Source organism: Culicoides brevitarsis, chromosome 1 (genome assembly GCF_036172545.1).
Source record: "Culicoides brevitarsis isolate CSIRO-B50_1 chromosome 1, AGI_CSIRO_Cbre_v1, whole genome shotgun sequence".
Taxonomy (NCBI): domain Eukaryota; kingdom Metazoa; phylum Arthropoda; class Insecta; order Diptera; family Ceratopogonidae; genus Culicoides; species Culicoides brevitarsis.
The window spans coordinates 16,431,054-16,574,333 of NC_087085.1; the positions used below are offsets into that span (position 1 = coordinate 16,431,054).

A 143,280-nucleotide genomic window follows, 5' to 3' on the forward strand; every position below is an offset into this window, starting at 1 on the left:
TAATTTTTTTTTTTTATTTATTTAATTTAAAATAATTTTAAAAATTATTATTATTTTTTTATTAATTTAATTATATTATCGTTTATGGTCAAAAAACTTTTAAATAATTTTTTTCCTTTTCTAAAAACTGCTTTTTAAAATCCTGATACGACAAAAAGTCAAATTTAGTCGCATAAAAAAATAAATAAAAAATTTCACCCAAACTGAAACTCTATTCAAACATTTTCTATTTTTGTCTGTGTTTTTTTATGTTCAAAATTAATCACATAAAATGTCATACTTTCCAACATTTTCATGACACAAACTGTAAATATATTTGTTTCTCGTATTCGTTGAAAAATTTATAATATTTTTGTGTGTAAAAAGCAATTTTCTTCTATTAATAACTGCACTAATGGAATTGAAAATCACATTTCATCCATATTTTCCCCGTAATGGACTTGCAACATTTTGGGCATATTTTGAGTAAAACACGAAAGAGGAGAGTTTCATAAAAAAAATGAAAATGACAAAAATATGCAGCATATTGTTCCAACATCGAATCTCCTATTAAGGCACAAAAATATGCCAAGCTTTGGTACACACGGCAAAAAAGGAGATCCGAAGAAACTTCTTCTTCGTTTTCTCGTTTCACGTCTCGATATTGATATTCTTACGTGTCTGAATATAAATTTGGAACCCCCACGATGTCATTAAAATTTTTAGAATTTTGGTAAATGAGAAATTTTTCGGGTTGTAAGCCCGCGTGCGGTTTGCAAAACTTTTTGCATGCAATTATGTACAAATATAGAGCGAGCGAGTGAGAGAGAAAGAATGACATTGTCGTGCCATGCCATGCCATGCCAGGACTTAGATGGAAATTGGAGTGGAGTAAAAAGTGCTTGCACGTTCCTTTAATTTTATCTCTTAGTTACTTTAATTTTTATTTTGCTGTGTGGAACATTTCCCATGTCGCAAAAAAAAATATTAGGCAGGATCACAAGAAATTTAAAAAAAATATAAAATAATTAAATTCAAGAAAAAAAAATGATTTTAATTAATTTTTTTTTTTTTTAATTGAAGGAAAAAAATATGGAGAGGAAAAAAACTGTCACAGCTAATAATCAATATGACAGCGAAAAAGTTATCGATCGATTGGAAATATGTACGGAGAATAAAAATAAAATGAAATGCAACTGTTTTTTGGATGCCATAAACACTTCACATCATTAAAAGTCTTGATCTCTCCAAGATATATCTCATCAGAAATATTTTAACGTTCATCACGTACATATTATTAAAAACAAGTTATCACTCTTTGCTGCTACTGTTGCTTGTTTGGCCTGATCGCCATCCTGCTACCTGCATGCGTTGATGAAGTGGTAGAAAAAACATCAAGAATTTTGCTACAAGTTCAATAAATCGCATGCTTTCACATGATGAGTTATTTCTTAAGAATATAACGTCGAACGTCGACGTTGTCATTGCATTTTTTCTTTTCAGTGGAAATTGACCACATACAACGGACACACAATCACACACACCGGAATGTGATTGGTACAATATTGATCTTTCTTTCCATCAACATCGACATCGACATCGCAGCAACGAGTACGAGAACGGACCGACGAAGAGCGAAAAACAAAAAAGGCAAAGATCCCAGGCTTTTTTATAAGACACGTTAGACTTACTGTCTCTTTTGTTGATGTGTCTGTTGGTTCGAGCACATATCGAAAATAAATAAAAATTTAAACATTGCTGTCTCCTCGCACATTCTCATATCATCATATCACATTTCTTCGACATTTTTTTTTTCTGCGTACATGCACAATTATATATAAATAAAAATATAATGTGATGAAATTTTACGTTTGTTATTATTTGAGAGAAGCGCTGATGATAAAATAAATTACAAAGACAGGAAAAAACAGCCAGACGACGTGCTCTGAATAAATTTTGTTACTTTTTCTTCGGTTACCCACATTCAACATTTAATTTAATATATATATATTTTTATACTATATGAAACTTTGTTGAGGACAATTCGTAACGAAGAGGTAAAAATTGGATGATGTACTTGATGCAATGTAATAATAATGAGTCTTTCCTTCTCACATAGAAAGAATACAATTTTGTACGTTTTTGAGGCAAAAGAAATACTTGAGAGATTTTTTGCGCTCGCAAATTATCGTAAATTTCTACGTTTTTTATTTTTTTTTTTAGTTCAAAAGAAAAATAAATTTAAAAACAAAAAAAAAGTTGAAATTAAAGTATTTATACTCATAAATATGTGAGCGTAAATTTTTTGTCGTATATATCATTGCTAAATTGATGAGTTTTTGTTTGTGCCTTTTGTTATTTATGTACGACGAAGAAGAAGACGATGGACGACGACGATAAGAAAGTTGAAACTCCAACAGAGAGCCACCCTGCCTTTAAATGAAATCAGCTGGAGCTAATTGAATTGTTAACAAAAATATTGATTGTACATAAATTTTGCAGTCTCTGGAGAGGTAGCTTGGCAAATTTATGTCGAAACATGGGGTGATAAATAGGAAATTTAATTCAAGCACTTTTTGTGCGACATTTCATGATTTCTTAATACATTGTTTTTGCAGTACCTAATTGACCAGCGCAGGATATGACGTGAAAGATTATATTTATGAACCAACTTAATCGACCACCAGCGATTTTTCATTTACAAAAAACAATTGACCAGCGCATTTTTTTTGCATTGGGATCATGCCTCGATTCCACAAATTTGGCATGACTAATGTTTTTGCAGTCCACACAAAACCAGCGCAGGATATGACGTGAAAGATTATATTTATGAACCAACTTAATCGACCACCAGCGATTTTTCTCTTATTGGGGAAATTTGCATGAACGAACAAAAAAAAAAATTGCAATCTATTAAGGGAAAAATGTAAAAAAGTAAATACCCGATAAAACCAGCGATTCATTTTCTTGAAACCGAAAACGTTGTGTTTTGTGTGTGAGATCGAACTCAACTTGGGAAGCGAAAAAGCGTTGAAACAACGATACACTAAAAAAAACGAGCAAGCATAAAAAAGTTTGCTATAAACAACAATTTCCACATAAACAACGCATTCCGTTGTGCATTATCGATACCATCGATCTCTGACAACTCTTTAAGAGATGTTTTTCGCATGTCCACACAATTTTTTCAATTGCGGAGACAAACACGATTATTACCCAAAGTTATCAATTCACATGTCACATTCAATAAAAAATTGTATAAATTGAATGCCTAAAAAGCAATTACTTGTAAACAACACTTTAACTGACAAAATAAAATCAATTCAAATTACCATTTACCTAAATCAAGCATTTGTGTAATTTGTATCTCAAATCGGCACACAAGGAAAAGGAAAGATCAGCAGCAGCAGTAGCACACATGAAAAAACTATATTTTATGCTTGTTGTTGTTGTTTATGTTTCTTCTGTATAGCAATGGACAAAATAAAATGTATACAAAATTATCCATAAAATAACAAGGTAAAGGTAATTGATGCATGTTCAACGATTTTTTTGCCTCTCTCGTATGGCAATCAAAAAAAAATGTGAAAAACAAAATATAATAAGTTAAATTGTCATTAAAAATGCAAATAAAAATCAACTCTAATTCAATTAGATTGAATGATTGACACTGCAAGAAAAAAAATCTGAACATGATCAAGATACATACACAAATGCATAAAAATATGTAAGTTTAAATTGATAATTTATACACGTTGGGTTTTGTGTGTGAGATGCGAGAGAGAGAACGAACGAAAAAAAAAATTATAAAAATACAGTTCTTTCACTCCAAATGCCTTTTCATACATATTTATATTTGTTTTAGTGCGATGATATGTATAAAATGTTTCATTAGAGACACTGGGGCGACTTTTGCGTCCGTAAATGAGCATAAGCGACATAATGTAATGTAACGAGAATTGTGTAATCATTACAAGCATTCATGATGTTACCATTTTTGAACAATTATTATGGCAAAAAAAAAATGAAAGAAGAGAAAAAATCGCATCGCATCGTCATCATGTCTTTTTTAAAACAAATATATACTATAATTTGCTGCTGTCTCAAGCATTTAGTATGTATGACGAACAACTAACAAGCAACATCATCAAGAAGGCAAATCAAAAGGAATTTTACGTATTGCAAGAGTGTGTACTTGTTATTTGCGAGGGACCAAAACGGACTGACTGTCTGATGTGACGATGGAGTGCTGGTGATGTATGGCGAAATAATAAGAACTTTGAGTAATTCCTTGCAGCGTGTTATAAATGGTATCTTTTCGAGTTTTAATATGGATGTGGTTTACGTTTTTTTTTTGCGAATGTATTCTTTTGATAAGTTTGCTACTTTATGGTTTTGTTTGCAAGTCTGTCCGTGATAACAACTTTTGCAATATTGTAAACATTTAATTTTAGCTTCTTTTTTTCCAAATTTAATTTTTCTTCGTTTATTGCGATCAATATTAATTATTATCCTGATAGTTATAGCATTTAATAGTTCATACCCATTTTTGTAAGTTTTACAGATGTCATTTCCATGTCATGGCTCAAAAGAATGGCAATCATATAGTCAGTGAAATATTTATATATTTTAAATATTCAGAATCGAGTATCTCGTCCATTTCTTTGTAAACAAAATCTGCTATTACTTCTTGTAACGCGGGTGACAAAGCTTTATTAACGTCTTCGAGTCTAACTTGTACCAGAAATTTCCGTTTTCGACAGTCAATTTTGTAGGATTTTTTACCTTTTTTCAGAAAATTCGATTTTAATAATGTATTTAATTTGCTATTTAACAGTTTCTGTTTCCATTCACGAAAATTCTTTCGTTCTGTAATGTGTTGTAGTTCCTGATGGAAAAGTTGGATTTTACATGAATTTTCCTTGATATTGTATTTTCTTTCGATATGATATGTGATGACGGCATGCTAACTACAGTAATCTATGGTTTCCTTTTGCTATGTGTTTCACTTTATTAATTTAGTAAACTACAAAAGGCTGAAACGAAATATAAGCAAATTTGTTTTAATCCTCAGGACTTCTCTTATTTAGTAGTGTGATATATTTTTTAATTGCTTTCATTGGACTTGGATAACATCTAATCCGCCCTTAAATAAAATTGTGAAATAATAAGTATTTATTTTCAAAAATTTAAATCACTTACCAAAAGTTTACAAATGCGCTCATGTCATTTTTACTCCATCAGGAACGAAATTGTTTTAAAGTTTTTTTTAAGTTATAATGAAATGTTGTCTCTGTGATTTACCATCTCTGGAAATGTTGTTGTCATCTTATGTCGATCAAAAAAGTTCATTATTGATTCAATCGTGGAAAATCTTATAATTTTTTTTCGTACAAAATAAGACTTGAACCTAAAAAATAAGAAAAAAAAACTTTGATGAAATCAATTTTCCGACAAATAATAATTAATTCACAACTACAGACTGAGTGACGTTCGCAACCATATAACCGTTTTTCAACACATTTCAACAACAAACGAAGCAAAGCGCAACAAGTGGTCTAATTAGAGATAATGTCACCTCTATAGCACACACCCGTATATCAAACTGTCTGTTACAGCAAATGTATGAAAAATCATAAATTATTTGTCCAATCACACAGACAATTACATGACTAGAGCATTAAAGCCAATCACCTTGGTGATAAATGCCGTATAAACATAAATTTTAGACGTGATTGAGTCTTTTATTCTCTGCCACTGCTCGTTAAATGTCTCAAACCTCAACTATTCGCAATGTCGATGGGTCGCAATCAAGTCCATCCGCATGAGTGGGAATCAATTTCGCTCGAAACAAAGGCAAATACCGCTCCAGTCGCCTCTACAAGCAATGACCTCGATGCCTCAACGTCTTCCGGGTTCAGGCGTTTCCGTGATATCATTCTCGAAACGGAAACAAACATCGATGACGTAAATCTCTTGGAAATTCCGGAATATCGCAGAGTAAAAGTTGTGGGACAAGGATCATTTGGCATCGCTGTGTTGTATGAGAAAAAGCATGATAGCTCACTTGTCGTCATAAAACAAATTAATTTGTCGGATTTGGCAGCAGTGGAACGTGAAATGGCTATGAATGAAGTAGAAGTGTTCTCGAAACTTCATCATCCGAACATCATTCAATATTTCGATAGCTTTATACGACACGAAACCCTTTTGATTGAAATGGAATATGCCGATGGCGGGACACTGGCATCATTAATTGCGGAAAGAGATCCAAATAACAAATTTCCCGAACGCTATGTTCTCACAATTCTCGAACAAATAACGAGTGCCGTTAATTACATGCACTCGCAGAACATCATTCATCGCGATTTGAAAACAGCCAATATCTTCCTTAATCAAAAGGGACAGGTAAAACTTGGCGATTTTGGCATTTCCAAGATAATTAACACGAAAATTGTTGCGCAAACGATTCTCGGTACTCCGTATTACTTTTCGCCGGAAATGTGCGAGGGACGTAATTACGATGAAAAAAGTGACATTTGGGCGATTGGATGTGTCCTCGGTGAAATGTGTTGCCTACAAAAGGCATTTTCGGCGCAAAATTTATCGGAACTCGTACACAAAATCATGACAGGTCAATATAATCCCATTCCGCGAGGTTATTCCGATGGATTGCGTTACTTAACTAAACTAATGTTCAAAATTCATCCGCTTGATCGACCGTCGGCGAAAGAAGTTTTGCAATATTGGATCCCGTTTATTCATCGCAGTTTGGGAAAGGGAAACGGATATTCGTATGAAACAACTCCCAATACTCCGTCGGTCGAACAAGAAATTCCCGGTGCAACAATTGAAATGGAAACGCGTGACATGATGGAGAAAATGAACGAATCTACGGCGACAATGGACAAAAAAGTGCCTGTCGAACGCTCTGTTTTGTATCAATTGAAGTCATTCGGATCAAGTACGTCAATGTTGCCGATTCAGCTGCCAACAAGAGGAAAAATCAAGTGTGTGAGTACGAGTGAGAACCATTTCATTGCTGTGATGACTGATGGTCGTGTTTTTACCTGGGGCGAGGGAAATCAAGGACAACTTGGTCACAATTGTGTCGATACGTGGAAACATTATCCGACGAGAGTTGATGCTTTGGAAAATCTTGTTGTAGTTGGGTGAGTAATTTTTTTTAATTTTTTACACAAGCGCTATTTGAAAAAAAATCTAGATAATGTTAGGCCTTAGAATGAATAGAACATGAAATTAATGATGATTTGCTTTTAATTTAAAAAATAAAAATTTTAATTATTTCAATCATTTTAAGATATGTTGAAAAGCTTTCGTAAAGTTTTTATCAAAATTTTAATGAAAAATATTTTTAGCTAAGGATTAAGCTTTAAAATTAGCTAAAAATTGTTTTTTGAAAAATTAATTTTTTACAAATTGACTTAAAACTTTGACTTGGAAAAAGTAAGTTAGTTTAATTTTTGATTATAAGCCAGAGATCAGATTCATTTTTATTAATATTTTCAAGTAAAGACTTAAGTTTGTCTTTTGCTTAACGTATTTTCGAATGAATGTTTGTACATAAAAAAATTTTCTATAATTTTCCAAAAATTTTTTAAAATTTAAATTCTGAATTTTAAATAAATTTAAATAAATAAATTAAATAATTTTATTAAATTAAATAAATTTAAATAATTTTGTGTAATTATTTCATTATATAAATTTAAATAATTTTTTTAATTTTAAAATTAAAAAAAAAAACTGCAGAGAAATGATAAAATATGAAAAAAGCTTTAAATTTTTACCAATTTTCATAATTTTAAGTCAGTTATAACATTTTTTGATTTTAAAAACAGAAAATTATCAATTTTATTATTTTTTGCTTGAATTATCGAGTTAAATTTAAAAATAAGGGCTTATAAAAATTAGTTTGAACGTGCCTTAATAAAAATATAAAATATAATTTCTTACCAAAAAACATCTTTCAGAGCATGTGCAGGTGAAGCTTTCTCCATTTTCTGGACAGAAGACGGTGTGTTTACAGTTGCGGCGACAACTCCAACGGATGCCTGGGACACGGTAATGATGAGTTACAGTTACTGGTTCCAAAGAAAATTGAACACCTGAAAAATGTAAAAGTCATCCAAGTTGTGTGTGGAACGAGTCACGTACTTTGTCGCACGTCCGAGAATGATATTTATAAATGGGGCTCGAGCAATGTCGGGGCATTGGGATTTGGCAATCAGACGACGATGCTACGAGTTCCAAATCGATTACTCAGCTCACAAATGATGCAAAATATATGTGATATCAAATGTGGACCTGATTGCTCGTTCATTCTCAATAAAATGGGAGAAGTTTATTGTTGTGGCAGTAATTCTCATAACAAACTTGGATTCGGGAAAAATACCGAAAAGGTCACCGCTTTTGTAAGAAAATCATTTTTCTTTAAAAAAAAAATAATTTTCTAATAAAAAAAAATATTTTTAGCGAAAAATGACCATCTTCGGTAATTCAAAAGTAACGGATCTAAGTGCTTCCACAACTCATGCGGCATACAGTAAGTATCAATTTACCTTAATAAAAAAATTTAATCAACTTGGTTTCTATAATAGTTATTGAAGGAGGTTATGTCGCGGTATTGGGCAGCAATAATTACGGTCAACGAGCTCTCCCATTAGACGCAAAATTACCTGAAGCTAATATCGTCAAATCAATAGACCGTCGTTTTATCACTCTCGTAAAATGTAGTCCGTCAGGTACGCTCGCATTAACGGAAGATCATCACATATTATTTTGGGGCACGCGTTATGGCATACCGGAAAATGATGATGATGACCCAAAAAATGACATTGAATCGTTAGGCAACAGCACGACGGCATTTACAAACTTTTTGGCGTCTGTTTATAAGTCAGAAACTATTGTTGAGCCACAGGAAATTTTAGCGTAAGATTTTTTTTTTGTGATAAAAAAATTGTTTTTTTTTCAAATTTTGTTTCATTTTAGCTGTTATTCATCGAAGGATCAACTTGCAAAAGGATATTATGTGTTATTAGAAAATGTGTTTCCGCTTCCTTATAGCACTTTGGTACTTGTTGAGACAACATGTCCTCTTGGATCGTAATTTTGATATCTAAAAGCAATTCTTAAAGCAATTTTAATCTAAAAGGAATATAAGTCTCTTTCCAAAAAATTCAAAATGTGAAGCAAACAAAAAATTGTTTAGCTGAAAACACATTTTTTGTGGTATTTGATCATTTTTTGGCCTGAATTTTTAAAATATAATCATATTTTTAGAAAAAAATCAAAATTTAGATATTTGAGGATCATTTCGAGCAATAAATAAGTCAAAAGTCATTCCAATGAGATTTAAATGAGAATATTTTTCAATAAATATTAATAGTAATCGTTAGATTTTTTCCTAAAACTCTAAATATTTGACTTTTATCCATTTTCTGGTCCTTAATGAATGCTTTTCCATTAAGATTACAAAAGTAAAATAAAAAATTTCTGGCATTTTTATCAAATTTCACATTATTTGTGCTAAAATATATAAATTCAACGTTTGTTTCATTTGAAAATATGCTACTTACAATTCTCTCCGCTAAATTTTTTGTCAATTTTCTATATTTTTTTGATATTTCTTAATTTTAGGATGCTAATCGATTTAGTGAAATAGAAGAATTGAATTTATTGAGGCAGAAATTCTTCTTAATAAAGAAAATTTAAATTTTAAAGGCTCAAAACTCTCTAAAAAATTTAACGTTTAAAAATTTCAAATGGATTTCTGTGCCATATACGTGCACGAGAGCCCAGTTCATAAAAAAACACACATTTTTTGTGTCCCAATGCAAAAAATTTTTCTCTCATACACTGACATTTCGTAAATTTGACGTTTGAAGTTGCCAAACAAACTCGTCACTTGAATTTTCATCACAGTTTTTCACGAATTTCTTCCAACTTTGATATAATTCCGTACCAAAAATGGCTGGAGAGAAGGCTAAGAAGAACGACAAGCAAGAGGAAACGGAGGTAAGTGTCTCTTTCAGTGCGGAATTCGTCATTTTTTGTAAATTTTGATTAGTTGCCCGGTCTCTGGACACGTCACAAATAACAATTTTCCTCAAATTTTCTTTTAGTTGCTCAAAATCAACAAATGGGACGGAGCAGCAGCCAAACATGCCGTAGATGACACCGTGAAAAATGCTTTGCTCAAGAAACCAAACTGCAAGGAGAACTTTAACATCATCGATGGACGATTGTTTATCTGTGCATTGGCAGTCGGTGTTGCCCTTGTTGCATTAGCTTACGATTACAAATATGCATTCCCACAATCGCGGTAAGAATTTTCTTCTGAAAATTTTTTTAAAAGTTTTTTTCAAAGAATTTTTTTATTTTTTCTTACAGAGAAGTTTTAATCATCTGCGTTTGTTCGTATTTTGTACTTATGGGTGTCCTCACGCTTTACACAACGTTCGTGGAGAAGGGAATTTTCGCTGTAGCAAACCAAGATGATGGCACAACTAAGAGAACGTGGACCGCGAGCTCAGATATGAAAAAGTACGATGACAAGTACATTTTGTCGTTGCAAGTGAAAGACTCCAAGGGCATTCGGGAAGCAACAATCACAAAATCCGTAGCTAATTTTATCGATACGAATGGCGTTGTGCTGGAAGATGTTATCGCGAACGAATTGAACAGACTGTACAACTCCATTAGCGTGGAGAAGAAGGATAAATGAATCATTGTTGCATAACTTCCTTCGTATCTGAATAAATTAAAGTGAATAAAATTTTATCGTTTTCGTTTAATTTAAAAATTGTACGTTTTTAGATCTTATATTTTTTTGCACAAATAAAAATATGTCAAATTTATGAACAATTTTAGAGTAATTTTGATTTTTTTTTTATTAAAAAATAAGAACATTAAAATGCCATCATCAGTAAAATGCCGCTATAATTTTAGGAAAAAATGCTCTGATTAACTCTTCCAAGAAAAAATTGTTATGAAATCAATTTTCTGGTTATTAAATTTGACTTTATAACAAAATTAAGGTTGAATCATTTTCAGTTGATTTTTTTTAACAGTTTTGTCTTTGTGATTTTTTTAGTGAATAAAATTCATAAGGAAAATTTTAAAAATAAATTTCATAAAAATACCTAACTATCTAAAAATTAAAAAAAAAATATTTTTTTTAAAACATTTTTAGAGGAGTAAATTTATGTAAAAATACAATTAAGGCCGCTAAAATAAATTAAAAAATTTTTGAAAGTTTATGTAAAAACAATGAAGAAGACCAAAAAATTGTTATTTTTGATGAAATTTTTAACTTTTTTTTAATTTTGCCTCATTGGATTTTTAAATTTTGAAATGAGGCATGGAACAAAAAGTTCAAAAAAAATTAAAGCGGCTTTAATAAGGAAAAAAAAAACAAAAATTTATAAATATTTTTATAAATTTTTTTACAAAAATTTATAAATATTTTTAAAAAAAAACAAAAATTTAAAAAATTTTTTTTTTTAATTGGCAAAAAATATTAAAAAAAAAACAATTTTTTTTTATACCTAATATTAAAATAAATATTTTTTATGATCTTAAATTATTTTTTTTAAATTTCAAAATTATTTTAATTTTTTTTTGTTTTTTTTTTATTTTTCATTTTATTTTTCATTTTATTTTTTTGTATGGGAAAAAGGACTAAAAAATAAAAATCAATTTTAATCGACATTAATTCAAAAAAATCGTACAAATTTTATAAAAAAAAATATTCAGTTATAAATCAAGAGTCCTTGACTAAAAATAACTTCTCGCCGACACCTAAACCTTTGCGTCATAAAATCTAAAATGCATGTCGTAAAAATTTTTCCACTTTCATTGTTAATCTTATCACTCTCCAGCTTCAACCACACATATTTACCTACTCATCTCATTACAAACATCCTCCTAAATTACTCAAACAATGCATTTTTCATTCTCATCTACGACAGACACTTGCTAATGTAACTTAAAATAGAATTAGACTGATGTGCAAAAATTTCACATTAAAACTTAAATGATGACAAGAGCAACTGCACACCACTCCCCGCATATCACTTTACAAAAAACACGTGCTGAAACGTGCAACTAACGGCCAAACCTAATGGCACACCGATAATTGATGCGAGCTACTTGCGAAAACTGACACTCGCAAGACACGAATGAGTGGCAGCAACATATTTATACCGGCTTAATATAAATTATGCATCACGACTTCATACAGAGAAAAATGAACGATCATCTGATGTTTTGTTGTGAATGATGTGGTAGGTGAAAAAAATTTTTTACATTGAAAACATCCATTTATTTTTTTTTGTTTTTGTGTCAGTTAACAAATATTGTTTTGAAAAAAAATTCAAAAAAAAAAAAAAAATTCTTATCACTTTGTTTGTGCGATAAAAATTTCCATAAATACTCACTTAAAAATATTCCATTCATTCACGTCGTCAGTGAACAAATCCGTCGTGAGTTGCTTTTATTTTCATTTTGTGCACGATTCTACATTGTACGACACGCAACAACATCATCTCACTCACCGAAACATTTTAGTTTATTATTGAACGTTGGGCGAACTAGACGTGAATACTGAAAAATCTTGGAAAAAATTTATTAAAAAAAAATAAAATAAATTTAAAAAGGAAAATTTTTCCGACTGTAGTTGGAAAAAAAAAATTTAAAAGTTAAATTGAATAATTTTATTTTTGAACAAAAAAAATATTAAAGTGTAGAAAAAAGTTTTAAATACTTTCCGCATAATTGCTGACAAAAACCGCAATTATTCTATTAAAAAAGTTGTGCATTTTTCGGTTTTTAATACAACTGAAAAAAATATCAGAAAATAAATAAAGTTTAAAAACTTCCTAACTTGTCACACACAAAAAAAGGTAAATAAATTTTACACATAAAAAAATATTGATCAAAAGTGCAAAATTTTATTAAAAAAAATAATAATTCAATTTGCCAAAAAAAAGTGTAATTTAAAGTTATTATATCAAAAAGTTGTGAATAGCGTGTCATCATCATCATTGATGTTTGTTCGTCAATTTGGCAAGTTTGTTTGATAAATTGAATGGATGGTTGGTTATAGGATGTCAAATTCAATTAAGAACTTTGTTCGTCGTCTCCGTGAAAGTAAAAACCGCACACACTCTGGTTGTCTTGCTACATAAATACAATTTAATTGAAGCAAAAATTAATTCGATGCAAACCGAATGAAAACTTTGTCTCAACTTGAATTGGCCTCTCAGAATCAATTAGACAAAAAAAAACTTTAATTAAGAAACATAAAGAGAAAAAAATGCATTTATTTATCTGTTCAATACAGTGAATATTATTTCTCAATTTAATTTATTTATTATTATTTTATTATGTAAAACAGATATAAAACAAGTTATTTGCTCGTGTAAAAATTTATCTACTAAAACTGCACACAAGGTAGAAGTTATTAAGATTATTTCTTGTTTAATTTACGAAACTTGAGCAAAGTAACGTGATAATGCCTCGTTTGTTGGTACAAAAGTGCAAATTGAATTAAATAAGTAAATTAATAGAAAAAATGGTCTGAATTTGTATTAAATAAATAGAAAAATAAACAAAAGTGCAAGTGATTCTCGAATTATCTCGGATGAGTCGATAAATAGAGCAATAATTAAATTTTCTGTGAAATCGTAAAATAGAGAAAAAAAATTAAACACAAAAAAATAAAACGAGAGAAAAGGTAATCAAGAGTTGATAAACATAAACAAGACTCGACATAAAAATAAATAAAATACAAAAATAATTCATCAGAAACGCATTCGAGACTAGACATCGCCGCTATGTCGATATCTTAATGCCAATGGTGAAAGGCAATGATAATTGTTTTTGTTGCCATTTCTTTAATTTTTATCTTTTTCTCTTTATATCATTCCACGTTAATTATTGTCCATCAACAGGTCGTTTAAACCGTCCAGATATTTTATTAGAGATCTTAATTGCACAATAAAATTCATAGAAATTACCTGAAAATTACTCGACCTGATCCTTCCACAGATTAATGACCGTTTTGTTAGCCAGGTCTATGAATATAAAATAAGGGACAAAAACATAAAAAAAGCAATTTTAACACTCTTAATAAAATTAAGAAAATAATTAGAAAAAAAGACAATTTTTTTTAGTACGTGACTCGTGTCGTGAAAAAATAAATTTCCTGACAAGCAAAAAAGAAAAAGAAAAAACATGATTTACGTCTTTATTCAAGAGTCGAGCTTATCCTAGGCAATAATCAACTCTCAACTCACAGTCACACATTAACTACAAAAAACCGGTAAAAATTCAACAACACCGCAACAATTACTTATACCCACTCCTACATGATACCAACATGAACCTTTTCTCGAAAAGAGCAAGAAAGATGCAGCAAACGTGATAAGTCTATTTTTAACTAAAAAAGAAATAACATGAAGCAGTGCAAATTTAATAACAGCACGTAGTTTGTAGTAGAATCATTTTATTTTATATGATTATACTTTTTTTTGTTGCCTTTTGTTAATAACTCGTTTACAAGAGTTCTCACTCCTTTTGTCTTTCTTGCTGTGACGACAGAGGTGACATGACACCTTTGCATTGTTCGTTTCTCTCGCAATTGATTCTCGGTAATGGAGATGCGGTAGAATAGTAGAGATGCATGATTATTATGTTTTACGCAGAAATTAATGTTTGAACAAAAGTTCAGCATCCTGGAGAATATTGCATTCAGTTGAATCGGTTTTCAGTAGAAATGCAACTTGAGGAAATACGGTGACGGTAAACGAGCTTTGTATCTTTTATTGTATTTCTATTTTAATTAAATTGTAGGAAGTTAAACTTTTTTGAAAGAAATGTGTCATTTTTCTAACGTTTAAAAACCTTTTTAATTTTTCTAATTTTTTTTTTAATTCAAAACTCCTGAAAATCTCCAAAATGATTAAATATGAACGTTTAACACTCACCAAAATATAAAATTCATAATTTTCTTTAATTTTTTTTTTAATAATTATTTTTGAAAAAAATTTATAAAATTAATTAAAATTATTTTTTAAATTACTTTAAATTTTTCAAAAAAATTAAAAAATATTTTAAAAACTTTAAAATTACTTAAAATTAAATTTGATCAACGCAAAGAAAAATATCACCTAATGTATCAATTTCCTTTCTTCATTTGGCAAAATTTTATCTTTTCTGTATGAACTTAAGGATTTTAAGTCAAGTAAAAATTATAAAAGAATTTAATTTTTCAGTAATAATGAGCAAATTTCATTTATTCTTTTTTTTTTGTGAAAAATCAAATAGCGTAATGGAATTTACTCATTACTAATAAAAAAATTGAATTCTTTTCAAAATTTTTATTTGACTTAAAATCCCTAAATTCGCATTAGGTTGTCCTTGAAACAATTTTTCTTGGGATGTTTTAAATAAAAATTTCGTGAATATTTTTCAGAACTGAAAAAATATCAATTTTAAGATTTTTAGGTGAATTTTCTTTACTTATCAAACGCCTAACTTAAAAGTAACTTAACTTAAAAGTTAGGCGTTTGTTACGAAATTTACCTAAAAATCACAAGAAAATCTTCTTTAAGTTCTCACCATCTTCCGTCACATTACTTAACAAAACATCCCATGAAAATATGTTTCAAGGACAATCTAATGTTATTTTTATCAGCAAAAAAGAAAGTAAAATACCTTCCTCGAAACCAAATCCATGATCATCTTCCACAAATAAAAATAATTCCGCCAATTATCAGAAATATACAGCCTTAATTCGCACGTTTGACCCTATTATGTCATGGTAATAAGGATGTTTCTCTGAAATACAAATAAATAACGTAAATAATAATCCTTGAGCACAAATCTACTTCACATCACCTCCATACTTTTCCGTACTGCAATGTACAAAACTCAACATGAACAACAATTGAAGATAATGTTTCATTTGTGTTTGTTACCTGAAACACTTTCAAGTGTTTGCTTACAATGTATCAGCTTTAATAACATAATAATCAAGCAGTACAAAAAGCCGGTATTTAACACACTTAGAGGTCAATTTAAATTGTATTTTGAGATTAAATATGCATTTCTATTGCTCTGTAATTTTGTTTGCTCGTAACTCTGATTATTTATAAATTCAATAAGCTCGGATTGTGTGCGAAGAAATAATTTTCGTTGATACGATTAGTCAGCTTAGAACAAAGGAAATAAAGTTGGAACGTAGTTAAATGCGTGATGAATTTACTTTTTTGTTTGTTTGATAAGAGTGAAAAAAAATAAAATTAAAAAGATCAGATTGACGCCTTAAGTGAATTTTATGATCCCGTAAAGTATTAGTTTTACTTGTAAGGAATCAATCTCATCTCTTAAGCCCTACGGAAGAAAAAGGGGTCAAATTAACTTCTTAAAGGGGCTAATTTCACCCCATTTTCTTCCATAGGGACGTTAAGGAATCAACTTAATGTCCCTTTGGAGATGGTTATCCACAGACCCAAAATTGAAATCCTTTAAGAGGTCATTTCAAGGTCAATTTGATCCCTTTTGGAAGAATCATTCTGTTTAAAGAATTAATTTGACCTTGACTTGACCTCTTGAATATATTAACTCTTTGGGTCTGCGGATGACCAACTTCAAAGAAGATTAAGTTGATTTGAACCCTTAAGAGATCAGATAGAACCTTTAGGAGTCACACTGACCCTCAAAAGATCATAAAATTCAATTAATATTAATCTGATCTCTTAAGGGCCCAATGTCATCCGTTTTTCATTCGTAGTGTAAAAAAAATTACAAAGGTGTTCAAAAAATTTTTGGCATGCACTTATTAGGCAGCAAAGTATTTATATTACCTACCGCTTTTTATAATAAACAACAATTATTCGTGTCTTTGCTTTGACGCAGCTCGCGCAATGTGGGAGTGAAGCTATTTAATTTTTTTTTTCGGCAAGTCATTGTTCGTGTTCAGGTTCACTCGCATTTGTAGGTTAGATCTTTTAGCAGATTAACGTTGAATAGTGTGAAGGTTTATTGACACCTAGGACTGTGATAGAAAGACCATCAGGTGGGTGTTTTTCGTGATTTCTCTAGTTTTTGCATGAAAGGTCGTTAAAATTAAGATTGATTTTTTTCTCATTTCCCGTTGTTTTTATACAGCAAAAGCGCGTGACAGCTGCCTCTTTATTGAATTTTCCTATCCTCGTGCTCGTGCCTATTAAAATCTCATCAATTTCTGTATTTTCCATGATTAAATTCTTCGCTCAAGCATAGAAAAGTACTCGAGAATACTCTTTTTTAATTCTTTCTCTCTGCTATCTAAATCAATATTTTCAATGAAGAAATCAAATGTGTGTGATATGAAGACAGAGAGTGGATAAACACATGTTGCTATCTTTGCACAATTCCCCACACAATTTTATTTATGTGAAAAACCTTGGCTAGAGACAGAAATTTTCCGCACGTGTTTCACGATCATGTGAAATGGAGACACAACAAGGACTGAGCGAAAGTGCCTCATGAATGATTGTTATTACTTGTGAGATAAGGAAATGGAAAATTGCTTGTTTTGCAAACAAATACATTAACAATCTCTCTCCTCGTTCTTATCATTCGCAGATATCCACATAAAAATGTCAAAAGTTGCATCGAGTAATGGTGGCTTGGTCAGCTACAAAAACAAGAAAGCAATGACAATAGATCGGTCTTCGGCAAGTACAGCTTCGAATGACAGCAGTTCCGATCCGCTTGAAAGTGATTTCAGCGAAGGCAGTGTCGAAGATGACGATTTAAAGGGAAAGTCAACTAGAACGTCAAAAGCGAATGGCAAACGGACTTACACTTTGGATGACTTTCAAATCATTAAAACAATTGGTAAGTTACTTTTTTTTATACATAAATTATATGTTGTCTAATGCATGCCTGAATATTGCGTGATCAATTATTGAAATATGAATTTATTGGATTCTCATGCGATATTTATGACCATGATGATAACGGACTTTTGTCAGGACATCACATCACACACAAAAAAGGGAGAAAAATGGCGTTAATAACCTTTCATGGTCGATTGTAATCGAATCAACTTTTTCCTCGGTATCCTTGTCATATATCGTGTCATTCTCATTTCCACGAAAGTGAACGTCTTTTCGAGTTATTTATAGATGTAGAATAAATTTGCAATTACAACGTTTGATACACTTCAACTTGTGATAATGTGTAATTTGAGATGTTGATGGATGAGTGGAAAAAAACACTTTTGTGATTTTTCTCATTTTTTATCTTGCTCATTTATTCGATAATTTGCATTAAAGGTGTTACATTTGCTTAAATTTGAATAATTTTTTAGAAAATATTGCATAAAAATTTATCGCATCTCATGTTTACCGAGAATAACGTGAAAATATTTATCAATAAGAAGTATTTACTTAAGACGTTCCGTTATTAATTAGCAGGGATGAAAAAAAAATATTTAAATTGGTGTGATTAAATATTTTCTTAGAACTTATTCAGCTGATTTCAATTATTGCATTCCAATTTAATAAAATATATTTTTTATGAAATTTTAATTTAAATTTTATTTTAAATTTATAAAATAAAAAATGAAAATAAATTAAATTGACTTAAATTAATTAATTAATTAAATTAAATTTAAACTTAAAAAAAAAAATAAAAATTTTATTAAAAAAAAATTTTAAAATATTTGAAATTAAATTTTATTTCAAGTATTTAAAAAATTTTCTTTGCACACATAAAAGACATTTTTAAATATTGAACAAATTAAAATAAAAACAAAGCAAAATTCTCTTATTTTGCAAAAACAAATTTTAGCAATTTTGAATACTTGTTCTTCAAATTTTTATGAAAATTATTTAAATAAAAAAAATTTAAAAAAATCTTTATAAAATTTATCACGTCTTTTTAAAAAAAATATTTTTTTTATAAATGGTTTTTTATTATTTTTTTATTGATTTTTTTTATATTTTACACTTTCCATAATATTTTTTTAAAATATATTTTTATGTACCAAAAATCGTAATTCTTATTATTAAAATTTGTTGTTAAACATTTTAAAATACGTATTTTCTCGTTCTCGTTAATTAGCAATAAAAAGAGAGTTCATTCGTGTCTTTTTTTGTGGTTCTTTGTTTAAAAAATTTTTTTGTTTTTATAGAAAAGGAAGTCGTAAACGCCAACGTTACTTTCTTTTGTGATTTTTTTTTTACGAAATTTTAATGTTTTACTATTTTTCGTGAAAAATGAAAAATCAGAACAATAAAATTAAAATAGCTTGTTCCATTTAACAAAAAACAAAAAAAAAATCGAGTCCATCAATACAAAGTTTGATGAGGTCAGACCTGTTTGACAGGCAATCTTAAACAGATGCGACCTCCGATTGAGCAAAAATATACAAATATAATTGCAAATACGAAGAAAAAATGAATCACTATCACTCTCATTTGTTTAAAATCAATCAATTGGAGACTAAACTAAATTTAAAAAGATTCAATAAACAAAGCGGCTTCTATTTGAAATGCGTTGGCTTGAGTGACAGCGCGTCAAAAAGTTATTTAATAAATATTGGGTGTAGATTTCGGCGAAAGAAAGTGTTGCTCATGGTACTTACCTGGTAAAAGATTAGAAGTTTTGACATGAGTTTTGATTGATTTTTAGCAATTTTAACAACTTTTTTTCAATTAATTTTTTTTTTTTGACTTCAAAAATTGTCAAAAAAAATTATAATTTTTTGGGAAAATTGTAAAATGTTGTAACAAAAAATTACAGTAGAAAATTTAAAGTAGAAAAATCATCAAAAATTGACTTAAAATTATCTGTTTTTAATCACTTACGTAACAATTTCATCCATCAGATGATGATCAATGATAATCATCATTCGGATCTTGCATAATCGGATCGTTAATTGATGCTTTTTTTATAAATCTTCCGAAAGTGTGATCTAAAAACGTTTCATCACCCAAGTGCTAGATCTCGTAAAAAAAAATTCTGACGTTCGTTGTTTTCTTCGCACAGACACACTTTCTGTTAGAAACAACTTTGAGTTTCCTTGCCTAATAAATTAACTATAAATACACGAAAAAAGTCACTCTCGTGTGTCTAAAATATATGATAAATTTAATAAGTAACATCATCGTCGAATTCGTTGTCGTCACAATAAAACGCTTTAATTCTACGTGAATTTACGAAAAAAATTGACTTGAAAAGAAATTTTCTTGGATACTTGCCATTATTATTCCATGCAGTGATTATAAAAAATTTGTGTCTCGCGTGTTTAAAAAAATTGCGAAATATCGTAAAAACTTTAAATTTCATGAAATTAATTATAACAAAGTATTTTTTAGTGCTTTTTAATTAATTTAATGAATTTTTATTTTTTTTAGAATTTTAAATTTATTTTTAATTTTTTTGCTCATATTTTGGAAATTAAATTAAAAAAAAAATAAATTTTCAAAAATTTATAATAAAAAAAAATTTTAGCACGTAAAAAATGCATTTGCGGCAATTAAGAAAAAATCATTTTGGCAAATTAGGTTTAAATAGTTATTAAAATTTATTATGAAAAATAATTTTAATGTTTTTGATCAAAAACACATAAAAAATGCATTTTCGGCAATTAAGAAAATTTTTTCCCAATTTTTTAATATTTTAATTACAAAACCATAAAAAAAAAGTTTGAAAATTTTAAAAAAATTTCTAAAAAATTTTAATTTTTCATGTCTTGCAAATAATTTTCGTTTGCGAAACACTAATTTTTTACAATGCAAGAGCGACAGCTCTCTCGGAAATTTATTGTTTGCATGTGCTCAAGTGTCATGTCGGTCGCCCGTTTGTGAGATAAATGAGATCCCCGATTGACATGAAAGAAAGTTTGAATATTGTGCTGCAAAAACCTACTCGTGAGGCTATTAATAGCTTTAAATTTATGACCAACTTCATGAATCAATTCACATGTAAATTTAAGGGCTTTTGCTTCGTATTGTTACATACGACAAAACTTTTGTGATTGACACTTGTGCAATAAAATTACATCTAAATATTGCTCATTAAATGTCACGTACCTCACTCGTTGTTGACTTTATTTAAAATATGATCACATATTTTAAACGTTCTTGACATTGTGTAAGAGCCTTGCTACGTTATCAAGGCGATACAGAGAGATATACGAATGCTGGGTGAGGAGATAATTTTTTTTTCGCTACAAATTAAACGATTATCGTTATTGACACATTAAAAGTTATCTATACGCGGATGACATGTGACATGGACAAAGTTCACAACATTTTACGAGCCACTTGACCTTCGAACATCTTCATGTCACGTTGATATCTCGTCCAAAATCGTGCAGTTGCTACCACAAATCAGCGGCAGATTTACCGGATCCAGATTTCAAACGTTTTACATGTTTACAAACAACGTAATTAATAAAATTTAGCATGTAATAACAAAGTTTTCGTTTGTTCGCAGGCGAATTGCATGGGTGTTGAATGCCATTTTGGCACAGAACCCGAAATGTCTTTCGTGCATGTCCAATTTGTTTTAGCAGGAAAATGTTACAACATTTGTACGAATCAATCAAGATCATCACAATCAACATTTCCCTGACCTCTAAAGCGAAATTTTGCAATGCTGGCCGCCCATTAACGCAATGTGACATTTTTTTTGCACAAGGAACTTGGCAGTTTTTTGGCGACGTGGAAGGAAAATTGCCAAAATTTCAGTTGCCCCGAACATGTGTCTCGAAAGTGCCGGCGTAATTTCCAAATTTTCACTTGTTTATTTGGAAAAATCTCAAATTAACAGATGTTCCGAGGGGTAATTTATTTGTTTTGCTTCCACTCTGATGGTTGCCGGCGCGCAATTATTTTGTGTTTGTTAATAATCATAATAATCGCAATAATAATAATAATCAAATCCAAGAGTAATTAAGTACTATTAAAATTTTATTTAGTTTTATAAAGTAAAATTTTCTGCCAAGTTTTCTGCCTGTAGCTACTTAAATGCACACAATTAATCGGCGGATGACACTTTGTGAAGATTTATCGAGTCACCGTCACAAAAATTATTTTTCTTACTTTTGAAAATATATATTTTAAATTAAAATTCACGGAAAATCTCGCGAGACAGAATGCCCTACTTTAAGATTTTTCGTTATAAATTAAGAACGCCTAATGCGAAAACGAAGCGGTGCGAAGAAAAAATACACAATTTGACACGCATCTCCTCATGTTTCAAACAAAAAATTTAAAATTTGCCAGAATTTCGTGCTGAGATTTGGGACAAACATCCGGAAAACGCAATTTTAAAAGCCGAAAAAACACCAGGCGTCAACTTTTCGTCGAGATTGATGAACAAAGAAAAATCTTCTGACGACGTCATGTGACAACTTTCTCATTTCATGCAACACGTTGCACCGTTAACGACCATTTAAGGGCATCCATTACCAGTTTACGCGGTGATATTAATAAAAAAAAAGTGTAACTAACCTTCTCTAATCACACAAACATCATTTAAAAATAATAAAAAAGGTAACAGTAATTAGTTTAAATGATAACTGCAGCAAAAAACACAAAAACAACCATCTTTTATGGCAGCATTTAACACTTTCGATAGAAAATTTCTGCCTTATTGAATGCGTGAATAACCTTGGAGTTTTTTTTTATTATCTGTCTTTCACTAATGAGAGAAAAACAAAACCCACAAGTCGTCGAGTGTCCATTTCAAAAGCTAGCGAGCGACCACATTCCTCCATTTATAATTAAGCGCATTCATCAATGCTGCAGTTGTCGTAACGCAATCCAAACTATTAAAATTGTAATTGCCAGTTTTATATTACATCGTAACAATCACAACAAAAGAGCAACCGAACGATTAAAAGTGATCAAGTAGCGGTCAGCAATCGTCGTCGTCGTTGACAAATAAAATATATCGCGTTTGTCTGTCAGAATTCTCAAACAATTGATTTTCAGCTAATATAATATTCTAATAATGCACTACAAAATTAAAAAAAAAATAAAAACTTATATAAGTCGATAAATTATTGTTGCATGACAAGCGGCCGGTTTAACGCAAACTCAGCTTTTGTACAGGAAAAATGAATCTTTTGTGTTTGTATTCAATGCAAAGTTTGTTCTGTTTTGACTTGAGACTCTCAAGTTGTGAGATCTTAGATAATATCTAATTGTTTTAGCTTTTTTGCTAATTTATTAGTTCAAAGATAATTGCACCAAAGTAAATAATATAATATATAAATAATTGTCTTGTGTAATACTTAATAACTTTTGTTTTCAATAATAATTTTAATCTCATAAAATGAACATTTTTCATTGTTACAAAATTTAAAAAGGGTTCGTGATATGTATTTAGTATTTATTTGCAGGTTGAACGATTTTTTCTAAATTAATTTACTTGAGCGTTTTTTTTTTTTTTTGAAAAATTATATAATTTTTTTTAATATTTTTCATTAATGTTTTAAGAAATTTTTCATTCATAAATTAAAAATTATTAATAAATATGTATTTATACATATATGAAAATGTATTAAACAAAATAAATTTTCTAATAAAATTATTAAAATATCTTATAAAAAATTAAATAATTTTTTCAAATAAAAAATTATTAATATTAATTATTTTAAAAAATGTTCCGATATTAAAATAATAATTATTAAAAATATTTTTCCATTAAAAATATATGTATAAAACATTTAAACTTTCGTTAATTTTAATTTTAAAAAATTATTTATATATTTTTTCTATAAAAAAAATTAAAATAAAATACTAAAAAATTATTTTTAACAAAAAAACAATTACGAATCTTTAATTTTAAAGATATTAAATATTTTCCAATATTAATTTCTTTAAAATTAAAATTTAGAAAATTATGTAAAATTATTTCATCACAATTTATTCTTCACTAAACATTCTTCAACTTTATCCCAATGACGCATAAAATTCTTTTCAAATTATGCAAAAATTTGTGATAACCAATTTTATAGTCACATTGCTCCAACATTCAAATAGTTTCCAGTAAGCTTATATTTCTCAGTTATTTCATAAACAGAACAGACAATTTTTTCGCAAAAGGCTTTTTTCCATTACAATTCGTTCGAAAATAGATTTTTTCCGAACAAAAGTGCAACACCTGATTATTGAAATGAATTCTGTGCGGCTTACTATGGAACGTGCGTTGATGCAAAATAGCGCTATTACTTGTTCAGTTTCAATCTTTTCAGCGTAGATATCATGTCTCTTTGTCTGTGGCATGTGCATGTGTCATGCGGGGCTTTTGTGTGTTTTTTCCTATTAGCAATTTATTTTGACGTCAAACATTTTCAACAATTATAAATATATTTCGATTCATTTCCGGACAAACTTGCATCTCTTTAACGTGATCTGGTCTAGTTTCCATAGCTTATGGAATAAATTGGAAAATTTACAACGTGGTATGATGAAAATGTTTATTTATTGATGAAAATTAAGTAATTAATATTCTGTTGACCTTTGTTGCTACTTTAGGTGTGTAAAAGTCATTAATATCTAGTCTATTGGCATTTACTGCAAATTGCATAACTTTTAATTCATGTTTTAATTGCAATAAGTGCTTTTTTATTTGCGATGATTCGCAAGGGACATTGGATACTAAATCCGGTTCGATGAACCTTCGTTTTATTTACAATTGGTAAGAATTGTAAATTCCTCTAATATCCAATAGTTTCTCCCTCGTCTAAGTCTGTGTGTATCAAAGAGTGCATAATGAACATTGATCGCAGTATAATCACGTTCGACATGAATTTCAAATAAAATTTTACCATTTATTTATCTAAAAGTGCAACGACGTTATTCGCTTCGTGACTTTTTGTGGCCTAATATTAGCAAATTGCACTGCAGTCTAAAAGTCTGTTTCTCATTATTTTTTTTAAAGATGTTATTTTGCATTTTTTTATTATATGAATTAATAAAATTTGCAATGCAATATGCAACAATTGTCAGAATCAATTATTTATTCCAGTTTTGAAGATTCCAATTTCCCAATTTCCTCCACATTTTTGATTGTGGTTGCCGTGGCACTTCGTTTGACAACGATTATGTTCATCAATCTTTTTGTTATGATCTGGTTGATTATTTCCGCAGAAACATTCATTACCATTTTCAACTCCAGCGTAAACATAATTGTTTGTGCGACAAGACTCCAGACACAGATTAACACTGACAAGATGTGGAGTTAACGGGAATTTAAACTCTAAAATGCGTCTGTCCATGGTCTCTTTGTAGCATCCAATGAATTCTCCTTCAGAGTGATCATCCTCTTCAGATGACGAGGAATGAGGACCTATAGTCGGTTCAGGAGTTGTCGTAGTTTCTTCAGGAGTTGTCGTAGTTTCCTCGAGAGTTGTTGTTTCAGTTGTACTTTCAGTAGTACTCTCGGTCGTACTTTCCGTCGTAGTTTCTTCAAGGGTTGTCGTTGTTGTTTCCGTCGTCGATTCAGTAGTTGACTCAGTAGTCGACTCAGTAGTTGACTCAGTAGTTGACTCAGTAGTTGACTCAGTGGTCGACTCAGTTGTTGTTTCTTCATAATAAGGCGTCGTAGTAGTTTCAGGAACAGTTGTTGTTGTAGTTGTCTCTTCCGGAACATATGGAGGAAGAGTTGTCGAAGGAGCAGGAGGATAGTAATTAGGGAACATGTACTCGGGGAAAAGGATGGAAATGTTGAATACCGGAGCAGAAGTTGGAGCAGCTAAAAGAAATAAAATAAAATAAAAAATTACATTTTTGTAACTTTCGAATCTTACGAGTTTGTGATGACATAAATTTATCCATGAAAGCACCAAACATCGCCTCTAAGTTGGCATAATTCAAATCCGAAGTAACAGGATCAGATGTTGTTGTCGGAGGCTGTGTGGTTTGCATATTATTCTGTAGTTGATTGAAAAGATCAAGAATGGAAGTCATGACGGGATCAAGACTGTTGGTGTTGCCATTATTGTTATTCCATTGATTATTGTTGTTGTTATTCCATGGATCGTATGGATTTTGGTTATTATTATTCCAGGGATCATTTTGATTGTTGTTCCAGTTATTTTGATTATTGTTCCAGTTATTTTGGTTACCATTGTTGTTATTCCATTGGTTTTGGTTATTATTATTATTCCACGGATCGTAATTCTGATTATTATTCCATTGGTTATTATTGTTGTTGTTATTGTTCCAAGGATCATAGGAATTTTGGTTATTATTGTTATTCCACTGATTCTGATTATTTTGATTGTTATTGTTCCATGGATCAAAAGAGTTTTGGTTATTATTCCACTGATTATTATTCTGGTTGTTATTATTCCATGGATCGTTCGACTTTTGGTTATTCCATTGATTTTGATTATTGTTATTATTCCATTGGTTATTATTATTGTTGTTGGTGTTCCATGGATCGTAATTGATATTGGTCTGGTTATAGTAAGGATTTTGATTATAAGGATCATACTGATTGTTATAATTTGGTTGTTGAATATTATAATTCGGTTGCTGGTTATTATAAATTGGTTGCTGATTATTATAATTCGGTTGCTGGTTGTTATAATTTGTGTAATTAGGTACTTGATATTTTATTGTCTGAAAATTATTATTAATTTTTTTAAATACATATTGAAAATTAAAAAAAAATTGTAGATCTTACCGTGGTTGGAACATTCCAATTATTGTTATTATTATTGTTCCATGGATCTGCTGGAGCAAAACCTTTAAAAAATAATTTATTGTAAAAGATTTAAAAATACTTCAAATTTAAAATAATTTTATAAAATTACCATTATTATTGTTGTAAGGATCTGTATATCCTGGATCGCTCCAACCATTATTATTATTATTTTGATTGTCTAAAAATATTTTATATATCTCTTTAATCTTTTAATGCAAAAAATGACTCACCATTTGAAGCCCAAACATCCCAATTTCCAAATCCTCCATCATCGCCTTGATTCCAACTATCTCCGTTGTCCCAACTTTGTCCATTATCTCCACTGTCCCAGCTATTCCAATCGTCCCACCCTCCATTATCCCATCCTCCGTTATCCCCCATTATCCCATCCTCCATTATCATTTCCCCAATCGTTGTTGTTGTCGTCCCAATTCGTGCCACTTTCTCCATCAAAATTGAATGGAACAGCTTTGATGCTCGTCAGAAAGCTAAATTATAAAATTTTCAACTTAAGAAATTCTCTTAGCAACTTTGATCTCTTACACAAAAACAACGAGGGGTAAGAAAATTCTCTTGATAATTGTGACTTCTGCACTCATGGTCACCTTAAACTTGAATAAACCAGAATCCAAGTGAGATATTTGCTTAAATAGATTTTGGGTTTTGGTGCAAAAACAAGAGATTTTTCAGACCCTTAATTTGAGTGTTAAACCAAAATAAACTTTTGATAACAATAATTAGTTGAGAAAATTATATATAATAAAACTGTAGTTGAACTTTTAACGATTTTGCTCATCAATAAAAACTGTAAATAGGAAAAACCGAGACATTTTGATTGAATGTTTGTTCAAGGTCATTTTTTAAATAAAAGTTATTAATAAAATTTAATTTAAATTTTAAAAATTTGTTTTATCAAAATTTGTTTAATATGTTACAATAAAAATAAAAAGTATCAGTTTTTTGAAAAAATTTTAATTTTAATTCAAACTGTTGGACCTGTAGTTTTCGTTCTATCCATCGAATTTTTTTTTTGTTTTCAGAAGTTTTTTTAATTTTAATTAATTAATTAATATTCTTAGAATTTAAAGTTTTTGTCCAAATTTGAAAAATAGAAATTTTCTTAGCATTTCACAAAATTTTACATCAAAAATTTTGCTAAAAAACCTTCTTTCAGCTGAACAATAAAAAATCTCCTAAAATATTTCTGAAGCAGAATTTGAGTTATTTCGTTACAAAATTTATATTTCCAAGTCCAATTTTATACCGCTATATAAAAATATTCATTACATCTTCATCTTTCATTAAATTTTCTATAGCAACCATACTTAACTCCTGACTCAGTTCTGCGAAACACGTTATTAATCCGTGCATTAACAGCTCTAGATGTGCAAGTAACTACCGATAGGTCAAATAAATCAACTCAAGTATTGATGGGGAAATTCCCTTGCAAATTAAATTATACGTTCCTCTCGCGTCATTAAATGAAACACTCGACATTTCGATCAAAGATTTATTATTTTCCTACTAAAACTTCTATTTTATCCACTTATTCCGCCTACTTGAGCCTTAGTCAGCTGGAAATCTAATCGGAGTATTTCCCGGAGTCGCTGTGGTAGAATTTCCCGGTGCCTTTGTAGTTGTTGTTGTTGTTGTAACAGTTCCATTTGTGATCTGCTGATGAGTTATCACAATGTTAGTAGAAAATATCCCAAGCAACAAAAAAATAAATTTAGCAAAAAGCATTTTTGCTGCTCATCCGCCGCAATCGGGCTTCAAACGAAGTATAAACATTAATTTAAAATTTTTCGGATTTATAAACTAAAATTTGTAGAATTTTTTTCATGTTTAAATTACAGGTTATTGCCTTCCATTTAACCGATTGATTGACCTGAAATTCACATTTTGCGTCATTTTTCAAATAATTCTTCATGAAAAAAAAATTGGCACAAATAAATCACGTTCCCGCATGATTTCTTAATAAATTAAATTTTGCCGCACTTTCGCGTTATCACCGCCTTCTTTTGTTAATTTAATTTAATTTGAGACTCCAAATTCCATACTGCTTTATTTGGCGACAAACAAGATGAATAAAAACTGATTATCTCATCACAACGATTGCACGACTTTGACCTTGCTTGTTTTTACACAGAGAGATGAAATTTAATAACGTTTAACATGAACAAAGTGAAATTTCGTAGAACTTTCTGCTGAACTTTGTGTAAAAGTCAATTTTGTGTTCATTAACGAGACGGTGCAAAAAATAATTTCCGTCTTATAAAAAAAGTTTGAGAAAATTTAAAAAGTTAATCTAAAGAAATAATTAACACAAATAATGAGGAAACCCTAAAAATGATAATTTACATACTCAAAAAAAAAAAATCATCAAGCACGTGTAATATGAAAAATAACATGAATGCGAGACAAAACAAACAATTTACACAGCAGAATGATTTTCTTTAACTAGACCGTGAAATAATTTATTCGGCAAATTACAATGTTAAATACTACAAACCTCCCAAAAAGTGTGGCAATTTAGATATAAATGATGATGATGATGAAATAACAGACAAAAAAGAAAAAAATATCAATCAAGATAATGTTTTTGGTGCTCACTTATACACGAAGAAATTACAGTTCATTCAGGTCAGTTGCATTTCGCTCGTGATGACTTCTTCAATTCTTCGCTTGCCACCCAAAATTGCTTCGCATAGCTTCTATAACAATAAAAAAAATAATAATAGTGAGATATATGGAGTGATGGTGGTCGCTTGCCACCCAAAATTGCTTCGCATAGCAACTTTACAAAAGAAAATGCAACAAAGTTGTTTTTTTTTCATCCTATAACAATAAAAAAAATAATAATAGTGAGATATATGGAGTGATGGTGGTCTAATAATAACAACAAAACCCAACAAAACGTTCCAGTAGGTCTTAAGAACTCACATATTGCGCAAATAACTTCTTATTTAGATGATTATTTTGTGTACGTGTTTTACGGTTTATTTATTTATTTATATTTATAAAGTTGATTTGTGTATAAATTTAGCCCACCATGAGTAAAATTTTCAAAATAGATTCTTAGAAATCAATTTCGGTTATGTAAGATTTTAATTTTATTATTTTTTTTTTGTCCGTGAAAGTAAAAAGACGTCAAAACAGATGTAAATTGATATTAATTGCCTTAGTAACGAAAAAAATAAATAAATGAACATTCGCTAAATTTCATCATCATATTGGTAATGAAATTTTTAAACAACTTTCATCAGCTGTAAAATAGCACTATCAACCGCGACAAGTAAAAATAAACAAAAAAATAATAAGTTTATGCAAAATATTTTTTTTTTAAACAAGTGGACCTTTTTTTCCGCGAGCAACAATAAAAAATAAAACTTTCCTGATGTACTTTCGATTTTTTTTTTCATTCTTAAAATTTAGTTGAAACCGGTTTTTTATTCGATTCCAATATTAAGTAACATAAACGAAACATAATTTTGTGCAATAATTGAGCTTTCACAGTAAATCCATCAATAAATAAGTCGCCGCCCTTGTGATCACTTTCTCTTTCATTCTTCTTCGAAACATCTTCAAAGCAATAAAAAATCACCTTAAGGCATTATTATCGCTGCGGTCTCTAATTTATGAATTTACAGGAAATCACTTACGAAATAATTATTATCTCGCAAAAAAATAAACACACACCTGATTTACCAGATATTTGTCGATTAACTTCATACTTTGTAAATATTGACAACTTTTTTTTCGTAATTTTTTCTCTTAAATATTATTAAATATCAACCAAAACACGTTTTTTGTTATATAAAATAAATTATATTTACCGGCACTTGTACACCAAAAAAAGCCATTCAATCCATTAAAATCTCATAAACGTGAAATAAATCGAATGAACGGGAAGAAGAAAGTACAAAAACCGCTTTTTTCTCTCTCTCTGCATGTGAACAGACGCAGTGTCGCTTGGCTTGTAAGCGCATCAGATGTTAATAAAATAAACATTCGTGCCTCTCTTACGTTTTATTTTTTTTTTTGCCTTCGTTGAATTGAAAAACATTTAATCACACAAAATGACAAACAATCTTGCTTCGAGTGTATAGAGTCGAGTTCGTTGACATTGAAATCGGTAAATAAATGATAATAAAGGTGCAAAATATTGGTAAACATGATTTTATTTTTCACGTGTCACTAACAGAAATTCTCACGTTTTATTTTTATTTTGGGAGAAATAATCAATCAATCCAATCGAAATTGGATTTTCTTGTTAATTTGACAATTCTCATGTTTTAATATTTACAAATAATGTATGATACTCATATGAGCGGCTTCATGTTGCGTAATGTAAACATTAATAATAATAATAATTGAATGGGAAACTCGATTTAGTGTGCAAATGAATAAACTACCACATACGTGAAGTAAATGTTGGGAAATTGTTTGTAAATAAGTTTTTGCGGTTTTGGTGAAAAGATGCTTTTAAAAAGTCTGTCTGTTTTATTTTTATGAATGAATATCTGAAAATATTAAATTAATTACTTTTTAATAAACTTCTATTAATTTTTATCAAATTAAATTATTAAAATATTAAAAATAAATAAATTCAAATAAAAAAATAATAAATAAAAAAAATAATTTTAGAAATTTTCATTAAATAAAAAAAAATAAATTTTGATTGTTTAAAAAATTTCATTGAATTTTTAAAACTTTAATTAAAATAAATAATTTAATTTAAGATAATGTCGCGATTACCTGTCGTCGGTTACGAGAGAGAGATGTCACTTTTGTGGCAGAGAACAAAGGAGATAGACGTGCTGGCGATATTTTGGATAATTTTGGAAAAATAAAGCGATTATTTAATTAATTGATTGAGTTTTCATAGTCATTGGAGTTACAAAATTAATGAATGGTATTTAAGTGAAAGAAAAATATTTTATTAACAATTTAATTAAACGATAAATAAATTTGTAATTTTAATTCAATTTTAATTATAAATTTTTAATTATTTAATATAATAATAAATTATGAAAATAATATGAATTATTTATTATAAAAATTAATAAAATACAAAAATTTAAAAAGAATTAATTAAAAATTAAATAGTTTAAAATCAAAAAATTCTACATAGAAATGATTCGAAAAAAAGATATTAGAATGATAAAAAAATTATTTTTCAATCTTGTAAAAAAATATTTGCAAAATATTTTTAAAAAAAGTGCTTACGTCAAATTTCACACAAAATTTTTTTCAAACATAATTCAATTGTTAATGTTATGTGAGAAGAGAGCAAATGTTTAATTCATAAAAATATTAATTTCATAAAAATTGCCGTCATTTAACATAACATTAACATTTATTTAGAAATTTATGTAATAAAATTTAATTACTTAAAAAAAAACTAGGTGAAGTGAGAAATACCTAATTTTTTGAAATTCTTTTATCACGCGGTCTCTGAATTATTTTTATCACGCAATTGCACGTTTTTACTCACGTTTTAGCTACCCATGATGCTACTCACTGATATTTACCATCTAAGCTTTTGCCATTGTTCTACGTAGTATTTATTGTTGTTGTTGACGATCAAAGACAGGTTGTTGCCATTCATGGATGATTTAGCGCTCGTAGGTGTCTGTGCATTAGAAACAGATGGTATTATTGTAAGAATCTAACCTTTGGCTAAGCTCGGAGCGACGCGTGGGTGAATATTTAAATTTTGTGTTTTTTGAGATCAATTTACGGTTACAGGTCAAAAATTGCGGAAATACAATAATTTATCGTAAAAATTTATTAGATGTAATTATTTTCATTACCTCTCTCGTTTATCTGGGTGAATGTCAAGGCTCGAAAAATAAAATGCGAAATTTTTATTTAAAGTGATTTCGCCATGTAATCATTTGTAAATCAAATTCCATTATCTTGTCATCTTCGTAGTTCGTAGTTGTCGTCTGTGTGTCGTCTTTGTTTACGTTCGAAGATTTTTTTTTGTGAGACAAATCTTTCAATTTTTTATTTGTCGTCGGTGTGTAGGATGTAAAATAATTTTCTGATGCAACTACACTAATAATAAGTTGATGATCCATCCGACGAACAAAATAGAGTAAATATTTTATCGCGAGACGGTTTCTGCTGCAAATTGATTTATTACAAAGAAGATGTCTTGTAAATGTGTTGCAATTAGTGCACGTGGAGCATCTCGTATAACGCAATTTTAAGTTGTTGTTGCTCCGATGATGATGATGTTGACGGTGATGAAATCAACCTGCCAACTCAACTTGATTAACTTTGAAGCAATTTTAACCTTTTTTCTGACAATTTTTCCCGAGACAATGTATTCAAGCAGCAACAGATGCCATTAAAAATCAAGCTAAATGCTCAATTACATTTTAAATTGCAACGAATTGAATTATTGCGACTGTCATGTGTTGCACGCCGTCGTAAAAATAATAATTAGAATCATTATTATACTGTAGATATTACACATAATGATATCAAAACCATTAGAATGTCACGTTAAAAGTATTGACATGGCGCCATCAAGGTCACTCAAGATGCATTGTTGATTCAGATTGCGTCTCTCTCGCGCTATTTCTTGTCCGTGTAATGAAGTATTTGTTGTGTCATCGGAGATTAAGTGCCTCTTAACCTTGCGTTTCTGCTTAACAGAGTTGTTACATGATGCCCAGTAACAAAAAGCAATTAATTGGTCACAACAAAAACGCTACAAAGCACCAAAGGCAAGTAACTGTAAAAAAAATTCATGTCTCGCAAGCTAAAATATTTGCGAGATATGAAAATTAGGTAAATTGGGTACCAACCAACAAAAGGATTGTTCATTGGGACAAGATTCAAAAATATGAATTGGGTTGAAATTTAAGAATTTGCATTGGGGCAATATTTAAATATGCGCATTGGGTGAAATTTTGAAATGTGTATTGGGCTAAAATTTCAGAATGTTCATAAGGGCAAAATTTTTGAATGTATATTGGGACAAAATTTTCAGAATGTGCACTGGGGTGAAATTTTTAAATGTGTATTGGGTCAAAATTTCAGAATGCTCATTAGCGCAAAATTTTTGAATGAGCATTAGGGTATTTCATCCTGAAGCACATTCTAAGATATTGCCCTAATGCACATTTTCAAACATTCAAATTTTGCCCCTATGAGCATTTTGAAACTTTGGCCCAATGCATATTTTAAAATGTTGCCCGATGTACAATCGTTTTGTTAGTTGGTGAACCCAATTTAGTAAATTTTTTTATCTCGCTGATATTTAAGCTTGTGAGATATGAATTTTTCATCGTGTAGAGATCGAAAGAGAAAGGAACGTCAATTGATATCAAAATATTTATTTTCTCCATCGGATTGTACAAAACGACGACAAATCAAAAGAATATTTATCAATAAATGCGTCAACTTTTTTTTTCTTTTTTTTTATTATTTGCAGTTTGTTCAATTTATATTTTTATTACGAAGTTATTGTCGAAGTACAAAAGAGAGAGACACGATAAAGTTGATTGTGTCGCATGCAATTTCTTTTTATGTTTTCTTTTCTTCTCTCATGTTTTTTCATGATGATAACCTATATATTCTTATTTATTTATAACTATTGTCATATACCTTTGAGCTCGTAAAGAGTGTATTATTGTCTCTAGAAAATGATGATAAATGATAAACATCATCAGCAGAAACAACAACAGGAAAACACGTTTTTTATGTTGAGTCAATGTCTTTCGTCTTCTGTTTTCACCGACAGATTTATGACTAAACGATGAGCGAAATGACGAGAAATTTTACAGGAAAAGAGCTCATTAAGAGGATTTAAAAGGTACTCGAGCATAAAATGATTATTATTTTGTATTATCATGATGACGGGAAAGGAAGTGGAACTATAAGGATAAATAAATTTTATTTAATACAATGTTGCTTCTTATGAAAATTAAATTAAAGAAAATTGTGATTGCAACAAAATTAATAATTTTAAATTAATTATTGAGTTGAATAACGATTTATTGATTTTTTATTTATATAAAAAATTTTAAAAATTAATATTCATTTTAAAAAATATTTAATTTTCAAAAATAATTATTTAAAAATTTAATTTAATTTTTTAAAAAATATTTTTGCGTTTTTAAAAAATTTTTGATAAAAATTTAAAATTTATTAAATTATTCGGATGGAAAAAAATACTTTTAATAAAAATTTAAAAAAAAATATTTTTTAAAAAAAAAATATTTAATTTAATAAAAATTTAATAAAAGTAAATATTTAAAAAAATAAATTAATTATTAAAAAAAAATCTTTAATTTTATTAATTTTTCTAAAAATTTTTTAAAGGAATTTTCTCGAATCATAAAAAAATACAACATCAATTTATCCACTTTGAACATTGAACTCCAAAAATGTCGTCGACAAATTGTCTCGAAAATTTTTCATTCAATTGGCACACAATGCCCATCCATATCATGAATCAAATTGATTCAATCGGAACAAAGAAATTTATGTCTTGAATTATTTAATGAAATATTTCATACTCAGTCAAAAATCAATCAAATTTCCAAATGAGTTCAAATCTTACATTTCAGACATTAACCATTCATACCGCGCTAAATTTATTGCGAAAACGTGCTTTGATCGCACACATTTACAACTGAATGGCCAATTAAAGTGATATTAATATTTATTGCGCGAATTAAGACGAAAATCAGTACCAAGTAGGAGTAAAATTATCAATTTTAGCAGAGTCATGTCTGTTCATTGATGTTTTATTGCTGCCCGATCAAATTTCTTTATCTCTTACTTGAATCTGCTCGAGCAATTTTTTTTTGCAAAACAATTCGAACGAACTGAGACTGTTTGGCTCAAACTATCATAAAAATAAACAAATAAAATTTAAAAAAAAATCGCGGAAATTGTAACATTTGTGACATTTATCACTTTTTCCTTGAAAATAAATAAAACATTAATTAGAACAGAAAAACTAACGGAAAAAGCCACAAACAAGAGTGTCACCATCGTCAAAAGTTTAAATATAAATTAATTTTATTATATAATTAAAATACTATCAAATAGACTCCCGCGTTTCCAAATTTATGAATGTTTTAATTTTTTTTATTTTCTCATACGAGACTTAATAAAAAATAATATTTTTAGAACAAACAGAGAAAACTCTAAAAATAACTAAAGAAGATAATTCAGATTTTTTTCCTCATTTCATCATTATTTTTCACATCTGTCTTGTATTTATTTTTGTTTTCTTCACCGAGTTGGTTTTTTTTTCTTAGAAGAAAGTGTACTCAATCCTTTTATCTAATTTTGTTTATTTTACGTTTTCTTGAGATTTTTCGCAAAAAAGTGCGAAATGACGTCTTTTGTGTAAATAATGATATTTGTCAATTTTTTTTTCACTTTCATGTTTAAATTTATTTTTTTTTTTTTTTGTCGTTACAGGAACCGGAACATTTGGACGTGTGTGCCTCTGCCGCGACAAAACAAACGATCAGTTTCGTGCGATGAAAATACTGGCAATGTCTGACGTCATTCGACTTAAGCAAGTGGAACACGTCAAAAACGAGAAGAGTATTTTGCAGGAAATTGATCACCCGTTCGTCGTTAACATGTGAGTGAAATCCAATCAAGTTTTTATAATTAAAGACGCCTTCGTGTCTCGCTCGTGAGATACTTTTATCCAACGAAAAGGACAAATTTTTTATTTTTTTATTGGGTAGAATTCCAAAATCAATTGAAATTTGATCCAGTGCTTCAAAGAAATTTCTTTAGTTATCAAGTTACAAAAGATAATTGTCATTTATTTGTCCTTTTTCGAGATGGAGACGACTAGTTGGCAACACAAAAATTTGTGAAAAAAAGTTTTTTATAATGAAATTCCCTTTGTTTCTTCATATTTCACAGGAAATGGCACACCAAAGATAGATCTTCACTTTATATGCTGTTCGAATATGTTTGCGGCGGTGAATTGTTCTCCTATTTGAGGAATGCAGGTCGTTTCAGTACTTCTCATGGTAATTTTAACTCAATTTTACTTTAAAAAATATTTTTAATTTAATTTATTTTTTCACAGCAAACTTTTATGCATGCGAAATTATCCTTGCTTTGGACTATTTGCACTCCCTCTCCATCGTCTACCGCGACCTGAAGCCCGAAAACTTGCTGCTCGATCGCGATGGTCACCTAAAAATCACAGATTTTGGTTTTGCGAAAAAATTAAAGGATCGCACATGGACATTGTGTGGCACACCGGAGTATTTGGCACCGGAAATCATTCAGTCGAAAGGACATAATCGAGCTGTCGATTGGTGGGCGTTAGGTGAGCAAAATTGCGGGGAAATTGAGTGTTTATTGTGTCAGGTCATGATCGACACTGGAAAATTGCGTTAAAAATAAACGATGTTTAATGCTTGTTATTTATGGGCGAACGCCTCCGCATGCTTTTAGTGCGATATTAATGCGGAATGATTCACGAATCGATGAAAAATTTGATATTTTTGTACGTTTTATGATTGTTTAAAATTAATTTTTTTTAACGGTGATGATGGTTTATTGACCTCCGGGCTTAAAAATATATTTTTTAAAAACTTTTAGAAAAATTACGATGAGACTTGATGACGCTTTGTGAGTTTTCACATGTGTGTCGCAATTAATATCGTCACCTTTTGTACAAAAATCAATTAAATTAATCGAATTGACCATCAGACGATTGCAAAATTTTTGTTTGAAAGTTCTTTGTTTATTTATAAAACACAAAAATTTTCATCGTTTATTTTGAATTTAACGGCTTTGGAAGAGTCTAATATTGAAAATTAATTTTTTTTCGCAATCTCGTGATTTTTCTTCGCAATTTTTTGAAAAAAAGTTCACAAAAATATAAAAAAATGTCCATCATCATCTCATTATTTGTCGATTTTCACGCATTAGATAGATGTTGTGTTGATGACACTTGTTTTCCGCTCTTTATTTGAAAAAATGACCTTCAATAATTTTTCTTACATTTTTTTCAGGAATCCTTATTTATGAAATGCTTGTCGGATATCCGCCGTTTTACGATGACAATCCATTCGGCATCTACGAGAAAATTTTAAGTGGTAAAATTGATTGGCCACGACATATTGATCCCGTGGCGAAAGATTTGTTGAAAAAATTATTGGTGCAGGATCGTGTCAAGCGTCTCGGTAGTATGAAGGTGAGTGGATTTTATCTAAAAAATAAAAAAAAAATGTATTAATTTTTTTTAATAATTTTTAGAATGGAGCTGAAGACATCAAACGTCACAGATGGTTCAAGCAAGTTGACTGGGACCAAGTGTTGGCACGCAAAATGAAACCACCAATTATTCCACGCGTCATTCACGAAGGTGACACAAGCAATTTCGACGAGTACCCCGAAACGGACTGGAAATCTGCGCGATTTGTCGATCACGATGAGTTAATGCTCTTCAGTGATTTCTAAATTTATTTATTTTTACTAATAATTGATAGTTTGTAAGATATAACAATAAACATACTGAATATCTACACTTTATTTTGCTTTTCTAGTCTCACACTTTGTAGATTTTTCGTTATTTCGCAACTTTAAGAAACTAATTAAACTTGCCCTTCTTCAGTTTTCTGTCCTGTTTCTTCTAGTTTGTAAATATGTTTAATATAAATAAACGAAAAAAATGTGTTTTCATTACAAAATAAATAAATATTTATTATTATATTAGTAAACTGTGATAAGATTCAATAAATGTATAATTAGAAAATGAAAATCTTAATTGTTTGAACGCTCAAAATAAAATTGTGCTGATCATGAATTTTTGTTTAATCTCATACAAAATTAATAAAAACCAAAAATATATATGTTTATATTCAACATTAAAATAATATAATATACAAATAAATAATAACTAAGCATTAAATGTGTGTACAAAAATTATTATATTTATAAATAAATACGATTTGATAAAAAAAAATATTTTTAAGAAATTTTTTGTTGAGTGTGACATGTTAAAAAAAATACAATATGAATAAAAATAAAATAAGTTTGTATTTTTGTATAAGTTATGATAATATAAAAAAATAATAACTGAGTGTAATGTTAACTTACCTTATTATATATTCTATAATATAAATAATTATTATTAAAAGTAATAAAAAATACGTAAAATATTTGTACATGTAAGAAAATTGTATCAAAAATTGGCTGATGATTATAAAAAATAAAGAAATTTGAACAGAGAAACATTTTTTTTTATTTTAATAATAGTTTTTGTATAAGTTGTAAGTATTTAAAAACTTATATGTTGAAATTTGACATGAAAATATTTATAATAAAAAGTTAAATTTTATGAGTGGATCACGTTTAATAACATTTTATTACCGAATTTAATAAAACTTTATCTAATGACAATTTAATTTTATTGCTTAGAAAGGAAGTAACAGGTATTTATTAAGATGATGTCACGTACAAATTATTTCAAATATAATATGTTTAAAGACAAATTTAATATGTTTTTATATGTTTAGTCAAACAGAAGACATTGTGAGTGAAACATTTCAAAGAGGCGTTCTACAAAACATTTAGTACTCAAAAACAAAAAGTACAGTACTTTTTGGCTTTCAAAAGATCCTAGCTGAAGTTTATTTAAAATTGGCACAGAAAAAAAATAAGGTTACCTTGTCTCCAACTTCAGCGCAAAGTAAATTATATTAAAATAATTACAACAAAATTTAAAAAAATTATTAAAAATATTTTTTGAAATTAATTTTATTTATATTTTTTAATTATTATATAAAATTATTTATTTAATTATTAATTATATTAAATTAATATAAAGGTAAATTAAAAATTTTCCTTGTTTTTATCCAATAACTTTTCAAACATATATAAAAATACCCCATTCGACGGTTACTTTTCACAAATACAAATCAAAACATACAAATATATATAATAAATCTATATGTTTAACATACATTCATATAGTTTTTGTGTACAAACATACACAGATGTTGAGTACAATAAACGTCAAAATTCCAAAACAAAAACACATTTACGGCGAAGCTGCACTTGATTGAACATTTATTCTTTAAAAAAAATATATTTTTTATAATTTTTGAGCAAAATCAGCATAAATTTAGAGACTTAATAGCTTGAGAATATAAGTCACGATGTCATTTGCAAACTTGATATCGAGGACTTTGGTTCAATCGGTGCAGCAAAAAGTGTTTCAAAATATTTCGCAGAAAGAGCCGGAAGATTTAAGCGAAGAAGACGAGGAAATGGCGGTAAGAATTTTATTCACATTAAAGAAATAAATGATAAGAATACAAATTAAATAAGAAGTGATAATTACATGAAAAAAGTGAAAAAAAATAAAATGCAATTCTTGTTCAAATATATTTTTTTTAAGTTTTGGAATAATAAAATAAAAAAATAATAATTAAAAAAATAAAAAATTTAAATAAAAAAAATATAAAAAGTCAGCTTCCAGAATTAAGTTTAAAAAAAAATCTAGTTTCAGAATTAAATTTATATTCAATGGAGTCAAAATCTGCTAAATTTCATTCACACGGTCAAAAATTTCTTCGAAAAAGAAATTCGATACCTTCTTAAAATTCTTTGAATTTATTTATTTATTTATTTTTTCTTTTTTTTTGTAGAATAATCAACTTGACGAGTCCATTGACGACATCGAGTCATACGACAATTGCAAAGTTGTTGGTATCCGTGACCGTTTCTTGCTGATTCAGGAAAATGAAGAAAATAAAATTAAAATTAACATGGACGAAATTGAGCTGGAAGACGGTTACACGCCGGATATCGGAGACATTGTCAGCATCGATTACGAAATTCTGGAAAACGGAGAACAAAAATACAAAAAAGTGTATCCAGATCCCGAGGATACCAAGGAAATTCATGGCACTGTGACTTATTTGGATGACGATTGGGGAATCGTGAACGGGACTTACTTGTTTAACAGACGAATTTTCACGGAAGGATTTCGTTGCAACAAAGGCAGCACTGTTATTTGTCGAACTATTGCTTGTGAGCGAGAATTTAATGCTAAAGATTATTTTTTCAGGTAATTTTTCTAAAAAAAATCAAAAAAATAAATATTAAAAAGTAAATTTTTACAGATGTTTCACAATAAAATTGCAAGGACAGCACATGACTTACAGCCACAATCGAGAATTGAAGAAATTACGAGAAAAATACAGGAATAAGGAAAATTTCGCCGAACGAGATATCAAACTTCACAGCAAAACATGCGTTTTTAAGTTTCACAAAGTGGGCGAAGAGCTGACAAATTCATTTATTCTCGAGAATAATGGCGACAAACCCTTAACACTGAAGAAAATTCGTTTCAAAAGCAACGAGGATCAAGAAAATTTCGAATTGAAGCTCGTTGAAGAGCTCGATCAAGTTGATATTCAGCCAAAAGACATACTTCAAGTGAAAATTTCCGCAAAAACGAACACAAATGTCTCTCACAGCACGAAAATTTTGTTCTTTTTCGAGCCATATGTGATCTCGGGCACAATTCACATCCACAATGCCGACCCAGATGCTGAACTTGTCAAAAATAAATATTACACGGAAAGCTTATTGCAGCAACAAACAGACGTCATTCCCGGCGAAAAGCCATGTCGTGGTCCAAAATTCACGGCAAATCCCATTGCGCCGCATTTAATTCCCGATCGGATCAAAGAAATTATCCTCCAAAGTGCTTCGTATGACAAAATCAATAACGATCTCATCAACAGCATTCCTCAAGTGGCGGAAGAACTTTCCTACGAAAATTACGTCTGCAAGCTCAGTACCTTGTTGCATCTCGAAGAAATTGAGTTGTACCATCAGATGCGTCAATATGATCAAGAAAAGGCACGCCTGACGCGTGAAAATGAATTTTTCGGTTTGGTTGTCGAAGGTTTGACCGAAAGACGTCCTTCGCTCGTCATCGGGGATCGCGTCATTTTATCGTATCCCAAATCGACCACGAAGCACGAAGGATGGATTCATCAAGTGCGACACGATACAATTTTATTAAAGTTCAGTCAGGAGTTCCATTCGCAATATAATGCGGAGTTAGTAAGACTCGTCTTTGAGTTTTCGCGTGCTAATTTCAAGAAACAACATGAAGCTGTAAAGAGAGTCTTCGAAAAAGTTTCTCAAAATTTCCTGTTCCCGAAAGAAATGAAAATTAAAACGCCGATCCATAATTTGACCTTGAATGACGATGAGGAAATGGTTTTCTCCGGATTTGATATGAAAATCAAGTGGAATAATAAGAATTTGAATCTGCATCAAAAGAAGGCGGTGATGAATGTGTTGAGAGGTGAAGCGAGACCCATGCCTTATATTATCTATGGACCACCAGGAACAGGTAAAAAAAGTTTTTTTTTTTAGGTTTTTAAGACCTTTTTTTATTTCAAAATTTAAAGAAAATAAGAAGAGTAAAAAAAAGAAAAAAAAAATCAAAAAATGTTCAAATGTTCAAAAAAGTGATTTTTAGCAGTTTTTTTAAATTTCAGTAAAATTAAATTTAGTTATTTTTTTTCTATTTTAAACAATGATTAATTTGAATTTTAGAAGAAATTAAAGGTTAAAAAAAAATATTTATTTTCTTAACTTTTTCATGAAAAATCGTAAAAAAATTAATTTTTGATTTTTTTAATTAAATTATTTTAGGGTGCTCCAAATTTATTCAAAGCTTATAAAAAATTAAAGAAAAATTTGGATTTCATATTTTTTTTTTAGATTTATAAAAAATATGATTTTAAAAAAAAAAAAAACAAAATTCTCATTTTTTTAAATTTTTTAAACCTAATTTCAGTTAAAATTTTGAAAAAAAGACATTTTTTTTCCGAAAATTTTGTCAAAAATATTCAGTTTTTAATTCATCTGTTTTATATTTTTAGGAAAAACGATGACTTTGATAGAAATCGTGCAACAAATAACGACACTTGATGAGGAAGCTCATGTTTTGGTAGCCACTCCATCAAATAGCTCAGCTGATTTGATCACTGAACGTCTTTTAGAAAACAATCCCGAGTTAGGATCCATGCTTGTACGAGTCGTCGGTCATAATTTAGTTGAAAAAGACACAATTCCCTTGAATCTGAGAGAATATTGTGCTACTTTAGAGCTCGCCATGGAAGGAACGATCCTTGAAAAAGTAAGGTTTAATTAAAAATTTTATTTAAAAAATTAATTTCTTTTTTTTTATAGAACAACAAAAATGACGATGGAATCCTTTTGCGCATCCAAATCGGTCCCTTAATGAAGAAGAAAATTATTGTCGGCACCTGTTCCTGCATTGGTAATCTCATGACACAACGATTTCCCGCCAATCATTTTACCCATGTCATTATCGACGAAGCTGGGCAACTAATTGAACCGGAAGCCATGATCCCAATTTCGCTCGTTAAGGAACAAGGACAAGTAATTCTCGCTGGAGATCCGAAACAATTGGGCCCAATCGTGTTTAGTCGTTACGCTAAAGAACTGGGCTTGGTGCAATCGTATCTCGATCGTTTGTTGGCCGAACAATTTTACATGGAAAAAGACACGGGATTCGATGAGAAACTTGTGACGAAATTAATTGACAACTATCGTTCCATTCCGAGTATTTTACGAGGCTACAACGAAATTTTCTATAACGGAGCTTTGGTAGCTAAACTCGATCAAAACGATCCCGAATGCAAAGAAATGATTGGACTCAAGAAATGCCAACCGCTTTTGCGAGAAATGTCCGATCACTATTCCGAGCGAAAAAGTTGGATGAGCGGCATTCATTTCGTTCCCGTTGCTGGCACCAATGAACACGAATCTAGTTCGCCATCGTGGTTCAATACCTTTGAAAAAAATATCGTCGTCAATACTTATATCAAACTTCTGACACATTGCGGCTTCCAACCAAACGACATCGGAATCATAAGTCCCTATAAATTGCAATGCAAGAAAATTTTGGAAGAATTGAAAGCAAAAAAATTCAAAAATTTACCAAAAATCGGTTCTGTTGAAGAATTTCAAGGACAAGAAAAGGCAGTTATTCTCATTTCGACTGTACGAACGAGCGTCAATAAACTCGGAGAGGACAAAAAATTCACTTTGGGATTCGTGCAAGAGCCGAAACGAATGAATGTAGTCATCTCTCGTGCCAAAAGTCTTCTCATCGTCTTTGGAAGTCCCGAAATACTGCAAACTGACACAAATTGGCTGCAATTAATTAATTTAGCAATCAGCTATAAAACGTATCATGGGATTCCAGTTGCTCCAGTGTCACCTGTTAAAAAATCTAAAGTTTAATTTTTATTATTTTAAGAAAAAAAATTTAAATTTACAGTCAGAACGTACAAAAAAATTCGAATCGAATCTGTTAAAAATATTTTTATAAGAGTAAAACTCATTAATTGTAAGAAATTAAGGAAAAAATTAAAATTTTCATCTGTTCAATATTTTTAAGACAATATATATAAATGAAGAATCTAAGAAAAATTGAATCAGTTTCTTTTAAGTCACTAATCAGAAAACATGGAAAAGTCAATTTTTTTACTCGTTGTTGCTTATTTTGCCTTAGTTGCTTGTAATGTAAGTATTTTTCGTCCGTATTTCAGCTAATTTTGATTTTTTTTTCAAATATTTTTCGAAAACTTTTTCAGAAAAGTGCTAACGAGCAATGTCTCAATCGCATTTTCCCAGGCAAGAAACTTGAAGATGTCAAATGGGGAAAATTAATGGTCGAAGCTTTTGTCAAGGACAATCGTGACTACCAATGTTTCATCTTATGTGGCTTATCAAACCTCAATATCTTGACGAAAAAGGGCATTGTTGTAAGTTTTTCTTCAATTTATCTCCAAATTTAGTTGAATTTCACCTAAAAAATGTTCATAAATGAAGGAAACTAAAAATAATCCGCTTGCTTCTGAGCTTGGTGATGAAATTGCTGCATGTTCTGCTCTTGTAGAGCATTCTGCCGATAATTGTGTCAACGCCAAAAAGTTTGCCCAGTGTTTATTCAATGACAAAGGTCCAATAACTGACAAATCGGGCGCTGGCAAGATCATTATGGAAGAAAATCAGAAGTTTAAAGAAGCTGGAAAAACAATTGAATATTAAAAAAATATAGAAAAAACTAAAAAAAACAAAAAAAAATATTTTTTTTTAAATTTTTTGTGTTAAAAAATGTTGCATTTATCGAACAAAACGCATAAAAGGATTTTTATTTGCACGAAAACAGTGATTTTGATAAGAAATTTTGGCGGATAGTTTTGGCAAGTAAATTTTTTTCGTAAATTTTTGTTTATTTTTTAATGTAAATCCCCAAAAATCATCATCCGCAATTTCAAAAATTTAAAAATCCGTTAAAAAAATATTTTTTATAAAATTGAAACACATTTACGTATTTGAAAAAAAAATTAGGAACAAAAAAAAATTTTTCATTTACTGACAAATCAGAAACTGCAAAATTTAAAGAATCTAGAAAAACTTTTCAATATTTAAAAAAATAGAAGAAAACAACAAAATTTTAATTTTTAAATATCTTTATATGTATTAATATTTTACCAATTATTACACAATCGTTAAATAGATTACAATATTTGAAATTTCTTTTTTAAAATTTATTTAATAAAAAGTTCCTGAATGAAACTTTTATTTTTTTTTTATTTGAAATCCACTTCTAAGACATTTTTACACTAAAATATTTATTGTTTATAATTAATTTTTATTTATTATTATTCCGTGTTTTGTTTTTTTATTAATATTTTCTTAAAATTAAATATTTTTTTCTTCGATATTCTTTTGAATAAAAGTGAATTCTCGCCTCATTTCTCAATTAATTAAAAGACATTCTGTAATTAATTATTTTTTTTCCCATTAGGTTTTTCATCAGATGTATTTTATTTTTTTTTATTAATGAATTAAAAACTCACAATTAATTAATTATTATTCGTATTTTTAAACATTAACATTCACGCAAAATTTATTCTAGGTACATTAAATATGAATCAATCAATTTATGTTACCAATAATATTTTTTTTTATTTGTCTTAATTTTTAATATTTAAGTTTTAAATCTTAAATTCTATTCCCGGCTTAATGATTTTTTTTTAATTTAATATTTATGTTGATCATTAGCACTGATATTTTTTTAAATGAAGTTTGATCTATGTTTCAATGAGTTCTTTTTAAGTTTTCTTCTTTTTTATGCGTTTTCGGTTATTTTTTAAGTATTAAAGGAGTTGACTACTTTCAGATGGACTGACCTTTAATTATTTTTATTTTTAAGGAGTTTTGGTGTTTGTCTTTATTAAAACATTTTTTTTTCAAAGAAAAAAAAATAAACGGAAAAATGCGATTTATGAGAGATCAAAAAAAAAATTAACTCAAAAAGGACATTTTTTGAAACCATTGGTGGTAGTTTTTTATGAGTGTAGAAAGGGAAAGACATTTTAAGAACTTAAATGATTAAAGGCAACTTTTAATTCGTGTCATTCGATTTATAAGATATTGCCTTGAGTTCTTCTTGTGGTTTTGTGTTTTTGTATAACTTCGACGATTAATAATAAAATATTAATAAATTAATCATAAATTATGTTTAAACAGCAAGATTTTATTTTTTAAAATTTTCAGTTCATTTTTCAGTGACTAAAATCCATGACAACTTTTTTTTGGTTTTTTCTTTAATTCATGATCGTGTCTTTTTTGGATTTAATTCTCTTTGCTGCTTGATTAAGTGGCTCGTCGATTATTATTTTTAATATTTATTAATAAAGCTTATTTTATAAATAATTATTTTTTTAAATATTTATTTTTTTTTTTGACACACTTCCTCCACCGAAAATCTCGAAATTTCTGGAAAAACGACCAAAACTTTATTTTTTATATACACAAAATCTAAGTTAAGCAACTGTTATAATAATGTTTAATTATATTTACAATTTTTTTCATCGATCTTTAAAATTTTCAAACATATTTACCTCTCGTGTAACAATAAAACAATGAAAAATTTTCTACTAGCATGCGACAAAATTGTCGTCGTGAGAGGAGAGGAAGAGAAACCATGTTTGAGCAAATTTTTAATTTTAGATAAAAATTATATTAAAACATATTCTGCACTCTTAAAAGGTGGATTAAAGGCTTGTTTGTTTCTTTCGAAGGGAAGAATTTGATTATTTTTATTTTATAAAAAAAATCTCTTTGCAAATTTTCCTAGGTAGACAAACAAAAACGCGGAGACTTAAGGTTTCATCTATTTATTAGATATATTTTTAATATATATTTTAAGGTGTTGCAAGCGGGGCACTACATCAAAAAAATTTCGCTAAATTATTTTTTTTTTGTATTTTGGTCTAGAAAGAAATGCAGCTTTTTTGGTATTTTGCATTACCGAAAAAAAATGTTTCTAAGATAACTTTTTTGCTTTTCTCTATTTTTTTCTTCTTAATTTTAATCAAATATTTATTATTATTAAATGTATGTAGTAGTAGATTGGCATGCGTCTTATTTTGGGTTTTTATTAAATTAACATTTAATTCATATGTTTATACTTAATGTTACATGTACTTTTAATTCTCTTAGAGTCTATAGATTATTAATATAATATTTCCTATTCCTACTTTTTTTTGCTCTTAAATTAAATTGTTTCTTGTTTATTTTTTTTTTTTAATAAGAATTCGAAATGTGTAAACAATTGTTGACGTGTTTTTGTAAAATAATATAAAAAAATAGTCGAAAAAAAAGAGTTAATTCATAAAATAATCTGGTGCGACGTAGTTTTGCGTGTACGTCTTTGCATTCCTTTAAAGTTTTCGGGCACTTATAATATAATACAAAAAAAAACCTATGAGATACCTAAAAATATAAATTATTGTTGTCTAATTTTTTTTTTTGTTTTGTTTCTTGTTGTTTAAATATTAATATTTTTTATATTTAAAAAAATCCCTTGTTTTTGAACCTTTGTAGCATTTTTTTTCTTCTGGTAATTGTTGATTTAAGCAAAGTACATGACCTTCTTGGTGTCTGCATGTACCGTAATCGCGCGAGCCATTGCACCAGGTGTTCTGTCTTCGGAGCAGCCGCTGGCGTGAGAGCCTTCGCCGGAATCGTGCTCCTTTTCGACCAAGTGATATCTAAAAAAATGATTTTTTTTAGTTTTTGTTCGAATGAAAATGAGGAAAAATCCTTACCTTGCTCGGAACGCCACTAAATGAGCGTAATACGCTGGTGCTGGAATGGATACAGATCGTGTACATCTGACGTACGTGTGACACAATTGATATGTCAAGCATTGCAACTCGTCTGAATCGAAATGGTTATCATCCCAAAGTACGTGGTAGTGTGATGGACGACTTGTGCCCTACAAAAAAATTAAGAAAATTTTGTTAGAATTTGATTTTATAATGAGATAGGAGCAAGACAAAAAAAAAAAATAAATTAAAATTTTGAAAGATGAAAAAAATTTGAGAATGAAATCAATAATATTAATTTTTTTTTTTTTTAGTATTTTGAAAACAATTTTAGAGTTTTTATTCAACTTTTGGACAATTTTTGAGTAAAAAAATTTCAATAATATTTCTTTTAATTTTTCAAAAGTTAATTTTAAAATTTTTTTGAATCAAATTTAGACAAAAATTTCTAAAAATTGACAAAATATTACAAAAATTTTAAATTTTTTTTTAACAAAAAATTCTAATTTTTTTAACTTTTTAATTTTTGATAAAATTTTTTTTTGAAAATTGCATTTTCTTAAAAAAATAATATGCAGACAATTTCCTTACCTGGATACCTTGATGACTGCAAAGGTAAAAGTCGAATTCGGTGGGATGCGTGATGCCAACATCGACGGTTGTGCCAGCGGGAATATTTCCAGATTTGCCACTTTGTTCCTTCTTGTCGGCGCAGAAAAGTCTCGTGTGATGTCTCTTTTGCACGACAATGAATGTGATGCCGGGTCTGTAGTCTGCCTCGATTTTGATGCAGGCCTCACGCAATGCCGTGAGTTCGTGTTGCAAAACGTGCGGGAATTGCCCCTCGGAGACACCGTCGCGATACAAAATGATGCGATGTGGCTTGTAGCCGCCCGTGCTCTTGTAGAACATGATAAGCAATTCGCGCACCATACTGCTGAGCTCCTGGATAATTTCTTGGCGATGTTGTTGCACGCGCACTGTGGCAGCATAACGCGACGGATGGGCATCCATGGACCCGACAACAGCGGCAATCGATGGTTTTTTGTTGTCGCCCGCTGGTGGGTGTGTGACATCAGCACCCAAGAAGATAACTGGTTCATTGAATACCTAAAAAAAAATAAAAAAATTAATTTTTGTGTCAACAAGTGTTGCATTCATCGAACGAGAGTCATAAAAGGATTTTTATTTGCATGAAGACAGTGATTGTGATAAGAAATTTTGGCGGATGGCTGTCGCAAGTAAAGTTTTTTTCGTAAATTTTTGTTTATTTTTTAATGTAAACCCCAAAAATCCCCATCCGCGATGAGTATTAGTCAAGGTGACATCAATTGCTTGCTGGAATTACTCGAATTGGATGATTTTAAGATGAAAGAGGAACAGAAAAGTAAGTTTTTTAAAATTTCCAAACCAAATTTGTCCCGTTACTTTTCTGCATCTATAGATTTTCGTACCTTTACGTACAGAAAAAATCGCATTTCCCCAAATTCCTCGAAAAAATCTTATTAGAATCCCAAAATTTTTAATTTTTTTCAGAAGTACGCCAAAAACTGGAAGACTTATGGAGAGATTTTGACGAAAACGGCATCGACTGCGGACCGTATGAGGAAGATGAGGATCTACCAGAGGAACCTGCATCATCGCCGACTTTCACAAAGAAAAACGTTCGACGTAAATCGAAAGGAAACGCAGAACAAGAAATTTTTTGTTCATTTTGCAAGAATAACGGACGCAGCTCGGTTTTCTACAAATCTCATACAAAGACCACTTGTGAGGTCTTGAAAAAGTACAAATGTCCCATTTGTGCCAAAAAGGGACATACTCGTCGTTATTGTCCCCAAAAGCCAATTGTTGAATGAAAATTGACTTTTTTTTCGTAACTAAACTTTTCGTGATATTTTTTGTACCACTTGATATGATTTTGACATGTTAGACTAAGAATAAAGTAATTTTTTTGAATGAAATTCAATTTTTGACTCACCTTTGGTCTGATGGATGGCACGAGAATTGAATTGATGCCACCAAGTTTGACGTTGATCTTCAAGCATAGATTCGACAAGGTTTGTGGAGATGTTTTGTTGACATTTTTTGCTTGTACGCATTGCGTTGCCATTCCAAGAACTGTATCTCCGACGCGTTTTACTTCAGCTAAAAAAAAAATAAAAATTAATTTTTTGTTTTAAAAAATAAGAAAAAAGAAAATTTTACCATAAACGGGCGTTTTGCCGGGCAAGACAACGACAACGAGTTGCAATTGAGCGAATGTGCTCTTCAAATATCTGAACATGGGTTCGACTTGATCGGGTCCCGTGGCGTATTTGCAGAAGCACGGTTGACCAATGATTGGCATTCCAGCGTCATTCGAGATCTTTTGCAATTGTTGGGTGAAATTACGTAGGGCGTCTTCGCGAACGGTACGTTGTGGGGCAAAGCATGCAATTGCCCAAACGCGGATCTCGACACCGGTGAAGAATTGCTTGCCACGCATATCCCAGACACCTTGATTCGGTGATGCCAAGCTGATTTTGTTCTGTGAGAGGGATGTTGGTTGCTGTAATTAAAAGAAAAAAAACATTAGAAATAAATTTAAAAGAATTTTTAATTTTTGAATGAAACTCAAAAATCTAGGTTCAAAGTTTTGAAAAATTAAATTAAATTTCAAGTCGATATTTTAAGAAAAAATTACAAAAATTTTATTTTTAAGTAAGTTTTCTTTGAAAAATTACCTTTTTTATACTCTTTTCGTAAATTTCAATGTTAAAGTAAAAAATATTTTTTTTTTTTTGGAAAAAAAAATTTAATTCAATTAATTTTTTCCAATTTTATGAAAAAAAAAATCATAAAAATTGAACTCAAATATGAAAAAATTTTTAAATTTCTTTGGAAATTTGAGTAAAAAACGCGTAGAAATCGATTATTTTAGAAATTTTTAAACTTTTAAGCCCAAAATATTTTTTGGATTTCGAAATAGGGCTTCGAAATTTATTTTTTTGTTTCATTTAGAACGATTTAATATAAAAAATACTCACCGGACCACTCGAAATGCTCGAAACACGACCTCCATATTGAAGTTTTGGCGGAGCCAAGACACGACCACGAACTTCCATCATGTTATTGGAAATGGTCAAACCGAATTCTTGAACATACGAGTCATTGTTGAAATCAGCACGACGAACCAAATTATTGATTTCACGTTCTCTGTTGGAAAAGAATCAAAATTAGTCAAAAAAATTAAAATTTTTCGTGAAAAAAGAGACAAACCTGTCAGGAGCTGATCTGGCAGTTGCTTTAATCATCGTAGAAGTTTGCATATCTGTCAATTTTTTGATGCAACGTTGCCCGGCGACAATGTTACAGACCTCGAGCGGCAAGTATGTGTGTTTGTGCTCTTGTCCAACTTGCAAGCACGGCAAATGGGGATACCGTAACTTCATCTTGTATTTGTCCAAGAAGTATTTAGCGACAGTGCATTCGACTGTTTGTCCATTTTCCAGTTGTAATGGGAAACTACAAGTAAATTTTTGTTAATTTTTAATTTTTTTAGCAAAAATATCGAATAAAAACTCACGATTGCATTTGTGCTGGGCGTCGTGTGACATTACAAACGCGATATTTGCGACGCATGGTGCCGCAATGTGTGATCTCGATCTTCAATCCTTTGATTTCCTTCGTGAATTTGACACGTTGCGAGTCCGTAAGTGGCTTGCGTTGCTCATTGATGTCACGCATATCCAAAACTTCGCACATAAACTCGATGACGGGTTGTGCCTTGTAGAAAGCCGTTGCACTGACATCGATATTCAGCATCATCTTCCACTGCGATGGGCGAACACTTTGATGGAAACCGAACCAAACTTCACGTCCGCCACCCAAGGGATGGTAATAGCCATCGGGAGAGCTGAAGAAACTGCGACCTACGGGAGTGTATGTCATACTGGGCAAGTGACGCATGACGACATCCAATGCGAGAATTGCATCATAGGGGATTTGACGAGTGCGACCTTCGAGCGCTTCTTCCAAGTTGAAGAGCGAAACTTGTGCAACCCACTTGAGGGTGACGCGAAAAACGCGATCTTTACCCTCGCCGGGCAGTGTTACTTCCAATTCGAGACGATCATTGCCGATGGGCAACGGATCACGTGTGTAGAGATTATTGCGCCCATCGAAAACGGGCTTGAGAACACCGAAAATTTTGCTGTATGCATGAACCATTGTCTCGATAATCTCACGATTTACCTAAAAAAAAAACAAATTTTCGTTAAAAAATTTTTTTTTGAGACAAAAAATGCAAAAACTCACCTTTCGTGGACATTTATCCGGTTGTATATTGATGTCGTAATGATGTACGAAGCCTCGTGGCATTGTGATTTGAAAATGATTTGCACGCAAAAGGATGGGACGTCCTTCGCGGCCCAAATTCGGTCGGCGTGGGCATGTAAAAACGGGCAGATCTGGCGTCGCAGTGGTTGTTACGGGCACAACGCCAAGCCCGGGCGTGACAGTGCCCGTGGTTGTGCCTGTTTGCGGGACAGTTGTTGTTGTTGGACCGGCTGTGGTTGCTGTTTACGCGAAAAAATCATAAAATAAATGGAGAAAAAGAGAAAAAAATTAATACCAATCTTCAAGGCAGTGAAAAATGTTGGAAACGAGACAACAAAAGTGCATTTTTTTCATCACTTGTGTCATCTCAAATCCTAAAATTTCCCCAAAACTCTTCAATTCTGATGCGAATTCATGAAATTTTAATCTGCTTTGCATCTCAAACCAAAACCAATGTATTTCGCATCAGAATTAAAGTTCCCTTCAATCATCTCCTATCGTTTTTCTCTTAAATCTAGAACTAGACTAGACCCTCAGCTATTAAAAATACTGCTTAAAAGCTAACTTTTTCCCTCTTTCCTCTTATATTAGGTGAAATAAGCGCTGATTCAAACAAATATATAACATGAGATAAGATGTTACGGCGATCTGTACATTGATTGAATAAAAAAACAACTGATTTGATTACCAAATCATATGAAAAAGCAATGAGAGAGACAAAACAAAATGACTTCGACAATGAATTAATGACTTTTTTGTACATTTTTTCAAGTAAAACATTAATTTTGAGCGCGAAGACCTTTTTAGCGATGTTTTTTCAAAGAAAATTTTAAATTTTTGGTGCAACTAAAAGAATCCAATGCTCATAAAATTAAAGGAGAAAGTGTTGTGAGGAAAGAAAAGAGCGAGAAATGATTGAAATTTGACTTAAAATTAAATTAAAAAATGGTTTGAGAGATGGTGAGGACGTTAAAAACATAAAAAAATGAAAATTAACTTAAATTAAAAATGGAGAATGATTTTTTTTAAAGCTATCTTTGTTAATAAGGCACTTGTGGTCTTAACGTTAGTAACTTAATTTACTGTTAAAAATATATTCGATATTATTCATAAACTCCTTCATGCGGCAACTTTGCAAAAAGTAATTTTATCTTTAAAAAAAAATTAATGAAAAAAGTTTATGAATAATATACAAAATATATTTCGCCGAATGTTAATAGTTTTTAATGTTTTACGTGAGAGTGTATCGAAGCTGGTCTGCGACTGAGTGGGACTTTGGGGCCTCGGAGGCGAAGAAGTCCATGATGATTCTATAAAAAAAATAAAAAAAGAAAACAAAAAAACATTTTTTCTGATCAATCGATTTTTCTTTTGAATTTTCTAACTTTTTTTCACGGCATTTCTTGACACAACAAAGTCAAAATTTCATGCAAAAAAAAAAATTAAAACTAAAAAAAATTCAAACTGGACACAATTTACGCGAAATACGCGACGATAAAAAAATTTTTTTAATTTAATTTTTTTTAAATAAAAAAAATAATTTTTCAAGGATTTAAATTAAAAAAAAAATAAAATCCGTGCAAAAATCCAACACAAAAAAAGGTTTGCAACCCACACTGCTAATCTAAAGTTCTACTAAAGTGACGTCTAATTTTCATGAGTCAACATCCTGCGACGCAACAATCAAACACAACGCACTCCTTGAGTTCCGAGAGGAAACGACGAACTTTAAATTGCGTAGAATTTTTTTCATCACAAAAAAAAATATGAATTTATTGGACTTTAATGCGTTTGAAATAGTTGACCTACTTTTGCGTACTTGTGGAAGGTAAATAGTGGATAGACGTCATTTTTGCACTTCAGAAAAATGATTCACAGCGATAATTCGTTCAGTCAATGGATCAAATGTCGTTTTGCATTAAAATCACTTCAATTCTCCAGACATTCAAATTTCTCGTTCGTCTAATACGAATTTAAATTCCGTGTGTTTGGGTAGGAAATTGCTCACGTTGTGCACAACGTTTCGTCATCGTCGAGGTTCGAGGAGTCGTTTGCAGGGTTTCTTGGGAAATTTCGTGTGACCAAGGGATGAGAGGAGGGATTTTTGCACATTTTGCTGTCGATGCGCGGTCGATGACCTAAAAAAACACAACAGCTAGAAATTTTTATGTGTCTAAGAAGTGGTGGTGTGTGCATCGCTTCGTCGTCGCGTACAAAAAGTATGTTGTGTAGTGTTTGAGTGTGTCTGGCAGCACGTAGCGAGCCTATGAATGTTTCACACATAAAATGGACACATTCCTTCCACATTTCTCGGGTGGTTTTTGGGCACTTCACTTTGCTCGCATCCGGATTATTTACAAATTTTTACATTTTTCATTAGTGGAGCGTGTTAGTAACAATGTGTTTGATTAGTTTTTGACAACATTTACACGAGAATTCGATGAAAAAAGTCTCTGGCGTATGTTTGTGTACAGCGTGTGTGTAGTTGTGTGTGTGGATTACATAGAATTTTTTTTCTAATGCCAGTCATGTCACATAAAACTTCACAAAGAAATTTACAAATGAAAATTTCGACACTTTATCCGCGAAATTGGCACTCAAGTGTACTTACGCTGCCCTACGGGATACATTTTCTAGATTATCACACTATTTTTCGAGGCACAAATTATTATACAAAAACACAAATCCAATTTTTTTGTCGTGATTCCTGGCAACAATAAAAAGAAAAATGGTGCTTGTTGTTTGAGTCACCATGCGACGTTTGGTTTGGCTCAGCGCGCACCTAAAACCGTTCCCAGTACACAATTTCGCCGTTTTTCCAAACCGCTTGTCACTTGCGGCTGCGAAAAATTCAAAATATCACGTGGGAAAAAATTATCACGCAAAAACAGAGGCAAAAAATTCTTTTAATTTTGATAAATTTCCCATTGATTAACGACAAAAATGTCTTTAATTCGGGGCGGAACGCTGTCCCGATCTGCGGGTTTGCCAGCGGCGATCGAGAAACAAGTGAAAATGCTGAATCTGAAGGCAGTCAAGAGAATCACCGTCACATTTGATCCATTGAATGAGAGTGCGGTCGAAACACGGTATGTCACAATAGAGAGTTTTCCTGACATGCGCACGAATTTTCACACAATTTCCACTCGTTTTGACAACTTTTCCACGTAATAAATATTTACAAAAGAAAGTTTCGTTTTGCCAACAAAAAAAAGTTAAATCCGAGACTGCAGCACGAGAAAATCTTTTGTGAGTGCAAAAAACGGTGCAAAAATGCCCTTTTCCGATAATTTTCTCTATAAGGCGATGATTTTCCGAGAATTTTTCTCGAACTTACCATATGAGGGTTTCCCAATTCCGTTCATCTGTATGTGATTCATGTCCGGATACGGGATCGGATGCAGGGACAAGGGCCCGTTTTGTGCAATATCGCGTTCTGCTGACATTTTTTAAACTCTGAAAATAGAAAAAAAAAATAATTTTAATTTTTTTTTCTTTGCAGAAACTTTTTGATCAACATATCGAAGCCCAAAGTTTTGCTAACTAATCCAAATTGTGCATTAAAAACAGAAGTTGTTTGTGATAGAAGGCCAGATACGGTAGAATTTCAACTGCTACCCGAAATCGCGGAGGCAATTGAGCTCAAGAAAATCCATTTCAACGCGAAAAACTTAACGACGCTCGAGTTGTTGCAACTCACGAACAAATACGTGACGGTTCATGCACCCAAAGAGGACCCATTGAACGTGGTTAAGACCAAGTCAGAGAAGAAGGCGGGAAAGAGAAAATAAATTTCTTTTTAATTTGAAGTAGTGATAGTTTTTTAAGGAAGAAACAAGTGAAAAAGCGAGCAAAATGGTTGAAAAACTCGGCAAAAAACGCGGCAGCATGGATGTCATTGAGAAACTTTACCGTGAAATGCCTGCCTTTACGGATGTCTTCACGGAAGAGACGTTCTACATTTTTGTAGGATGTTTTGTTGCCACGACAATTTTGCTTGTGTTTATTGCATCGCGATATATTAAAATAAAACCAATAGAATAAATTGTAAAAATAATTATTTTTAACAGGATGAAAGATCAAGAAGGCTCAAAAAGTCGATTTTTTTTAACTTTTCGTGAAAAAAGTAAAATAATTTCCAATTTGTTTTTAATTTTTTTTAAACTTTTTATGCTATGAACAAAAAATTTTTATTTTTTATGCCCCATTTCAAAAAACTTTTTTTCATATTTTTTCAAAGAATATTCTAAAATTTTTTAAAAAATTTCAATTTTTAAGAATCTTTATATTGAAAATAGTATTTTAAGATGAATTTTCTTCTTTAAATTTTTTTTCAAAAAAAATTACTTTTCAAAATTTTTTGACAGTTATTTTTATGAATTTTTTTTATTTAAATTTTTACCTTGAAATACTTTGAGATTAATTTTAAATTATCAAATTTATGCATTACCATAAAAATAACTCAAATATTCATTATTGATCAAAAATTATTAAAATTTTGTCATTTTGTATGAAAAATTATTTCAAAATTTTTTTTTTTTTTTGCCCCCCCCCCATTTTGAAAAAAAGTTTTTGGGACAAAAAGTTCAAAAAAAATTTGGAGCGGCCTTATCTTGATTTTACAAAAAAATTTCAATTTTTAAATATTAAAAAAAAAAATCAATTCTGTAAATTTTTTTAAAGCCGAAATTAAATTGTGAATGCAATTTTCTTTTACTAAAATAATAAATTTTCACAAAATTACTGAAAATATTTACCGAACTACCGGATTGGAAAAATTAGTTTAACAAATTTTTGACCGTTTTCAATATTTATTTTAAATTAAATAAAACTTCGTGCAATTAAAATAAAAAAAAAGTTTTTTTAGCAGTCAAAAATTTAAATTTTTCAGTATTTTTTGTTAATTTTTAGAGAAAATTCAATTTAAAAAAATATTAATTTTGGTTTAAAAAATTTCGTAGTTTAAAGTTTTTCAAAAAATTTCTTTAAATATTATGAAAAATAAAAAATAAAAAATTTTTATTAAAAATTTGAAAATAATTAAAAATTCTATTTCACAAATAATTTTAAATTTAAAGGAAATTAAAATAAAAATGTTGCTTAACTTCGGTTGTTGGACGAGAACCGGTGTTTTCAACATGATATGATCATTGCCAAAGGCAAAAAAGCTAAATTCGAATGACATTCTGCTTCCATTTTCATTTTCATGGACAATTTCGGCGCAAAACCACATAAAAAGTCATAAACAACTTTTCACTTTCCCATCGCAGACCGGACCAGAATCCGCCTACGAGAACATTCCCCCCATCAATACCCGAGAAATCGATTGCGAAACATATGTTTGTGTTAGTTAGTCACAGTGGATGGGATAGTTTCGTTCGTCATTCACTTTCCAGTCCACAGACACAGACGAGGAGAGGGGAATCATAGAGAAGAGCTTTGTGTCTATCAAGCATGCGCCAATTTTTAGCTTGTTACTTCATAAATATTTTGCTTTTTTGTTGTTGCTTTTTAGGTACGACTACGGCAACTTTGTATGGGAAATTGCGTTTCAAGTTCAATGTCAGCCATGAGAAGCGGTACAGACACCATGGAAGAAAAAAAACGTTCTTCCTATCGCATTGAGGAGGTGAATGTTGGACTACTTGTCTTGTGTGATGTAAGACGATGATAGTTTTCCTCCTCAGAAAAAAAATCTGTTTCAAAGTAATCTTGTTCTACATTCGTGCTACGACGTGAAGTAATGTCGACAATTTTTTTTTCTTCTTAAGAAAGTTACCAAAAAAAGTACTTTTAAGAAAGAAGGTCATCGTCAATGACCTTTTAAAATTTTTTAAAGTTTTTTGCGTGTGTTTGTTACTCTTTCGTTCTTTTACATCTCATGCTTCTTGCACATTGTTTCTTGTTGTATCCGTGAATACACGCTCGTTTTTTTTCTGCTGATTTTCATGACGATGATGATGATGCTCGAAACAAAATTTAAATTGAAAACCGGTTAAATCACCTGTTTCAATAGCTAGTTACATATCCGCGTCAAGTCTCGCTAAAATGTTTGTTGGCTTATCTAAAAGAGCGAGGCACATGCGAAAAACAATATTGCCGTATATTATTTAAAATCACTGATATGAGACGAGAGCGTGACACGAAGAGAACAATAAAAGCGACGGATTTCGATTTAATTAATCACCGAGCGAATGAGATGCGAATTTGGTGCTTCTGCCATCAGCAATGACCGGTTCTCGTCCGTTCACGAAAGTTAAGCAACATTGTCATCTTCTTTTTTTTTAATTTTTATAAAAAAATTAATTTTATCTTTTATGAGAAATTTTATCATCAGACAACTGTTCCATAAATGAAATAATAGCAATTGTAAATGATAATTAGTTGTCTTCTTTTGTTTTGTTGAGCGACACGATTAAATAATGAAAGAAACAGCAGAAAATGAATGGTTATGTATGTCACGTTGTTATTAACCCGAAAAGTCTGTGGATATTGCGTACTTTTTATTTTTTAAAAATATTTACAAAATAGGAAGGAACGATTTTTTTAATAAAAATAAAAACTTGTGAGTTCATTAAATATTACAAAATAAAAAAATGATGAAATAAAAAATTTATTTTAGGAAATTTTTTTTAAACTTTTAAGTACAAATTTTATAAAAAAAAATAATAAAAAATATAAAACTTCATTTTTCAATAGCAGTTAATGAAAATTTTGACTAAAATATGATAAAATACACTTTTTTAAAGTCTTTTAAAAATTTTTTCAGGTAAAATTTTTATTATTCAGAATTTTTAGTAAAATATTTTAGAATTTATTTTAGAATACTAAATAGAAAATTTAGTAAGTTTTTTTTATAAAATTAAAATTAATTTTAAAAAATTAATCCAAAAATATTTTCTTAAAAAGTAATTCTTAAAATTTTTTTTGAAAATTTCTTATTAATTAAATCTTAAATAATTGAAATAAAAAAATTTAATTTTTTTAAAACTCATTAAAAATAAATTTAAAAAAAATATTTTGTTTAAAAAATTAATTAAAAAAAATATCTATCATAATTAATTTTTTTTGTAAATTTTTTGAACATGTTTTTTTACAAAAATTTAGACGAATTATTGCAAAAAATAAATTAAAAACCTTGATGTTTAAAAATGCAATGCTCAGAAAATAAATTAAAATTAATCAAGAATTTAATTTTTTTTTCAAAATTAAATGATCTCATTTTGATATTATGATGATATCATTTTCAAAGAAAAAAATTGACAGAAAATGTAAATTTATAAAATATTAATTAATTTATTAATTTAATTTTATTTTAAATTAATTTTAATTATTAAAAGAAAAAAATCGACAGAAAACGTAAATTTATAAAATATTAATTTGTTTATTAATTTAATAAAGTTTAAATAATTTTAATTATTAATTTAAATTAATTATTTTATTTTTAAATAAATAAAAAAAAATAATTAAATTAATTAATTGATTAAAATTATTTAAAAGTTTAACAACACTATTAAAAAAAAATTTTTTTATTGAAAAAAATAACAATCTCAATTATTTCCGGAAAAATAAAAAAAAATCGCAAAAACGATCCTCCCTGTAACGAAAAAAAAACAACCAAATGGACTTTAAATGGTGTTCTGTAACGCAAAAAAAAAATTAATATCGAATACCTTGTCTGATGGAACAAACACAGACAAAAGAAAGGAATGTACACAAAAAAAAACTTTAATATTATTGCACGGCCATTTTTCTTTTTGTTTTCGCAGAAAATAATTCGTTTCAATTAAAAGACGGTTCAAGATCAACATGCAACATTTTCTTAAGATTAACTAAGTCTTTGGGTCAAAACTGCCATAAAAGTTCATTATTACCTGTTTTCCAGCAAAGTAGCGGCAAATCCCGTTAATCCGTCGATTTTAATAACAACAATAATCCAATTACTTGTTGTAATGAGTAAAACCAATAATAATCAATTCACTTGATTTCATATCAAAAATGCACTCGCGTTGACGTCGATGATGGCTCAAAGTTGCCAACGTAAGCCTTTTCACGTGTATTGAAAATATTTTTTTAAAAAAGCGATTTTTTGTTGTTATTACTGCCGTCGATGTATTGTTGATGTTAATAAGTATTGTATACCTCCAGTGGCAAGAGAGCTCGATTTATATTTTATGAAAATCGATAATTTTATTCATTCATGCAGAACATACGCTGCCGCTGCACACAAATACAGCGAGCGTTGTTGTTGTTGTTGTCTGTGTGCCGTGCAAGTTAACTCTTTTCACTTTTCGGATGATTATCGATAATGTACATGCGATTTACTTTACATTTATTTATTTGTTCGCTCTTCTTCGGAGAACACACACAACTAATGACACATATTTGTGCAAAGCAGCAAAAAAAAATTGAAAACGAAGAAATAGAAGATTCGCTCGACACGACAAGTACGGATGTGTCGCGTATACGAAGTTTAAAATTAATGCGTAATTATGTCTCGTGCCCTTTTATTTCACTTTTCTGTATGAAAAGATGGCTTGTTTATGTGGCAAATTCACATTTGTCCGATGTTTTCGCGGATGACGTCAAGAAAATGTTTTTTAATCGGATTTTTCACACTTTTTCCGTTTTCTTCTGTGTGTGTGCGCGCAATTTTACTCGTTTTACCTCCGTTAACGCACTTAAATCTCCTTGTTTTTAAGTTTTTTGCTCGATTTTTGTCCGTATTGCATGCACTTTACTTTAAACGCACTCTGAATTTGTAATTTTTAATGCTTTTTTTGCTTTATTTATTTTATTATTTTTTTTTGTGTTACGTACACACGTGTCGCGCTACATTCGCGTATGTATGCGGCTCCGGCAATTGTATGTAAATGGATTTTTCTTTTAATTTCCACGAACTTTTTTTACTGTGACGTTTTAAAATTTTAGTTTTTCACGCATTTCTCGTGATTCGGGTGATTTTTGCGCCTTTTTTCACACAAATTTCATGCATAAAGTGCGAATTTTGCTTCCTGAACTTGAATTTTTCGACATAAAAATAATAATATTTTGATTCCACGGGACCGTAGAACGCGAAGCACCGCATACGAATACGACAACGACGGCAGAAAGAGTGTTGTTCATCTACGTTGCAAAAATAAGTACAAGGGCATGATGTGTGTTTGTGTGAGCCACCATCCATTCAGACAGCCAGCCGGAGTGTATGGGGAAAATTTTTTTGACGAGAGTGTGTGCGTGCGTGTACTGAATGGAATGAAGTTGATTCAGACGATGAAGTCGGTGAATATGCGAATTTTGTACGGAATGGTTGGAGAAGGAAATGGATGTAGGTGGGGAGAATTTCGTGGAAAGAAAGTTCTTTTTTGAACTGTTTGGAGCTTCGTTGAAATTTTTAAGAATTTTTTTGAATGAAAAATATTAAAGAGGTAAATAACTAGGCAACTCCACAAATTTCATTTAATTTTTAAAATTTTTTATTTATTTTTTTTATTTTTTTATTTTATTTTATTTTTGCCAAAATTTATTTAAAAAATATGGGTCGCTTTGAATTTATTTTGAAGTTTTTGTCACAAAAGATTTTTTTCAAACAGACATTGTTTCCAAAAATATAAAAAGAAATAATTTTTTATATAAAACGGCAAATTTTAAAAAATTTATTAAATAATTAATTCATTTAAAAAAATTGAATAATTCATTTAAAAAAATTGAATAATTATTTGAAAAAAATTATTATTTTTAATTAAGGCCGCTCCAAATGAAACTCAATAGTTTTGTCCGATGCCCCATTTTATTTTCGAAAATCCAATGGGGCAAAATAAAAAAAAAAGTTAAAAATTTCATCAAAAATTACCGATTTTTGGTGTATTTTCATAATTTTTTAAAAAATTTTCAAGAAATTTTTTCAATTTTTAGTAACTTTTGTATTAAAAATCGTATTTTGACATAAAATTTTATTTAAAAAATAATTTTCATGAAAATTATTAAATTTTTTTTTCAAAAAAATTTTGACAGTTATTTTTGTGATATTAATTTTTTTCAATTTAAATTAATTTTGTTTTAAATTAATTTTTAATACACAAATATCAATGTAAAAAACTCAAAACAATAATAATATTTATTAACGATCAAAAATTTTTGAAAAATTTCGTATTTTGTATGAAAAAAAAGTATTTCAAATTTTTTTATTTTTTTTGCCCCCCCATTTTTATTTCAAAAATTTTGGACAAAACTATTGAGTTTCATTTGGAGCGGCCTAATTAAATTTATTAAAAATTAAAAAATAATATGTGTTTTGGTATTTGCTAATTTTAAAATAAATTCATATAATTTCAAGAGAAAATTTCAAAAAAAAAATCATTAAAAATGCAATCAAACAATTTAAAAAAATATATAAAAAGATTTTTTTTTAAAGAAATGGATAAAAATATATTTTTGCAAAAATTTTTTGTAAAATACGAACTTATTTGCAAAAATTGTTAAGAAAATCCAAAAATTTGACAATTTTTTAAATTAAATTTTACCTTTTTTTATTTTGCCCCATTGATTTTCGATTGGATTTTCGACTTATGAAATGTGAGAAAAATTTAAAAAAAAAAAATTAGAAAAAATTTAAATTCAATTAAAAGATGACAATGATACGCAGTGTTCCCAACCGGATGTTGATTCGATGTTTTCAACTTCGTATGATCGTTGCCGATGGCAGATTCGTAAAAATCTAAACGAAAAATGTCCTTGAATTTTTTCTATAATTCTTTTTGAGCAATGAAATTAGATGACAAAACTGTTGCTATGTCAATAGAAAAATTTTAATAAAAATCGAAATTGATTTTTTTTAAATGTATGTATTTCTGACGATAAAAGTAAAACTGTTTCTATTTTCTAAATTAACATTTTTTCTATTTCATGGTTGATTACAAACATCAGAATATGAAGTAAAAGAAAAAAAAATAAGTTTTTTTTACAGTAAAAATAAAGTAAATATATTGATGATATTTTTAATAAGTTTTCTTTCTTTTTTTTCGGTTTCTTTAAGCCCAGTAGTAGTTGTTGTGGCATTCACACTCGAGTAAATGACGGCGAATGCAAAATTCCTAACATAAAAATAAAAAAAAAAATAATAAAAAATTTAACCCAACGACATTTCATCGTCATCATCTGGTTTCGGATCGGACGTCGTCTTTTTGTTGTCCTCAGTCTTGCCAAGAGTTTTTTCCAGCGCCTTAACGAACTGCTCCAAGTCTCCGCTCACAGCAGCGGCAACAGCTTCCGAGCTCAACTGGAACTGCGACACAACGGGACCCAATTGCCCCGATTGCAGGGCATTCGAAAAGGTCGACAGTGCTTGCTGAAATTGCGGCGAACTGAGGGTATCTTTCAACTGTTGCTTCTTATCTTCGTCGCCCTCGACCTCTGGCAAATGCGCTACGAGGGAATTCACGTAGTCCGGATTCGAAATAACCGTATCGAGTGCCTCGGAGTTGATTGAGCTCGCCAAATCGACATTACGACGCGATCCTGAGGATGATCCTGCTCCCGCAGTACTGATGCCCGCAAGGTAATTTTGCAATTCGGAGAGAAGTACGCGTGAATTGTCGCTATTTCCGCCTGTGCCGCCGACCGCAGGGGTTGTGGGTGCTTGATTTGAGGCTGTTGTGCTGCCTTTTTTGGGAGCACGCGGAGTACTGGGCGCATTTGAGGCAGACACAGTTGTTGGCGTTGCAGCGACAGACGATCCACTGCCAGGTGTCGCAGATGCGGAAGTGCGATTGCTCGGGGAACTTGCGTTATTTCGTGTACTGGAGCCGCCCGAAGAACGATTCATCGAACCCAAGAGATTACTGAGGCCGCCCATTTGCCCGACGCCGCCAAAAAGTTGCATCAACTGTTGTTGCGACAAATTATTCAACATGTATTGCAAGTCACCGCTATCAGCACCGCCTCTGCCTCCCGATCCGAGACTGTTCGACGACGGGGGATTGTTCATGACTTCATTGATGCGACGACACCATTCGTCGTCCTTATCATTTTTGGGTTCCTGCATCCAAAAGAACAATTTTCGGTTCGACGACTTGAAACGCAGCAAAAATACGCGACCCGTTTTGCATTGTTCTACTTTCTTGAACTCGCAGTCGTCCGGAAAGATGATTAGATCATCCTCGACGTTGCCTGTGGTGCGATCTTTCCAGCAAAAATGCACGAGTTGGTCGTCGCTCTGGTACAAGTAGACGAGTCCCTTGCGCGAATCCGGATGCACCATTTTGCCAGCCATGTTCATGCGACCCGCACGGAATTCGACGAGGTGCCGATTTCCTCCGGAGCTTCCCATTTGTGTGCTTGTTCCAAAAATTGGGCCTGACATTTTGCGTGTTTTTGTGTTTGTTTCCTGCAAATGAGAACAAAGACCTTTTATCAGCTTTTTTGCAACGAAATCAAACGTAAAGCGTAAAATTAATTAAATTTTCATCAGCCAAAAATTTCTTGCAACAAATTCGACTGTTTTTCCATGAAATTCGTAAAATCACGCAATTCAGATGCAAACTTTTACCTTTAATGTACACTTCCTGATAGAATTTGGCAAATGATTTACTCTAATTTTCAGCAAAAACTGCCTCAAATTGCAGACAAAATCGCGAAAATGTCCGTAATGGTGATGACAAGCAATTTTTTGACGTAAGCGGTCAACTTTCAGCGAGTCGCGCCGCCTCAAGTCATTCCGGAATACCACACATTGATTTTGTTTTGAACACAAACACCGCATTTTGCTGCGAAAAATATTAATTTTTATCAATTTTTAAGGAATTCACTGAAAAAAGACCTCACAAAAGATGTCGGAACCCAGTTCAAAGGACTCTGTCACAAAAACTGCGATGATTTACGTGTGCGGAGGTAATTTTATCGATTTTTTTAATAAAATTCACAAGCTGATGAAATTTTTGTTATTTTAGAATGCCATCATGAGAACGAAATGCGTCCCCGTGATCCCATCAGATGCAGAGAATGTGGCTATCGTATCATGTACAAGAAGCGAACAAAGAGATGTAAGTTGAAATTTCAGTTTTTTAACGTTTTTATTGATTTTTGTATTTTCAGTGGTCGTGTTCGATGCCCGATAACTCACAAACCGACAAGAAAACACCAAATTTCCATCTTTTTCGCTAACTTTATTCCACATTTTTCATTTGATTCAATCAATAATTGGATGAGTAGGAAATAAATTATACTTTAATTTGCTTAAAATTAATTTCTACTGGATCTTTGTATATTTTTATATAAATTTTTATTGGGAAATCACTAAAAAATCGCATGTCAAAAAGAAGATTTTTAACTCAACTCGAATCCAGCACCACTCTGAATCGCATAAATGAGTTTCTCCCGCAGCAAATCTTCATTGTCGAATGGAGGCAGCTTCAGCAAATTCATGCAGGTGCTTGCGGATGGCAGACGATCGGTGCTAGAGGCGTTCTGAATACAAAACGCTGGATCCAAGTCTTTGAAACCTGTGAAAAAATTCAAAAAATTAAAATTTTTCGACTTTTTAGGGGTTTTCATGGCTTACCTAATAACGGTGGGCGCGAACACGACGTCACAAACTTGAGTAATTGACGTTTTTGGATGTCTGTGAAATTTTCGACGACATTCCAGAACATCTCGATTGTTGGATGTTCGAGACTAAAGTCTCCGCTGTAACGCGTATGTTGCTTCAGGTCTTCGACATCGACGGGAATTTCGGCGCCCGAGATCAAAACTTGCAATTCCTTGTTGCTGAACATGTAAAGCCACTCAATTGGCAGCACGTTGGCGAGACCCTCGCGGAAAGCCATGCATTGCGCACGAATTTGACGATTTAGCTTGAAATCTGCCATGAGTTGGATGTATTCGATGCGATTGGAGGAGTTTACGGTGATGTTGCTGCCATTCGGTTTGAGTTCTTCAACCTGTGAAAATGAATTTTTGTTAAAAATTGTGTGAAAAATGATAAGAAATTGCAAAAATTTACTCTTGTTTCGCCAAGTTCGTCACAGACGATGGTGAAATCGAGACCCAAGTCAGCTACATCGCCTTCGTAAGCCTTGAGAGACATTAAATTCCTAAAAAATAATAAATTTTTATGAGATTTTGACTTTAAATATGAAATTTTTCAAGTACCTATGCAAAACTGGATCGAGGGATGCTAGTTGATGAACATCAACATCTGAATGTTTACCAGCCAATTTTGACAAAAAGAATTCTGCTAACGGTAATTCCACTAATAAGTTCTCGTAAAGGGCCTGAAATGATAAAAATAAAATTTTATTATTTTTTGCTTGGGTAATGTTAATGTTTTAAAATTAATGTCAAAATTTTTTAATACTAATTTTTTTTTTAAATAAAGTTTTGAATTTTTTTATACAAAATATCAAAATTATAAAAAAAAAAATAAAAAAAAACTGACAAAAAACTTTAAAAATATTAATTTCTAAATTTTTTTAAAAATAATTTTAGAGAAAAATATCAATGTAAAACTACTAATTTTAACACATTTTTTTCAAAATTAAAAAATAATTAATTTTTTTTTAAATGGTAAAAAAAAACCAGCAAAAATAAAATTTTTTGATAAATTTTTAACTTTTTCTTTAATTTTGCCTCAAATATTTTTTTTAATTCTCTAAAGAGGCATCGGAAATAATTTTTAATTTAATTTTAAGTTTTTTTTAACTTCTTACCTTTCCAAGTATTCGTCCAATAAAGAAATAATGTCTCTGATAATCCTCCACAATTTTCCCGACATACGGATTCGGGTACAACATATTGTCTTTTGATATCATGAAGAATCCCCGATGCGGATCGAAAGCACTTTTAATCAACTCCGACAAAAATTCCCGAAAAACGCCGCCGCCATCGATGCCAGCTTCCTCCAAGCCCACAACATTCTTCATCTGCACTCTGAATCTCGGTCTCAAATCCGGTTCGTTCTCCAAACTCAACTTATCGAAGGCATCTTCGTACAAATGTGAACGTCTCACCATAATTTGAATCGACGGTCCTTGCAAGAAACCCTGCAAATCGCCTTGAGATCGTAATCGATCCGCCGCCAGCAGTCCTTGGAAGATACTGACACGCGTATTAAACTCCACCACAAAGGGAATTTCCCGTAAAATTGTAATTGATCGGATTTGTTTGGTGCTGAGGGGCGGTCCATCCATGAGGTCTTCGCGCGTAAAGTCACGAATTGGCTGAAAGGGTCGCAATCCACGTCGACTCCGTGTGATATGTAAGTCTGTTGGCTTATCCAAGGGCAAATGGAGTAATTTTGCGGTCCAATGACCCTCGGGGCAGAAATTTAAACGAAGGTCACGTGTATGAAGTTGTCGCAAAAGTGCGACGGATGTCTTGAGCAAATGCGCCCAAACGTTATTGTTGATCTGATTGATGGCTTTTTGTTCTTTGTCGTCTTTGCCGGTGAGCGACGACAACATAGTACGGTAATTGTCATTCAAATTTGCTCGTGTTTCGGGAAACGCTAACTCCACTAAGCCTAAACACATTTCCTTTAACGTTGTACTTAGCGGCACAATTTCCTGCAGCGTGAATGGCATAATTTTGGAAATGGCGATTGTGTTGTCATTTGTGAACTCGCCGTCATGCAATGTAGTAATAAGTCGTCCAAATAACGCGCAAAACGTCGCCAAAATGGGAATAAAGCGATCTGCCTCGTTTTTCGACAACGCCAAACCCTTCGATATCAGACTAATGGGATTCGTGATGCCTTTTTGAACAGATTCCGACGTCAAAGTGTACCACAAAGTCCGGATAAACTTCGGTTTGAATGCCAGCATGTACGGAAGTTTGCATTCTGTGACGGCATTTTTGTTGCAAGCCAAGGCGTGACACACTTGACAAATGTTCAAGAGGATTTCCGGCTCTTGCAAGAACAAATCGACGCGTTGTACCAAAAATATCACACGTGGAACGTCATTCAAGAGAGACAAAACGGATCTCAGGGTCGACATTTCCATTTCGCTGTACATGGGGTAGTCGATATCTTCGTCGTCGACCTCCTCGTCGGTATCGTCGTCGTAGTTTTTCGACATAAAAACGGCGTTTTGTGGTTTGGGGAGCTTTTTGATGTTGTCAACGACAGATGCGAGGACGATTATGTAGTTTCGAATGATGTCTGTGTCACTTGAATGAGCTAAAAATAGGAAAAAATTGATTAGATGAGGCAATTAAAGGTAAGATAATTATAGAAAAATATTTTGAAAGGTAATTTTTTCATAGAATTTTTTAAGAATTTAAACTTTTTTTAAATAATTTCAAAAATTGAGAATGAAAATTATTTTTCTTTGCGAAATTTAATTTTTTTAAATAAAATTTTTTTTAATTTCTGTAAAAAATTGACTAATTCTTACAAGAGATTTTGATATTTTAGTGAAAAAATTATAAAAATTGATAATTTTTCATAACGAATTTGAAAATATCTTAAAATTACTTTTGGTATGATAAAAAACGTTCTGAAAGTTAAAAATTTTTCACTAAAAATTTAAAATTTTAGAAAAAATTGACTTTTGATATAATTTTCTTTCAAAATTTTGATATTTTTTGTTGAAAACTTGTATAAAGTGTTCTAAAAATTAAACATTTTTCACAAAAAATTTCAACTTTGGCACAAATTTTAACGCAAATTTGATATTTTTGTTCAAAATTATTAAAAATTCTATTAAAAATTGATAAATTTCTTGTTTTTTTTAGATGTTCGATTCTTGTTTGACTCCAAAATTTTTTTTTTTAAATAAAAAAAAATTCGACTAAATGAAAAATTTTTCTTACCGAAAATCAAGCGATCAAACTTCAGTAGCGAGTACAACAAAAACGTGGAAAATTGCTCCTCTTCCCAGTCCTTTTCCTTATCCGTGCTCACGTCAATTAGGATCATATTTTTGTGATCCGTATGTTTCCGATGCAAATTCGCGAGATAATTAATCCACGGCACAAACGGAAAATCGTCCTGTTTGGCCAACTGCGGAATGATGAAATATTTAATTTGTTCTGTAAACTCTTGCGACAAAATTGTCGCGGTAAATGATTGTAAAATTTCCCTTTGTAACGTCTCACTGCCCAAATCTATCAGTTTCAGGGGTCTCACGAGCATTTGCAGTATCGCATCTCCAATGGGACTCGAATAATTGTCATCCTCATCCAACACCGGAATTTTTTCCTGAATCAAACGACGAATTTTCTGGAAATATTCCTTCTTGATCATGTATTTAAAGACCGTTTCCAGGTATTGTTGCACCGTATACGGATTTTGGATGAACTTCAAAACGCTATCGCATGACGTAAAGACCTCCAACATCCGCAACGGGATCGCCGACGAGTGTTTCTGACAAAAAATTTGATTCATGCAGCAATTCAGAAGTCGTTTCAATCGATGACACCATTCCACTTCCTTCACTTTTTGATACAACATCGAGGGATTCTTCAAGATATATTGACACAAATTTATCAAGACGATCACCATCGACCCCAAATTCGTAGAAAAATACAATTCGCTTCAACAAGTACTCCAAATCACGTTCATTTGTGATCCCGAAGACGCGAAGATGATTGTCAAAATTCGTTCGTTCTTGCTTCTTTGTTTCGACGCGCAACAGAAAACTCCGAACTTTTGACTGGATTTTGATGGCAGACGACGTTTCCTTGCGGATTTGTTCCCTTCGTTGACGCTGCACTTGGGCATTTTTGAGAATTGAGACGCGATCCTGCTTGTGCGAACTGCCGCCGAGATCTTGTTGGGGTCTGCGGCGAAAGTCCCCATCGAAACTGAACATTTTGCGGCGCTTTTGATGCGGATTTCACAAGAAAACCCAAAGTTGAGTCACACACACAAAGAAAACTTCCGTACCTAAAAAATTGATGTGTCATGCATGAATATTTTTGACATTTTTCGCGTTTTTTGAAAGTATTTTTACCAAAATTCCTCTTAATTGCAATCTTGGAAGTTGGTGAAAGCCAAATTTACGCAAATTGACACAAAGCTCAGTTCCTAAAGACTAAAAAAGTATAATTATTTTGTGGAAAAGTCTAATTTGTATTCAAAACTGTATGTTTTTGTTGAAAATTCGAGTCGTCACGAACAGCTGTTTCAGTCGAGTCTCATTTGCGACTCAAGCCAAACAACGTCTCGCATTCAAAAAATATAAAAATTACATTTCCGTTAACTTTTTTGAATGAAAAATTATTTTAAGCTTCTAAAAATATTTGGATTTAACTTTATTTGATATTTTATCATGGAAAAATTGAAAATCTTAAAACAAAAAACTATTCTTTTAGGATAAATTTAAAAATAAATGCTTAAAAAAGTCTTAGACTTGTGTAAATAGACAAGAGCACGAGCGAAATGGAAGCCAAAACTTGTCCAACTCCACTGTAACATCCCAATTGTTCTCCGTGAATGACGAATTTCGCGCTGTCTGGCGTTCGGCATGAAAGTTCGTTGCATCTAAAGTTACTGGTTGGCGCTGCTTGATGATATTCGACGGAAACATAGACTGGATTGCATGTGTGGATGTAATATTGACCGTCACACGGATTGGGGAGAGGAATTTCAACGGTATCCATATTGATATTGCGACACGTGACGTCTCCTTGACTCGTGGAAGAGTTTTGTCTAAAATATTTTTAATAAATTTTTTGATTTTTAGCAAATTTTGAAGATATTACCTTGGAAATTCGACAGTTCGTGAATGACAAACAGCCAAAGAAGCATATCCCATATTTTGGATTTTTATTTTTCGCGCGTCATTTTGGCGATAGAAGTAGTTTGGAGCAAGGCGGTAGTAAATGACACCTGAAAAAAATTTTAAAATTGAATTTTTGGACTCATAAAAAAAAATTTCTTACTATTTGGTTCGATAAATTGATTTAAATTATTATTTCCGTGATCGCCATTCCATTCTGCACCGCATCTGTGGTTCACGAGTCGTCGCGGTAATTTTTGGATTCTCGTGATAACAGGCAGTGTTTGTGTTTGAATTTCTGTTCCCACACCGGAATTGATGTTCAATTGGAATAAATCGTCTTTGCGATCTTTGACGAATTGCTCAAAACGTGATGGAGATCCGTTGGCGAGGAACATAATTCGTAAGTCGGGAACAACATCTCGTAAGACTTCCAATTGTTCCAAGGCATTTTGACGTTCGGCATCGCTCACACCCGACATTTGAACGACAATTAAGGCGAGTTTTGAACGACCGCCCATGTTTGAGGTTGATTTTTCCCAGTTTAAGGTGTTTCCGGCGAGTTGACGTAATTTTTCCAAAACTCTTGGTAAGTTAAGTCCTTTGGGATCTGCGAATTTTTAATAAATTAAAGTTGAAATTTGTTAAAAAAAATAATATTTACATAAATCATGGACAGTTTGATTCCATTGCAAGAACGAAGCTGTGCTCGTGGAGGAATTTACGAGAACATCTCCTTGGCTGGCAGTCAAAATTGTATAGTTGGTTCCAAATCCGAGGTCGATGTTCTGAAGGATGTCACTAAAAATGTTTTTTAAATGAAAAATTTAATTTAAAGACAGAAAATATTTAAAACTTACCCAATAACGGGTTGAATGCTTTGGAAGTCGTATTGGGTGTCGACAAAAATGAAAAGATCCGTTAAGGCACGCAATGAACTGTGGTCATTCACGTCACGGAGAGTTGCATCGCAAGATGGATCGGAAAGGGATTGTGCTGAAAATAGAATATTTTTATTAATTTCTGTTTTTTTAAGACTGCTTTAACAAATAATTTTAATAGACAATTCAATGGCTTGACGATTTAGAATTGAAAGCTCAAGATTTATTTTTTTTTTTTGATAATATTTTTGAAAATCAAACGATAAATAAGCCTGCTTTAAATATATTTCAAACTTTTTGTAACACATTTTATTCGAAAAAAGGCAAATTAAATTTTTTAAATTAAAAGATTTTAAGTAAAAACTAACAATAATTTAAAAGTAAGAAAGTTTAGTAGTTTTATATTAATTTTGAAATCCATAAAAATTCTTATTTTCATTTAAAAAAATTTTAAAATGGAATATTTATATTAAAAAATTGTTTAAAAATTATAAAAAGAGTGAATTGAAAAAAAATAAAGAAAATTTCAAGCAAAAAATTAAAAATAATAATTTTGGGATATTTCTTTAAAAGGAAATCCATGAAAAAAAAATTGTTGAAAAAAAATTTTGAAATTGAAAATTTTCTATTTTTTTTTTTGGGGAAATTTTTATAAAAAAGAGAAAAAAAAGTGAATTTTTTTATTAAATATTAATTTTTTTTAACCCCATTGAATTTTTTGTCTTTTAAAATGGAGTAATTTTTGTATAAAAAATTTTGAAATAATGCTTTAAATTTTTTTAAATAATTTTTTTCATAAAACTTACGAATGTATTGTACAAGGCATCAACCGCATTTGACGAAAATTGATCAAAAGCCTCATCATTAAGTGTCACATAACTAATGTCATTGTCCATAACAGTGGAAAATGCTGCAGTTTGTTGTTTCAAATCATTCTTGGGTGCGACTTGCTCAAACAAATCTTTACGTTTGCAAGCTTTCTCTTCTCCACTGAAAATTCCTCGCTGTAAGTAAACAATTTTATCAATTACCTTATCTATCTATCGTATCAATAAATTTCTATGACTCACCTGTGAGTAATACATGTCAAGAATCTGGCTAAGTCGCAATTGACTCACGGAATCGCTCCATTGCTTGATTTTCTGCCCGATAATCAATCCATCCAAGCCTCCGCGAATTTCGGCGTCAGTCATCTCGAAACGATCACGTTGCGACAAAAAGTACCATCGAGGCAATGTCGTGCTATTCCACGCTCCTTTCGCTCCAACTTGAGTCTGTTTCGCCTTATTTGGTCCTTGACGTAATGCAACTTCAGTTAAATCACCGGCGAGCGTTGCTGCCCATCGATTGTCGATAATTCGTTGCGTTTGGCGTCTTGTACGACGTCCTGCTTTGTTGTTTGCGCGCATTCGAGGCATCAAATCTGAGGAACGAACTTGTTGCGGAATTAATCCAGCAGCGATGCCGCTAAGGAGTGTTCCGGCACTGACAGCACCCCATTTGCTGCGTAAAACTCCGTTCTCAATCGGACATTGTGAGACCATATTTTCGTCAACTTCAACGCCAAAGACATCAGAACGACCCAAAGTTGGCTTAGCTTCGTAATCGTCGTCGTAATCATCGTCTTCCTTGTCTTTCAACGCTAACAATTCACCTTTTTTCTTTCCAGATTTCGTTTCAAACACCATTTCGACGTCCTCATCCACGCCTCTTGGAATGCGATTCACGCGATATTGCGCCAACGAGCTGCATCTCATCGACTCGTCACCACGAATTTCCGTGTCAATCGACGTCGACAGCATAAAATGCAACGTGCAATGCTCTTCCATCGTCAAAGTCTCATTGGGGAACCGCAACGCATTTCCCGGCAACAATTTCAACAAAATCCGATGTTTGAAGAACTGAAATCCAACCGGACTGTAAGGAATAATCAACGGCGATGGATCAATATTCTTCGCTTTTTCAATGCCATCCTGTTTGAATCGATGCACCAAACTGAGAGCCACTTCACGCATATCCATATTCAATCCCGGGGTATCTTCGACCTTCTTAATGAGCTCAATGAGGGTGTTGATTGTCATTGGAAGTCGATTGTCACGCTGATAAAGATCGCGATTGCGGTAACACTCTTCCAAAGAACGCGGAATCCGACTTTGCGCATTTTCCTGAGCGATCGCTAGACAAACGAGCGACAGGAAAATTGTGAATTTGATCATTTTGCACCTGTTGGGTGAGAAAATATGTCGTTAATATCGCGCTTACAACAGAATTATGACACAATGCTGTTAAGTAAGCAAAAAAATACCTCACTATTTCACTTGTTAGTTAGAGATAAACGCTTATCAATGCCGTCTGATAAGACAGGGAGACAAAAGCATCGATAAGCGCACGAAAATATATAGAAAAAAGTCGCGTTTATGCGATTGTGAAATGAAAGGAAAATCAAAATGGAGGCACTTTAATGATTTTATGCGAGCAAGATGCTTAAATATTTTTTAGGTCACCATTTAATTTAATTTTTTTTTTATTTTTCTTTTAAAATTCTTATTTCCTTTAAAAATTTTTTTTTTTCACTAAATTTTAGATTTTATTATTTTTTTTCATTCATTTGATTTTTTAATTTTTGTTAACACACCTATTCAATCCTTTTTCAGTCAAAAATTTCTTATTTTTACTTTTCTGGCAGTGAAAAATTAATTTTAACCCCTTTTTCGATGACTAACTAAAAACTTATTGAACCATTAATGGTTTCTTAATCAGAAATCAATGATAAAATTTTTGATATCTCCCGTGTTATAAAAAAACGTGTTAATGTTACGACTTTTGAAAAATGACTAAAGCTTTAGAACCCCACCTTTTGATAAAATTTCGTTGAATATTTACTCGATCGTTTGAATTCGTATCGAGATAAGATAAGGAATGGAGTTTTTTTTAATAGAAAAAAGATAAGACAGCATGATGAGCAAACAAAGTTATTTTTATATGAACATTACCTACATTTGGAGTTTTGCAAAACAGATAATCAGAGTTTTGGGACAATATGTGGATTTTTTTTATTAATTCTGCATTTATTGGAGGAATAAAAGCCGGTAAAATCTACTTTCAATTGTATACAAAAGGTGTGTGTGCAAATATTTATTTACTATAAATGTACTTTTTGTGTAGTTTTATTGTTTATTTCTAATATTTAAAAGTTTTTTTTAATAAAAAAAAAATAATAATTTTTGAGATACAAAATTTGTTAAATTTTTTTTTTAAATGTCGAAGTTTTAACTTAAAAATAATTCTTAAAAAAATTTCCTAAATTTTTAAAAAATTGAATTTCACTTTGACTCAATATTTTAAGTGAAAATAATTTACATGTTCAACGAAAAATAATTTTTATTAAATTTATTATTTCATTTTTTATTTAAGTTTTTATTTTAATTCATTTATTTAATTTTAATTATTTAATTATTCGTTTAATTTAACTGTAAAAAATATTGAACAAAATTTCAATAAAAAAAAAATTATTCATAATTTTTATCATTTTATGATTTTTTATTTAATTATTTTCGCTTAAAAAAATTGAGTCAAAAGGAGACATTCAATTTTTTATTTTTTTTTAAATGGCTTTCCTTTAATTTACGTTGACGTCGAAGGAAAATTAAAAATTTTCTAAAAAACTTAAATAAAAAAAATTTAAAACATCATAAAAATATTGAAAAAAAAAAACAAAATGATTGTTAAAAACCCTTTTCTAATCTAATTTTTTTTTATTTTATTTCATTTTGTTCTACCGTGGATTTGCGGCAAATAGTACGAGGCAAACAGTACGCACCGCGACTAAACATACGAAAATGTGTGTGCAGCAAAGATGAGTCGGTACATACGTACAGCAAAAAACGTACAGCTATAGTTGAGTTTTGGCAGCCCATACATTCAACGACGAGGTGGCCGAGTGGTTAAGGCGTTGGACTGCTAATCCAATGTGCTCTGCACGCGTGGGTTCGAATCCCATCCTCGTCGCAATTTTTTTTCATTTTATTTTTTTTTTTTAAATTTAATTTTAGTTGGCAAAACTTTCGTTCACATAACACGACGAAATATTCTACTTGGATGGCAAAAATTAATTTGGATGCGAAACAAAGTGTACGAAAGTGTGTGAGAATGTGAAAAGTAAAGAGTAAATTGCGATAAGAAGACGATTCGGCATATGCGTAAAGTAAAAAAACGTACGACAAAGTAGCCATGATTGAGTTTTGCTGTTTGCCAGGCCATAGCTTCAATGACGAGGTGGCCGAGTGGTTAAGGCGTTGGACTGCTAATCCAATGTGCTCTGCACGCGTGGGTTCGAATCCCATCCTCGTCGCATCTTTTTTACTGCCGGGCCCGAAAATGCCTTGAAAGCTTCCTGAAAAGGAATGAAATTGAAAGAAATTTCGTAAAATTAAAGTTTGAAAATAATTTTTTTTATCGGAATCAATTTTTTAAAGACTTGAAGAAACCCTTGGCGATACAAAATCGTATCAAGCAGTTCTAAAAATTAAGAAATTTTAATTTTTTAATGAGAAAAATATTTGCCGGTACGTCACATAAACAATGAGACGTGTATGAAAGTAATGAAGTAACCAACTTTGGTGATTTTTGTCATTTCAACTTACATTTTAATAATTTTTAATGTTAAAAAAATTAAAATTATTTATTTTTTCTTCAATTTTCATATAATTTTGACAAGTTCTTTGAAAAATCATTCAAAATTTGTTCAAAATTCGTTCAAATTTGATCAAATTAGCGACCTGACATTCAACGAAAGACGAAAATCGGCAAAATTCGCATCATTTTTTGTGTGTTCCATTTGCCTTCTGTTCCATTTCAGTTTATTTACATCACAAAAATAATATTTTTTTCCCGAACTTTGCAGAAAATATTAAATTTTCTTTGCCAAAAGACATCATTCGAACACGATGGATGACGATTCAGAGTTCCAATTGTTCGGAACACCTTTAAAGCCGTTCGAGGAAGGTAAGAAATTGATATTTTTTAAACGTTTTCGATGCAATTGTCTCTAATACACTTCATTTCAGACCAAATACCCTCCAATCGCCCGGTGAATGTGCAAGACCAGATCGTTCGTGACGAAAATGGCAGACGAAGGTTTCACGGAGCCTTCACGGGAGGCTTTTCCGCTGGTTTCTGGAACACTGTCGGCTCCCTGGAAGGATGGAAACCGAGTGAATTCAAGTCGTCACGCGGCGAAAAAGCGCAGGCACGTCAACAGAAGCCCACAGACTTCATGGATGACGAGGATTTGGGCGAATTTGGTATTGCGCCGCAACGAGTCAAGACAATGGAGGATTTCAGTGACTCGGGGCCGTCATCGAATCGTGGCGTAAAGCGAAAGCACGAGACTGTAGGACCAATTCCGGGTGTTCCTGTGCTAGAAACGTTGATGGCGCCCGTAAAAGATAAAATTGCCGTGCGAATTTTACGAAAAATGGGATGGAAAGATGGACAGGGAGTGGGTGCGAGACTCACGAAGAAGGAAAAGAAACGAGCAAAAGAGCGAAATGCAAAGGAAATGTACATTGCGAAGAAATACGGATGTGATATGGGTCCATTTGCAAAGTCACAAGCTCAAAGTGAGTCGGATGGAGATGAATCTGACGACAGCGATTATGAAATAACGTTCGCACCGGATGATTTTGATCCATTTGTGGTAACAGTCAAAGATAATTCCTTCGGTTTGGGCTATTCTGGCTTGAATCGTGAACCTGTGCTCAATCAATCGTTCAAATTATTCGACACTTTGGAAGTTTATGACAAGAAAACGAACAAAAAACTGTCAATTAAGGGACAGGCCTTTGGAGTTGGTGCCCTCGAAGACGACGACGAAGATATTTACATGCGAGACGACATGTCAAAGTACGATTTTACGCTCGACGACCATAAAAAGCCAAAAATGAAGGCAATTGCAGCCCCTCCAAAGTTCAATGATATCATCGAAGGGTTCACAAAACCCAAAGACGCGAAAAAAACCTTCCAAAAAATCTTCAAAGTACAAATGCCGGAGAATTTTAAGCCACGAAATTGGATGGTGAAACGATCGAGGTTCGAACCACTGCCAGCGGAAACAGCAAAGAAACTCCAGGAAGAAAATTCTTACAAAAGACAGGGATTGGGAAGACACGATTTGAAGCCAGACGAACGAGGAAAATTATTACAAGAGAAATCGGAGCAAAAATCAGACCCAAAACCGAGTGCAAGTACAAGCAAATCGTATGGCGATAAAAATATTTTAGATAAAATCTTGGAAAAATCAAGCAATTTTACGAAAGGAGGCGTCATTAACATGGAAGAGGAATTAAAACCCGAAAATTCAGTTACTCAAGACCCGAATGTGGTAAAAGAAAATCAAGAAGTTCAAAAAAATGCGGCAAAAATAACGGAAAAACTACCAAAAAGCACTCCTGGAGTGTTTATTCCTTTCGCAATCGATCCCTTGAAGCAGGAACGCTACGAAAAATTTCGAGATTTCAAGAAAAATGAGGAATTTGCAACAGCTGAGGAGTATTTGAAGTCATTGCAACCCTTCCACATGAGTGATTGGGACCGAGAATTCGAATTAAAGGAATTTACGCATGCTAAAAAGTTGTACAAACCGATGGAAGGACTAATGTTTGACAGGTAAAAAGTTTTTATTTTGATTTTTGAACCAAAAATTTAACTTTTTCTTTCATTTTTAGATTCGTTTCTGAAGGAACCATCGACAAAGACAAACCAGAAGTGATAGAAACAAGCACGGGAGTCATAAAAATCATTAAAATGAAACGCACAAAAGTTCTGTGGAAGCCCCATAAGGACTTGTGCAAAAGATTTAACGTTCCCGAGCCATTTGGCGGCATGTTGATCGAAGAAAAACCGAAAAAAGGAACGAAATTTTCCGTTTTTGACTATATCGAAGTACCTACAAACTCGAAAACGAACTTTGTGACACCCGTAATTGTGCCTAAAAAAGTCCAACAAGCAAAAAAACCTGAAAAACCGAGGGTTTCAGCTAAAGAGTTCTTCAATGAGGAACAAAAAGTGGTTGTGCCTAATTTATTTGGTCACAAAAAAGATGAAAATCAAGAAAAATCAAAAGACGAGACAACTTCAAATGAAATTCCATCAACATCAACTAAGCAACTGCCATCATTCAATAAACCCAAAACCGAACTCGAGCAAAAAGTCGAAGAAAATCTCAACAAACGCCCCGAGGAGAAAAAAGATCTTTTTAAATCAATTTTTTGTGATACGTCAGACGAAGAAGAGGAAGAAGAAGCCAAACCTCCTGAAAAGCCTCCAATGTCGGATGCGGAAAAAATGAAGTTAATTGATGCCTTTGTTGGAATCAAACCTGCTGTAGAATTCAATATTTTACGAAATAAATCGCCTCCACGGGGAATTTTCAAAAATATTTTGGAAGAATCGCGTGCCAAGGAAGTTCCGGCATCGAAAAATGATAAAAATAAATCAGATTCGTCAGATAGCAGCAGTGACAGTGACGCATCAGACAAAGAAGAAGGATTTTATGGGCCGAAATTGCCATCAGCAAAACCTGAAATAGCTCCAACAAGTTCTAATCAAGTGCCGTCAGCTGAAGCTTCACATGCGTTTTTAAGTTCGAGCATCGATAACCGATTATCCGAACTGCTGAAGAAAAATAAAGAAGCCGTTGTCTTTGAAGAATGGGTCGAAAAAGATAGCAAGAGTAGCAAAAAGAAGAAAAAGAAGGAGAAACACAGCAAAAGTAGTAAAAAGTCGAAAAAACATAAGAAGGAAAAAAAGAAAAAGGATAAAAAATAAATTTTTATTTAATTTATTTAAACGTAATTTTTTTTTTACTTCAGAATTTTTATTAAAAAATTATTTTCTTCCTTGAAAAGGATTTTTTTCGTGGAATTTCTTATCATTTTAACACCTTTTGCTTCGAAAACGATTATCATCTTTTTTTTTCTTGTGAATTTTAATTTTATATTTTTTTTTATTTTTAAGAAATTTTATTCATTATTTTATTTTCTCAGAATTTTATTAAGAAAATTTTTTTTTCTCAAACTGGTCCATTTATTTATCTTCCTTTCATTCATGCACTCATTCAAAAAATTTCTACGTTCCAATTTTTGTCCCATTCATAAAATGAAACTGTCACCCGAATCATTGAGAAAAGCGAAACAAAACAAAAAAGTAAACATTGAAGTACGAAAAAAAGTTTTCGCTTTATTTTTGCTTGAATTATTAAATAATTAAGTACCAAAATTAATTAAATTACAAAAAATTCCGGAAAATAATAGTTTTCTCTAATTAAAAAATGAATAATTTAGTGAAACACGTTCAGTCATTCTTTCTCGAAGTGAATAATGTGATGATTTTTAGCGTAATAATTTCTCTCATTACGACGATAATTTTCATGAAAAAATTCTACAAAGGATCAAGTGACCGTGAACAGGTAAAAATAAAAATTAATTAGGATTTCCACGAAAATCGATAGAGGATATCGTGTCACATGTAATTGCACGCAACGTTAGAGGGATTTTTGTCTTTTATAAGGCAAAAAAGTGTCATCTGTAATTATTTCGTATTTTTGTTGGCACTGTAGTTGGTTTTTTGATGTTTCATTGGACAAATATTTAATTTTTTTGCTTATGGAATTACGATTTCCAAGAAGTGGATTTTTGTTTATTATTTTTTTTTTGGTAAAGTCTATTATTTTAAATTTTTTTTTTTGTGATGAAAATTTAATTATTTGGATATTTTTGGAGATTTCATATATTTCTGAATAATTTTCTTTTGGTAAAAAAAATAAATAAAATAAAAAAAAATTTTGAGTAAAAAATAACACTGACATGAAAAGGTTGAAAATTAAATAAAAGTTTTTTTTTTAATTCAAACATGATGAAAGAAAAGAAAGTCATTTGAATTGTCTTGCTAAATGCGCTTGTTAATTGCGAACTACCACGAAACAGCTTCTAATTAATTTCTCCCCTTTGATTACGATCTATTGAAGTACTTGTCCGTCGTTTTTTATAGTTTTTTTTTTAATTTAAGGCCACTCCAAATAGAATTTTTTGATTAAAAATTCAAAAAATAAAAAAAAAAAAAAAAAAATTTAAATAGAAATTTTTAAACAATATTAAATTTTGTTTTTTTTAATTAAGAAATTTATTAAAAATTAAATTCTGAAAATTTTAAAAAATAAAACTAAAATTTTATGTTACAAAAAATTTTATTTTTTTCATTTTTTTTAAATTTAATAAAAACAATAATATGTAAATCATTAAAAAAATAAAATAAAATATAAATAACTATAAATTAAAGCAGAAGATTCTTCTAAAAAAAATAAATATTTTTCTTTACTATTTTTTTTTCAAAATTCGATAAAAAAAATTTTTTTAAAGAAGATTCTTGTAAAATAAAAAAATATATATGTACCTATAATATTCCTTATAATTTTATTAAAATTGAAAAAAAAGAAAATTTATTTAAAATTTTTAATAAAAATCATAAAAAGGGTAATTTTTCATGAAACTTTATTTTTTTTCAATTTTCGACTTTTTACTACTTGAAAAACTACAAAATAAATTTGGAGCGTCTTAATTTTTTTTTTTATCACACTCCATAGATAGCTTCCACTAATTGTCAGTCTACAGTAATAAATGTTTCTTTATTTCTCACAAAACATGCAACTCATTCTTTGTGCCTTTCGCAGAAAGAAAATTTAATTTAACTCGTCAGTGTAATTACTGACTTCAACACTTTCTTTTGCATTTTCCCCCGACTTCTCCTTGGATTGAAAATGCTGCAAAATTAAATTATTTAAACGCTATTGTGGTTTCGTTGCACCTTCTTGTCTTCACCACTTCACTGCAAAATTTTGCACGAAAAAAAAAATTAATAAAGGAAGTGGTATATCGTTAAAGGTTGAACCAAAAGTTGTTCATTGTTGCCATTGTCCCGAGAAAAAACCTGAAAATAGCAAAATTCAACAAAACATGGAATCTGCTGATAATGATAATAACGGTGCTTCTAATTTGTCGACGTCTTCGTCTGCTGCGGCGGCGGTACCGTGCTCAGGTGTTATTCCCCCAACCGCGATAAATGTCAATTGTGTCGACATGAAGCGCGAATGGCGAAGTTTCCGTAATGGATTTGAGTTTTACGAGTTTGCCTCGGGATTACGCAATAACGAGGATGATTTTTTTCGCGTCGCTAATCTCTTAACAATTGTTGGCAAAGAAACATTCGACATTTTTCACAGCATGAAATTGAGTAAGAAGCAAAAAAGTACCGTAACTGGCGTCTTGGATGCGCTAGAAAATTATTTTGTGAACGGGAAAGAGGTAAAAATTTGACGAAAGCACTTTTTTGGACTGAAAATCCCTTTTTAATTGCGCAATTACGATAAATTGAGACCAGGTGTCTCCATTAAATTCAAAATTTAACAAATTTTAATTTTTTTTTAGCTTAACAACGCATCAGATGAGGACAACAAATCATCCACCGACAGCGAAGATGAGTCAGATGAAGAATCCAACGGAATTTACGCGCGTTTAAAAAAAGCAAAATTTAATAAGTTACGTGAAACGTTATCCGAGGACCAAAAACAAGCCGAAAAAGAGTAAGTTTTATTTAAAAAAAAAATTAATAAAAATTTAAAATAAAAAAAAATCTTTTAAAGGATTGAAAAACAGCAGTTGGCAGCAATTTTCGAACTGCTAAAGCGACAACAGGAGGAATTGCAATTAGCGGGTGAAGTCAGCGAAATAGATTTGAAAGAGCAGCTCAGTTTGTACAGATAAGCAGCAAAAAACTCGATTTTCTTATATTGATTTGCATTTCATGACCATCCAAGGAACACAAAATCGATTGCTAAATCGAGTGAACGAAAAATTTAATTGTACATCTTTCTCGTGTGTGTATTTGTAGTTCATCTAGTTTGAATATTTTTCTCCAACACAGAAGCAGTGAGCATATAGATTCGCAATTACACGAAATAGGAGGAAAAATTATGTTCGCACAATTAGTTTTCAACTACTTAGCATGACTTCTAGAACGTTCGTTTCACAAAAAAAGGCGACTTGTGAGGTTTCATCGACGAGAAAAAGACGGAATTAGTAGAACAAAAGGCATATTTAATGACTTTTTTTCCTTTTTTTTGGAAAAATGGAGAAAATAATTAAGCAAAGATCGATTTTTGTGTGTCCTTCGACTATTTTTTGTGTGTGGGACGGAGACTTGTTCAAAAAATTTCAGGGAATGACTGATAAACCAAAAATATTTTTAATAGATTTTAAGTAGAAAAATGTTGTAAATGTACCAAAAATTATATATTTTAAAAAAATTATTGTATTTTTATTTTTTCTCGACCATTTTATTCTTCTAGCACTTTTCCAAACATTTTATCGCCGTTAAAAAAATAATTTTACGAGGAAGCAAACTAAACAAATCGAAATCACTTTTCAATATAAACAACCCAGTTTCATCTCTAAATATTTTACTTTCACATTTTCCATCATCATCAGTGAAATTACCATTCTCGAGTGGGAATCTCTGTTTAATGTACGACGGAAGAAGAAGCAGCAGCAGCAGCATGGAACTGCTGTGGAAATAAAAAAATAATCTTCGGTTCATTTAATTCAAGATATTTCGTTTTTATTTTATTGCTCAATACTCTACTTTTTTATCCGTACTACTAATATTGCTGCTGCACTGCATCAAAAATCGTTTATTTTATTTCATTTTAAATATAAAATAGAGGAAAAAAATCCATGCCATTAAAATTTCATTCACACTCGATTGGAGATTTTGTTCTGTTTTTCCATTTTGCACAAACATGTAAGTAAGGCGGTTGGATTCGGTGTAAAATAAAGTATACTTGAGGAATATAAAGCGGCAGAACACTTACTTAGCCGTATCGAATTTCTTCATGTTATGTGCGGTTGCATGCAGGTCGGAAGCTTAACGTTATTTGTGAAAAGTTTTTGAGTGATTTTTTTTTAATTTTTTAGAAGAAAAATTTAAAAAAGTTTCCTATTGATAAAATAAGTGCACATGCACACAGGTAAAATTTTTATTAAAAGAATTATTGAAGTGAGAACTTTTATTCAAAAATCAATAAAAAAATATCAGAATAATGTGACTGAAAATGAGGTTTTTAAAGTAACAAAAAAAAAATAAAAGTTGCTCAGTAACAAAACGATTTTTTTTCTTTAATTTGTCAAATATTTAAAAAAAAAAAAATTTTTTATAATTTAATTTTTTTAATATTTTAATAATTTTTATGTAAAAAAAATGTTTATTATATATTTCATTTTAATATTTTTGTTAAATTATTTATTAAAAAGTATATTTAAAACTAACAAATAAAATAATTAATTGTAATAAAATTATAATTTTAATAATTTATTTTATTATTATTTTTTTTTTTATTATTTTTAACATTATTTTATTTTTTATTTATTAAAATTTTATATATTTAAATTTTAATTCAAATGAAATAATTATTTTTTTTAAATTAATAAATAAATAAAATTTTAATTAATTGCTTTATGTCAAATATTGCGTATTAAAAATTTTTCTGGTTAACTTATTTTACATTAAAATTAATTTTTTAATACTTTTTTTGTGTGAAAATAATTTCTCTTAAATACATCAGAAAATATTTTATTTCAGATAAACAATTAAATATTTCAAAAATATTTTTCTTCAAGTCATGATAAATAAAAGTACACTAAAAACCTCTTAAAACGTCAAACTTTTTAAAACTTTCCATTAAAACCCTTTTAAAGTGTTATCCAAATTAATGAACAACTATTGCCCAAGTTCACTTAATCAACCGACTGAACGCCATTCTTCTTCGCCTTAAAAAATCTCAACACTTTTTCTCCAAATATTTTTCATGCAAAATTGCCATGCATTAAGTTGAACGATCGTTCATTTGGATTTTTTTTCCTCGCACACATACAGAAAATAATAATAATAAATTTTATATTATTCCGAAGCAGAAAAGGCAAGAGCTGCGAAAAAAATGTGTATGATTTGGCCAGAATCCAATCAATGAAAATCATTTGGCTAAAAATATTTTTCAATTGCTTCGTGTAATAATAATAATTTGTGGAAAGACTCTGGCAGGCACGTTCGTGTGTGTTTACTGTTTATGCGATATGATGAAAGTTATATTGCTGTTTATATTTAAAAAAATTTTTTTTTTTAATGAAAAACGAAGAAAAAGAAGTACCGAGATGGTTTTTCATTGGTGAAAAATGTAAAACAGAAGCACACAAAATATTTTAGTATAAAGTGTGATTGAATGTGTGTGTTTATAACTACCATCGTCATGAAAAAAAATTTAATTTTTCTCCTTCTTCTGATTTTAAAATGTAAACGAACCGAAATAAAATCTATAAATAATCGATTTGGAATCAAGACCGCGGCCGTTAGTTACTTTGTTTGTTATTCAATTGAGAAATTCTGTATTTTTCTTACGAATTTTATTTATTTGCCCACATTCGAGAGAAAATTTTATTGGAAAATCGTTTACACTTAAAAATTTATTCGTTGTTTATTTTTCCGATATTTTTCCTTTTGTCGAAGTCACAAAGGTCGATTTTTTTTCAGATGGAGACGACTTGCATTTCCTGCCAATTATAAATTTCCAATAAAATTTTACATGCAACACATGGGACCTGCATCATCGTCGAACAACGACACTAAATAATATTAAAATATCATTTCCATTCAAATTTATTCCGAGCACAAATTTTGTTTGTTTATCTTTACAACATTCATATGAAAAATCAATGATATAAATATAATGGCGCCACATTGCACTAGTTTTCAGTTCGCGCTCTTATTTTGCATTTGCAGCCAGAAATCGAATTTTTTTGTGCATGTCCGAGTGTTAACAACCGCGCCCATAAAATATTCAAATTTAGTTGTGATTGAGAATGCATCACAACAAAAATGGATGAAAACTGTCGTCGGTTGATGTCATTCACTGAGAAAAATGTGTCAGAAAATTCCAACATTGTCTCGTTATAATTGCGTCATCAATACTTACCTTTGCATGAAATCAGTTTAAAAATATTTTATTTATTTAATTTTAGATCATCCATGGATAATTCGAGATTATCGGTGCACGTGTAATAAATATACACGTCAGTTGGTCACGTGTTGAAATTTATCTGCAAATCCGGTGTCGTTCGTTGTTATCATCGATTAAGACGTCTTTTCCTGTTTGCTGTCGACTTTTTTAAATTGAGCGGCAGTAAGCGGAAAAAGACAAGTCAATCGATTTAGGTGTAATTTTTTTCTCCAATGTTCCTTGGACTGCTGAATTTATGTGAATTTAATTTCTTACCTTCGCCATAGTGTCAGAAAAATCATGAAAATTCATGAGAAGTTAATCTGTTGTCTGGATCTTTTTATTTAATTTTTTTTACTATTAAAGAAGATGGGGAACGAAAATGTTGTAATCGAGGAAAATTCAACGAATGATAAAAATTTTAGGAAAAACATGAAAAGTTTTTATATGATTTTTGTTAAAAGGAAAACCAATCTAATCTCAAGGGAAATTTTTATAAAAAAATATTAACTCAAGGAAAATGTTCAACAATTTGATAAATTTAAAAAAATATGAAAAATCTGAAAAAATTTCTTAAAAAATTATTTTTAATTTTTTTTTATGAAAAAGTATCATAAATAATTTTTTTTTGTAATAAAATTTCCAGGAAGAATTTCATAAAATTAATTATTTATTTTTATAAAAAAAATGAGAAGTAAATTTTTTTTTAATAAAATAATCTGGAAGAATTTCTTAAAATCATTCCAATTTTTACTTTTTTTAATGAAAAAATAGAAATAAAAAATTAAAATAAATAAATATTTTTTTTCTTGAATGCAAAAAAAAAAAAAATTGTTTGAATTAAAATAAACTCGAAGGACTTTTTAAAATTAATTATTATTTAAAATTAATTAATTTATTAAATTAATTAATTATTAATTATCAAATTTCCATTTAATTTATGAAAAAAATTCATAAAAGTTTATAGGCACCTACTCAAAAAATTGTGGAAATTTTAATTTCAAATATTTTGATTTGATTTTTAATTATTAAACCTGAATGGAAGAATACAAAAAAAAAATTTTAAAACAAAAAACTTTCCAGACAAAGATGAAATAAAAAGGATCTTAATGTGCTCAAAGACGATTAACATCATTTTTACTTGAATATTAGTCCAATCGAATACAACATCAAAGCTTTAAGCCTTTTCCATTCAAATTTCATGTTATGTGAATAGTTTTTGATCAATAAACCTGCACCTAGACAACCCAAAAAAATCATGAAAATCAAAAAAAGATGAAAAACATAAATTTTGACATTTATTTTAGCTTCAAAGCATTAATTTTCGATAATGTAGTCCAAAGCCTTCTGATTTTTTTTTTTTTGTCAAAATGTGTCTATCCCTTTTATTCAAAATCGTAAACCAGATTATTTATGTTAAAGGTTATGTCTCTTCATGACCATATTTTAAGACGACATTGCTACAACTGCTGTTACATAAAGACAATTTTTTATGAGCCTTTAAAGAGATTCAAATGCAACTTACCAACCGATAATCTCTTGATATATATTTCAAACCACGTCTTTTGAACACTACTTTGCTAGTAATAAAAATTTATCCATCAGACATAGACAGCCAGCTGACGAAATAAAATAAATTTTCAAAAGATTCAAATATAAAATCAATCAATAAAAAATCTTTTTTTACTTGATGATGATGGAGATGACGGACTGATTCCCTTTTTTTTCTTAATATTTTCTTGATTTATGACTTTAATGGATCAAAAATGAGATGAAATGTATTAAAATTCGTTCGTCATCCTTTTTTTTACTTCGTTTTATCTATTCAGGCAGTAGATAAAATTTTTATTTAGAAAAAAAAAGTTCAAGAAAAAATTTTATGACGTACTTTTCTGTTTACGACACAAAGTTAACATTAATTATAAATTCAATACTTTTGCAATGGACTGCATGGATTGAAATGCATTTGAGCTTGTACAACAAGACAACTAATAAATTAAATGCAGTCACGTGTCGTGTGCGTCAAGAGAGATCATTACAGTGTATAAACACGAAAACTTCTTGCAAGTTTTTTTTTTGTACCGAAAATTGTAACTTTACTGCACTCAGTTTGTGTTTTATTACATTATTTTATTAAATTATTGCATTCAAAAGTGAAATAAATCAATTTTTGAGCAAAATTTCACTTCGTCGTCTTGAACGTCTTTGAGAAGAAACACATACAATAAAATATTCTTGGCACATAATTTGTTCCCGCTCGTCTCTGGGTGCAATAGTTGCCGATTCAAGGCACAAAAGACACACAAATGGCACAAACTCGACGAAAATATGAATGAATTCGCTTCGACTGAAATGAGATTTGTCTTACGACGAAGACACGCATACCTACGTCAATTGGTATTATTTTACATATTTAATATCACTTTTATGCACAAAATAATATTTTCATTGCGTACAGCTTCCTACACCCACTTGCCAGTTGCCGGGTTGTGCGAGAATGAGTGAGCCAATTTAATTTAAATATAATAATGAAAAACACCAGATGATCAGACGCACGCATAACTTTGCGCTATACGGGGGGCTTTTGTGTGTTAATTTGACACATTGTTTTCAATTTTCCAGTATTTTGTTACAAATTGCATAATTAAGTATTCATTTTAGGTACAATGCGAAAAGTTTTCATTGAAAATATTTCATTTCAATCATTTAAACGGGATTTTATTACGAGTTGGAGTCATCATTGGTCGTCACCGCAAAGAGAAGAGATTCCGAACAGAAAAGTTCAAGTGACCAAAAAATCACTTGTCATTATCAGCAATCTTGATGTTCATTAATTATGTCAAATTCCTTTCTCTTTCTCGTTTTTCTCGAGAGCATGAAGAGTATTAAACAAATTAAGCAAATAAATTGTACTTGTGCGTTCTTGTGTAAAGTTATTTATGTTCATTAGGGACTCTAAGTGTTTTGATTTTTTTTCAAGGGAGTTAATTTTATCTTTTAGTTTTAAAAAAGACCTAATTTAATCCGTTTATGAGTTGATTTAAACCCTTGAGTGGTTAATTTTATAGCTTTTAGTAATTTTTAATACTTTTTTAAAAGTTAAATGAACCTTTAGACCGCTCCAAAGGAAAATCAAAAATAAAGTTCGATGTCCCATTTCAAATCCAATGGGGCCAAATAAAAAAAATGTTAAAAATTTCATCAAAATTTACTACTTTTTTGTGTATTTTTAAAATTTCAAAAAAAAATTTTAAATTTTCAATTTTTAAGTAAAATTACGCTAAAAAGCCTCTCGCTTTCAACGATGTCAACGATGAGTCATATTTAAAAATGACCGATTGAGTTTTTCTTAGGACGACAAACCTTATCAGAATACATAAATCGTTTATGGTTGAAAATGTGAAAAAAATTTTTATTTTTACCCTAAAATTTCTTTCTAAATTTTCTTCTCTAAAAAATTGCATTTAAAAAAAAAATTATTTTTAGTTTTGAAAATTTTTCGTCATTAATTTTCTTTTTTTTTTTAAATTTTTGAAATTTTTTATTTTTTTTTTAATTTTTTTCTTGAATTTTTTGGCCACAAAAAAATTTTTTTGGTCAACATTTTTTTCAATTTTTTTGGTTTTTTATATATTGCTAAATATTCACGAAAATCTGAAAAATCTTTAAAAATCGAAAAACTGAGTATCCCTAATGTTCATTCATTGACTTAACAAACCGTACACAAGACAATCACAACATAAGCATCATACAGATGAAAATCTTGACAAAAAATACTTTTTAACATGTAAGAAGACAAACAACTTTCTGTCTAAAACGTGTACACCTTTTCTACATGTCAAATGATTTGTATCTCTCGTTGCTCTAAAAATGTGAAATGAAACAACAGAAATTTTGCGTTACACACACTTGTTGGAAATTTTATGTATTTTTGCGCACAAGAAACATGACAAATATGAATGAACTGCCATGTAGTTGTAAATTAGTCTTTTCAATGAATTTTCATGATTTTGTGTGTGAATGTCGCGTCGTTGTTGTCGTCTTTTTTTCTTGTTTCTTTTTTTGGCATTTTCACTCATCATCTTACATGGTTTTCTCAAAAGGAACAAATTTTCTCGTGAACAAGTTTAATTTTTTTTAAATTGTTACATTTTTGTATATTTAATTAATCATTGTTTAAAATAAGAAAAGTCATACAATTTGACTAAATGAACACAAAGTTAGTTCAAGTGTGAAAATTTTGTTTTTTTTTATCTTTTCAACAAAAGTTGAGGAAATGAACATTCTGAATCAATAGTTTCACGCTTGTGTTTGAATGAAGATGAAATATAATAAACAATTTTCAAAGGCTTTAATTTAAAAAGTTTGAAACAAACTCCTTTGGCAATGAAATAAATATGAAATATTCGAGTTCTGTGAATCCTTTGAAAAGTAAATTTTATCCTTGATTTTATCAAAACTATTTTTAAAAAATTTTTTTTTTCATTAAAGTTACTTGAAGTCACTTTTTTACCGCATTTTGAAGAAAAAATGCGGTATTAAACTCGACTTGTTTAATTTTGATAAAAATTTTCTAAATATTTTATTCACCAAAAAAAATTAAATTTAATAAAAATTACTTAAAAAAATAATTATTTGTTTTTTCATTAAATATTTATTTTTAATTAAAATTAAATTTAATTAATTTAAAATTAATCAATAAATTTAAAATTTATTTTTTATTTAATTTAATTTTTAATTTAAAATTAATTAATTTGAAATTTAATTAAAAATTTAATTTTTATTTATTTTTAATTATAAAAAATAAATTTTTATTAAAAATTAAATTTAAAAAAAAATGAAATTTAATTTTTTTTAATTTAAATGTTTAATATATTTTTATTTTATTTTTTTTTTTCCTTAAACAAAACAACAAACTCCTTCAAATGCCTAAGTCCCATCATACCATAATTAAAGCCCTTCAAATTAAAGTAAACAAATTTATGTTTATAGCATTTTCTCGCAGTAAATTTTCATATCGAGTAACAAATTAAGCGGATAAGCTACGTGCTGCTGACATAACCACACAAATTACACATGTGTCTATGAGCCAACCAAAGCTTAACACGGCTAAATACGTATTTAGGTGAGATTTGGGTTAAACAAAATAAATTGTTTTGAAAGACATGTTCATTATTCCAACATCCTCCCTCCTATTGTTTATCCCCTTTTGCATGAATTTTCCTGTAAATAGAAAAAATCCAACAGGAATTCCGCAAAAAAAAAAAGAAATTCTTTCAAAACACTTGAAATCTCTTGTTGGGTGTTCCAGTAAAATTTTTCATGTTTTTATTTTATTCGAAAGTAAAGTCAGTGGTTTTTCAAACAAAATTTCTTCGGCAACTAATTTCACAATACACGTTCTCCGTGATTTCTCGGTACTTAGGTGGTCCTCCATTACGTGCTTTGTTATTCTTTCCACTGTTGTGTCATATGGACTTTTAACGTAAATATGCTAACGATAGAAGTAATTTACGAGAAAATTACTATAGAAAAAATCTGTTGATCATTTTTTTGAGAAATTTGACGATTGACTCGTTTCACGTGACTGTCATAGTCTGTCGACGAATCGTTTTGCACAAAAGATTTTTCCTAGGGCATCATGCTAAACATCTGCGAAAAACATAAAATATAATTTTTCGGGTACAAAGTACTTTTACCTACACTGCGAAACATGTGTGTGCGGTTAAATGCAGACAAAATCATAAAAAAGTTTTTTTTTGTCGAGATGTGTTTTTCTTTTTGAGAAAAGTTTTTTTTTGTTTTCCGTTTTATCAAATGGATTTTTATTTAAAAATATATATTAATGGAGGCTTTGTCCTTTAAAATTTGAAGAAAAGGATTTTTTCTAGTCAGATAAATCCAACATAATTCGCACAAATACGCAAATACTTTAACCACAATTTTTGAAGGATTTGTTATGATAAATGTTATCACTCGTTTACTTTTGAAAACATTTTTATCTGTGATATTCCATCGTTGGATATTTTTTTACGTTGACTTTCAACACGAATGGAACATTTTTCATACTGACATATTTTTCTGTCGTTTTCACTTTTAAAACTTTACCTTACTTTTTATTTTGCATAACGGTTTAAAAAATAAAGCACCTGCATAACAGTTTTGGAATAAAATATTATTCATTTTTTTTTCTAAAGTGAGACGCAAATAAATCCCTTTTTTTGTTTTTATATAAATCACTTTTAGTAAGCACTTTTTTTATGAATTTCTGGGAAAGCTTTAGTTTTTTCATACGCGCAATAATTTTTTTTTAAAGCAGACATGATCCGCTGCTGGTATTTAAATGCCATCAATAAAACTCTACTAAAGAATCTCAAATGTTTAGACATCATCATTATCTTTTATATTTATAGAGCGGGCAAACTAGTCGCAACATAAACATCAAAATAAAATTTATCTATTCTCAAGAATTCAAATAACGTAAATCGTTTCTCTTTGTTCTTGCGTTCTGCTCTTATTTTGTCTTAATTAACACAAAAATTATTGTATTATTACTCGAAAAAATTCTTTATTTTTTTTAGTTTGCGACAAAATTTTGTTTAGTTAAAGTTGGTCTATTAAATTGTTTTTCTTCGAATTAAGAACATGAAAGAAGTGAAGTTTAAGTGTAAATAATTTTTCAATTGTTTAACTTTTTTGTTTATTTTTTATAGGGGAAGATGGGGTAATTTAAAACATGGGGCACCTTTCAAATATCCTCTTATCTCCATATTCAGATTTTTTTTTTAATTTTTAGAATATTTATTAGGAAAATGTTTTTTTTGTTTTTTTTTTATTTTTTAGTTTTTGATTTTTTACTAAATTTATCTCAAAAAAAATATAAAATTTCAAAGAACAAAGTTTTCTGTTTAAATATGCCCCATCTTCCCCTAATTTTTAAAGAAGATAAATTCCCTTCATTAATTTAATTAAATATATATCAACAAAATAATTTTTCAGTAAATTTGTTGCAATTTTTGACATTATGATAATTTTATTGTTAATATTGCCCGAAAAATGTAAAATTTCCGGTAAAAATTAACTTGAACTGGATTTCCCGTGAAAAAAAAAATAAAAAATAAATTTTAATGAAAAATTTGACATAATTTAAACCGTTTTTCCGTTCTACTTTCGCTTATAATATAAATATAGTAATTATTATATTTTATTTACAAATATATGAAAATGATGCATACACCGAAAAATTTATTATTAATTATGATGACGATTACAATTTATGTTCGCACACACGGCATTACATCACAACTCCAACATGCGAAGAAATTTTGAATGAAAAATATTTCTTAGGCAGACATTTCCTGTCCTTATATTTTAAATAATAATAATTTATAGCAATGAACCGAAATATTTTCTTTGCAGAACAACATGTCAACAACAATTCTTTTGCTGTGAAATAATCTCATATAAGAAGACAATCCACTCACATAGCTGATCTATTATTATTATTATTTATTGTTAAGACTCGATTTAATTAAGTTTTCGAGACGACAATGATATGTTTCTTACGTGTTATGGTCACAATACCACTTGATAATTGAATGCTATATTTATTTGTGCAAAACCAAATTCAATTTGCGGATAAAATTTCATTGAAATGCAATTCCTGGTATATGGATTTTACTGGCAAGCACGTTGGGTGTAATTTAATAATAACGTTCATGTAATCACTTATATTAAATTAGATTATTATTAATTTTTTCCTCGGCATGAAGGAAGAGTAACTAAATAGGTTGTATTAAAAGTTTGAAACTCACTTAACTTCATCTTCTCATTTTGTATAATTTACGTTGCTACAAAGTAAAGTTGTTCACTTTTTGAATCAAGAGTGTAAATACTCTTAAAATAATTAAATAAATCGTTTTAATATGATGCACACGTCTTTCAAATTAGAAATGAAGGTTCTCAAAAAAAATTGTTAAACAACATAAACACTATATTATTAATGTACATATAACATAAGGGTATTCCAGAAACGATTTCTGTTATTTAAAAAAAAATATTTATAGATTTTGTAATTTTTGGAACTTTTTCTTAAAAATGCTAAATTTTTAATTATTTTTTATGATATTGATTAAACTTAATTAAAATTATTATTTAATTATTTTTCTTTTATTATTTCATTTAAATACATATTTTAATTATTTATGTAAATATTTTAATTATTTAAATATTTGAAAATTTAAATTATTTAATTAAAATATTATGAAAGTATTAAAAAAATAAATTTTTATTTTTTTTTCGTTATTATTTTTTTTTTTTTTTTTGTAAATAAAATACTTTTTGGTTATAACCATATAAATATACTTTAAAAATAGTTAAATTTTTAAAACGATAATTAAAATTCAAATGCTAAAAATCTTTAAAAAATCAATCATTTAATATGAAAAATAATTAATAAAAATATTTTTTGGTAAAAATAAACGCAAAACAAAATTTTGGAACACCCTAATATATCATACATAAACAACATGAAAATCCAAAGTTGGGAGAATTTTTTCTCGTGTCTTATTCAAAAAATGCTGGAAATCGTTTTTCGTCTTAAATATCTAACATACGTGAGTTGCTGGAATACACAGAACATTTTAATATAAATATTTATTTTTAAAATTACACATCTCACGTCATCAACGGAATGTTTGTGCATGTACGACAAACGGAAAAAAATGTATTTTAAACAATCATACAAAAGTAACGTTAATAAAATATCCATATAAACACGATGATTGTATTTCCTTTTTATACAAATATAAATATATAGTGGATGATAATACTAATATAAAAATAGTAAAAGAGCAACAGTGTGCGTTGTTCTCGTGGAGTGAAATCAGAATTTGTTGGCATTTTTCCAGAATACAATCAAATGCGATGGAGTGATGCAACGATTTTTTAATATAAATGCCTGATATGCAATATCTTTGTTATACAAGTGTTAAATTTGCAATAAAATAATATCAAGTTTTCTGTTTTATAACAATTATTTAGCAGTTTGTAACGTAATATATATAATATTAATATTATAGTAATTATTATTATCATGAAATTTCAAAAACCTTTTAATTCGTTATCATTTTCTGCTATAGTTTTGTCATTGCAACAGGATAAAATACGTTTCCTTGAAAAGTATTACACACTAAACAATTAAAATGTTCTTGGTAACGATAATGATAGAAACTTCGTTTTTGTTTGTTGTGCTCAGACAAAAGTGGTTTTGTAACTTAATTAAAAACAAACTATTATCATTTTATATTGCACGTTAATTTAATGTGTTGTTTGTACAATCCAGTAAAATGTCGTCAAGAGTATTCCAGAAAGTTTTTATTTCATAATATTTTAGTTAAATACTTTAAAAGAATTTTCCAGCAATTGTTGAATTTTATTTGAAATTTTATTGAAAAAAATTGTTTTCGAAAAATTTTTAAATTAATAATTATTTAATTATTTATTATAATTAATTATAATTAAATAAATAATTATAATCAATTATTAAATAATTATTAATATAATTAATTCAATTAAAAAAATATATATTTATAAAAATATATCTTATTAACATAAAGTAGTAAAAAATTCAATTCTTTAATATTTAAATTTCATTATATAAATTTATTATTTATTATATTTTATTATTATTTTTTTATGAATAATTTTTATTATTAATTATTTTTATTTTATTTAATTTGTTATTATTTTAATTTTATTATTTAAATTTAATATTTATTTAATTATTTAAAATGTATTTATAAAAATAATATTTTTTTCGCCAAAACAAAAGTTTCTCATTTAGAAAATATAACTTTTTCTAAAACATTAAAAATAAATGAAATTTGTACGTAAAAATTGAAAAAAAACATGTAAAAAGAATACGCCAATAAAGAATATTATTATTATAATTTATAGTTTCCTTATCGTATAACGTCATCATAAAATTATCTAGAAAATGAATGACTTTTCTAAACTTTAAATTATCTCTAACTTTATGAATTCTTTATAAAGTTTATTTATTTATTCACTAGTCATTTTGCAGAATATTGAAAAATCAATTCTCATGAATTTTAACATTATTACTGCAAAAAATAAACATATATATTTGCAAAACTGTATGATCTTTTATTTTATATTTATTTCAATGAAAACAAATAAAAATGCTAAAAAAATAAAGTATTTTCTCATAACTGAACTAACTTTGATTTTCCTTTGAGATAATATGAAAAATATGAAAATTGAAAAATATTTTGTTTAACTTTCCTTGCAGAAATTTTTCATCATTATTTTTTACAAAAAAATTCAGCAAACTCACGTCATTTTTTAAAAATCATTTTCTGATATGATCTGACGCATAATTTTTATTTTTTAACAAAAAGTGGTTAGAATATAATTTTTTGGCAACTTGTTCCTGTTACCGCTACCACATTTAAAATTATATACACGCACACTCGTGCAATTATCGGAAAAACAACAACAAACGCCCGTCATGTGGTCCAAAGAAGAGCAAAGTCTCTATATATAAAAATGAACGAGCAGCGGCAAACGTGACATCATTGACAAACTCTCTAAGAGTTGCATTAAGCGTGGAAAATTGTCACATCACATTTTTGTTGTCTTTCATCAAGAGTAAAATTTTAATTTTATTTTTGTGTGCATTACTCAGAAGCGCGTGCTGAATTCTTGCGCTGATATTAATTTGCGGGTGCGTTTATTAAAAGGTAAACTAATAATAGAGATTTTTTTTTCTCAACAAAAATTTTCATGTGTTTATGAAAAAAGTTTTCTTTTACAACTTTTGAACGACTAACTAACAACTTCCGCATGATATTATAAACACTACACACAGGCCGGTATCTTTGAATCGAAAATTTTCACTTTGATGTCGTACGTTCGTGATTCGTTGGCGATCATTTTCGATATGATGTGTAACGGAAACTGTTTAGTTTATTGTAATTGTATATATTATAAAAAGTAGTTTGATGTTGGTGGTGGCATCGCTTGGCTTGGCTGGCAAGGTAAGCATGCATATTCATGAAATTTAACGATCTCGATAGATTCCCGTGCGACGAGAATGATCAAAGGGGCACGAAAAATTGACACTCAACTCAGTGTGGCATGGAATAAATGAATAATGTCAACGCGAAAAACAAAGACGACAAATCTGTCAAACGGTTGTCACTCGATATTTGATAGATTTTATGAGTGAGTCGTTGACAAATGACTACAAACTTTTTGAAATGGGTTAATTTTTTTTTTAATTTTTTTGGAAAAAAAGCAAAATAAAATCACCGGCTGTGAAGTGTGTCAACGAATTTATTTTTTCTGCCATTAATTTATTACTTTTTAGATAAAATTTAATATTAAAATGTAGCAAAAAGTCTAAAATTCACAAAATTTTAAACGAAAAAATATATATACATATTTATCACTGTACAGATAATTTTTTTATGTGTGATAATTATAGATCACAGATTTTTTTCGGCCTTTCTTTTTTCTGAAGCAGTTAAAATTTCTCACTTTTTATTTTTGAATAATATAAAAATACATTTACTCGCGTCATTGAAATTTCGTTAAATGCATGGTGAAATGTTTTGTTTGATTTTTTGGTGGTTCCAATTTTATCAATTTAACAAAAATTACAAATTAAATTGAATTTTCAAGTGTAAACCTCCGAATAAATTTTTGATTGTAAATAAATAATTAATTAAAATTTTCCAGTAAAACTTTTTTATTTGGATAATATTGAATTACGAGCTTGTTTAGATTTTTTTTGTGTAAAATTAAATTATTAAAATATTTTCATGTTACTTCATAAATAATCCCTTTTTACGACTTTTTCACATAAATATTTCTCTTGACAAGCAATAAAAATGATGGAAGTGTCGAGCGATGTTTTTTTTGAGCCGATATTATTTTTTACAGCCCAAACGATTTGAAAGTGATAAAAATATTTTTATAAACAGTTAAAATACATACCGGGTTAATGTTTTTCATATTTTTATGCTAAAAAAAAATCTGTGACGATCAATAACAATAAAAATTTTAAACAAAATTATTTATATCCACCAGATGATCGTTTCTGTGTGTTTCTCCCCCTTTTTTCAACATTTCTGGCTTTTTTTTTCTTGTAATAATTTTTATTTCTGGATGCGAGAAGAAAAACACACCTTTTAACCATTAAAAAGATCCATCTTGTAAAATATTCAGTTGATGTTGTTGTTGTTGTAGATTTATATTTTATGCACGAACAAATTAAGATAATAATTAATGTACACATGTAAAAGAGGAAGAAAAAAAAATGAAAAATCTTGAGTGACGGCGGCCGCCGACAAATTATTTGAAAATGAACCGACTTCTTCGGAGGATCGAAATTAACTGAACGAATTTCGGAAAAAATTCTCTCAACATCAACGTTTACTCTACTCTACCTAGAGTAAGATCATTGCTCCTCCATTTACCGTTTTATAATAAAATTTTCATTTTTTTTCTTTAATTTTAAATTATCGCTTAGTTTTCGTATATGTTTGTGTGTGTTTCTCTCATACGGTTCGGAAATTCGTTGAACGTTTGTTTAAAAAACGAAAAATTCCTTCATATTGGATCGGATCGTTTATAATATATTTATTTATATATAGCAATAATATTTTTTTTTACGTTGAACTGTATTTTATATTATTTTATACATCTCTTGAAATTATGAGTTGCGATCACGTAGAGAGGAAATTTTCCGTCAGGAAGTCACGATTTTCTTCTTTGTAAAAAAAATTTTTTTTTCAAATTTTTCAATAAAAAAGACACCAATTAGAGTCGCATTTAATTGAACTCCAATTAAAAGTCCGTTTCTATTTTTTTTCTTGTAAAAAAATCTCCCAATAAAAAAGCCAGATACTCGTTAATATTTTTTTTGTTTTCAAATCATTTGACACAGATTGACCAATGTAAAATAACAAAAACGTCAAAACACGCAATTTATTGTACATTCGAGAGAAAGAGTAGTAGTCAATTTTTTACAAAACAAAATAAAAAATGTAGTCAAAAATTACACCAAAAAATGTACCCTTGACAGTCACACTTTGTAAATATTCGAAAAAAAAACTGCTGTAGGATTTTTGTCTGCACTCGTTGCTTGTCAAATTTCAGATAACAGTAAATTTATCGTAGTTTTTTGTTGTCTCTGTTTTGCATGACGATGTGTCCCAACAAAAGAAAATTAGTTTGCAATTAATTTCTTTTTTTTTAATTTTGGCACGTTTGACCGGTTTTTGAAAAATTTTTCTGGAGCAAACCAAATTTGAGAATTTAAGAAAAAAAAACTAAATTTTATTTATTTTGTGTCGCGTGTAACTGCTGCAAAGAAACTCATCAATTTTTTTGACAATAAATCAAACTATAAAAAAATATAAGAAACAACAACAGCTGTGGCCATTTTGTGTATGTTGTGTACAGATTTTTTTTTTGTTCAAAAGCTATCATTTGAAAACCGATAATTGTTAGAAGCGTCGTCGAGGTTTTTAGTGTTGATAGTAAAAAGTGTAAAATTAAATATTTTATTCGTTTTTCTGATGTTTTTATTCTTTTTTTGCTCTGTTAATTGCAGAAAGAGCACGTTTTTTCATTTTTCTTGAATTTCGAACTAATTTTTTTTTTCTTTAATTTATTTTTTATTTTTAAAATTTAATTTTTTTTAATAAAATAAATAAAAAAAGATAATTAAAAAAATTTCATTTAAAAAAAATTGTTGGATCGTTGCTAAGTGAATTTATTTCCAGTTTCATGGAAAAACATCCTTTATTTCATGCTTTTATCAGTTTTCATTGAGTTTTATAAAAAAAAAAATAATAGAAAACCTACGAATAATTTTACGTAATTTTTTTTTCCTGATTTAAAAAAAAATTATCTCACATTATGCTTCATTGTTAAAAAAAAACATTTTTTTTGACAAATTTATGACACAATTTTTCGTTACCTCACAAATCAATTATCTAGCCAGAGATATGAACGCACACTTTACTTTTTTTTGCCTTCTGTTCTTTGTTAAAATTTTATTTAGGTTAATTTTCCAGAGAACGTGTTAAAAATAGAAATTGTTTGGACGAATGTTTTAGATTTCTTTTTTTTTTCAATTTATTTAAAAGTGTTTGTGTGAGTGAAAATTTGTTTAAAATTTCCGATCAAAAATGTATCATGACGTCGTCCATGCCGGCGATTGAAATCATACAGATTTTCACATTTTTTTTAAGAGTTTAATGAAAATTTGTATTTTTTTTCCTTTGTTCTCGCAAAATTTTCTTTCACATGCACTTCTTTTGCATTTTTTCTTTGTTTCCGGGAAACGAGAGCAAAATCCAATTAAATTTCCTTCAAAGCCAATCATTGCACAAAAGAAGCAATTTCGATAGTGTCAAAAGTTATTACGACGAGCAACGATGTATCTTTTACTAATAAAAAGCCATGTTCATCCGTTTCAAGTAATTTTTGTTAATTTATTTCCTCATCGAGCACGAAAAAAAAAGTTGCTTGCGTGTAATTATAAAAGTTGCCAATTTACTTCTTTTGATTACAAAACTTTTTCTCTATCTCTCTCGGCCGGGATAGTGTGATAATCATTTAATGAAATTGTGTATCCAATTGCTCGCCAATTGGTTTGCTGAATCGCGTAATTTTGCGAATCGTTGGCGGTTTGTGGCTGGCATGGTAGTTGGCGGATGGGTTGTGTGTCCAAAAGGTAATTGCGTCATCTTTCTTGTACAACGGATAAATTTGGTGCTTTGTCAAGTCAATGGGTACCCAAGAGCTGTGCGCATACCCTTCCATATATTCGGAGGCATTCCGTTGACTACCACAGGCATTTTCCTCCTTTAATTTCAATTCGTGCTCAATTAAAACTTTTCTCGTCATTTCCTCGTACAATTTCTTCGTGTGAATTGCCCGACGAGTTGCTGCAAATGACAAGCGCCATTGTTCAACATTTAACGTAATTAACCAGGTTTATTGATAAGGCGACTAAATTTAATTATTTGACTTTTTTGTTTTAACGGAACTTTTATAAAGGGGAAGGAAAAAATAAAAATTATTTAATTTTTTTTAAATAAAATAAATTAAAAAAATAAATAAATATTTTTTTTCTAATTACAAAAAAAATTTAATTAAATTAAAAATTAAATTTAATTTAATAATTAAAAATTATTTAATTTTTAGGCCATTTTTAAAATTTTTGAATATTAAAAATTAATTTTAAATTTAATAATTTGTTAAATTTTATTTGAATCAATTTTCGTTCAATGGAAAAGTATTGAAAATCAGATAAAATTAATTTTTAAATAATTAATTAATTTTAATGATTAAATAAATTAAATTAAAATTTAAAATTTTTAAATTAAAAAAAAATTAAAAGCTTTAACTTAATTTAATATTTTTTATATATTTAATTTAATATTTTTTTTTGTATGAAATTTTTAATTTTTTTAAATCATAAAACACAAAAAAATTGTCAAAAATTCTTTTTAATTTTTTTTACCCCTGAATTTTTTTTTCTCAAATTTAAAGGGGGAGACAAAAAGTCAAATAATTAAATTTACTCGCCTAAAAAAAAGAAAAAATACAAAAAAAGAAATTATGATGATGAAACAATGACGTAAAAATAGCGTAGGTTGACTTACGTTTTTCGGGACGCAGACACATTTTTATATAATTAGCTTGAACTTCCGTTTCCTTTTTCCGCATTGTATCACTTTCGTCGTCGTACATGTACTCATCAAGGTGGTATTTGGTCAATTTGTCTTTTATTGCTTCTCTCTCCATTATATTAAATTAATTTTTTTTTGTAAGTTTTCAGCCTTTTTATCAAGAACACGTTCAAAATAACATTAAACTTGACATTTTACTAAATTAAAAGTTTTTGCATCGTTTGTTAGTTGTTGCCATGACGCAAAAAATAAACTATTTTGAAAAGATTGTTGAACTACGATGACATAGAAACGACTTTTAGTTATTATTACAAGAGAATTTAATAACCTTTGTCCCGATTTTTTTTTCTTGTTTTATCGACAAAAAAGTTAATGAAGAGCAATAACTCTCTCGTTTGACATCTTATTTACTTCTCCTTCTCTCGAACGTTTCATCTTCGATGCACGAGCAACGACAAAAACTCTGACACTGCCAGAGACCAATAAAATACATGTCACGAGCTTTTAAAGTATAAAATAAACAGAAATAACTTTTTTTTTGTTTGTGAATTTTCACTCTCTTTTATTTATGGTGACATTTATTAGATCGAACGAAATCGGATTGGAAAATTTTATATGGGGTTTAAAGTTTAAAAGGGAACGTTAACGTCTTCTCGAAATTGTTTTTCGATATTTAAAATGCATGTTACGTCTCTTTTCCAGCACGTATCCGATCATCTAAGATATTGATGGTTTTTTGATGTCCATCCTCGAGGAAAAATCACAAACCTAACCTTACTCAAGAGTAAAGTTTTGATTTCATGCGGGAGATAAAAAATTGCTTCAGGCAAAAAAGACGACATTTCTGCAACAGACCACAGTACTTTTTTCGTTTCTTATTTTATTCTTATTTTTTTTTTATAGAAAGATAGGAAACGGAAGTGTATAAGTAATTTATAGAGTACTCATAAATTTTATGTTGTTAGATTAAAGGCCATTTTTTATGTTATTGATGTCGATAGTATTGAGTAACGGCTGCTATTATTATGAAGAAATTGGCTGTCGATGAAGGAAAAAGAAACAAGACTCAGAAAAAAATAAATTTTGATGCCTGAGACTATAAACGGTGACTATTGAGGAAATAATGAGAGAGTAAACAGCGATCTTTAATATGACGAAATATATTAAAGGTCGATACGAAAATTAAAAATGTTTTCGATTTCATGGATCTTATGAAAATTAAGAAAATTTTTTTCAATTTTGTTTAAATATTCTAAAGATCTTTCATAATTTTTTGAAAAATTTTAAAAAAATTATTTGGATTATATTTTTTTTTATTTAATAAAATAAAAATTTAATTTAAAAATTAAATTTAATAAAATAATTATTATTAATAAAAATTTTTAAAATTATGGAAATATTGAATTTGTATTTGATATAAAGAAAAATTTTAAAAATTTTCAAAAAATTTAAGAATAAAAAAAAGGTACTCAAATACTGCAAAAAAATGTGTTATAAAAAAATATTAAAATTTAAAATTCAAAACAAAATAAATAAGAAAAAAACCTCAAAAATTCATAATTTAAATAAATTTTCTTCATAAAATCACTAAAATTTGGCGTTTTTTGAATTTTTGGAATTAAAAATAAAAATTTTATTTTGGGAAATAAATTTGGATCCCGTTTTTTTCTTGCATTTTAAAAACTCAAATTTAGATATTTCTCTATAGAATTCCTAAAAAATGGAAAAAATGAAATAAAAATAATTTTTGTATTGACCTCATTTTGTGTATTTTATCGATTTTTTGTTTCTTTAGCAATGATTAACGATCAAAAAACCAAAAACACACACACACACACAAAAAATGAAACAAATGAATAGTAAAGACTTTCGTTAATGATTTGATTGATTATGTTTAGTACTAATAATAATAAGATCAAAAGATAATTAAATATAAATCGAGAAAAGTTTTGCAATATCACGAGTGACACACCCCAAAGTTGCTTCGTTCATGACACTGACATCATTATACGAAATGGCACCTTGCGAGGCAACAAAACAAGCAGAAGGTGGATCGGTGCTATATTTACTTAGGACCATCTCAGCAATCAATTTCATCACGCTCGACGGATTTTTTTTCTGAATTTGTGTCGGAAGCACATGTGACTGACGTTATTTGAATATTTATTACGTGCAAAGACAGGCAAGTGGGCTCCGATGTAATTTTAGGAACAATTATTCCTGCATGTGGTTTTAGTATTGTGTGAGACAAAAACCGCACAAAAGAGGGTTTTAATTAACTTTTGATGGAGATGAGCTTAAAGTGGATTTAAAGGATGTAAATTTATTTTTTGAGGAAATTTAAATTTCCTGCTTTTAAAAAAATAATTATTTTTTATTATCCAATAAGAATATCGAGTTTCTTGGTAAGAAAAAATTAATTGAAACAAATCACTTAAATTTTCCACGCACAAAATTCATACAAAAAAGAGCGGGAGAGAGAGAAAAAATATTTTTTGTAGACTTTTCGCTCTTTGTAGACTTTCCATCTCTCTCCGTATATCGCACATTATTTGTCACTTGCAATTACAATTGAACATTTCCACATACAGATTAAGTAGAGGATACGAACCATATCACACATTATTCAACAACATCATTAATTTTAAATGTTTCCTGTGTGTGTTTGTTCGTCGCGTGTTCTTCGTCTCTTTGTGGGTAAATATCTTGTCACAGTCTCGCTCAGTGGAAGGAATAAATGTAAATAAAAATAACAGTGGAAAATGTGTGTGGATTTGCGTGAATGAAGAAAAATAATATGTTCGTTACAGCAAATTAAATTGTTGATATTTGTTGGTTTTTTTCCGCATAAGCAGCAATCAGCATAGCATGAACGAACGGAAATGGGATCAATAAATTTTGTACTCGGTGTTGTTAGTGTTGTGGTTAATGAGTTGCGTTAATAATGGGTGACAATAATCTGCCCACGAACGTGCGTTCAACAAGCTTGTCTGTGTTTGCATTAATAAATAAAAAAATATCTCAGAAAAGGTATTAGAAAAAATGCGCAATTGATTGAAATTTATTTTTCTATTTATATTTTTATGAAAATTTATTTAATTTTATTTCACACAAAGGTAAGCTAAAAAAATAATTTTAGACAAAATTTTAGCATTGAATAAAAATATTTTATTTTTTAATTATTTAGGTAATTAAATTAAATTTAAAAAAAGGCAAAAAAATTGTAGGATTTTTTTGCTAAAATTTTATTTTTATTTTTTATTTAAATAAAAATTATTAAAAATTTCGTTCAAATATGTTTTTATTAATTTTTTAAAATTAAATTTTAATTTTAATTAAAATATTTAATTAATATTAAATTTTCGGATAGTTAAAAAAATAATTTAAAATAAATTATAATTTAATAAAAAAATATTTAATTAATTAATTTTTTTATTAATTAATTAATTTTAATTTTAAATTAATTTTTTTTTTAATTTTTAACAATTTTTATTCACATATATTTAGAATTATTTTTTATTTTTTTTTTTTTTTAATTATTTTTTATTTTTAATATTTTTTAATTATTAAATTTAAACCATAAAATTTTTTATTCGTAGAATTTTTATAAAAAAAAAAAACAAATTACTTTTCATGTTGAGCAACTTAATAATTTTACTATAAACATTTAAGTAACAAAAAACCTTCCACGAAAAAATCCTTATGAAAATATTTCATCTTCTTTGAATAAATCATCGTCGCATTAAGCGTAATTTTCCGAATAAGTTCCTCCAAGGAATTCTCGTAATTATGAAAGGAATTCAATCTAGGACAAAAAAAATATTTATTTGTTTTCTTTTGAAATTCTTTAATGGTATTAAAAAATCTGCGAATAAAAGGGAAAACAAAGCAGGGCAAAAGCAAAAAAAAGATGAAAGAAATATTTTTTCATTTCTTTCCATCAATCTTTTTTTCCCAGAAACGAAAAATTGTAGCTAGCTGTGCTTTATTGTTAACTTCTGGCTGCTTGTGTGGTCGGTTTAAAGCATACCTTAAGGAATACACATAAAATCACAATTCTAAGAGCCCTTATTTAACTCGTTTATGTTGGTTTTCCATGATGATGTCTCGTGTTTGTACAGCGCAATAGACACACACGGACAAGCACAGAAATAAATGAGTCTCGACAATGAAAGCAAACATTATGTTTGCTTATGTTTGTTATGCCCTTCTGCATATGTACGACTCGTTACGAACAGCCCTTGGGTGATCATTCATCTTTGTTTACTCATTCACAATTGTGTCTGCATGAGCTAAATATAGTGCATGGTGCGATATTGCAATCAAGCGATGATGAATTATTTCGCATCAGCATCCTGCAGTTTGAAGCGTTGTGGGAAGTAATGACATAAATTTTAGTTTCTTGTTGATGATAAGATTATGTTTGAATAACGTCTTCGTGTTTATCTCTTTGGACAAATTTAGAAAGATTCCGATTTCATGTCAATGGAAACGCCTTGTACTTTTTTATTATTTTTCCCGCCAATGTTCAAACATGTTAATTAGGTGATAATTGCAAATTAATGAAACTTTTTCTTGTCTTGCTTCTTTAATCTCGTGATTAAAAAAAACGAAGAAGAAGAAAAAAATAAATGACCAACTTTGCATAAGATTATCTCATGAACAACAAAGAAAAGACGAGAAAAGGGACAAAATGTGTTTTTTTTATCTTTTTGCCTGTTTTTAACCTTGCTCTGCTCAGTCATTGTTATCGCAACTATTATGTAAATGGAATTTATATAATCAGAGCATAAAAAATGAGTTAGATGACGCAAGAAAATGACACAATTTGCCATCGCATCGTCGTGTTAGTAGTGCGGATAAACCGTGCAACAATGGAAAGATAAACAACATTGATCACACTTTTATCCGCAGTAATAAAAGTGATTCTAGCGAAAAAAGTGGGAAAATTTTTAACTAGATTTTTGCTCTAAAATGGAATAAAAGTGTTGTTAACAAAGATTTTAAAATTGATTCTATTTTTTTCTGAATTTATGGTGGTCCTAAAATAATAAAAAAAAACTATTTTGAATGAAAATTAAATTAATTATATTGTTTTATTTTATTTTATTTTATTTAATTTTGTTAATTTTATTTTTTTTTTTTGTTCAAAAAAAGTAACTTTGATGGAACAGTGAAAATTAAGATTTTTTTTTGTACACAAAAAGCTATTTTTAACTTTTATATAAAAGAAAAGTTTTGAATACAAATTAACCCTTTGAACTATAATTTTTTAATTTTATTTATTATTTAATTTTATTTTAATTAATATTTATTATTTTTTAATTTTTTTAAGTTTAAAAATTGGTAAAAAAAATGTATTTGCATAAAATATCATAAATTAATTTTTCTCGAATATTTTTTGACTAAAATAATTTTTAATCGTTAAGGCGAATAAATTTAATATGTCCATTTTTTGTCTCCCCCCCTTCGGATTTTGTCGAAAAAATTCAGGGGGAAAAATAAAAATTAAATATAAAATACAAATATTTTTGACATATTTTGGAATTTTTATATTGAAAAATTACTGTTTATGGTAAAATTATACAAAAAACTAAAGAAATTTGCTTAATTACGACATTTTCTATTGAAATGTTGAAAAACATTTTTTTGAAAGTCACGTGACCAAAATTATTTTTTTTTTTCAAAAATTTTTATTTTGGGAGATTTTGTTGATTTTTCTTTACTTTTAAGTTCAAATTTTAAAATAATATAAACTAAAATTAAATAAATGTTAAGAATCAATGTTTAACGTCTAAAAAATTACAAAAATTTATTTTTTTATTCCCCCCCCCCTCGAGAAAACCCTCATGGGACAAAAAATGAAAATATTTTTAATAATTAAAAAAAAATAATTATTTAAATAATTAAATATAATTTTTTTGAAAAATAAATTAAAATTGTGCATGTTTAAGTTTTTAATCAATTTTCAAAACAAAAAACATTTAATACAACTTTTATGCATTTTAATAATAAAGTAAAAACTTTTAGCAAATATTCCTTGTTCATTTCTCAATTTTGCTAAATTTTGTGTAAAAATGTTCCTCAAGTCTAGACACAATGGAACATTTTTATTCTCTGCATTTTTACTTTATTTGTTTTGATGACATGTTTTGCAATGCAAAAGAAAAAAAACAGAAAAATCCGATTATTATAAACATTTTGTTACAAGATTTTCACATACACACAAAAGTTCTTACGAAATAATATAAAATAATAGGCTTACAAAAGTTCATGACGCATTCACTCACTCACTCACAGGAAACGATTATTTTTTTCCCGTGCAATACCTTTTAAAGAAATTAGATCAAATCTGTTACAAAACAGAGAAACATGTGAACTGCCAATTGCAATAATAGAAGACGACGACATGTTTTTACTCATCTGGAACATTTTGTGTTTCTGGCGTCGTCGTCGTCGTTGACAATTTTGCTGCACGTTCGTATTATCCCTTTAGGATGGAGGAGCAAAAAGTTGTTGTGTTGTTTTTGTTTGAGATAAAAAAAAAAGTATCGCGTTAAAAGTAGTAAAAAAAGTTCTTGTGACATAATAAGCCACATAAAAGAGCGCACTTATGTCATCGGTTATGGAGTTATCGATATCTCTCTTATATTGTTGCTTCTTTTTTTTTGCTTCAGAAGATTAGTTTTTAGTTCGAAAAAATCTACGGACGAAAAACGGGTGAAATTGATATTTTTCAGAATACTCTTAAAGTCAAACGAAAATTTAATTAAAATTACTTTTGGGTTACCAATCAAAAATTAAAGCTTGTTGAGTTAATTTATTTCTTAAAAAATAATTTTTCAAAAAATTAAATGTTAACGAATTTTCATTCTTAACTTAAAGCACAACGAATTTTTTATGAAAAAAATTTCCTTTTTTGGAAAATTAAAATTTTGACTTAATTGACGTAAAACTTTAACTTAAGCAAAATTAAGCTCCCTTAAGGACTCATTACCTTATTCTGACTTTTAAGCCTAAAGTCAACCTAATTAAGTCAAAACTAAAAAATTTCAAAAAAATTAAATTTTTTTTAAAAAAAATTTCAAAAAAATTTAATTTTTTTCATAAAAAATTTCAAAAAAATTAATTAATTTTAAGCTTTTAATTTTTTACCTCTGTTAACTTAATTTTTAAGCATAAAAGTATTAAGTTTATTTTGACTTAAAATATTTTCGACTGCCTTTAAGGAGCTAAATTAATTATATTTATCCGTTTTTCGTCTTTAGGAAGCCCAAAATTATTTTATTATTTTAAACTTTTCCTTTCCCACGACAAATTTTTGTTCGTTTTACCCAAAAACGCCCTGAAGGGCACTCTAATATAATAACTTTTTTTGTGTACATTTGCTTCAAAACACACGACAGAATTGTTCTCCTGTTACTGCATGCAAGTCATTAAAGTTTATCTTTAAAATTTTATGAGATCTCGTAAAATTTGATGTCAATTTAAGGCTTTAATTATGGCACAACAATACATGTTGCACATAGACACGCACGAAAAGTCACACAATGCAATTCCATTTATTTTCAAAAAGAAAAGCCCGGAAAACAAGAGAAAAAAAGACGTAATTGTACCAAATCAAATTTAGACGGAGACAGGATTCGTTGCTTTCTTCGCATGAAAACGACATCCGAAAATGGCATCCTTTTTCAGCATTTAACGATGATCTCATTTTATAATACGCACGCAAAAAGGAAACAAAATGAGCAAAAAAAACCTCCCTTGCATCATTTATGCTCGTTATGTACGTGAAAAACAACAGAAATTCAATTAAAGAAGTTTGTGATGTGTATAAAATTCGTTTTAATGCTGAAAAATATATATAAAATTCGGAATGTAATGCCAAACGCAAGACACAAAAAAAGACGTGAAATACGAGATTTTTCTGTTTCACTGAATTTTTTAGGAGTTCCATTTCGTGTTTTCACATGTTTATGTGCTCTTTTATTGATCAAATTTCCGGCTTCGTACGATGCGCTCGACACATCAACGCAATGAAACCGCAAAAAAAGATACATACTCGAAAATTGCGGAAAAGGCGGAATGGGGTTAACCTTCGACAAAAATTAATAACCGTGAGCTAGATTTCTGCAATTTCCATTGACTGAATCAAGGCATCGCTATTGAGGAAATACAATCGAGGAACAGAGACGAAAAATGTCATGTGAAGATGTAATTTCGTATTTAAAGTTTTACGTAACGTACGGATTAAGTTCAGGAGAACAAAAGGTCACTCGAATTCAAAATAAAAGTTTATTTAAGTTTTTCAGGTTTTCGAAAAATTTAAAACAATAAATTTTGAAAATTATTTAAAGTAAAATTTTTTTTTTAAATTTAAAAATAAGCTACAAAAGTCAATTTTTTTTCACTTAAGAGTAAGACTTAAGCTTGACTTAAACTTTTTTCAGTTTGACTTAAGTCAAATAATTTTTTTAATTTACAAATTTTTCATTAAAAAAAAATTTTTTTCTCCTAAATTTTGATCAAAAATTTTAAAGTCATTTGATTTTCAGTAAAATATTTTTTTTTTCGACTGAAACTCAAATTTAAGTTTTTTTAAGTCCTTTGAGATTAAGTTCACTTATAAATTTTTTTCACCCCTGTCTAAGAAAATTTATTTTCGATTTTTGGTCAAAACTAAAAAATTTTAAACTTAAACTTAAGCTTAAAAAAGACTTAATTATAATTTTAAGCAAGAAAATCTTCGGAAAAAAAATAAAAAAATTTAGAAAATATTTTTTAAAAAATTCAATTTATAAAAAATAATTTTTTTTTTCAAAAAAAAAAAATTTTAAACTGATTTTAATTTAAATTTTTAAAATAATTGTAATTTTTCAACTATTTTTTATGTTAGCTTAAGAATGACTTAAGTCATTCTTAAGTCAAATACTTAAAAAATTAAGTCAATTAATTTCGCCTTAAAAATTTTGCAGCCCTATTTTTTGCTGTAAAAGAAAAAATCTGACAAAAAAAATTATCTTTACAAGTTCGTTTTGTACCACAGACCTGAAAACTCATGCAAAAGAACAAAAGAAGACAAGCGAAAATGTATATTACCTGAACCAGGCCGTCATTCTCTGTCATCGTCGTCGACAAATTGCCATTAGCAAACATATGTGCGATACGAGTGCTCTCGCAACCTTTGCATAGTAATAATAACTGAAAGCATTAAGCCATCATGTGATGATGGGAACGGTTTTTATGGTGAAGAACGGTGTAAAAAAATCTTCTTTCTTCACAAGACAAGAGAAGAAATGTATTTTCAGTCCGTTACTTACATTTAAAAAATGTATCAGGTGGTTGAATATGGCAAAAGACATGAATAAAGTGATAACAAGATTGCTAATTGTCTGCAAGAAAAGCGCTCTTGTAACATTTTTCTCCATATCTTGGGTTTTTTTTTAATAAATGACGGTATAATGACCTCTGTCATTGTCTCTATTAGTGATAAAATAATGGCTTGACATGCACTTTATTGTGAACGCGTCATGGAAACGAAATCCTTTTTGTCAACAATGCAGCTCAACTCTTCGATCATAATTGACTTTTTGAACAATTTGTTGTAAAATCTTGTTAACCGTCGCCACAACACATGTTTTTGCGTTTCATATTGACTCCGCATCACGTATAATCTTACCTTTTATAATAACTCCATCCACTTTTTGTTATGAAAATGTGTGTCATTTTACAGAAAATGTATCAAATGCATCGAATAACTTGCCGTGCTGCCGAGGTTTTGCTCCGAACAACGTGATAAAATATTTTATTCGTCTCACGTTCATCGCAAAATATTGAATCTGAAGCATAAATATCTCGCAACTACTGCGAATATTCAAAGTGTGTCTCCTAAAGGACCGATAAACCGAGCTGCTAACGAAAAAAAAAGTCACAAAAAAATTTTTTTTTCGGAACAAAACAAGAAGCAACATGTTTATTACACTTGAAATAACAAAAGGAAACGTTGTGCGATGTTGACTCATATAAAATTCATGACGGCTTTATTTAATGCGTTTTTGGTTATCTTTTGGACTGGGCCTAATTTGGCAGCGTTACGCACGTGATGCCATAAACTCGAGTCAAATCACATACTAATAATAATAATAATTGTATAAATTTTCACGTTTTTCTATGGTTTTTATGGCAAATCTTGCGGAAATGGAAATGTTTCCAGAATTTGGCAATAAATAAAATAGTTTGTCGATAAGTTGATAAATTATTGGCATTATTTTCAGTCAAAAGAAGCATTGATCCTTTGCTAGATTCCTGCATTCATTTCTAGATTCAAGAAGATATTTCCTTTATAATATTTAATTCAGAATCCTTTTCATAGGATTTTCTGTGCACAATAAGAAAATTTATTTACTAAAATATCAGGAGTATTTAATTTTAAATTTTTGAAGATTTATTTTTTTATAAAGATTTTTTAAGAAAACATTTTATGACAATTTTTTAAATATCAAAAAAAATTGAATTAAATTGTCAACTAATTCATTGACATTTTTAATTATTATTGACTCATACTTTATCATAAGTATGAATTTTTTAAAAATAAAAAAAAAAAATTAAAAATTGTTGGAATAAAAAAAATTATTTAAAAAAACTAATTAAATTTTTTTTAAATTAAAAATTTTACTGTACCCAATTTTTATTTTTATCTAAATTAATAAATATCAAAAAAAATATTAAATAAACAAATAGGTACCTATTACTAATACCTAAGAAGAATTAAATATATAATTATTTTAATAAAATATTTTATTTTATTTATTTAGGCCGCTCAGGGGCGTAGCAAGGCGAAAATTTTTGGGAGGGCAAACAGAACAAATAAAATTTTTTATTCCCAAATTCTGAAAAATTTCTTTGAAAACTTAAAATTTTTGGGGGGGCATTGCCCCCATATTGCCCCTATGACGCTACGCCACTGAGGCCGCTCTAAATGAAACTCCATAGTTTTGTCCAATGCCTCATTTTAAAGTCCAAAAAAGGGCAAAAAAATTAAAAAAGTTAAAAATTTTATCAAAATAGAGTCTTTAGATCTAATAATAATAATAAAATTTTTATATTTTTTAAATTTTTTCAATTTTATAAAATTTTAGTATTGAAAATTGCTTATTATCATGGATTTTCTTATCCAAAAAAATATTAAAAAAAATGCTGTAATTTTTTTTTCAAAAAATTTTTAATAGTTGTTTTTTATGATATTCATTTTTTTTAATTTTGACTAAAATGTTCTTAAATCAATTTTTATACACAAATATGAATGTAAAAAACTCAAAACTTTGGACAAATTAAATTAAGTTTTTTTTGGAGCGGCCTTGTAAATTTTTATTTATTTTAATTTTTTTTTGTTTTTTTTTATAGCAAAATAATAAAAATTCAAATGACCGAACAAAAAATTATATCTATGAGAAAATTTGGTGAGTATCCTTCTTAATGTGTATTTAGTCTTATATATAATCTTGTAGAAATCTGAGAACGAACACATGTCTATAATTTGCATTACCTTAATATTAGTTCACATACAGTAAACACACATGCGGGAAACATCAATATTTTCTATGTAAAGACATATCGGATGTAGTTTGTCTACCTAAGAGATATGTAAGCAAAAGAGGAACTAAATGAAAATTTTGGATCAAGTAAATTTTCAATTGTCACACTGCACGTTTCTTCATGCCTGTCACTCATTTGCCATTTTCCCTTGAATGTCGTCGAACGTCGTCGTCGTCTGTCTGTTTACATTTCTGTGGCATTTTCTACTAAAACTTAAACAAATATGCCATTAATGGGATAATTTTCAGTCAAATCACGTTCGATTTGTAAGTTTTCGTTGAAAGTTTGTCTCAACACATTTGGCACGACAAACATATCTTCTTACTTTTTCACATCAAAACGCAAAAAATATTATCGTTCACCTTCTTCGTGTCGAAATTTTCAATTGAATTAACTTCCTTTGTGCAGTTTTTTTTTGTGTCTGTCTCTGCCTTTCCACACAAAGGGACACAAAAAAAAAATCTGCTAGAAATCGTTAATCGAATCTCGGATGCTAATATTTATGACAACAATGGAGCAATAATGGGAAAAAGGTAAAAAAGGACAATTCACACACTTGAGGAAATTACCTTGTTTGCGTTTCACAATTGATTGCCCTTTTTGCTGGACAATGTCTCGAGCGGGAGGACGTCTCCAATTTTTTTTGTTTGTCAATTTTCAATAACTTTTCGTCCAAAAAGTTATGTTCGGGGGTGATTTTTGTTATTTGTAACTAATTCGAATGATTTTTATCTTCTCTCTCTTTATGTCTCGTTTTTACGTTCGCCTTTTTTTAGTTGACATTTTTTTTTGTCGTGTAAACTTTGTTTAATCGTCTGTTTAGCACATGTTCCTACTCCCATGTGACAACATTTTTTTCTGTGTTCAAACCTTTTTCATCTTTCAAAGGCCAACAACAAAAAAGGTTGCTTTTTACTACTGGTTGCTGCTCAATAAAAATATTTTACAATCAGTTCTCTTTAAAATTTATTTTTGATTGGTCATCGGAAATTTCTTGTTCGATGTAGCTTTCGACATATAGGTTGAGTTATCTGACATTTATTGGACAAGCAATCAAAAATGCTCCGAGAGACACGTTTTTGATGAGCTTCTACAAGGTTTCATATTAACTTGAAATATCTTTTCATCACAGTTAATACTTGTTACTGGCAATGAAATGAAATGAAAATATGGAATTCTTTGTTAAACAGTTGATATTTCTGTGAAAAGTTGAAAAGGAAAAATTTTAAATGGCTTCGGTATCAATCTGTGGTTAAGTATTTTTGTCATTAGAACAGATTTTTTTATCGGAATAATTTGATGAATTTCTTACTTTATCTAAAAAATAGAAATAAAAAAAAAATTATTGATAAATTTCAAAAAATGTTTACATTATTTTTCAAAAAGTAAAAAAAAATGAATAAAATAATGGAAAAAAATGATTTTAAAATTTTTCCAAACTATTTTTAAAGAGTTTTAAATTCAATTGTGTGCTTTAAAGGCATTTTAAAATTTTAGCAAAAAATTTTGGAAAAAAAAAAATTTTAAAATTTTAAAAAAATTGGAAAAAGACCAAAAAATTTCAATTTTTTGAAATTTTTTAATTTTAGATTTTTTTAATTTTGCCCCATTGGATTTTCGGCTTTTGAAATGGGGCAGGGGACAAAAACATAGAAAAAAATTTGGAGCGGCCTACATAAAAAAAATAAAATAAATAAATAAAAAAATTAAAAAAAAAATAAAATTATCTAATTTTAAAAATTAAATAAAAAAATTTAGTTCAACTTATTTTTTTTTTAATTTTTCACTTCAAAAAATCAAATTTACCATTTTTTTACAATTTTTACGATTTTTTTATATTTTTTTCACTTCACTTCATAATGTTATAAACACGGACAATTTTCTCTGCATCCCTGATTTTGTCTTTATACTTACTTGCCTTGACGCGCACGTGCCTTTTCATAAAAATGGTCAAAACCAAAGGCGTTTATGTGGAAGTTTTTTCCTAAATAAGTAACTATGAATCATATTTCCTGTAAAATAATGAAAAATTAAAGAAAAATCAGCAGGTAGTCTTTTCACTGCAATGAAGTTACTTTTAAAGAATTATTTTAATAAAAACTACGGCAAATAATTTTTCATGAAAATTTATTATTTATTTTTTTTTTTTTTTGTAGTGAAATATTTAAATTTAATTTTACGTCAAAAACTTTTTTTATTCAATTTTTATTAAATTTATTTCCTATGTTTGATGTGCAAATAGAAAATTTAATAAAATACATTTCGATGGACACCACTTTTAATGGCATTTGATAAATGTCTATCGCTGTAACAATAAAGATAGACATGCGTGATAAAATTGAAAATATATTTTTTTTATTTTGAATTTAATTTTGTTGATTGAAGTTGAAACTAATCAAACTTTCCACGCTGAAAATTATTTTTTATCTGCATTATAAAAGAATGCAAATTTTAATTTTTTTTATAAACAATTTTTTTTCTTGTTGAGAAGAATTACCACAAAAAAGAAAGCTGTTAAATATTTTCTTCAAGATTTTTTTTTTAAAGTTTGCATTTCAGAGATATGCAAATTTAATGCAAATTCCTCAATTAATTTGTCATTCTTTGTAAAATAAAAAACAAAAAGTGAAGAAAAAAAATCAAGAAAAATTGTTTGACCTGAAAAAAAGTGATTGTAATGCACAAAACATCAAAAAGGTCCAATTTGTATATTAAAATTAATTATTAACACAATTTTTCTTGGCCAACTTCTTTCTCATTATAAAAATTGTGTAAAAAATTGTTTATTCTTCTTTTTAATTTCAACTTTTTTTTCTGTCTTTGCGGTGAATATTTTTGTTTGATCATCGTCTTTTGATAATCTGAATAAATGATGAAAAACTTAAACTTTTTTAAAACTTTGGTGTCTCGTTGCTTGTTCAACAGTCTCTTTTTTATTGTCACTCGCTTTTTTGCCGCATTAGCATATATTTAAAAAGTTTTCCAACAAATTTTTCACAATTTGCACACAAAATTTTATTGGATTAGTGTCAAACTAAGTTAAAATAAATTAGATTTGACAACAAATATGTGGGTAACAAACTAGTTTAGTCTTGTAAAAAGAGCATTTTTAACGAACAAATGAGAAAAGGAAACGAAGGCGGAAGATTTATTTTTCCCTTTTTTCATGTTTGTTACTTTTTTTAAATTATTCATTGCTGTTTAATTTAAATGCTAAAATTTACAAACTTGACCGTTTTTCTCTTGCTTTAGGCAATTTTCGGACATTTCCGAACAATTTCCTATTAAATTACACACAAAAAATAATTTAACACAAGTGGTTAACACTTTTAGCCTTTTCTCATTAAAATTACGCTTGTTAAATCAATTTTATAAAATTTTCAACTTTTTTTTTCATAAAATAAAATTCAAGCAGTTGCAATTCAATTTAAATGTTAATATTGGGTGTTAATGAAATGTTACGTATTTACTTGAATTCAATTATTTTACGCCCAAAATGTAAATTTTTAACAAAAATAATTTACGTACCTTTTTTTGTCACTGTTTAAATTTCAAAAAATTTTCTCTCCAACTGGTTTGTTTATTTTTTTGTTGTCTTCCTACGATATCGGTCAACCATAATCTGCTTGATCCCTAATCCGGCCTAATTTTGCCAAAAATTGTCCACGTTTCACAAACAGCAAAAACCAGTGAAATCACAAATTCTCTCTGTGGTTTGTGTTGCTGCATCACATAATTTATTTTATCATTTTTTCCTCCTTTTTTGGCTTAAATGATAAATAGCTGAAAAAACGAGTCTAAGAGGAACTATTCTTTCCTTTTTATTTATTTGTTTGAGTTACGTATCTTTTGTGTACTTTTTTTATCTGATTCTAACTCAAACAAAAAAAAATAAAATAAAAAGAGACACAGAAAACAAATCGAACGAAAAAAACGAGAAAATCCATTGTTTGCTCTCAACTGGCAACGAGGTTCATGCTGCAAAAAAAAATGGAGTCTCGCAAATAGAATAGTAATAAAATAAATAAAAAGGCGCATCGGCTATCATCATTCATGTTTGCATAAAAAACAACGGGGTTCCATAAAATAAATACGATTTTTGCTGGATTTTTATGTCCGTCTTGGAAAATTAAGCAAAAAAATAATCTTTAAAAGTTTTTTTTCATGAAAACCAAAGTTTTTAGTTGAAACAAGTCATCAGTTAAGGAGGCGAGGCAACGCAGCAATAACACAACAAAACCATAAATTTTGGGTTTTGCATAAAATGTTCCACAATTTTTTTTTTTTTTTTGCATATTGACCATGTATAAAATGGAATAATCCGAAAAAGAAATGATAAAAATTCAGTATATGAAAGCAAATTGCCTGCAGCCGTTTCTAAACTATGGATTGGATGTAAAATATGGATGAATACTGCTGGGAATGCAATGAAATGCAAAAACTTTGGGAATTTAAGGGGAACAATAAATTCTATTTTGAGCCGCTTGAACGAACAGTTTTCCGATAGATATCACATAAATTGCCTTATTTTGTGACACATCAAATCGCATTCTTGGAAACTAATTTTGTGCGATCAATCAAGCTTGTATTTAATTTGATTTATAAATAATTATTTTGTCTCCGAGATGAATTTTTAACAAAGTGTTTGAACGACAAATGACGAAATAATTGTCAATAGAAATCAATTTCCACGCATTTTGTGACACAGCTTTCAAATTAATTGCAGTCTGGCAATGTACGATGGGAATTTGTGCAATTAGTTTCAACTTGGTTTTGGTTTTTTTGGTAAATAGAGTGCTTAGTAGGGGAGAATGGGGTATTTCTATAGATGGGGCATTAATTAAAGATCAATTATTTCTATATTTTGGACCAGAATTGAAAAATGTTCTGAAATTCTGCAAAAATATGAGTTATGAGAAATACGAAAAAAAAATATTGAATGTGTCCTATGGAAAAAAATTAAAATATGCATTGGGGCAACTTTTCAGATTTTGTATTGGGGTGATATTTTAGAACGTGCATTTCTGCTAACTATATCATGGCACATTTTAAAATTTGTTCTCAAAACTCATTCTAAAATTTCACCCTAATACACAATCTGAAATGTTGCCCCAATGCATATTCTAAAATATTTCCATGGGGCACATTCATAAATTTGACTTTTTTGGAAAAATCACGAAATCACACATTAAGTCAAGTGTTAGAACTTGGTTAGAGCAAACTCTTGTCAGAATCAATTAAAATTAAGGCTTCAAGCTTTAAAATATTCCTTTTTCTTTGAATTCCAGATCTTAAAAATTTTATCAACTAATTTGCCCCACTCACCCCTATTGATTTAATTTGATATGAGAGTCGACAGAGAGTGCACAAATTCCCACTTTAACATGACAATAATGATGTTTACTCAAATAATTTACTGATTGGAGCAAATGATCCTCGTCCTTGTTACAATTTAGATGCCGCAATGTCTTTGTCTAACACCAAACAATTTCACTTGACTAGACAGTAAATTTTCTTTGATTTCATTGTTTGTTTTGCCGCTTGGTCAATTGATTGTCAACAAACCGTGCGGCTTTACTTAATTCGATATCAAATAGAGAACAAGGATAAGTGTCTAAATGGTAAAAGAATGAACTAGTTTTAAAAAGTGTAATTTGCAATAAAAGACCCGTTTAATAAATGAACATGCACTCGGGCAACAGTGCTATCAAAAAAGAGATTTTTCTTACAAAAAATTGTCATGTGAGCAGATTTTTTTTTTATCTCTTTTAAAATCACTGTCGGCAAATTGTATCATTAAGTAAGTGTATGTCGTTTTCAGCAATGAAATGATAGTCAATTCTCCTCATTGTGCAATTGTTACACAATTTTCGATGAAAACCCGATGCATCTTTTCAATTGACCCAGATCAGAAAATGGAGTAATTTGATCTATTCTATGCGCACAAACACAGAAGGATAATGTTCCTCTATTCGAGTATGTTTGTGATGTGAAAAATAGAAATATTTGTGCGAGTCAGCAAAATTGACATGGACATTTTGCTTCCAACTAAAAGTATTGTTATCGACTGCGATGCTGTCCATAAAGAGAAAATGTTTATCAAAATCGTTTTTTAACGTTTTGTTTTAGGTCATTTTATGCAACTCTGAAAAATAAAGTTTGAAAAGAGGAAAATAACGAAACAGATACCAAACAAAAATAATTAAAAGGATAAAATCCGATTTAGTTAAAGACATGCCTTTGAGAAATATTTCAATGAATGCAATTTTAAATTGGCGTCACCCGTAAACTTCGTTTTACCCATCAATTTTTTTTAGGATAAATTTTGAGGTATGCAATGAACATTACACGAACATATTTGCAAATTTTCTTAATATTCCACGACTTTTCCATGAATTTCCCCAATTTTTGTGCTCTAAAACCTTCTCATAGCTAAACTTGACACACTACAAAAAATCTCGAAAAAAATTTTCTAATCAGAATTTGAGTTGATAGAAAATTTTTGGAGCATTTTGTCCATTATTGTAAGTTCATCAAATATTTTAATAAATTTAATCGCATGCAAAGAGGATTTTTCACCAATTAAGCAAAACTGAAGCACTACAAACTTGAACTACGCCATAAGATTTGTTCATTGGTCAAATCACAATTCGATTGGTTTCTCACAAATTACTCTAATCGGATTATTTACAGAAAAAATTTAATTGGCTTTGCCTGCAAAACATCGCAGTTTATCCATTGTTTTTCATTAAATGAAAGGTTTTTCTTGGAAATAACTGCTAATTGAAATTCTGTGAAAATTTATGGAAAAACATATTATTGCGACGCACTTACCTGACTTTTCTATTAAAAAAAATTAAATTAAATTTAAAAAAAACTAAACAATTAAAAATATTTTTTTTTTGTTAAAATTTGTACTTGCAAATAATTTTTATTTTTTTCTCAGCAATAATTTTTTTTTATTACATAATTTATTTAAATACTACAAAGTTAAAGATTTTTATATAATTAAAAATATTTCTCATCGTCAAACATTTACACAACACTCTGTATTAAGGCTCTCTGTTGCTTATTGCAATATACGGGCGGCTTCTTAAATAATTTCTTGCTTTTTTTATACTATGGGGAAATGGGGAAAAAATATTTATTTATTAGATTTTGTTGATTTTCTGCTCTAAATTTAATTAAATCGTTTTTCTTTGTATAAATTTATTTGTTTTGATATTTACTTGTGTGTTGTATATAGTTCCATATAAATCGACAATGGCAAGTAAAAATGTGTTGTAATATTTATTTTGTATAATTTCCAATTATTTTTTTTTATTTTCCAATTTTTATAATTTTTATGGTAAAAATCTCTAATTAAAATTTCTTATAATTTAGTTGAGTTTGGATGGAAGTCGTTTCGATATATTTTTTTGGAATGTTTTTATGTTGTTTTGTTGTTCTTGTAGTTGAGGTTGAGGTTGTTTGTTTTTCGCATCAGTTCAAAGAAGGTTTTAAAGGTAAAAGTCTTTTACGAACATTTCCAAACGACAATCGCTAAATTTCCGCCGAAAAACAAGTAAAGGATGTGCTTTGTCTCGTATGAAACCTCAAAGCCAAATCCCTCGCCCACCACGACGTGCCAGTAGGAACCGAATTTTTTATCCATTGTTTCTTTAATTGTTTTTGCCGCCACCTACAAACGTCAAAAACGTCATTTCCGAGCAAATAAAAAAAAATATTCAATTTCGCAACTACCTCATAATTCGGGGCATATTTTTCACATGCAGTGATTGAAATTTCAATTGCCTCCGCTCTCATTTCTTCATTCATGTCGGAATGCTTCATTTGTTTCGTTGTGTATTGATTTAACAAACAAATAATAATTTATTATAGCGGCTTTTGTTATACGGCGAAAAAAAAAACACACTGAAAAAAAAAATCGGAAAATCTTACCTTAACTAAGGGATAGACGTGAATGATTTTTTTGTCGCCTTCGCCTTCGGTTTTCGGTGCGTCTTCCATTTCTTATCAGCTTAAATCTTAACTTATCTGTTTTTAATCACAAAAAGGGTTGGCGCTATCACACAAAAGTTCACTAAATATTTTATTAAACTAAAGGAGATCCAATTATCCGAAAGGACGTGCGAAAATTTTGTAAACAATTTGTGTGAATAACAAACTAAGTGTAGCTGGAAGTAAAAGTGACGTTTGAGGCGCAGGCGTATTTGTGATTTTAATTCGCGTTTGTTGTTGTTCGCGGGGTGCTGCATGTGTGTTTGTGGGTGAAAAAGTGTATCAAATGGTGAAGAGGGAAACATAAAAATACCGTTATAACAGTAAAAGACAAGTACTTTAGGGGTGAACAATGTATGAATGGAGGAGGGAGGATGAATTTCTTCGTATACACTCATGTGCATGGTCACAGCTGTTTGTGCGAAAATTGTGTTATGGCGAAAATTGTTTGTTTTATTAATTGTGTCAATTTTGCAATTTTCTAAGATTGACATTTAGGCAGGTTATGCAAAATAATTTGTTGGTCTTTAACAACATGAGCCTTTTAGGCAAACGTTATTATTTAAATTGTTTTATGACGAACACTTTTTCGTATATAAATCGAAGTTATGTTTGAGCGTATTTTAGTAAATTTTTAAAATTAAATATTTTTAATTTAAATTTAATTTAAATTAATTAAATTTCATTAATTAATTAAATTTTTATTCCATTTAATTTTAATAAAATAAATTATTTATTTTAAATAATTAATTTAATTTTATTATTTTTTTTTAATTTTTTTTTTAATAAATAATTTAATTAATTATTTTATTAATTAATAAAAAAATGTATAAAAAACTTTTTAAATACAAATTAATTTTAAATTAAATTAGGTAAAGGTTATTATTTTAAAAATAATATAAATAAAAAATATAAATAAAAAATATTCATAACTTTATGATTGTTTAATTATTTTAAATATTTTTTATTTATATTATTTTTAAAATTTAATAACCTTGAATTTAATTTAAAATTAATTTGTATTTAAAAAATTTTTTATTATATTTTTTTATAAATAAATGATAAATACATAAATAAATAAAATTATAAAAATGGTTGAAAATCATAAAATTTGTTTAATTTTGTGAAATAATGGAAATGACTTCTCTTGAAAAATGATTAATTATTTTTCTTTTGCAGGAATTTAAAAAAAAATCATTATTAATTGAGCTCTTTTTATTTGAGACACAATCAGCTAATTTTCAAAAAAAAAATTCAACGCCTGTAGAATACATGAAAACTTGTCTAAAATTACGTTAAAACACTCACTTTTGTACAGGTGCTTTATACCTTTCTTTACGGTTATTACACAATTTTACACCTCTCATCCTTTTTTATCTTTTATGAATTAAACAAACTTCTAATTTTCACCGTGTTTAACATTTTTATATTAAAAACAAAAAAATTAACCGTCCTCGCCTGTCTCTTGATAATACATCACCAAACAACAAATTATTATTATCACGGTTAACAAACTTAGCACGACCCGTCTTTTTTTTCAACTTTAAGCATAACGAGAAACGACGGGCGACAAAAAAAATTTCACGCCTTTTTTTTTTGAAGATTTATCAGTAAATAAAAGATGCGAAAGATACCCAAACATGTCAGAAACATATTTTTATTACGTTTATTAAATTTGATGTTTGAGCAAAAATAAAAGCAAGAGTTGCCTCGAGGTTATCGTGAAAACAGTACTTAGGAACGTGTCAACTTTGTGATTCGTTTAAGTATAAATTTCCCCGGGGTACTTGTGTAAAACATTGATTCAATCAACGTGTTTGTGCACGTCAAAAAGCATTAACCATAACATTTGGAGTGGAGTAAATAACTGGACCGCATGTCGTCAAAATTGGACAAGTGTTTGTTTTCTAGTTGCGGGCACAACGGTAAATATTATTTTTTTAAAATAAAAATTGAAAAAAAAATTTTTTTTGATTAATTTTTTTTTTGTCAACTTACCTTTGTTTACAATGTTCTTTAAAAAATAATAAAAAAAAATAAGGAAAATTTCCTTTCATTATATCACCTTTTATTTATTCATTTATTTAGTTCCGATGAGAGTATTACAATCTTCACAATTTTTTTCCTTTATATATTTTTTTTCTCCTTAATTTAACAATAATTTTATTTTAGTCATTAATAATAAATATTTTTTCTGTCTAATTTTTTAATTTTTTATATATATATTTTTCTATTAAAATTACATTGATTAATTATTTCTAACTGTTAAAATCTTTTTTATTTCTTATTCTTACCTGTAAACATCTTTAATAATAATTAAATAAATATTTCATTAAATTAATAATAAATGCATTAATGTTTCTTTTAAATATTTTATGTACAAAAAATTTAACGTAATACAAAAGTTTAGTATTTATATATTTTTTTATAAATTTTTATCCTGCTTAATACCCATTAATTCCATTTTCATTATTCATATTGTACAAAGAGTTCATTGTATTATTTAAATCGTTTTATTTTGAGAACAATGACATTTTATGGCGTTTCGTATGTTATTCTTTTGATACATTAACTTTTAAGTGGATGTGCAAGTGATACGGGGAGCGATCGATAAATTTTTAGTATTTTACTTTCAAAGGATATTGGAGCCCTTTGTGCTCTCTCATGGATCATTTATTGTGTAGTTTGTTGAGCAACAATGCGGGCTTTGCACAATAATAGAAGCACTTAAATTTATTGGTTACTTTTATGCTAACAACTCTGCACGATAAGGGAATAATGTTTGCATGGATATTTTACAATTTTCTAACTATTTTTTTTTTTTTTTTGGGTAAAGCAACACGTTTATTCCGTAATTTTTATTTTTTTTATATTAATTTACATTTTTTTTAAAATAATTATTAAGTATCAACTAGTTTTCCGTAATAATTTTTTTTTTAATTTTACAGAAATGGTTTTAAAAAGTTTGACATTAAAAAGTTTTTCTACAGTGCTTTGCAATCTGCAACATTATTTATTTAACACTAAGCCTTGTTGTTTGTGAAACTGCACTCGGGGCAGTCAAGTGACGGTAATCCGACAAGAAACCAAAGTTAAAATTTATTATCTTTTAATTAAGTTCGGCTTTTATTATAAAATTTTCCATTCGTAGAGAAAAACAATTCGACGCCGCCGTGACAACGTGCGATCTTGAAAAAGTTTTCTCATCAATGGAGCATGACCAGGAAATTATAACTTTTTTAACCACGTAATTGACTTAGAAAAGTTAAACGATTCCATCTTTCGCACATTAACATTGTATCAATTTGTTGCTTTTTTTTTGTAGGAATTTCTTGAGAAACATATTTCTTCGTAAACGCTTCAATAAGGATTAAATATCATTTTCTTATCCGTCTTTGCCGATGCGGGAAAAGTTTTTGACATTGATTTAATCGATTTATCGTCAATTTTCATCCTACAGGAGTTTTAAGAAGTTTTAAGAGATTATTTTTAAAAAATACGAGAATAAAAAAAATATTTTATGAAAAAAAAAACTGAAATGCTCTTGAACATTAAAATTTTCTCTCTATTGTTTGTTTACTTATGAAATTAATATTTGCAATAATTGAACAAATATTTCCAAGTATTGACAGACAGACGAGAGAATCCATCTGGTATTTACTCTGTCTCTCCATTTAATATAAATTTGTATACAATGTTGTTCTTGCATGTCATTTTATAAAGATGTTTAAGATGATTTTATTACATTATTTTATACGTCAGAGTGTTTACAAAGAAAATTAAAAGAAAAGATGTCTTTTCATCATAAAATTAGTTTTCAACTAAAATTTACCTTGTAACTATTTTTTTAAAATAAATTTTTGTTATTTTTCCATGTTCCAGTAAACTCATCATACCTGAAAAAAAAATTGAAAATATTTTAAATATTTTATCAAAAATATATACATTTTAATTAAAAAATAAATAATTGATCCAAGCTGAAAAATTTTTATTGCCTTTATTTTAGATTCCAACCAAAATAAAAAAATTGTTTCATAATAGGTAAAACAATATATGGTCTGACATGATAAGCCCATAGCTCTTAAAAGCGAATTATTATTGTAATAGTATTTTTTGTGTGTATATCTCGAAGCTTAATTGAAATGAAATAATCAAAAATGAAACAGATGGATGGAATATTACATTCAATAAAATATTTATTACACCAATTTGTGCAAAAATTTAATTAAAAGAAATTTCAAGGTTGATGTAAAACAATTTTTAATTAAGTCTCGTCAAAGGATTCGCTTTGTATTTTATTTTATTTGATTTTGTCTCAAAAAGTACCACAATTAATTAAAAACAATGACAGACAATTTTTTCTCATTATTAATGATGATGAACGTTTGTTAAGGTTAAGTGACATGAAATGTCATGAAGGTTGTCTGTCACGTAAAAATGGGTAAATAAATCCTAGAATAACAAATTTAAATGCAAAATTTTGTACATGATGTGACATGTTTGAATTTTTTTGGGCCAAAATTCTAGAAAAAAATATTTTTTTTATAAAATTGGACAGAAATTGAAATTTTACTGTCCTTTTTATTCAAATTTAAAGAAAAAATTCAAGCGGAAAAAACTTTGAAATGTAAATTTATTAAAATTTTACAAAGCTCACTGCAAAACATTTTTCGTCAATTATACATTTGTTTCACAAACTCATAACGAGCTGAGTGTGAAATGCAAAAAACCGCAATTCGAAAAGGAATGTAATAACAATGAGCTGTCTGAAACATATTTGCAAAGCACTTTTGTGTTAAATATCTCACCATGGAAAAACCTCGTAAAATATTCGTTCTTTGTGAATGTTTCAAATATTTGTTTTCAAGTTTTTTGTGGTAATTTGGTTGCATTTTGCACATTTCCTGAATGAATGTTTGGAAGTTTCGGAAGAAAACTTTTCCTTGAGTTATTATGATATTTGATGAATAATTCACAAGGTAGTTTATTAGATTTTAATTGGACAAAACTTTTTCTTTTTCTCAGAAATATTTTATAAATGAACAGGTGTTTCATATTTTTATTCAGAAATTGTCTGTTTATTCTGATTTTTTTTTATTTTATTAAATAATTTATTATTTTATTTAATTATTTTTTTTATTTTCACAAATTAAAATATTTATTTAAAAAAATAAATTAATAAGAATAAATAAATAATTGAAAAATTAAAATATTATTTATTTATTTTAATTTTTTTTTTAATTAAAAAATTATTTTATTTTTTTTTTAATTTATTTTTATAGAAAAAATTGACATTGATGATCAATTTATATTTTTTACGATTTTTTTCTTCTTTCATTTAAAAAATAATTAAATGTCATGTCCTCAAAGTACTTATTTATAATAAAATAATTGACATTTGCCTCGACTTCTTTAGAAAACAGCGACAACAGTAATTTTCCGTTGTAACGTTTTTCATCATTTTGCACTTCGCGGTAATACCGCATCAAACAAAACAAAACAAAAAAGACATTTTTTATAAAGATTTTCTCACCACCGCTCATCATCACTGTGATCATGGAAACGACATTCATGTCAACAACAACACCGCATTGTATTATTTATGACTCAACTAACTTCTTGGAGCAAAAAAAAATACAATTGCAACCTCAAACGATGGAAAAATATAATTCCATCATGATGACAACAATAAGTCTAATGCTCATTAAATCATGTTTTCTTTTTTCGCGTTGCTGATTTTTTGTCGCTGTTACTTTTTTTATGTGAGTGAACAATAACAAGCTGACCATAACAAATGTTTCTACAAATTGAAAAAATATTACAAGATTTTTTTTTTTTTTGCTTTTTGATGTACATTTTTCTCTTTAAAGCTTTTTTTCCTAATTTTTGTCAGAAAAAAATTTTAAGAGTCGCATCTTTTTCGTAAATAAGACAATAAAATTGTTGTGTGTCGGAATGAAAATTGTCTTAAAATTAAAATGAAGGAATTTTATTACAATTTCCCGATGGCATTTCGTTTCCTACATATAAAAATTGCTCTTTAACTTTGATGATAAGGAAATACAAGACGTTCCTTCGAGCTGTCATTCAGTCAGTCATTCACAAAAGGGCTTAACACACTTTCGTGGGAATTGACAGTTGACATTTACAAACAAATCCAAACATTTTCTCGATTCAATTGTCAAGCTGAATTGACTGATGAAAAAAATCAAACTACTTTCATGCAACATAATAAAAATCTAGGTAAATTCCAATATCAGAGCTATGAAAAATTGTCAACGAACGAATGCAATTTGATTTTATTATAACACCTCCGAGTCAAAGTACATAAAATGTAATTTCAAACTATTTTATTCTGTCAAATCATCGATTGTGCGGTGGTTGAAAAAGTGTTTTGTGAAGTTTTTCAGTAAATCCTTGCCTCTGTATACTTTTTTTTTGATCACTTCGCAGAAATTCGATTCATATTATTTGAATAAATTTTCCGTGCAAAGAATATATCGGCTTTTATATTGACAAAATTTACATATTTATCCACTTCAAGTGTTTTGATGGCACACACAGGTTGTTACGTCAATCTCAGCCTATCAAAATTCAATCAAAGGTTAAGTTTTTATTTTATCGAAAATTCGTAAAAAAAAGTTTCTTAGAAGATTTTTTAAAGATAAACAATATTAAAACATTAAAAGATGTTAAAAGTTAGTCCAAATTTTAATATTTTTCAAGAATTTAATGCAAGTTAAGTTATGCAAATGGGATATTTATCATCATAATTATAGTATTATTATTACTATGAGCGTCAACAAAACAAAAAAATTATCTTTTCCTCTCGTACAAAAATAAATAAAAAAATTTTCACAAAAGTTTGTTCTCAAAAATGCTCATGAATAATTTATTTTTAATAAGAAAACGTTATTAACGAAGCCAACAATTTTTTTTCTATCAAGGGACAATGGAAATTTTATTATCAATGAAGACATTTTTGGCGTTTTACAGACAATGTGGACCAACAAAGATATCAATCTTCATAAATGATTTTAGTGACTCTCACGAGAGTGCACAGACGGATATTTGTTCTCGGGTTTTATTTTATTATTTTTATTTTATGTGCAAACATTTTTATTGAATTTTTTTAAGGCTTTGTATAAAAAAATCAATTTGAGACGCATTTATGGCAGGACAAAAAGGATCAATCAAGGCTGTTATTCGATATTTTTTTTTCAGGAGACAAAAACAGGTATTGAGAAAAAATACAATTTCCGGATAATTTGTATTAAATTCTATCGAAAAGAAAGAAGACAATTTATATATTGAAACAATAAGTTTGGAGCACCACAAAAATTTTGGTTGGATAGCAGAAATAAGAGAAGTCATTTAAAATTTAATTTAATTTGTTGGTATTTAAAAATTTATTGATTTTTGTTTGAAAATTCGAAAAATATTTAAAGGGCAAAATTACAATTATTTAAATATACTTTTTTTAATATGTTTTTTTTTTCAATTTAAATTTACAAAAAATTTTCATTTTTAAAAGTTCTATTTTATAATATAATTAAAAATATTATTCAATTAAAAAATATTTAATTTAATTATTTTCAATTATTTAAATACTTTTTCTTTATTTATTTTCTAATAATTTAATTTCTAATTTAATTTCTTTATTGACGTATTCTATTTTTTTACATGTTTTTCTTTTTCAATCTTAATGTATCGCGGAGGGCATTCAACAAATTTCATTAATTTTTCATTTTTCAGGGAAAGTTCTATTTTATAATATATTATTAAAAATTATTATTCAATTAAAAAAAATATTTAAATTAATTACGAAAAAATTTTTAAAAAATAAACCTATTGCTTATTAATTATAAATATATTGTTTATTTAAAAAAAATAAATATTAATTTTTTATCAATTAAAAAAATATTTAATTAATTAATAAATAATATTTAATTTAAAAAAATTAAATAATTATTTATTAAATTAATTTATTAATTAAAATATTATTTTAAAAATTTAATTCATATAAAAAAACAAAAATGCCTTAATTATCTTTTAAAAATATTTTTTAAACATTTTTTGAAAAGATTAATTTAATCTAATAAATATCAAACATTCTACACGAAAAAAAAATCCAAAACATTAAATAAACGAAAGAAAAATGATATTTAATACTCTTAGAAAAGCAACAACTGATTCTGTTGATTCTTCCTTTGTTATTGTTTACACAATTTACGCACAAGATGATGAAATAATAAAAATATTTTTTTTTCAGATATTGAAGCCATTGACGTCTACCACTGGAAAATTTTATCAAAAATCACGTGTGTTTTTATTTTTATTCGAACAATAACAATTTTCGATAAGAATCTGACGCATCAAATTCAATTACCTACATATTATTGTTGTTCCAAATGAGACTTGTTTGCTTTTTTTTTTGACTGAATCGTGATTAATGGAGTGAACCAAAAAAAATGTACTAGACACAATAAAATAAAATGTTCTGATGTCATTATTTGATAAAAACATTTAAATTTCTCACGAATTATGGTAATTGACCATGTTTGGTGTGCATTATAATAATATTTGTTTGATGTGATTTGAATAACAAGCACATGGTCAGGGTCTGTCTGTCCTTTTTCTGCTCCTTTATTTAGCATAATAATATCTGATATGAAATTAGGTCGTTTATTTTCCAAATAAATATTTAATTTTTTGGCATTGTTTTAGCAAAGAGACAAAAAAGAGAGAGAAGTTAAGTTAAATGACGAAAAATGGCCAAATAACAATAAAATGATATCATTAAAGAATGCAGTCATTAAATGGAATCGTCTACCTTTTTATTATTTTTTTTTTTGAATCCGTGAATAATTTTGTAATGAATTATATAAATGAGCAAATTGTGTGGAGAAAGGCACCGCACAAAAAAAATCATAATAATGAACGACGACAAAAGTAATAAAACAAAAAAGGTTCGAGGAGCGCAAGAAGGAGAAAAGCCCTTGTGTTATATTGTTTATTTATTATTTATGTACAATAAAAGGAAGCGAAAGTCGCAAAAAATGCGCAATATTAGCGATTTAATAAATAAAATGGCCTCTTCACGTGTTTTATTTGTTTATCTATATTTATAAAAATGAAACTTGCTGTGTCTCTTGTGCTGACTAATAGACAAGCCGCGAGCTAATATTTTATGTGCTTCGTTTGCCGCACATACCCAGTGACGACGTAACATTTGATTATAACGACAACGATGATGATATTAAATTAATAAAGCAAGCATCGTCGTCACAAAATATTGTTTTTTATTAGGTACGTTGCATGGCGAAAATGACACACAACAAACAATATTAATTAAGAAACTCGGGAAAATGTGGTTCTTTTGACGATACGAAAACTTGGCTTTAATTCAGATACGCCGATAATTTAATATTCTCTTCATTATGTCGCCACTTTATTACAGAAAAAAGGGAACAAATTTGATTATCATTGCAAATTCCCTTCGAGCAAGCAATAAAAAGCAAATTTTCCGCGAAAGAAATACCAAACTTAAAGTCACTCAATAAAAAAAACTCTTCGATAAATAAATGAAATGAAATTTAAATAAATTAATCGTCGAACGTCAAAACTGTCTACTATTGAGTTGTGCAAAAAAAAAGTTCGTAACACAAAAAAAACTTTAAAATTAATTAAGTTCAATTTTTCTTAATTAAATTCGCAAAGTAAACGAAGAACGAGAGGAGCAGTGATAAAATTTACAATAATCTTGTTTGCAAAAGTTTTTTTTTAAATTTTATTTCGGTGTTTCACCCGCAATTATTTTACCGAAGAAAGGTGGGATTTATATAAAAAATTAATTAGTGCTAAGTGCAGCAGATTTTACCCATGCATAAACATCACGACACAGAGATAGAAAAAGTTACGAGATTTTTATGGAAAAAAATAGTAGAATGACCTTTTATTACCTTCACGAATATTCAATTTTAATGAAAATCTCGTACAAAAACAACGATGAGATTTTTTTTTCCGGTTGCCAGGCAATTTAACTTTATTGATGGAGGTTAATGGAAAAACTCTTCTCGAAAAAATGTAACGCAATAGTGGGTCGAAATGTTGATCAGCAACGGTCCAACAATGGAAAGAAGCAGTTGCATTATAAATTTTAGTCAACTACATTTTTATTCAATATCGTTGTTATTTTTTTTTTCAGTTCCGTATTATTAAATTTTATTGTTCGTTATTTTTCCTCAAAATAACTTTCTTCTGGCCTACACAAAATTGTGAAAAAAAAAATAATGCAATTTATTTGTCTTCTCAATAGAATTTTCGTTTTCCAGAAAAATTGTGACACAGAAAATTCTTGAAAAATACACACACATGGTGCGATCCTGTATTAAAATAAAATATTTATAAATTTAGACGCTATAGTATTTTTATGAGAATTCATAATAATAATAGTAATAAATGCACAGAGAAAAAAAAATTGCCTTGAAAAAATTTTTGTTGAACATTTTTCTTTTATTAAAAAGGCAAACAACAATATCCTTCTGATAAATCCAAACAAACAGTCTTTTGATACTCTGAGTACTCAATTTCCTCTGCATCATGCTGATATAACGGGAAAAGTTGGTACATATGCGTTTTTATTTATCTTTTGTTCAAAGGCTCAAAGGTCGTTAGATATAAAAAGCAAATATACATTCATGACGTTTTTTTATGCGAAAGAAAAGTTTCCACGAGGCATTCAAAGAATGTATGAAACAAATGCACTCTCGACACTTCAAAAGGACTTTTTTCAAAGCAAATTGATGAAAAAATACACGCCTTTGTCATTCATATGTCTAATTTGGGTGAATTATGTTATCTCGGAAATGAAAAAAAAACTTTTTTGTTTATAAAAAAGATTTTCATGTAAGAAAAAAAATTGAAAAGTATCAGATTTTTGCATTATTTTTAAACTTTTTCAAAAAAAAAAAATGTTAAAAAATCATAATTTTTATAAAGATCTGTCTCTTTGGTGTCACACTTTATTGTTCGCAACAAACAAACTTTAAAGACAAAAGTGCATTAAAACTTTTCTATTGTTTGTTCTTTCAAATAAAACAAGCAAAAATGAATGAAAAGTTGTTGATTTTCTCACGTACAATAATAACATTTATACACTTTTTAAACATTAGTCAAGTTTTTCTTCTTGCGTTTCTTTTTTTTGTTGTTGTTATTTATTGTGAAAGCGGTTATCATACAATAAAGTGACATTGTGACTTGGAGCCTTGACAGTTGTTCCAGAAAATTTTCATTTGTTTAAAAAATATATTTTTTGACGTCTGTTTAAAATTTATAAAAAAAAAGTTTCATTAATTCTTCTATTTACTGCAAAAGTAGATTTTGTGATAAATAAATAAAAATCTTGAATAAAATGTAATAAAAAAAATAATAATTAATGATTTGATATCACAAATAAAGATAAATGAATATTTTTCTTCGTTGTTATTAGAAAAAAATTTTTTTTGCTGTATTCTGCACAATTAATAATATTTTTTTTCTATTCATTTCTTTGTAATAATTACGGAAAATAACTTCTATTGACGTCTAAGTATAAATCATCATAATAATCATTATATTTTCTTTGCTGCCTATGGTTTTAATTAATTTTTATTGTTCGCTTTTATTATGATGATGTTTCTTGCTGAGCTTTTATTGTTTTAAAATAATTACAATGCCTGTGGAAAATAATACGTAAAAAAGCTTTATTTAAAAAAAACTTGAAAAATAGCTTAGTTTATTTAAAAAATTACTAATATTTACACAAAAATTAAAAAAATAAATGTTTGCCTCTTCAAAGTCACTTATGAAATATTCCATTATGTAATTATCGGAGCGAGGCAGAAAAATATTTTTGTAAAACAAAACCGGGATAATTTATCAAATTTAAAAAAAAATATTTTTTCTTCCATTACGATGGAATATTTTAAAAATACATCCTCATAACTAACCAACTAACAACTTGTTAAACCATCACACCATCTATAAATGGCGAGCAGAAAATTTACGACTTCACGTTTATCATAATATGCATATTTATTACGTTCTTGCTAAAGGGGTGTGTGTTTACATTTGAAAAAAAAAATATTGCAAGTGATTAATTAGAGAAAAAAATATTGTTGCAACGTTGCGGTTTTAAAATTATTATTTTTCTCAACTCTTTTCCGAGTTTTTTATTGTTTGCATCGTTAAATAATTAAAATACTGAAAATAGAAAAAATAATGAGGCTTTATCAAATTGCGCGTCAGACAATTAAAAAATAAAGAATTTAAGCCTTTTTCAAGGTAAAATTTTTTTTTAATTTTTTAAAAAAATCTTTAATAAAAATTAAAAAAAAAATTAAAATAAAATTTAATATAAAATTTAATTAAAAAAAAAAAATAAAGTCCAAAATTTTTGAAAAAATAAAAATAAAAAATAAAATAAATAAAAAAATAAAATTTAAAAAAAAATTAAAATAAAATTTAATATAAGTTTAAAAGAAAATTAAAAAAAAATATTAAAAAAAACTTTTTTAAAAATTAAAAATAAATAAATAAAAAAAAAAAATTAAAAAAAAAAAAAAAAAATAAATAAATAAAAAATAAAATTTAAATTTAAAAAAATATTTCTAGAAATCAAATTTCCTCTCACTGTTATTTATTTTATCAACTCGTTTTATTTTTGCATGTTATAAAAAAAAAATGAAAGTCAATACACCTGATGATAAAAAAATATTTCTGAATATAAAAGAGAATAATAAAAGATGAATGCATAAATTTCTTATGTGAAAATTCGACAGACAAGACTTCAATATTTCACTCGATCACGACAGCATCGGACAAAAAAGTCATATTTTTCATAAAAATTATGCCAGAGTTGAATGGAAAAGACAAGAAAACATGCAATTTGTTTGGAAAAATAAAAGTCTTGTATAAATATTTTTTTTTTGTCTTGTATTTTCTGCAACCTTCTCTCGCTTCGCAAATGTTTCAGCAGCTCCTAGTTATGATCCAAAGCCACACACACACATAAATCGATATTAAATTTTCCTACTCACTTGGATAACATAACATTTGCATTACCATTATTCTTCCATTAGCTGTGCAATTCTGTCTTCGTGTGTGATGTGTGCGAAGGGAAAATATGACACACACTTCTAGTATTAAAAATTTATGCACATTTTATTCGATTTTATTGATGGCAATAATAATAATAATTTTTCCATAAAATATTGCACAGCCGTCACGCGAAGACTATAAGCCGGCAAAATAATTGAGTTGAAGAAGAAAGTAATCTTTCGCACACTTGACATCGATGTCGTTGTCGCCACCTTTTTTATGTACATTTCCGCACGATGTTTACTTTAAATTTACACTTGACTGCAGTTGAACTTGGGTTGCATTTTAAAATTCCGTTGAAAAGATGTTTACAGCTCTTGGTTTAATTAAAAATGTTTTCTCAAAGTAAAAGGATGTTTTTGTCGCGACTTTCTTTTGACAGACATTTAATTACTTTTAATTGAAGTTTGCAATAATGGACGATTTTTTTTTTCATTTCAAATTCTTCGGAAAAAAATATTCTGAGATAATAAAAAAAGGGAAACAGAAAAACGACGCGATTACACTTCCGACACTTTTTTCCCATTCTTTTCACTTTTATGGATCGTTTTGCGAAAAAGAGTGAAAGGAAAGAAAATCCATTGTCAGTCACTATGAAAAAAGCCACATAATTTTTTTTGTCACTCACACAGATGAGAAACAAACAAACAACAAGTGAAACCGCACAATAGCCATTATTTATATCACAAAAGTGCTGGAAAAGGATCTCAGCCGCATTTATCATCACATCATCATCACACGATTTATACACAAAAACACGACGGAACAGAAAAGAGCACAGATCCATTTCGAAAGAATTTTCCCTAAGACCTACACAATGCCGAGATACTCAAATAATAAGAGACAAGCTCAAAATTGAGGACATCAAAATTGATATCTATTGTTATCAAATAAAATGTTATAAATTTCTTATCCGTCAGCGAGGAATTTGTCCTCGTTCTTATTTCGTCTTTTTTTGTTGTTGTTTTGGCCGTTTTATTTTACGACAATATATGTGCCATCATCATGATTTTCGGTGAAATATGGGCTTGGATTCAGTTTTCTTTTTAGAGTTGTTTTCGGAGAAAATTCCGTTAGGTAAGTACAATTTTTAAAAATGTTTCACAAAAAAAATTAAAATTAAAATTAAAATTAAAATTAAAATTAAAATTAAAATTAAAATTAAAATTAAAATTAAAATTAAAATTAAAATTAAAATTAAAATTAAAATTAAAATTAAAATTAAAATTAAAATTAAAATTAAAATTAAAATTAAAATTAAAATTAAAATTAAAATTAAAATTAAAATTAAAATTAAAATTAAAATTAAAATTAAAATTAAAATTAAAATTAAAATTAAAATTAAAATTAAAATTAAAATTAAATTTAAAATTAAAATTAAAATTTAAAATTAAATTTAAAATTTAAATTAAAATTAAAATTAAAATTAAAATTAAAATTAAAATTAAAATTAAAATTAAAATTAAAATAAAAATTAAAATTAAAATTTAAAATTAAAATTAAAATTTAAATTAAAATTAAAATTAAAATAAAAAAATTAAAATTAAAATTTAAAATAAAATTAAAATTAAAGTTAAAACTAAAAAAAATTTTAAAATTAAAATTAAAATTTTAAAATTTTAATTAAAATTAAAATTAAAATTAAAATTAAAATTAAAATTAAAATTAAAATTAAAATTAAAATTAAAATTAAAATTAAAATTAAAATTAAAATTAAAATTAAAATTAAAATTAAAATTAAAATTAAAATTAAAATTAAAATTAAAATTAAAATTAAAATTAAAATTAAAATTAAAATTAAAATTAAAATTAAAATTAAAATTAAAATTAAAATTAAAATTAAAATTAAAATTTAAAATTAAAATTAAAATTAAAATTAAAATTAAAATTAAAATTAAAATTAAAATTAAAATTAAAATTAAAATTAAAATTAAAATTAAAATTAAAATTAAAATTTAAAATTTAAAATTAAAATTAAAATAAAAATAAAAATTAAAAAAAAATTAAAAGTAAAATTAAAATTTTATTAAAATTAAAATTAAAATTAAAATTAAAATTAATTTGAAAAATTTTCGGGAAAAATTAAAGATTAAAATTAAAATTAAAAAATTTTTCAAAATTGTACTTGCCTTATTTTTATTTATTTTTTTGGGTGCAATTTGATCGATATTAAGTCCGGAATTTGTATAGAAAATACATTTTTTTATATCATTTTAGTGAATAATGAAAATATTTTCGGCGTGTGTGGCCCTTTCAACAACAAAAAAATTCTTGATTGACGTATAAGTCGCAACAGAAGCACTTGAAAGACACTTAAATTGAAATATTATAGGCGAAACGATGACATACGAGGACAGATTGACAGAGTAAAAAGTAATTTAATTGAACTTACCGTAGAAAGAAAATGATCATCTTTGATGCTCGAAGGTACAAACAGTCATTGTTGCCATACACAGACACACATTTACTGGTTGTGTAAATGTTCGTTCAAGACGAAGTGGATAGAATTAAATGGATTTATGATTAAATTACAGAATTTGATCCAGCGAAGATTTTTCTGATTTCTCGTCGGGCGGCTGTGTGTCAAGCAAAATTATGGAAGTTGATGTATCGGTGCTGCTTAGCTTCGTTGGTTCAATTGGCGAAATAAGACCTCCGTTTCCGACGCCATTTCTGCCCGTCGTTGTTCCCGTATTTGACTCAAAAGGGGTTTCGAGGACACCTGATGGCAGCATTATTGTGCCTTGTGATTGCACGGGCGGCGGCGGCGGCGTTACTTCAGACAGTAAAATTGTGTCGGTGGTTCGCGCACTTGATCGGATCGAGGCACGCATTCCCGCTTCCTTGGCAGGATCTCGTGGTTTAATTTCCATTCCTTTGAGACAACTGGAGGGCAAGAGGGATTCCTGTACTGTGTCGTTGTTGCCGTTGCATGTGCGCTCCGAACGCCATGCTCCTTTGCCGCCACTGCCGTTTGCCGTTCGCCCTCGTGACGGATCAAAACAAGGCAGGACCTGCTTGAATTCTTTGCGGAAATTCTCGTTGAGCCAGGCATACAAGAAGGGATTGTAACTCGTCGAAGCCATTGCCGTCAGATGTGAGATGAAGAAAAGCACGTTGTAGTAACGCCAACAATTGATGTACGACTCAAAGTCGTTCAGGATGTTCACGACGTTCAACGGGAGCCATGAAATACCGAAAATAGCCACCATCGCAATCAACATGCGATTTGTTCGTTTTTTCCGATCCCTGTCTTGTTCCTCGCGACGCGAATTTGTGTTGCCGGGTCGCGCTCGTGTCCTATCATTCAATCGCACCGACACACAAATGTAACAAAAGGCAATTATAACAAAGGGCAGCACAAACTGCAACGTTGACGTCGTCGAACTGAACACTTTTCGGATCTCCTCCGATGGCCAATGCTCCTCACAATACTTCGTCCCGTTGTAATCCGCGACCTTCACATATAACCCATACGGGAATGTCACGAGCAGCGATATCACCCAAATGAAAATTATGATGCCGATGCACGTGGACAGCTTCATGCGCGGATGAAAGGGATAAATTATGACGAAAAATCTGTCAATCGCGATGGAAGTGAGCGTCAGCGTGGATATGTAAACGCTACAGCCTTGTGCATAGGGCACGATGTGACATAACGGCACACCGAATATCCAGCGGCCCAGAAATGTGTACAACGGAGTAAAGGGCACTGCAAGTACGCATAACAGGATATCGGACAACGCCAAATTAGTTATGAACAAATTAGTGACGGTTTGCATGGCTTTGTTGCGGAACACCACGTAGCATACGAGGGCATTGCCGAAAATGCCGAGAATGAATATCGATCCGTACAAGACACAAAATATCGCTTGCACCGCTTCGTTTTGTATAAAGTCGGAGCGGGAACTGTTGCCGCACGAATCGTTGTAGGGCAGCGGCGTTGTGGTAAGCGATACCGTGGGTGAAATGCTGGAAAAGGTATCGTTGTCGTACAATGACGATGACACTAATCGGATTGCGTCGATGCCAGTTGATGACATTGTTGCAACAGTAATTGGTTGTGTGGTCATGCTTTTGTTCGTCAACAATGTCGATGCGATGGAAGTCGTTGATTGTGACATCTTAGTCTTCCTGCAAAAAAAAAATAGAGAAAAGTTCATTATTTTTCGGCACTCACAACATAATCTAATTAACTAGACAAAATTTTAATGCAAAAATAATGCGATTCAGCACAATTTCCTTTATCTCTTCTCATGAAACACGGAAAAACAACTCATGTGTAATCACATAACAAAAGCCAATTTTATCATTTGTACCACATATTATGAAAAATTTGTGTCTCGCAAGTTTTAAAAATTTGCGAAAAGTCTTGAAAATTCATAAAATATTTTGTTTTATTTTTTTTTTTAATGTTTTAATAAAAAAAAAAATTTAAATACTTTTTTCATACCAAATGAAAGAATTTTAACAAATTTTTAGTGTAGAGTCTCAAAGTACCTAAATAATTAAAATAATTAATTAAAAATAATTATAATTGAGACTCTACAATAAAAAATTATTAAAATTCTTCCAAATTCCAAAATTCTTCCAAAAAATTATAAAAGTATTTAAAAAAATGTTTTTTTTTTTATTAAAAAATTAAATAAAAATAAAAGAGAAAAAAAAAATTAAAAATAATTTTAGCCAATTTTATGTAACAAATTAAAAAATAATAATTTCAAAAAAAAAATATTGCCAAAAAAATATAAAAATAAAAATTTAGTAATTTTTATTATTTATTAAATCAAACTAAAATAATTAATTCGATAAATTTTAAATTAATTAGGCTAAAATTGTTAATTTATTTTTTTTTTAATTAAATTTTTTAAAATTATTTTTGGAAAAGAAAGTTCATGTTAAAAAAAAACAATTTCCAATATAAAAAAATTAATTGGAAATTAAAATAAACTAGTGTTCGGCACATGCTGCATGTAAAAAAACCATGCATGCATGCAGCATATATGTCGACATGCATGCTGCATGCATGCAACATACTCAAAAATTTCAATAGTCCAAATTTTAGTTTTTTAAAGAAAAAATTATTTTTTTTCACACTAAATAAAAAATGAATTAATATAATTAAATAAAGAATTGAATAAAATAATTTTCAAAATTGATGAAAAAAAATTAATAATTTAAAAATATCATATCAAAAATATCAAAAATGTGATGTCGAATGCCGATTTTCAAATTAAGACATATTTAAAATCTAAGTAATTTTTTTTACCATTTTGTAGCTTAACCAATCTGAAAAACATTTATTTTCGTTAAACTATAGTTCCATTTTTTTTTTCATTGAAACTTTTCCATTATTGAACCTCTTTTTAAAATCTCAAAACTTTTGTTCAAAAATATGAAAAATCTTAAAAAATTCAATTTGTCGTAATGTTTTTAAAAGCTATTTAACCCAAAACATTTGACTTTTATTGTATCGGTCTTTAATAGCTACTAAAAAAGTAAAAATATTTTATTTTTTTTTTCTTTAAAAAAAATTTTTTTCATCAAAATAATTTTATTTTCATATTTTACATGTCGACATGTAAATTTTAGGCTACATGCATGTCGACATATATGCTGCATGCATGCATGCCGACATGTATATAGGGAGAACACTAAAATAAACATTTAAGTTTTTTCTATTGGATTTTTGACTTTTAATATGAGGTATCAGAGCTTATTTTTAGTTTCATTTGGAACGGCATAGTAATTTTTTAAAAAATTAAAAAAAAAAATTTTAATTTTTATTTTTCGCATATTATTTAGTTTGCAAGTTATGATGCAAAACATCAATTTTTTACAGTCTATGTAGTAATAGAACGAGATACATGTGCAAACTTTCACATGATGCTTACTCTTCTGTAAATAAAACATCGGATTAATTTTGCTTTCAGCTAGAAGCACTCCGTCACAACATTAAAGGTTACTATTTTCATGAACTGCCGAGATTTAAGGGAAGATTTATTACAGCAGATTAAGTCAACACTGTTAATGCTCCGACAAGCGTCTTAAAATATCATAATAATAATAATCATAAATAAAAAGTTTTGCTCTTTTTTTTGGCGTGCTACATGAAAAAAGGGATGAAAGGAGCGACGTTGTACCTCATTAATAAAGTTTAAAAAATGTCAAGAGAAAAGTATTGGAAGAAAATTTTTGATACAAAAAGTTTCGTTACTATGGAAAACTTTTAATCACCATGCTATTCTTGATAACATCAAAACTGACCTTGCACGCGCAAAACTACCACTCATAAAATAATGTTATTTAATTATTATTATATGGAGTGAACTAACAACCGTATTCAACCACACTTGATGGATTTAATAAATTTTTAATGGATAAAAAGCTGTCGTCATCATCACACATCATAAATATTGGATCACTGTTGCTTGCTCGCAATGTTCGTCATAATTTTATATCTTTTGTAATAAAAAAACGCCTTATGATTATGATACTAAAAGATATTTTTAACGTTGATTGAATTCACATTTTTTTTTTTTATAAAAATGTATTGAATAAATTGCAATTTTTCCGGTTGTGGGACGCGCATATGTTGACATTTAATGAAGCTGATTGGGTTGTTAGCTATTTTCGTGCTAGAAGAATTTTCATGATAAAAATAAATTTTGTTTGATATACGAGTCGGTCGTGGAAGAATGAGGAATAAATTAAATTTACGTCTGAAGTGTGACATAAAAATAAATAAATTGTGCCGGCAACGAGACAACGGCAGACATGACATAAACGTTCTGCGAAAAGGGTCTGTGAAACAATTATGTGTGAGTGGAAATTTTGTTTTCATGAGGAAAAATATATTTTTTTTCGTGGATTGAAAAGGCATATAAGGATTTAATTAAAACCTTGATCTTGAGAGATGAGATCAAATGAAAATAAAGTCAAACAGAAAAGGAATTTTCAAGGAAAAGATTAAATTTCTGAAACGGTTTTATTGAATTACGTGACGAGATTTTATATGAAAAAAAAATTGTTTTATTTTTTTATCGAGCTCGAATTTAAATTAAATAAATATTTTTGTTTTAAGGAATTTTATCCTTAATTTTCATTAATCTGTATAAAAAATTTTTTAAATAAATATTTACATATTTTTTTAATTTTATTAATTAAGTGAATATTTATATTTTTTACTTTTATTTTAATTTGTTGCTTATTTTTATTTGATTTATTTTTTTTCCTTTTCGGCTCGGATTTTTTTAAATTAATAATTTAATTTTAAAATTTGTTTTGTATAATAAATTTTTAATCTGGTATAAATGCGGACACATTTTTTTTTTCATATAATACACAAATTTTATACATACCTATAATATAGAAAAAAATTTTGTTCGTCACATAACAATTTTTTAAAATTTAATTTATAATTTTTACCGCATTTCGAAGAAAAAATGCCGTATTAAACTCGACTTGTCGTCTGTGTGTATTTTTTTAAAACTGTGCCCCAAAATTTAATTTTAAATTTTAATATTTTAGTGTTTGGAAATTCAAACGTTATTTAAAAATTTAACATGAAGCTTATTTTATGATAAGACTTGAAAAAATTCATTTTTTGGCCAGTTTTAAGCCTGAAATTGATTTAATTTTTCATTTAATTTTTTTTCAATTTCGAATATTTGATTTGAATTGAGGAGTACGAAAAGCAAAGATATATATGCAACCTCGAAATGCGGTTTAGTATACATGTCGTTCTTTAGACGACTACTTTCTCTATTTTTTATTTAAATTTTAATTTTGTATTATTTTTTTTTTAAATTTGTCTTAAAAATTTATTAAAAATTGATCCTTTTTAAAAAAAATTTCGTAACTTATTTTTTTCCTTCAACTTTTTGAATAAGAAGTAACAATTTCACACCAAAAATGAATTTTTCACGGTTGAAATACATTTTCAATTTCCGCATAAAAACCCCAATAGATTGATGTAAAAATATGTTATCTCAACACCGATAAGTCAGCTGATAAATGAAATTATTTACGTCACACACACACAATAAGCGAGAATGTACAAATAATCGATGTTATCAATCTAAATTATTATCATTTCGAGTCTTTTACCCCAGCTAGGCAGCTACTCCAACAAAGTACGTGGATAATTCATTTAAAACGAATCGTAGGTACTTCTCACAGGTCATTACTCTTAATATAAAATTAAAATTATTATTATTATATTTACTCATTTTCTGTGCTGTGTACAAAATTTTAATGAAATTTTATGAGTGATGCTCATGAGATTGTCCATTTTGTTGTTTGTTTGGTAGATTAGGTAAATTATGCCTTTTCTAAATTGCCCCCAAAATTCAATTTTGTCCTAATCCTTTTGGTTGTGTACACAATTTACGGGCAATAAATCACACTCCGAGTCACACATCGAATAAATAATAAAATTTTAAAACGTTTCAATCAATCGTTGATGATTTCACAGTTGGTGCGCGCATTAAACCGCAATATATCAGAATTACAAAGATTAATATGGATTTCATGTAAATATTTACTTTTCGTATTTCTAAAAAAAAACGTATTTTTTCCAATACAAACAAAAATAGTAAAATTTGTCAAGGGATTTTCTAAATAAATGTCCTTTAGGGACACATGATTTAAGAAAAAAGGAAGTGTATTAACACAAAGTTGATATATCAATCACAGAAAAACCCCCGTTGTTGACACTTTTCTCTATTATGACGAATGCCTAATTCCAAACGACTAGTTTGCCTTGTTTTCCGGTTTTCGACACAAACATAATAAAAAAAACTACCATTAATCTTATTTGTCCTAATGGTTTGTTAGGCATCGCATCATCAACACCGCAGCGACACTTGGGAACACTTG

The 143,280-nt window shown here is 28.8% G+C and overlaps 15 protein-coding genes and 2 non-coding genes across 19 annotated transcripts; 11 read left to right on the forward strand and 6 right to left on the reverse strand.

Moving 5' to 3' along the window:
• Positions 1-5,772: 5,772 nt before the first annotated feature.
• LOC134837347 (serine/threonine-protein kinase Nek8-like) lies at positions 5,773-9,106 on the forward strand. The gene is given in 6 exon segments (XM_063852719.1): positions 5,773-7,151; positions 7,971-8,014; positions 8,017-8,411; positions 8,473-8,542; positions 8,598-8,928; positions 8,989-9,106. Coding segments are annotated over 6 exon segments (2,337 nt in total).
• Positions 9,107-9,875: 769 nt separating this feature from the next.
• LOC134836745 (signal peptidase complex subunit 2) lies at positions 9,876-10,874 on the forward strand. The gene is made up of 3 exons (XM_063851949.1): positions 9,876-10,014; positions 10,122-10,321; positions 10,390-10,874. The coding sequence occupies exons 1-3, from the start codon at positions 9,967-9,969 to the stop codon at positions 10,721-10,723; spliced, it is 582 nt and encodes a 193-aa protein (XP_063708019.1). The 5' UTR covers positions 9,876-9,966; the 3' UTR covers positions 10,724-10,874.
• A 1,722-nt stretch (positions 10,875-12,596) lies between these two features.
• LOC134833711 (cAMP-dependent protein kinase catalytic subunit 3) lies at positions 12,597-38,583 on the forward strand. The gene is made up of 7 exons (XM_063848134.1): positions 12,597-12,902; positions 17,632-17,886; positions 36,175-36,343; positions 36,637-36,746; positions 36,806-37,051; positions 37,743-37,924; positions 37,987-38,583. The coding sequence occupies exons 2-7, from the start codon at positions 17,646-17,648 to the stop codon at positions 38,188-38,190; spliced, it is 1,152 nt and encodes a 383-aa protein (XP_063704204.1). The 5' UTR covers positions 12,597-12,902; positions 17,632-17,645; the 3' UTR covers positions 38,191-38,583.
• A 1,230-nt stretch (positions 38,584-39,813) lies between these two features.
• On the forward strand, positions 39,814-44,714 carry LOC134833701 (probable RNA helicase armi). Its single transcript, XM_063848123.1, has 7 exons — positions 39,814-40,007; positions 40,383-40,804; positions 40,860-42,106; positions 42,642-42,898; positions 42,952-44,313; positions 44,385-44,555; positions 44,623-44,714. The coding sequence occupies exons 1-5, from the start codon at positions 39,891-39,893 to the stop codon at positions 44,029-44,031; spliced, it is 3,123 nt and encodes a 1,040-aa protein (XP_063704193.1). The 5' UTR covers positions 39,814-39,890; the 3' UTR covers positions 44,032-44,313; positions 44,385-44,555; positions 44,623-44,714.
• Positions 44,257-44,841, forward strand: LOC134837348 (uncharacterized). The gene is made up of 3 exons (XM_063852720.1): positions 44,257-44,313; positions 44,385-44,555; positions 44,623-44,841. Exons 1-3 carry the CDS (start codon positions 44,257-44,259, stop codon positions 44,839-44,841), a joined length of 447 nt encoding a protein of 148 aa, XP_063708790.1.
• Positions 44,842-47,709: 2,868 nt separating this feature from the next.
• LOC134832167 (protein argonaute-2) lies at positions 47,710-61,332 on the reverse strand. 2 transcript variants are annotated; one of them, XM_063846102.1, is made up of 12 exons: positions 60,107-61,332; positions 55,570-55,688; positions 53,468-53,542; positions 52,212-52,471; positions 51,481-52,148; positions 51,174-51,419; positions 50,942-51,110; positions 50,121-50,463; positions 49,894-50,060; positions 48,504-49,022; positions 47,913-48,082; positions 47,710-47,855 (listed from the first exon to the last, which is right to left on the reverse strand). In XM_063846102.1, the coding sequence occupies exons 2-12, from the start codon at positions 55,676-55,678 to the stop codon at positions 47,717-47,719; spliced, it is 2,865 nt and encodes a 954-aa protein (XP_063702172.1). In that variant the 5' UTR covers positions 55,679-55,688; positions 60,107-61,332; the 3' UTR covers positions 47,710-47,716. The 2 variants fall into 2 exon arrangements, with proteins under 2 accessions (XP_063702172.1, XP_063702180.1); XM_063846110.1 differs by lacking the exons at positions 53,468-53,542; positions 55,570-55,688; positions 60,107-61,332 and adding an exon at positions 54,844-54,959.
• On the forward strand, positions 49,093-49,870 carry LOC134832293 (nanos homolog 3-like). The gene is made up of 2 exons (XM_063846281.1): positions 49,093-49,299; positions 49,449-49,870. The coding sequence occupies exons 1-2, from the start codon at positions 49,218-49,220 to the stop codon at positions 49,769-49,771; spliced, it is 405 nt and encodes a 134-aa protein (XP_063702351.1). The 5' UTR covers positions 49,093-49,217; the 3' UTR covers positions 49,772-49,870.
• LOC134832282 (uncharacterized) lies at positions 55,073-56,171 on the forward strand. The gene is made up of 2 exons (XM_063846269.1): positions 55,073-55,321; positions 55,735-56,171. The coding sequence occupies exons 1-2, from the start codon at positions 55,176-55,178 to the stop codon at positions 56,021-56,023; spliced, it is 435 nt and encodes a 144-aa protein (XP_063702339.1). The 5' UTR covers positions 55,073-55,175; the 3' UTR covers positions 56,024-56,171.
• Positions 61,333-63,281: 1,949 nt separating the features above from the next.
• LOC134838443 (proteasomal ubiquitin receptor ADRM1 homolog) lies at positions 63,282-64,896 on the reverse strand. Its single transcript, XM_063853972.1, has 2 exons — positions 64,780-64,896; positions 63,282-64,617 (listed from the first exon to the last, which is right to left on the reverse strand). Exon 2 carries the CDS (start codon positions 64,591-64,593, stop codon positions 63,361-63,363), a length of 1,233 nt encoding a protein of 410 aa, XP_063710042.1. The 5' UTR covers positions 64,594-64,617; positions 64,780-64,896; the 3' UTR covers positions 63,282-63,360.
• A 434-nt stretch (positions 64,897-65,330) lies between these two features.
• On the reverse strand, positions 65,331-70,313 carry LOC134832162 (ubiquitin-protein ligase E3C). Its single transcript, XM_063846088.1, is given in 8 exon segments — positions 65,331-65,731; positions 65,791-66,169; positions 66,232-66,322; positions 66,381-66,502; positions 66,938-68,406; positions 69,042-69,720; positions 69,722-70,116; positions 70,184-70,313. Coding segments are annotated over 7 exon segments (3,237 nt in total). The 5' UTR covers positions 70,043-70,116; positions 70,184-70,313; the 3' UTR covers positions 65,331-65,555.
• A 206-nt stretch (positions 70,314-70,519) lies between these two features.
• Positions 70,520-74,647, reverse strand: LOC134837349 (uncharacterized). Its single transcript, XM_063852721.1, has 8 exons — positions 74,468-74,647; positions 72,903-74,055; positions 72,635-72,836; positions 71,812-71,947; positions 71,616-71,752; positions 71,115-71,561; positions 70,935-71,061; positions 70,520-70,881 (listed from the first exon to the last, which is right to left on the reverse strand). Exons 2-8 carry the CDS (start codon positions 74,046-74,048, stop codon positions 70,566-70,568), a joined length of 2,511 nt encoding a protein of 836 aa, XP_063708791.1. The 5' UTR covers positions 74,049-74,055; positions 74,468-74,647; the 3' UTR covers positions 70,520-70,565.
• Positions 74,648-75,758: 1,111 nt separating this feature from the next.
• Positions 75,759-75,840, forward strand: Trnas-gcu (transfer RNA serine (anticodon GCU)). The gene has a single exon. It is a non-coding gene; the product is annotated as a tRNA-Ser (tRNA).
• Positions 75,841-76,101: 261 nt separating this feature from the next.
• On the forward strand, positions 76,102-76,183 carry Trnas-gcu (transfer RNA serine (anticodon GCU)). Its single transcript has one exon. It is a non-coding gene; the product is annotated as a tRNA-Ser (tRNA).
• Positions 76,184-76,706: 523 nt separating this feature from the next.
• Positions 76,707-79,659, forward strand: LOC134826993 (G patch domain-containing protein 1 homolog). Its single transcript, XM_063839514.1, has 3 exons — positions 76,707-76,836; positions 76,899-78,498; positions 78,558-79,659. The coding sequence occupies exons 1-3, from the start codon at positions 76,779-76,781 to the stop codon at positions 79,657-79,659; spliced, it is 2,760 nt and encodes a 919-aa protein (XP_063695584.1). The 5' UTR covers positions 76,707-76,778.
• A 460-nt stretch (positions 79,660-80,119) lies between these two features.
• LOC134827246 (matrix-remodeling-associated protein 7) lies at positions 80,120-83,116 on the forward strand. Its single transcript, XM_063839831.1, has 3 exons — positions 80,120-80,299; positions 82,314-82,468; positions 82,529-83,116. The coding sequence occupies exons 1-3, from the start codon at positions 80,162-80,164 to the stop codon at positions 82,647-82,649; spliced, it is 414 nt and encodes a 137-aa protein (XP_063695901.1). The 5' UTR covers positions 80,120-80,161; the 3' UTR covers positions 82,650-83,116.
• A 37,063-nt stretch (positions 83,117-120,179) lies between these two features.
• On the reverse strand, positions 120,180-121,395 carry LOC134827272 (dynein axonemal light chain 4). 2 transcript variants are annotated; one of them, XM_063839853.1, is made up of 4 exons: positions 121,201-121,395; positions 121,003-121,086; positions 120,784-120,940; positions 120,180-120,378 (listed from the first exon to the last, which is right to left on the reverse strand). In XM_063839853.1, the coding sequence occupies exons 1-4, from the start codon at positions 121,267-121,269 to the stop codon at positions 120,374-120,376; spliced, it is 315 nt and encodes a 104-aa protein (XP_063695923.1). In that variant the 5' UTR covers positions 121,270-121,395; the 3' UTR covers positions 120,180-120,373. The 2 variants fall into 2 exon arrangements, with proteins under 2 accessions (XP_063695923.1, XP_063695922.1); XM_063839852.1 differs by lacking the exon at positions 120,180-120,378 and having other exon boundaries at positions 120,776-120,940.
• A 15,533-nt stretch (positions 121,396-136,928) lies between these two features.
• On the reverse strand, positions 136,929-138,524 carry LOC134837350 (neuropeptide Y receptor type 2-like). The gene has a single exon (XM_063852722.1). The coding sequence runs from the start codon at positions 138,522-138,524 to the stop codon at positions 136,929-136,931; it is 1,596 nt and encodes a 531-aa protein (XP_063708792.1).
• Between the last annotated feature and the right edge of the window lie 4,756 nt (positions 138,525-143,280).

Bases quoted from the DNA above. Each gene is read 5' to 3' on its own strand.
- LOC134832167 (XM_063846102.1), bottom strand. From the start codon at position 55,678: ATGTCAGCAGAACGCGATATTGCACAAAACGGGCCCTTGTCCCTGCAT. The intron at 52,149-52,211 runs GTGAGTTTTTGC...TTTTTTTTTTAG, and splicing joins CGGATAAATGTCCACGAAAG to GTAAATCGTGAGATTATCGA. The intron at 49,023-49,893 runs GTGAGTCAAAAA...ATTTTTTTTTAG, and splicing joins TGCCATCCATCAGACCAAAG to GTATTCAATGAACCAGTTAT.
- LOC134827272 (XM_063839852.1), bottom strand. From the start codon at position 121,269: ATGGAAGACGCACCGAAAACCGAAGGCGAAGGCGACAAAAAAATCATT. The intron at 121,087-121,200 runs GTAAGATTTTCC...AAACAAATGAAG, and splicing joins ACGTCTATCCCTTAGTTAAG to CATTCCGACATGAATGAAGA. The intron at 120,941-121,002 runs GTAGTTGCGAAA...TGACGTTTGTAG, and splicing joins AATATGCCCCGAATTATGAG to GTGGCGGCAAAAACAATTAA.
- LOC134832293 (XM_063846281.1), top strand. From the start codon at position 49,218: ATGAGTATTAGTCAAGGTGACATCAATTGCTTGCTGGAATTACTCGAA. The intron at 49,300-49,448 runs GTAAGTTTTTTA...AATTTTTTTCAG, and splicing joins GATGAAAGAGGAACAGAAAA to AAGTACGCCAAAAACTGGAA.
- LOC134836745 (XM_063851949.1), top strand. From the start codon at position 9,967: ATGGCTGGAGAGAAGGCTAAGAAGAACGACAAGCAAGAGGAAACGGAG. The intron at 10,015-10,121 runs GTAAGTGTCTCT...ATTTTCTTTTAG, and splicing joins ACAAGCAAGAGGAAACGGAG to TTGCTCAAAATCAACAAATG. The intron at 10,322-10,389 runs GTAAGAATTTTC...TTTTTCTTACAG, and splicing joins TATGCATTCCCACAATCGCG to AGAAGTTTTAATCATCTGCG.
- LOC134833701 (XM_063848123.1), top strand. From the start codon at position 39,891: ATGTCATTTGCAAACTTGATATCGAGGACTTTGGTTCAATCGGTGCAG. The intron at 40,008-40,382 runs GTAAGAATTTTA...TTTTTTTTGTAG, and splicing joins AAGAAGACGAGGAAATGGCG to AATAATCAACTTGACGAGTC. The intron at 42,899-42,951 runs GTAAGGTTTAAT...TTTTTTTTATAG, and splicing joins AAGGAACGATCCTTGAAAAA to AACAACAAAAATGACGATGG.
- LOC134826993 (XM_063839514.1), top strand. From the start codon at position 76,779: ATGGATGACGATTCAGAGTTCCAATTGTTCGGAACACCTTTAAAGCCG. The intron at 76,837-76,898 runs GTAAGAAATTGA...ACTTCATTTCAG, and splicing joins TTTAAAGCCGTTCGAGGAAG to ACCAAATACCCTCCAATCGC. The intron at 78,499-78,557 runs GTAAAAAGTTTT...TTTCATTTTTAG, and splicing joins GAAGGACTAATGTTTGACAG to ATTCGTTTCTGAAGGAACCA.
- LOC134838443 (XM_063853972.1), bottom strand. From the start codon at position 64,593: ATGTCAGGCCCAATTTTTGGAACAAGCACACAAATGGGAAGCTCCGGA.
- LOC134837349 (XM_063852721.1), bottom strand. From the start codon at position 74,048: ATGATCAAATTCACAATTTTCCTGTCGCTCGTTTGTCTAGCGATCGCT. The intron at 72,837-72,902 runs GTGAGTCATAGA...GTTTACTTACAG, and splicing joins TTGACATGTATTACTCACAG to CGAGGAATTTTCAGTGGAGA. The intron at 71,062-71,114 runs GTAAGAAATTTT...AATTTTTTTCAG, and splicing joins TCAATTTATCGAACCAAATA to GTGTCATTTACTACCGCCTT.
- LOC134832282 (XM_063846269.1), top strand. From the start codon at position 55,176: ATGTCTTTAATTCGGGGCGGAACGCTGTCCCGATCTGCGGGTTTGCCA. The intron at 55,322-55,734 runs GTATGTCACAAT...TTTTCTTTGCAG, and splicing joins GAGAGTGCGGTCGAAACACG to AAACTTTTTGATCAACATAT.
- LOC134837350 (XM_063852722.1), bottom strand. From the start codon at position 138,524: ATGTCACAATCAACGACTTCCATCGCATCGACATTGTTGACGAACAAA.
- LOC134827246 (XM_063839831.1), top strand. From the start codon at position 80,162: ATGAATAATTTAGTGAAACACGTTCAGTCATTCTTTCTCGAAGTGAAT. The intron at 80,300-82,313 runs GTAAAAATAAAA...ATTTTTTTTTAG, and splicing joins GATCAAGTGACCGTGAACAG to CTTAACAACGCATCAGATGA. The intron at 82,469-82,528 runs GTAAGTTTTATT...AATCTTTTAAAG, and splicing joins CAAAAACAAGCCGAAAAAGA to GATTGAAAAACAGCAGTTGG.
- LOC134837348 (XM_063852720.1), top strand. From the start codon at position 44,257: ATGGAAAAGTCAATTTTTTTACTCGTTGTTGCTTATTTTGCCTTAGTT. The intron at 44,314-44,384 runs GTAAGTATTTTT...AAACTTTTTCAG, and splicing joins TTGCCTTAGTTGCTTGTAAT to AAAAGTGCTAACGAGCAATG. The intron at 44,556-44,622 runs GTAAGTTTTTCT...TCATAAATGAAG, and splicing joins TGACGAAAAAGGGCATTGTT to GAAACTAAAAATAATCCGCT.
- LOC134833711 (XM_063848134.1), top strand. From the start codon at position 17,646: ATGTCAAAAGTTGCATCGAGTAATGGTGGCTTGGTCAGCTACAAAAAC. The intron at 36,344-36,636 runs GTGAGTGAAATC...CATATTTCACAG, and splicing joins CACCCGTTCGTCGTTAACAT to GAAATGGCACACCAAAGATA. The intron at 36,747-36,805 runs GTAATTTTAACT...ATTTTTTCACAG, and splicing joins TCGTTTCAGTACTTCTCATG to CAAACTTTTATGCATGCGAA.